This window comes from Ovis canadensis, chromosome 5 (genome assembly GCF_042477335.2).
Source record: "Ovis canadensis isolate MfBH-ARS-UI-01 breed Bighorn chromosome 5, ARS-UI_OviCan_v2, whole genome shotgun sequence".
NCBI classification, from domain to species: Eukaryota; Metazoa; Chordata; class Mammalia; order Artiodactyla; family Bovidae; genus Ovis; species Ovis canadensis.
In genome coordinates this window covers 55871074-55981544 of record NC_091249.1, presented here as the reverse complement: position 1 = coordinate 55981544, position 110471 = coordinate 55871074, and the positions used below count along the sequence as shown (strand labels likewise).

The following is a 110471-nucleotide window of genomic DNA, read 5'->3' as shown; positions in this document are numbered from 1 at the left end:
TTAACTACACTTCAATTTGTTTAAAAAAAGGTTAAAAAAGAGAAAGTGAGCCAGAAAGAGAGAGAGACAGACAGAGAGACAGTCAGAGACAAGAGACTGAAAGGGAGAGACAGACAAGAGATAAAGCTACAAGGAGAGACAGAGTCAGTTGGGATAAAGATGGGTAAAACAGAAACAGACAGTATGAGAGAGACAGAGATATGGAAAAATTGGACAGAAAAACAGGAGACAGAGAGCTGCCTGGGGGCTGGAGGTTGGGATGGAAGTTCTGGCCCAGATTCTGGTCCATGTTACCCAAACCCCTGGACTGGGTGGGCATGCCCAGGAGTACAGGGGGGTCAGTCTACCCTTCCAACCGGAGCTTTCTGAGAGCCAGGCTGGTGGCTGTGGTTCCACTGAAGGGTTGGCCCAGGGAAATGTGGTAGAGGAGCAGGTGAACTATTTGAAGGATACTGTGAGCAGAGGTGTTTGGGCGGGAAGGTGGCTGATGGGAGGATGGAGAGGTAGGCATGTCCGAGGCCAGCCAATGGGAACAAGGATGCTGACCAAGGCCAGCACCCATCCCTAGCATCTGGCTTTGCCCGTCCAAGGGGGTAGGAATGGGGCTATTACACCTACACCTGCTTGTCATGTACAGATACACCTGGAGCCATGGGCCCCACAAGGTGAGTGCAGTAAAGCTTCACAGACTCAGCCAAGCAGCAACATTGCTAAGCAGGGAAACTGAGGCCCAAGCAGGGCAGGGCCTTCCCCCAAGCCCCACACAGGACACGTGCCTGGTCTCAGAGCCCTGCCTTTCAGCTTCCAGTGCCTCAGTCCTACGGCCACAGCTACAGAAGGCACATTTAAGTAGCACTGGGGTGAGGAAACAGTGACAAGCCTGCTCTAATGAACTTCTGCGGGGGGGGGGGGGGGGGGGGGCGGGTAACCAGTCCAGCCAGATGCATGGCCAACATGCCTCCCTGGTGGCTCTGGGGCTCCCCCACTCTTCTTCCTGCCTAGTAGGGTCATGCGGGGGTGTGACAGACACCCAGGACTGAGATGGGGGTCCTGCCCAGCCTGTCTCCTCACACTCAGAGGGATTTGCCCATAGGCATCACCCTCCCAAGTCTTGGCTCCTCCTCTGGAAGATAGGGCAGGAGAGGCAGGCCAGAAGGATGGATGAGATAGTCCATGACCTTGCTGGTCCTCAGAATGACACCTTCAGTCCCCACCCACCAGGAGCTTGGTCTTCCCTTCCTAGACTGTCCCAACCCCAGCTGCCAGAAGGACAAGATCCAGGACTCTGTGTGACCAGGGTTGGGCGGAGCATGCCTCAAAAGATAGCTCTGCTCCAGGTGCTTCTAACAACAGCATGACTGAGATAGAATTCACACATCACACAGTTCACCCAGGAAACTGCAATTAGTGCTTTTAGCACAGAGATGTCAATGCTTAGCTCTAATTCCAGAACATTCCATCTCCCAAAGAGAAGCCCTGTCCTCATCAGCAGCACTGCCACCCCCTCCCGCAGCCCCTGACAACCCAATTTCTTTGTCTGTGGATCTACCTGTTCCAGACATTTCCCATCAGTGGAATCACACACACCCTGTGTGTCCTTCTGTGTCTGCTTCTCTCAATGGGCATCGTGTTCTCAAAGTCCATCCATGTGGTAGTGAGTGTCAGGGCTTCTCTTCTTTTCATGACCAAGTGATGCTCCCTGTGTGAAGGGACCATATTCTACCAATCATCTATGGATGGATTTGAGGTTGTTTCCACATTTTGGCTGTTGTGAATTGTGCTGCTGTGGACATTCATATACAGCTTTATGTGTGAACATAAGTCTCCATTTCTCTCGTGCAGGTACCCAGGAGTGGAGCTGCTGGGTCATATGGTGATTCTGTGGTTGGCTTCTTTTTTTTTTTTTTTAATTTTAAAATCTTTAATTATTACATGCGTTCCCAAACATGAACCCCCCTCCCACCTCCCTCCCCATAACATCTCTCTGGGTCATCCCCATGCACCAGCCCCAAGCATGCTGTATCCTGCGTCAGACATAGACTGGCGATTCGATTCTTACATGTTAGAATGCCATTCTCCCAAATCATCCCACCCTCTCCCTCTCCCTCTGAGTCCAAAAGTCCGTTATACACATCTGTGTCTTTTTTGCTGTCTTGCATGCAGGGTCGTCATTGCCATCTTTCTAAATTCCATATATATGTGTTAGTATACTGTATTGGTGTTTTTCTTTCTGGCTTACTTCACTCTGTATAATCGGCTCCAGTTTCATCCATCTCATCAGAACTGATTCAAATGAATTCTTTTTAACGGCTGAGTAATACTCCATTGTGTATATGTACCACAGCTTTCTTATCCATTCATCTGCTGATGGACATCTAGGTTGTTTCCATGTCCTGGCTGGTTGGCTTCTTTTTATAAAATTAAATAATTAATTTATTTGCCTGCCTAGGGTCTTAGTTGTGGCAGGCAGGCTTCTCTAGTGGCGGCACACAGGCCTTGTTGCCCTGCAGCATGTGGGGTCTTAGTTCCCTAAGCAGGGATCAAACCCATATCCCCTGCATTGGAAGGCAGATTCTCAACCACTGGACCACCAAGAAAGTCCCTGGTTGGCTTTCTGAGGGCCTTATTCCATAGCAGCTGCCCCATCTTACATTCCCACCAGCTGTGCACAAGGGCTCCAGTGTCCCCACCTCTTCACTGGCAGCTGTTTATGGGCCATGGTTTTGACTGCAGCCATCCCAGCAGGGTACAGCGGTGTGTTGCTGTGGTTTTCTGGAAGATGTCAAGCCTATGAACAAGTTACGAGAGCAGCACAATGAATGCCCTGTTCTGGGAGTTCTCAATTCTTCATATTATTTATTTCCATCAGCTGGAGGATGGGTATATACACTGCAGCAAAATCACACTATGCAGCCATGAAGAAAGAGTAACGCCCTGAACACACAACAACATGGATGACTTTCAGAACAAGAAGCAGTTGGACACAGCAGAGATCTATGGGACAGTCTGGAAAACCAAGCCACCCACCGTGAGAACTGTCCAAAGGGTGTCATCCTTGAGGGCAGTGATGGGGGGCGTGAGAGGGTTTCACAGGTTGGGTCTTCTCTGGAACACTCTGTGTTCTGGAAGATTAATTGAACTGTATTTTTGATGTGTGCAGTGTTCCATGTTTTACCAGGAAGAATACACACCTGTGGTCTGTTTATGTACATGGCTATTTGAGAGGCAGCCTCTGACATTCAGTTGCTTCACGCTCAAGTCTGTTGGTTCAATTGTTTTGCTTTTTTTTTTCCTTTTGGTCAGGCTGCACAGCTTGTAAGATTTTAGTTCTCTGGGCCCTCTGCAATGAAAGAGCCAAGTCCTAACCACTAGACCACCAGGGAATTCCTAAACGAGCCGTGAACCCTGAGGTCCTCCACAGAAGCCAGGCTGCAACGTCATCCCTCATCCACTCTCCAGTGTCCCCTCTTGTCACTGTGACATCCTCCAACACCCTTTTTTCTCATCCCAAATCCAGGTGGGGCACATGTAGGGCCCTCCCTTCCCCTTTGTCTCTGTGACTGAATGAATAAAGATCCACAAAGACGCATCTACATTCTAACCCCCGGAACCTGTGGATTTGACCTTATTTGGAAAGAGTCTTGGCAGCTGCCATTAAATTAAGGTTTTCAGACAAGGAGATCATCCTCAGGGGCCCTAAATGCAGCTGCAGGTATCCTTATGAGAGACACAGACTCAGAGCAGAGGCCATGTGACAATGAAGGCAGAGGCTGGAGGGGGGCTGCCACCAGCTCAGGATGCCTGGGGCCCCAGAAGCTGGAAGAAGCAGGAAGGACCTTCCCAGGGTGCCTCCGAACAAGTCACGGCTTTGCCCACACCCTCAATTTATCTCAGTGATGCTAGTTCTGAATGTCTTGTCTCCAGAAATATGAGAAAAGACATATCTGTTGCTTGAGATACCAAATTTGTGGTCATTTGTTACAGTGGCCCAGAGAATCTGATGCCATGCCTTTCCATCTAGAGAGTTGCCCTTGCCTTTCTCAACATGTCTTCATTTTTTAATTAATTGTTTACTGAAGTGTAGTTGATTTACAATATTGTGTTAGTTTCTGCTGTACAGCAAAGTGAATTGGTTATACGTATACACACATCCACTCTTTTTTACATTCTTTTCCCATATAGGTCATTACAGAGTATTGAGTAGAGTTCCCTGAGCTATGCAGTAGGTCCTTATTAGTTATCTATTTTAGTTATTCATTACTTATTTTAAAATTATTTTTACTTTTTTGGCCACGCTGTGCAGCATGTGGGATCTTATTCCCCTATCAGAGATCGAATATATGCCTCCTGCAGTGGAAACTTGGAATGTTAACCTCTAAACCTCCAGAGAAGTCCCATTAGTTATCCCCCCCCTTTTTTTTTTCTAACTCTGCTGGCTCTTTGTTGCTGGAAGTGGGGCTACTCTGTGGTGGCATGCAGGCTTCTCATCATGGTAGCTTCTCTTGTTGCAGAGCACAGGCTACAGAGCAGAGGCTCAATAGCCCAAAGTGGCACATGGGCTTCATTGCTCCAAGGGATCTTCCCCAACCAGGAATCAAATCCATGTCCCCTACACTGGCAGGAAGATTTCTGGGACTACCAGGGACCTCTCAGTTATCTATTTTATATATAGCAGTGTGTATATGTCAATCCTAATCTCCCAAGTTATCCCTCTCCTTCCTTTCAACACTTCTGAAGTCTCATAGAGAGTCCGACAGCCTAAACTCATCTGAGTGTCTCTTTGTTTGATCTGGGTGAGATGTTTTGGCATCTCTTTAGTATGTTTGCTGGCATACATGAACAGCTTCTGAAATGTAGTCTTGCCTAAGCCCCAACATCTTGACACCACATCCCTCTCTTAAGGGCATCTGTCTCCACCTGTCTCATGGGTTATTCATGTTTTCTTGCTTCAGTTTTACAAGGAAACGTGATATCCCCATCAGGAGTGGAAAACCAGAGCTACACACTGACTCACTGACAGCTGAAGAAGAAATACAAAGAGAAGAGACCATGTGAAAGGGTCTCAGAGCAGCAGGACCCCAGCCTGGGAGCTGTGATGTGGTGACACACAGGTGGCACCAAGAGAGCCCACCCCCACTCAGAACCTGAGTGAGACTGAGAGGCAGAAACTGAGCAGAAACTGGGAGAAGAGCTGGCTTGTGAGGAGACACTGCTTTAGGGCATGTGATGTCCCAGTGAACAGAAGAGAAAACCGCAGGCTCCTTGCACCGCCAGCCTGTGGGGATGTAAGCGCCTGTCTTTAGGTCTCAGGGAGTGGGGGGGCCCAGCTGACTCAGCATACCCCGCTCAAGGCCGGGAAGGCAACCCCAGGTGTGAGTCACTTCTGAGGTCATGGCCCCCCAGGGCATATTGGGGTGGAATGGGTGGGTTCCAGAGGACGCTGCCATCTGTTGAAAACATTCCCAGCCGGTGGCATCACGGCGCACAGGCCCGCGTGGGCAGCTGCGTCTGGAATGTGCTGTCAAGAGCTCCCAGACCTGGGAGTCAGGCCCGTCAGAGTTCAGGTTCAGCCTCCACTCTTGACACTGACACTGGGGAGACTGAGGTCTGAGCATCTGGGGATAGGTGTCGGCTTGAGCTGAGGCCCCAAGGCCGGCTGTGGTGTGACCCCTGAACACCCTTCCAGCTTTGTCTCTGCTTCCTCTCTCCCACTGCTTCATGGATCACAGCTTTGTCATGGCGAAGGGGCTTGCGCAACTCAGTGAAGCTGTGAGCCGTGCTGTGCCGTGCCACTCAAGATGGATGGGTCAGGATGGAGAGTTCTGACAAAATGCAGTCTACTGGAGGAGGAAATGGCAGCTCACTTGAGTATTCTTGAGAACCCCATCAACAAAAAAGGCAAAAAGATATGACACCAGAAGATGAGTCCCACCCCCCGCCCCAGGTTGGAAGGTGTCCAATATGCTACTGGGGAAGAGGGGAGGGCAATTACTAAGCTCCAGAAAGAATGAAGCAGCTGGGCCAAACTGGAAACGATGCTTAACTGTGGATGTGTCTGGTGATGAAAGTAAAGTCCAATGCTGTAAGGAACAATATTGCACAGGAACCTGGAATGTTAGTTCCCTGAATCAAGGTAAATGGTCAAGCCAGAGATGGCAAGAGTGAACATCGATGTTTCAGCAATCAGTGAACTAAAATGGATGGGAATGGGTGCATTTAACTCGGATGACCATGAAATCTACTACTGTGGGCAACAATCCCTTAGAAGAAATGGAGTAGTCCTCATAGTCAACAAAACAGTTTGAAATGCAGTACTTGGGTGCAATCTCAAAAATGACAGAATGATTTCAGTTTGTTTCCAAGGCAAACCATTCAACATCATGGTAATCCAAGTCTATGACCCAGCTACTTATGCCACAGAACAACTATACAACAAAGGTCTTAATGATCTGGATAGCCATGATAGTCACTCACCTAGAGACAGACATCCTGGAGTGTGAAGTCAAGTAGACCTTAGGAAGCATTACTATGAACCAACTAGTGGAGGTGATGAAATTCAGCTAAGCTATTTAAAATCCTAAAAGATGATGCTGTTAAAGTGCTGCACTCAATACATCAGCACATTTGGAAAACTCAGCAGTGGCCACAGGACTGGAAAAGGTCAGTTTTCATTCTAATCCCAAAGAAGAGCAATGCTGAAGAATGTTCAAAGTGCTGTACAATTGCACACATTTCACATGCTAGTAAGGTAATGCTTAAAATCCTTCAAGGTAGGCTTCAGCAGTATGTGAACCAAGAACTTCCAGATATACAAGTTGCTGTACAAGCTAGGTTTAGAAAAGGCAGAGAAACCAGAAATCAAATCGTCAACATGTATGGCTCATAGAGAAAGCAAGGAAATTCCAGAAAAAACATCTACTTCTGCTTCATTGACTACACTAAAGCCTTTGACTGTGTGTGTGCTTAGTCACTCAATCGTGTCCAATTCTTGCGACCCCATAGACTATAGCCTGCCAGGCTCCTCTGTCCATGGGATTCTCCAAGCAAGAATACTGGAGTGAGTTGCCATTTCCTCCTCCAGGGGAATCTTCCTGACCCAGGGATGGAACCAGGTCTCCTGCATTGCAGGCAGACTCTTCACTGACTGAGCTACGAGGGAAGCTTTGACTGTGTGGATTACAAAAACTGTGGAAAATTCTTAAAGAGACAGGAATACCAGACCATCTTACCTGTCTCCTGAGAAACCTATAGGTGGATCAAAAAGCAACAGTTAGAACCAGACATGGAACAACGGACTGGGAAAGGAGTACGTCAAGGTTATATATTGTCACCCTACTTATTTAACTTCTATGCAGAGTACATCATGCAAAATGCCAGGTTGGATGAATCACAAGCTGGAATCAAGATTGTCAGGAGAAATATAAATAACCTCAGGCATGCAGATGATACCCCTCTAATGGCAGAAAGCGAAGAGGAACTAAAGAGCCTCCTGATGAGGGTGAAAGAGCAGAGTGAAAAAGCTGACTTAAAATTCAACATTCAAAAAACTAAGATCATGACATCTGGTTGCATCTCTTCATGACAAACAGGGGAAAAACTAGAAGCAGTGACACATTTTCTTTTCTTGGGCTCCTAAATCACTGCAGACAGTGACTGACTGCAGCCATGAAATTAAAAGACACTTGCTCCTTGGAAGGAAAGCTATGACAAGCCTAGATTATTAAAAAAGCAGAGAAATCATTTTGCCAACAAAGGTCTGTCTAGTCAAACCTTTGGTTTTTCCAGTAGTTACATATGGATACGAGAGTGGGACCATAAAGAAGGCTGAGTGCTGAAGAACTGATGCTTTTGAACTGTGGTGCTGTAGGAGACTCTACTGAGTCTCTTGGACTGCAAGGAGATCAAACCAGTCAATCCTAAAGGGAATCAGCCCTGAATATTCATTGGAAGGACTGATGCTGAAACTGAAGCTCCGCCACTTCAGGTGCCTGATGCAAAGAGGTAACATTGGAAAAGACCCTGATGCCGAGAAAGATTGGAGGCAGGAGGGAGTGACAGAGAATGAGATGGTTAGATAGCATCACAGGAGAGGCTGGTGTGATGCAGTCCATGTCAGAAAGAACATCGCAACATAGCATGGGACACAACATAGCAACTGAACAACAACCACTTCTCTCCCAAACACTGCTCCAACAGTTTATCCACAATTTTTCTCACCTCAAGGCTTTTGCATTAGATAGATAGGATTGCAGCTTGAAGGAAAGTTACACCACTTATTCCTATTATCATCCCTCACATACCAGCTGATCCCAGAACAGACACTCCCTCCCCTGACCTCAGTTTCTCCACCTGAATGATAAGGTGGGGCATACCTTTCAGGTCTGATTCCAAAGCTCTGGCCTGCTCACCCTTGAGTGGGATCTGCCTGGAGACTAGGGTGGAGACGTTTCAGGCTCCAGGGAATATTTCATTCCAATTATCATTGCTCTCCCCACCCCACTCCACTTCTGGCCCTGGAAACTAGTGGGTAAACAGAGGCCAGAAAGAGTGTATAAGGGTAAAGTTTAAGAAACACCGTGATGTAACCTACCCTTGGCTTTGGGGCTTGGAGTCAGAGGGACCTGGGCCTTCATTCCACTGTCTCTGATATTCGTGATGTGTCTTTGGGCAACTTTATTTACCTTCTGAACCTCAGTTTCCTCCCGATAAACTGGAGATAGTAATAGTTACATCCCCAAAGCTATCATTGGATCAATGAAGATGGACAGGAATCTGTAAATTGCAGAATGGTGTCCTAATTATTTGGCATGCGTGAGTGCTCAGTCGTGCCTGACTCTTTGCGACTCCGTGGACTGTAAGGCCCCCAGACTCCTCTGTCCATGGAATTTTCCAGGTAACAATACTGGAGTGGGTGGCCATTTCCTCCTCCAGGGGAACGTCCCCACCCGGGGATGTAACCCGTGTCTCCTGTGTCTCCTGCATGGTGGAGTCTTTACCACTGAGCCACCTAAGAAGCCCAACTATTCGAGGACTAGTCCTTAAACCAGGGATCCCCAACCCCCTGGGCCACTACTCAAGCCGTTTGTGGTCTGTTAGGAACCCAGCTGCACAGAAGGCGGTAAGTGGTGAGGAAAACCCAACCCATCTTCCTCCTCCCCCGCCCCAATGGAAAAAATGTCTTCGAAACCGGTCCCTGGTGCCAAAAACGTTGGAAACCACCGCTTTAAACAGAAATAACAACAAAACTCAGGTTCCGGGTCCTCCCAAAGATGGCTTACAGTGTTGCCCAAGCAACGGCTCTGTCCCGCCCCTCCTGGACAGGGAACAGCCAATCGGTGGGCACTACCGGCTCATGCCCCGCCCCCGCTCCGCTCCAGGGTCTGCTGCCTCCTGGGAGTTGTGGTTCTCCTGGTGCCTTCCCGGTTCGTGGTCTCTTCGCGGCCGCCGTAGGCCGCGGAACTACAACTCCCGGCGGGCGCAGGCGGCGCAGGCGCGTTGCGGTGGCGCGGTGGTCCCGCGTGCAGACAGCATGTCGGCGCTGCGCTGTGGCCGCGGGGCGGCGGGGCTTCGGAGGGCCCTGTGGCCGAAGGGCCACCCCTGCCTCCTGGCCGAAGAAGGTAACGCAGGGGAGGCCCGGGGATGACTCCAGGACCGCTGCTCTGCCCCCTCACCCGCCGCCGTGACCTTTGGCTTCTCGACCCCAGGGATCCAGCTAACTTGCTTTGGTGATTCTGCCGAACCGAGTGACTGTATTCCGCTTTCAGTCACCCTTGGGCCACTCTACGGACCGGGGTCGTCGGTGCACTTTGACCTTTGATTCCTGGGTTCTTTTGGAGTCCCATGACCCACTATTTACGAATTAGAGTTTTTAACCTTTGAACTGTCCGTGCCTTAGTTCGCGGAACCATTTATCTTCGAACTCAGGCCCCAGTTTCCTTTTTCCCTTACCCTGTGGTGTTTACTTTGAGACGGGTGACCACTGACAGTTGCACGGTCTTCAGGGTTCCTTTGCCCCGGATCCTGCGATTGCTGACCCTGCGACGGCCCTCCCTGCCCCAGCCCTGACACACGCCCGCCTCAGCCTCCCTGGTCTCTCCCGCAGGGACCCTCGGTGGCGTCTGGGGCCGGAAGAGGAGCTTGTCTGCCAGCGCTTGTGAGCAGGACCGCCGGAAGGGCTGCGGTCACGCGGAACTGCTGGAGGGTGAGCCTGATCCCAGGGCACTGGTCCTGATGCTCCTTTCTCACTGTCACCTCGCTGACCATACTGCTGGGAGCTACCTCCTTCGTTCCTCCAAGGTTCCTTGGTTCCACCCCATTGAGAAGGGTTGTCAGTCTGCTCTCTAGTGGTCCAAGGTCCGCCTTGGTGCCACTGTGAAGTGAATGCTGGGTGCAGTGAGCTCTTATAGTTCCCTTGTCTTCCCAAACCCACCAGGGGCTCCCACTTTCCAAATGAGAGAATGAAGTGAAAGTCGCTCAGTCGGGTTGGACTCTTTGAGACCTCATAGACTATACAGTCCATGGATTTCTCCAGGCCAGAATACTGGAGTGGGTAGCCTTTTCCTTCCCCAGGGCATCTTCCTAACCCAGGGATCGAACCCAGGTCTCCCACATTGCAGGCGGATTCTTTACTAGCTGAGCCACAAGGGAAGCCCAGGAATACTGGAGTGGGTAACCTATCTCTTCTCTGAGGGATCTTCCTGACCCAGGAATCAAACCGGGGTCTCCTGCATTAAAGGCAGATTCTTTACCAACTGAACTCTCAAGGAAGCCCTGATAGATGAGAGACTTGAAGCCTAAATTGTGGCTGGAGAGACTGGCCTGCTGTGTGCAGAGCTGGGCTTTGCTCTGTGGCATGCCAGACTTCAGTGGTCCTGGCTCAACTTCCCGGACTTGGCGCCTGATAGGGTCTGCTGGTGGTCTTTGTCACTGGGGATGGACAGCCAGGTCCTGGCATCTCCAGAGCGAGCTGGGAGCATCACTGTCCCCTCCTTCTCAGGTGTCCAATGCCTCCTGCTTCCCTCCTGCCCCACGTCCGGTGAGTGGCCAGCAGCCGGGAGTGGGATGTGGGAGCCTTTAAAAAGAAAAGCCTGATTTCAGAAAATCGCAAACGTGCAGAAGTGAAACCACAGGTCCTACCAGCTTAGAAGCAACCTTCTTTGATTTCTCACCCACCTTATTTTAAGGCAAAGCCCAGGGTCTGAAAATGTGATCACTTCATGTCACTTTCCAGTCTCGACCCTCCAGCTGGCTGTATCCTTTCTGGCAGAATTCCCTTTCCACCCCTGTTGAGGGCCTCAGAGCCCTGTGGCCTCTGCCAGCGTCCTTGGCTTCCACCAGTGTGATCAGTGTACCTACTTGTCCCCGGTCACCCCCCAGGGGATTCAGATGTGGCCACCTCGTGCCCTTTCTGGCACTTTGCCACTGACCATCTCCTGCACGTTCAGAAAGTGTCTGCTGACTTTCCATCCACTGAGGTGGGGGCTGTGCCTTTGTTGTTGCTGTGTTTCTGCTCCAGACTGGCCCTCCTGTCTCTGGGCTGATGTTATGTGGGTGAGGCACAGGTAGGTCCTCACATTCGCGGATTCTGTGTTTGCACAATCTCCTACCAGCTGAACTTTACTTGAAACCCCAGTCAATGTACACCTTCTCAGCTGAGGTGGAGCTGGGTGACACTCTGTCAATAGGAGTCCTTTTCAGGGTATATCTAGTGCCCTGTGTTTGCATTTTGTGCTGTGTGTTGGTGGTTTAGCAGTTTAAAATGGACCCAGGCATGGTGCTGCAGGACCGTCTTGAGCCCCTCAGCTCCAGGGGACTGTAATGTGCCTTTTGGAGAAAGTTTGTCTCATCGGCGAAGTTCAGGAGTGAGTTCTAGCAGTATTGGCCATTGTGTATGTACATATCACGGATATGTGTACGAAATAAGGTGTATCAGATGGGAAAACTCACAACAGAGTGATGCATGGATCTGCTAGTGGAAGTGTGGCCTTGGGCACTCAGGAACCCTGTGTTCCCTGGGTGTGGTCGATCCCTGTTCACCAACTCAGTGGCCCCAGACTCCATATAGTCATGAGAGCTGGCTGTCTGTGAAGCAGCACAGAGCAGGGGTGGGCTATGGCTATGAACGCTTATGTATGTGCAAAGGCCCTGAGGCCATTACAGCTGGAGTGGAGACAGCGAAGGGAGGCAGGGATTCAAGGAGCCAGGGGCTGTGGGTAGATTTTGAAGGCAGAGCCCCAAGGAGGCACTGACTGGCTGGACCTGGAGGGAGAGAGCCCTGGGAAGGACAGAGCTGCTGGGGCGGGAGGATGTTGAGGAGCAGGTGGTGGGCAACTTCAGGAGCTCCTTCGGGGCCGGGTTTGAGCAGCCCAGGCAGACCTGTGCGTTTGGTGGTGAGCAGACACACACCCAGGACTGATCCCCCCTCCTGACAGCGGGGTCCCCTGACATCTCTCTCCCCACAGTGCTCGAGGCACGGGTGCGGCAACTGCAGGCGGAGGGCACAGCAGAGGAGGTGACGGTGAAGAGGGTGGCCGTGGCTCAGGCGCCGGAGGCTGGTGGCATCTGGCCCCCCAGGCAGGCCCCACTTGGGGCTGAAGGGCCTGTCCCCATGCTCAGCAGCCACTGGGCACAGAAGCTGGACAAGGATCAGCAGCTGATAGGGAAGCGCTGGCAGCAGCTGGATGGGAAGCTGCCGAAGATGGTGGAGAAGCCGACCTGGGAGAAGCGTCTGCGCATGGAGCCGCGGCTGCTGAGCAGGAAGCTGGCGGGCCAGCTGCAGCAGTGGGAGCGCAAGAGGCCGCAGAGCCCCTGGGAGGAGCAGCTGGCCCGGCTGCTGCAGGAGGCCCCGCAGAGGCTGAGCCAGGAGGCAGATGAGGGCTCTGAATCCCGGCTGGAGGGCCAGCGCCAGAAGCTCCTGGCCTTTCTGGAATGCTGCCTGCTCACGGGCCACCTGCCCCTGGCCCACCACGTGCTGGTTGCGCAGCACAGCCGGGCCCCACAGCAGCAGCTGCTCACACTCCCCATGTACAACATCGTCATGCTTGGCTGGGCTCGCCAGGTGAGGGGCTGGGGTCGGAGGCGGGAGCCAACCTGGGACACCTAGATCCCAACTCTGGTCTCTCAGCTCCAGGAGTCAGGCCTTCAGTTTTTATTATGCTGACAGCTTTTTTTTTTTTAGATTTTTTTATTGGAGTATATTTGATGTACAGTGTTGTTAGGTAGCACAGCAAATCAGTAGATCTACTCTATATACTATCAGTATATCTACTCTTTTTGTTGTTGTTTAGTCGCTAAGTCCTATCTGATTCTTTGTGACCTTGTGAACTGTAGCCCATCGGACTCCTCTGTCCATGAGATTTTCCAGGCAAGAATACTGAAGTGGGTTGTCATTTCCTTCTCTATTGATTTATTTTTTAATTGGAGGAAAATTGCTTTATAATGCTGTTTTGGTTTCTTCTGTACAACAACGCAAATCAGCCATAATTATACAAATACCCTTCGCTTGTGAACCTCCCCCTCCCCCCACCCCTCTCGGTCATCACAGAGCGCTCGGTTGGGCTCCTTGTGTCACATAGCAACTTATTACCAGTGTCTGTTTCACACACGATCGTGTGTGTCTGTCACTGCTGCCTTCTCCCTTCGTCCAGCCCTCACCTTCCCCTTACCCCGTGTCCGCAAGTCTGTTCTCTGTACCTGCGTCTTCATTCGTTCCCCACAGTTAGGTTCATGAGCAGTATTTTTCTAGATTCCATATATATGCATTAATATCCAATATTTGTTTTTCACTTTCTGACTCACTTCACTCTGTATAACAGGCTCTAGGTCCATCCACCTCATTTGGACTTACTTTTCAAAATTTGTTCTTTTCTTACGACTGAGTAAAATTCCATTGTATATATGTACCACCTCTTGGGGGCTTCCCAGGTGGCACTAGTGGTAAAGAACCCGCCTGCCAGTGCAGGAGACATAAGAGACGTGGGTTCGATCACTGGGTCAGGAAGATTCCCTGGAGAAGGAAATGGTAACCCACTTCAGTATTCTTTCCTCCCATGGCGGGCTACAGTCCGTAGGGTCTCAAAGTGTCTGACACGACTGAAGTGACTTAGAATGCAACAAACATTGAGTTACATGTGTCTTTTAGAATTGTGGCTCTTTCGGGGTATATGGCCCGTAGTGGGATTGTTAGGTCATATGGTAGATTTATTCCTAGTTTTTAAAGGCATCTCCATACCATTCTCCGTAGTGGCTGTATCAGTTTTCATTTTCACCAACAGGTTGAGAGGGTTCCCTTTTCTCCACATCCTCTCCAGCATTTATTATTTGTAGAGAGTTTTTGATGATGGCATTCTGACTGGTGTGTGGTGATGCCTCATTGTAGTTTTGATTTGCGTTCTTTAATGGTGATGTTGAGCATCTTTTCTTGTGTGGCTATTTAACAGTTCTTTAGACTTGTTAATTATAAGTCACACGTGGCCCTCAATGGAAAATGTGAAAATGACAAAAGGGCCAGAAGACAGCATTCCTGTGTGGTTACTCAGCCAGGGCTCTGGTGCATGGGGTGCTGTAGGCCCTCCTCAGGGCAGCCTCTTCGATGCTCCTGTCTGGGACGAGAACCTTATGGTGCAGCCATCCACAGCTGTGAATTTCCCTCTGGGTGCAGCTTTAGCTACTTCCCTCAAGGGAAGTGCTCTTTTCACTTGTGACTTCTCCTCTGACCTGTGACTGCTGAGGAGAGTTGCCTAAGCACCCTTGTGGAGACGACTTCCCCAGCACCCTCCCTGCTCTGCGTCTGCACCCTCATCTGAGGAGCATCAGAGAAAGTTAGCGCCGGTGAAGGAGGGTTGCGAGTGCAGGTGCAGCTCCGGGAGGCAGGTTCTCAACAGGGCCTCAGCTGTGCTGACTCATGCACAGAATGGGGCCCAGAGCAGCCTGGCAGCCCTGGGAGGCGCCAGGGTCTCCACGGCAACAGTCACAGGGGGTTTCCTGCGTTGTCTTTGTGGGAGGCCTGCTCAGTTCCAGGCGTCAGTCTCCTTTCCTGCGGTGCTGGCCCTCTGGCATCCGCTGGCGCAGAGTTCTGTCAGGGTGGCGGGTTTCTGATTAGACGAGCTTCCTGGGGCCCCAGAACAGCTGAACCATCCAGCAGGCTTCCAGCAGTAGACATGCGTTTTCTGTTAGTCTCAGAGGCCTGACATCCAAGGTCAGGGCGAGGCAGGCCCCCTCCCTGCATCCCATCCTTCCTTCCTGACCTCTGCCTTGAGTGCCATACAGCGTCCAGGGTGTATACAGCACCTGTAGAGACCCTACTTCCAGACAATGTCCTCTGCTCAGGCTCCAGGTGCATGTGTCAGGCAGCCCTCCTGTTTCTGCCACGTGGTCCCCTCGAGCCACACCCTTCCCATCCCCTCTGGGCCTTGGCTTCCCTATCTGCAGAACGGGGAGCCCTGCTGGGTTTTGGGAGCTGTAAAGGGGGGATGCTGTGCAGGGTCTGTGCATGTTTTCCTGGTGGTGGTGACAGTCCTATGAGTTTAGAAAGGCAGGAAAGATGGTCTGGTTCTAGACTAGCCATGTCCAGTGGAGCTCTCTGTGACCTTGCCGATCTCCTTCAGCTGCACCAGCCTCCTGCTGCTGCCAAACTGGGTATGAAACAGCTCTGGTCGGCGTGCCCGGTGACTACCGCACTGGGCAGCCCCCGGCCCATCTAGCCCGCATGCAGACTCACCTCTCAGACAGGGAGCGGGCCCCAGGGCAGGGCACAGACAATGCTCATCTCTGTGGCACTTCTCCTTGATCCTCAGGGCCAAGGGGAAGGTGCTGACTGAGTTGGCTGGGAGGCCTGTGGTGGGGTAACTGGGGGAAGGAACAGGCGCCCCTCCCCCCCCGCCCCTGTACCCTCCTTGCAAGCTCTCACCTGGCTTGGTCCCCCCAGGGCTCCTTCAAAGAGCTGATGTACGTGTTCTTCATGCTGAAAGATGCTGGCCTGGCCCCGGACCTGCTGTCCTATGCAGCCGCCCTGCAGTGCATGGGGCGCCTGGACCAGGATGCCAGCACCATCCAAAGGTGGGTGGGGGGTGGTGGTGGAGCTGGGATGGGACCCCAGGGGCTCCCCGCTGGTGCTAACAGCTGGATGTGTGTGCCCTCAGGTGCCTGAAGCAGATGGAGCAGGACAGGCTGTCGCTGCAGGGGCTCTTCTCAGCTGTGCCCCTGAGCGCCGAGGAGCGGGAGGAGCTCCTGCGTGCTGTGCGCAAGGCCAGACCAGCGTTCAGCCCCCAGCCGCCACCTCCGCCCCCACCCCAGGTCAACACCTCGCCACTGCTCCAGGAGATCTATGCCAAGGTGAGCGGGCCTGCATCTGGGAACCTGAAGGGGGCGAGTGGTCACTGGATGCCTCGGCCCCTCCCCTCGTCTCTCCTGGCAGCACTGGCCCCCCTACCCCGTGCTGGTGGATGGGAGGCTGCCCTGTCGAGGGGGGCCCACACCCTGCCATATTTGGTTTCCATATGGAGATGCACCCTAGGCACAGCATGGGGGTATTGCAGGGCCAGTGTACCCACCTAAAACTGCACAGCTAATGCTGCAGGCGGCACAGGGCGCATGAGGTGAAGCCACCTCCCAGGGTGGAGGAGAGCATAACACCCAGATCCCTGGGGCGACGAAAGGAGTTTTCTTTTTTGACTGGGACAGGCTTCCCCTAACCTGCAGTTCACCCTTTAAAGTATAATCCAGTGGGTTGTTTTTAGTACATTGATCTTTATTTCCAGAACATTCCATAACCCTGAAAGGAAGCCCATCCCCATCAGTGGTCACCCCCTACCCTCTCCCCAGCCCCTGACAACATGGAACCCACTCTGTGGATCGGCCTGTTCTGAATGTTTCCCATCAGTGGACTCACACCCTGTGTGTCCTATGTCTGTTTCTCTCACTGAGCATCATGTTCTCAGGGTCAGGTGGTAGCAAGTATCTGAGCTTTTTTCACAGCTGAGGGGTGCCCATGTGTGGAGGGATCACGTGGTGTTTATCCATCATCCCTTGGTGGACACTTGACCACCATAAACCAGGCTCCTGTGGCTGGCTGTGGACCAGTCTTTGTGTGGATGTATATTTTGGGTTTGCTATCTTTAGTGTACCTATCTTTAGAAGGGTCACACAGTTGCAAGTTGGAAGAGAAAACAGCAGCATCTGGGCCTCGCGCTGTATCCAGCACCTCCCCCCGCCCCCGCACCCCAGGCCAGGGAGACGCTGCGCTACTCTGGTGGGTGGAGAGGTCAGCAGTGGGGCCTCACTGGCAGCCTGTTGCCCCAGCAGGACCCCTCTGTGTCCTACCCGAAGCTGCACTTGTCCCTGAAGGAGCTGCAGGGCCTCTTCCGACAGCAGCTTGGAGTGGAGATGGCCACCACTGTCACCGTGGAGTCCGTGGAGAAGGCCCCGCTCCTGACCGAGGAGGTCCTACAGGCGGTAAGGGGCTGGGGGTGCTTCTGCCTGCTGAGCTGGGTATCCGCTGGGCAGGGTTCATCCCAGCACCTGTCCCACCAGGTCCTCTCTCTGAGCCAGGACCTCTACCACCGGGCTGGGCCAGGTTGCCTGGGCACAGTGGTGACTCCTTGCACAACCCCGCCCTGTCCCCCCCACTCGCCAGCGGAAGACCCTGGCGGCCTTGCGCGCAGAATGGGAGTCGGTGCTGTCCCTGGAGCTGCAGGAGATCAAGGAGAGTGAGGCCCGCGCTGCCTCAGAAGGCCGCCCATCCCTCTTCCCCTACCTGTGCCTGCTCAGTGAGAAGGAATTAGTGGGGCTGCTGCTGCAGGTGTGCACACCAGGAGGGGACAGGGCCACTGCTATAGGTTGGGGGGCTGTGGGAGGAGTGCTGCTGCGGGGGGTGGGGGGTAGGTCAGGTGGTCCCGATGGAGCATGGGGCTTATGGTGCTGTCCTCCCGGGCTGCCCCTCAGACCCTGCAGGCACTGCCCCCGCATGGAGAGTCGCTCCTCTTCCTGGCGCACGAGCTGGGCATGCGTGTGTTGAAGAGGAAGCGGCTCAGGAACCAGGTGGAAGAGCTGGAGCAGCGCTACTCCGAGTACCTGCACCTGCTGGCCTCGGACACCCAGGTGAGGCTGGGGAGCCTGAGCAGGGGGCCCAGGCCGGGTGCCCCAGGCCTCAAGCAGAGGTCCCCTCCCCTTCTCCCTCCTTGCCTGGGGTGGCCAGATTGGCCCCAAAACTCCACCTCAGTTTCCTCACCTAACCTTGCTCGTTGCCAGGGGCTGAGCCAGGGTCTTCAGCTCTGCACCTGGACTCTCAGCTCTCTGAACCACCCTCCCACCCACAGGTAGCAGAGCCCTGTCTGCCTCGCCAGCACTGGGAAGCGCTGGGCGTGCCTGAGGCCCCCCCGGAGCAGCCCTGGCCCGTGTCTGTGCTGGTGCAGCTGGGCAAGCAGCTGGCAGAGGTGCTGGTACGAGCCGTGCAGATGCCCAGCAGCCTGGCAGCGCCCCGGGGCCCCAGCACACTCATTCCTGTGCTCTACCACGTGTATTCCTTCCGCAGCTTCCGCCAGGTGCTTCTCCAGTGGTGCTTTTCCGCGCTGGAAGGGAGAGGGGACGCCCCAGGGGCTGTGGGGCACTGGGATCCTGCTGTGGCTCCAGACCCTGAGGACCTGGACTCAGGGTCATGGCGTCTAAGGGGACCCTGGGGTTTTCCTCCGCTGCCTCCAGTACACCCTGACTTCTTGGCCTGTCCTGCCCCCAGATCGGGATCCTGAAGCCACACCCAGCCTTCACTCAGCTGCAGGAGACGGCGGCGGAGCGCACACTGATCTTCGAGTCCACGGAGGTGCCCATGCTGTGCCCACCCCTGCCCTGGACGTCACCACACTCGGGCGCCTTCCTGCTGAGCCCCACCAAGATGATGCGGTCCCTGGAGGGCACCCAGCAGCACCAGCTCCTGCTAGAGCGCTGCCCGCCTGCCGAGCTGCACGGCGCTCTGGATGCCCTCACTCAGCTGGGCAATTGTGCTTGGCGTGTCAATGGGCGTGTGCTCGACCTGGTGCTTGACCTCTTCAGGGACAAGGGCTGCCCTCGCCTGGGTGTGCCCGCCCCGCCCACCGAGGCCCTGAGGCCCCCCGAGGGCCGCCAGGCCCCCAAGGGCTGCCTGCTGCCCGAGGCCTCACCTGCCGACAAGGCAGAGATGCGGCGGGAGCTGGCACGGCGGCTGAAGGTGGCACGGGAGATGCAGAGCCTGCGCGCAGACGCACTCTACCGCCTGTCGCTGGCCCAGCATCTGCGGAACCACGTCTTCTGGCTGCCGCACAACATGGACTTCCGAGGCCGTACCTACCCCTGTTCACCACACTTCAACCATCTTGGCAGTGACCTGGCCCGCGCGCTGCTGGAATTTGCCCAGGGCCGCCCACTTGGCCCCCATGGCCTCGACTGGCTCAAGATCCACCTGGTCAACCTCACAGGGCTCAAGAAGCGCGAGTCACTACAGACGCGCCGGGACTACGCAGACGCGGTGATGGAGGACATCCTGGACTCAGCTGAACGACCCATGACGGTGGGCTTTGACCCCTTACCATCGGGTGCGCCCAGCTGCCCTGGCACCCACCTCGGAACCCTGCAGGCAACCCGGCCCCCTGCTTCTTTCCTGGCACTCTCCTGCTGGCCTCTTGCTCTGTCTTGGGTCGTGGACAGCACTGCCACCTCTCATACCACAGTGGCCCTCTCTCCAGGCCCGTCCCCTCCCTGGTCCATCACTCTCCGTGCCTCCAGGGCCTCCTTATGTCTTCCTACCACCTGGGCCCAACCAGCTGCTGCCTGTGCCCAGGAAGTACTCCCAGGCTGGCTCTGACCCCACTGGGTGGGGCCTGGAGACCCCAGGCCTGGCCTCACCCTGCCCACTACCTCCCACAGGGCCGGAAGTGGTGGATGGAGGCGGATGAGCCGTGGCAAACCCTGGCCTGCTGCATGGAGATTGCCCAGGTGGTGCACTCCCCCGACCCTACCACCTACATCTCCCACTTTCCGGTTCACCAGGTGAGCTGGGGGACCTTGCTGTGGAGCATGCCCATCCCTCGTGGGCTTGGCCAAAGTTTCTTCAGGCTACGGAGCTGAGGGATGGCATGGTGTCCACTCTGCACTGGCTGGTGTTCCTGGGTAGGGCTTCTCTGTGCCTCAGTTCCCCGTTGCAGAGGTTCCTGGCTTCCTGTCAGTGTGCGGGTCCAGGGTGGTCTTGCCTAAGCAGAGCTGGGGAAACAGGAGCCCCAGCCCCCTACCGTGGACACTGGCCCACCTCACCCAGCCTGTCACTGTCCACCCCCTGCCCAGGACGGCTCCTGTAATGGTCTCCAGCACTATGCCGCCCTGGGCCGGGACAGCACGGGGGCCACCTCCGTCAACCTGTCACCCTCTGACCTGCCACAGGACGTGTACAGTGAGGTGGCTGCACAGGTAGGCACCATGACCTCCCCCTACCCCTGTATGCCCTGATCCCCCAAACCCACCAGGGCCTGGATGCTGGACCCCATGGCCCACCAGCTTTCACCATACCAGGCCGTGAGCAGGGTTCCTGGGAAGTGTCAGAGGGGGTGACCCACAAGAGGAGAGGAAACTTCCACCTCTGGGTGGGTGGCCTCGCCCACTGCCTCTGCAGGTGGAGGTATTCCGCAAGCAGGATGCCAAGCAGGGCGTGCGGGTGGCCCAGGTGCTGGAGGGCTTCATTAGCCGCAAGGTGGTCAAGCAGACAGTGATGACCGTGGTGTATGGTGTCACCCGCTATGGCGGCCGCCTGCAGATCGAGAGGCGCCTCCGGGAGCTCGAGGACTTCCCCCAGGTGCGCATCCGGCAGTAGGTAGTTCTGATGGAGGGGCTTGGCTCTACCCGCTGCGGGGTCCCCAGAGCAAGCCCACCCCCTGAGTGTGGGGGGACTTCCTGCGAGGGACCCCAAACCCTATCCACCCTACTCTTCTCCAGGAGTTTGTATGGGAGGCATCTCACTACCTCGTGCGCCAGGTGTTCAACAGTCTCCAGGAGATGTTCTCTGGCACCCGGTCCATCCAGGTGAGGCCTCATCCTCCCCCTGCCCTGGGCTGTGGCCCCAGACCCAGCCCTTCTGACCCGGTGGCCGTCCCTGCAGCGCTGGCTGACTGAGAGTGCCCGGCTCATCTCACTCACGGGCTCGGCTGTGGAGTGGATCACGCCCCTGGGCGTCCCCATCATCCAGCCCTACCACCGAGACTCCAAGGTCATGGTACGTGCCGTCCCCGACCCCCACCCCCACTAAGCAGGGCAGGACTCACCTCTGTGTCCCCCATATCCACCCTGCAGATAAAAGGCGGGCTCCAGAGCCTCACTTTCAGCAGCAGTGTGGACACCAACCAGTGAGTGTGGGCACAGGCAGACATGCAGGAGGCCATCTGGGTAGGGATGGGCGGGGGCCAGGCTGTGGCCAGGCTGAGTCCTGACTGTGTACCCCGCTCACCGCCAGGAAGCCCAACACGTTGAAGCAGAAGAACGGCTTCCCACCCAACTTCATCCACTCACTGGACTCCACGCACATGATGCTCACGGCCCTGCACTGTTACAGGTGTGCCGGTCAGGGTCCTCGTGTGGGGGTGTAGGCGAGGGGCTCTGAGTGTGAAGCTGGCCCTCTGAGGGTCCCCCAACATGCATGGACATTCTAGGGGCGGGCAGAGGTGTCTGGCTTATCCTGAGCTCCTCTGACCTGGTGGGAAGTGTTGACGGTTGTTAGGAACAGCTGCTCACATGGTGGGGGGTGGTGTGTGTGGCTGTTGTGAGCCTGGTGTCCACTGGAGTTTTGTGTTCCTGACCCCTCCCCCTGGGTGGCTACCCTGGGATGGAGCCCTGTGGTGGACCAGGGCCCAGCATTAGCAGCCCCCTACAGGGAGCTGAGAATCAGGCAGCAGCTGGGGTTGGGTGGCAAAGAGGCATTTTCTGAGAGGAGAACTTGTCACCTACCCACTGAATGGGGCGTGCATACAGACAGCCACTGGAATGCGCAGGGGTGTGGGCAGGAGGAGGGTGGGCATCACTGAGTGGTGGGGAGGGGCTTGAGGTGAGAGCTGGGTCAACGGAGGGGGTTGGGGGAGGTGAGGATTGTGGGGAGGGGACCTTGAGGTGCAGCGCCTCCACAGGAGCCCCTCATTCTGGCTGCAGGAAGGGCCTGACCTTCGTCTCGGTGCACGACTGCTTCTGGACACATGCGGCTGATGTCGGGGTCATGAACCAGGTGTGGCCGTGCTCCCACTAGTGGCTTCGCATCCCCAGCCTCCTCCCCACCCTGCCTGACCAGGGAGCCCACTCTCCACGCCACTTGGGCCTGGTTTCTGGCTGCTGATGCCCTCCTCCCCTGCTTCCGGTCCCCAGGTCTGCCGGGAGCAGTTTGTCCGACTGCACAGCCAGCCCATCCTCCATGACCTGTCCAGGTTCCTCCTCAAGCGGTTCTGCCCCGATTCTAGGTAAGGGCCCCCCTCTCGCCAGTGCTGCTACTGTCCTCTCCCCAGGCTGCCCTGGCCTCACCCCCACCCTGTCTTTGCCTTCAGAACCTCCAAGAGCATGTGGGTCTCCAGGCTAAAGGACACGCTGCTGTCTGTGCCTCCAACAGGTGGGACCCCCGGCGGGGCAGCCACCCCTGTGGGCTGGGGATGGGGCCTCCAGATCGCATCCACAGTTTCCCTCTGCTCTGCAGGGACCTTTGACCTGGAGCAGGTGAAGCATTCCACGTTCTTCTTCAGCTGACTGCCCAGCCACCCTGTACTCTAGTGTGAATAAAGGTCTGTCGCCACATGGGGGTTGCTGCCTGGGGAGGGGTGGCTACATGCTCTGTCCTCATGGAGCAGTCAGACTCGGCAGGCTGGGCGCCAATGCTGTCGTTTATTGCGCGGAATGGGGGTGTGGGGGTTAGTGGGGCGTGGGGGGTGTGGTGGGCGCTGCTGCCTCAGCTCGTCAGTACATTCATCACGACGGCGGGGACCCCCGGCCTCACCCCCACGCCGGGGCGCTGGAGGGAGAAGGGTGTGCCTGCTCCGGGGAGGTCACCGCGGATGCGCCTGGACAGGGACTGGTCTGGTTATTGCATGAGCGCAACGGAGGCAGCGGGAAGCCGGCAGGCCAAGTATTGCACTTAAAAACCGATCCTCGTCAGAGGGCGGGCGCGGGCAGCCTCCCTGGCCCTCTCCCCTCGGCCGCGGCCAGCCCGTCCCCCCTTCACAGTTGGGGGAACTGAGGCACCGAGGTGAAGGGAGCCCCCTCGCCCGTGCGCGGCTGCTGGGGGCAGGGGCGATGTGGGTGGGCGCAGGGCGATGGGGGGGTGGGGCACGGCGAGGGGCTGTTCCCACCTTCCCCGGGCCGCCCGTCCGACTACAACTACCTACATCTCCTCTATGGCTTCTGGGGCAGGCGGCCCGGGCTGCGCAATGGCATGGCTTTGGTCTGGGTGATGGCCCCGCCCCATTTCGGGGCGGCGCGCGAGGGTCACAAGTTGGACGAAAGGCGTGAGCGCGCGGAGTCCAGCGGGTCGGGTCCGCCGGTGGTGCCCGGTGAGGGCGAGGCTGAGTCCCTACGGTCCGGGCTGGGTGCCGCGATCCGGGCGGCAGGCGCGGGCCCCAGGCGCGGCGTGGAGCTGCTGGCCGGTCGCGCCGTGGCTGCGGGGCCGGGTGCGCCATGGGGCAGCGAGGGCTGTGAGGCAGACAGCGGGCGCGAGGCGCGGCTTAGGCGGCGCGCAGGTAGCGCAGGCCCAGCGCGAGGCGCGGCAGGGGAGCCGGGTGTGCCACCGAAAGGCGAGGTCCGCGGTGCCCTGGGGCTGGCAGGCGCGCCAGGGGGACTGGCTGCAGGGGCGGGTCCGGGCGAGGCGGCAGCAGTGGCGACAGTGGGCGCGGGCCCTGGGGGCAGGCGGCGCACGAGGCGCGGCGAGCCAAGTGCCAGGGGCCCGACAAGCGGGCGTGCGACTTGTGGGCAGAAGCTCATGGCCACGGCCTGCTGCAGCGTGGCGATGGCTGAGGTGCCCTGTGGAGGTGGCGGTGGTGGCGGGAAGAGGCCGACACGCTGGCCCAGCTCAGCCTGCTGCACCATCTCGCGGTCATACTTGACAATCTCCTGGATGATGGCGTTCTCCTGGTTGTTAAACACGCCAGAGTTGAGGTCGTGCTGCACCTTGTGTAGCAGGATCGAGTTCTTCTTGCCTGGGGGCGGGGTGGGGGTTGGTATCAGAGGTGCCAGCCTCTGCACAGCAGGCATGCCTGGGCGCCTCCTCCAACCAGCAGGCCAGTGTCCCAGTGCCTGGTGTGCACAGCAAGCACGTATTGGACCCTGACTGTACAGCCAGAGTGAACAGATGTCCAGTATCTGCTGCGTATAAGAAGCTGAAATTGTGCACCTACTGTATACAGGAAGCAGGCACCTTTCTGTGTAGCTAGCATGTGGAATTCCTGCCTGTACACGGTCAGGAATTCCCGTGGCGCGCATTGTGCACTGCCTTCACCATGCTGAAGGTCTATGGTATATGTAGCAAGCTGCTGTTGAGCACTTACTGTATATAGTACATATGCTAAGCACCTATTGTATAGAGCTACATTGTATGTGCTTGTTGTCTATAAACATACTGAGTGTTTTTTCTGTATCCTGGGAAGTCCTCTTTCTATTGGCTCCCCTCCCCCTTCCACCCTCTCTCAGTCCTGCAGCCATTCATTGTATCTGTTCCCACACATGGTACCAAGGGCCTCCCTGACTCTTGCATCTAATCTTCAGCTAGTGCTCAGCCATTTCCGAGATTACCCCCTGCCCTGCCTCTCCCCAGTTCCCCAGGACACCCCCCAACACAGAGACAGGCCAGGCTCCAAGAGTCTTCCTGTATATACACAGCCTCATAGGATACACATCTGATCAGGTCCTCCCCTGCCTAGAATCATCCATAGCTCCCTATTGCTTCTGATCTACAGTCCAAATGCCTTCCTCTACCACCCGCTAGGGCTCTTGTGCCTGCCCACGCCTCTCAAGCCTCCCTCCTCCCAGCTTCCCTGACTCCTGGTAATCCAGGCCCCTTTCCCACCTCAGGGCCTTGGCACATGCTGTGTCCACTCCCAGGTCATGCTCTCTGTCTTTCTACTGGTAACACCTACACATCTGGGTCTCTGCTTGGAATCACAAGGAAGCTCCCTGCCCCCACACCTCTCCTCCATGACAAGCTTGAGGGTGGCTGCCCCATCCTTCTCAGGGGCCACATTGTCACCTCCTAGCACACAGCAGGTTCTCAAATACTTGCCTGCTGAGCAGAAATTTCCTCTTCCTTGGGAAACTCAGGCTGTATTTGGTCAAGGGAGAAAATGGGTTGGGGAATCTGGTGCCAGGACCGGAGAAGGGGCCCTGAGGGTCAGCTAGGCCACAGCACCACCACCCCCCAGACTGTCCCTGCTGGGCGGCCACTGAGGCTGACCGCTGTGTCCACTCACCAATGCGATCCAGGCGGTCAATGGCGACTGTCTCAAAGGCCCGCCTCATCATGGGGTACTCCTCCAGCACCTCATTGAAGTTGTCCACACTCAGCGAGTAGAGGCGGCAGTAGGTGTCAGCCCGCACGCTCGCCGTGCGCCGGCCCCGCGTCAGCAGGCAGATCTCTGCGTGTGGCCAGGGGCGGCAGCCTCACTGCTGGGCCATCCCCCAGGGCCCTTCCAGCCAGCACAGCGCCCCAGCTCCCCTCACCCAATCTGGGGTCCTTCCTGGTGCACCTGTGCCCCTAAGCTCGCCACCCTGGCCTCCAGCTCCCCACCAACACTCACCCCCGAAGTAGGAGCCATCAGACAACTTCATCTCCTTGTTGCCCTTAGTAAGCACACTGACCACACCGTGTTGGATGAAGTACATCTTCTTGCCGATGGTGCCCTCACGGATGATGTAGTCGCCTGGCTGGAAGACCTCAAACTTGAGCTTGGTCAGCATGGCCGTGACGAAGTTGGGGTCAGCATTGGCGAACAGTGGCATGGAGGCCACCAGCTTCCGGCAGTTGAAGTTGACGATCTCCTGTGGGGGTGGGAGGGGGTCAGTGTCAGGCTTCCCCATCTTACCCTCCCTTTGGAGGTTGTACCTCTCAAACTCTCCGTCTGTGAAAGCAGTTGAACACTTTAGCCCAAAGACCAGCGTCTTAATAGGCAGTCACTGGAGGTTTTGCCAAGAACAGGATCAAGGAAAGATTCCCTACTGTTTTAACTCTGTGTTGGCAACACTGGTCGATGCTATTAGACATGGGAAAGCATTCCAGCATTATAAGAACTGGAAAGGAAAAAGTAAAATTATCTCTTTACTCTTTCTATTAATAGGACTGCCTGAAAAAACCAAGAGAGTCCATGGAAAACTATAACAAGGGAAGTTAGTCAGAATAGCAAGTGATTTTTAAAAAACAACATGAAAACCAAGAGCCTTAAAGTGAATGCATGGTGTAGAAGACAGGGTACCATTTATCTTTGGTGGAGAAGCTTCGGGGGATGGGAAGATTCCATGTTTGATCTGGGTAGGGGTTACGTGTGGATTTTACTTGATAGAATGTCCATCAGGTGAGCCCTGATGACAGGAGACGCACTTTTCTCTAAGGTACATTTCAATAAGAAGGAATGCTTACCATAAAGAGAAAACCCAGCTTTTTGTACAAAAAAGCCACTCCAAAGAAGATGCAATGCGTGAGAAGACCCCGTATCCACCCAGATAAAGAGCTACATGAAGTGGTGCAGCATGAGTTTAACAAGACACATCCAATCCTACATGAAGATGCACTGTAACCCCCCCAAAGGCACAGAAGAGCCATGAACATGCGCTGCTCACCATCTTTGACACGGGAGACACCCATTCTCCCTGGGTAGAGCCACAGTGCACAGCCTGTGAAAATGCTGCCTGGCTCGCTTCTTAACAACCGGGGCTGTTCACTCAGAATACACGAGCAGAAACATAAGGAAACCCATGACAAAGAAGAGCAGGGGGGTTCCCTGGTGACTCGGTTGGTAAAGAATCTGCCTGCCAATGCAGGAGCCACAGCTTGGATCCCTGGTCGGGGAAGATCCCACATGCCACAGGGCAGCTAAGTCAGTGCACCGCAACTGCTGAGCCTGTGCTCTAGAGCCCAGGAACCGCAGCTACTGAGCCTTTGTGCCGCAACTTCTGAAGCCTGCACACTCTAGAGCCTGTGTCCAGGAAACAAGCCACTGCAATGATGAGCCTACACACCCTAGAGCCTGTGCTCCGAAACAAGAGAAGCCTGCATACTGCAACTAGAGAAAAGCCTGTGTAGCAACAAAGACCCAGCTTAACCCCAAATAAAAAAGAGCAGAGGACTCAGCCTCCAAAGCACCAAAACACACTGAAAACTTGCGACGCAAACAGTGTGGGTTTGGTGCACACGAAGCAGACAGGCCTGTGGGCCAGATGAGAAGTCCAGAAACATAAAAAAAAAAAAAAAAAAGGAAAGTCCAGAAACAGACCAAGCACAAGGGCGGTTCACCCAGAGCCTGAGGGTGCAGTCCCACAGCAGGAGAGCCTGGACCCTTCCTCACACCAGGTTCCAGGACAGATTCCCAAGGCATCAGGGGTCCACGTGCAAAACAGGAGACTACACATACTGGAAGAAGACACAGAATTTCTCTAAAACCTAGGTGTGTAGCAGGCAGGTGTAGGTACCTGCTTTGTAGAGCGAGCATGTACTGCATGCCTGCTATACACAGAGAGGAGATATTGAAAACTTGTGTGCAGCAGTCAGGTTTGAGCACCTGCTGTATACAGCAAGCATACATGGAATACCTGCTGTACACAGCAAGCATACACAGAGCACCTGATGTATACAGCATAAAAACTCCACATGGGGGAGAAACCACAATCAGCAAGGTTTAAAGACAAATGGATGGGACTTCCCTGGCAGTCCAGTGGTTAAGATTTCACCTTCTGATGCAGGGGGTGCAGCAGATTCAATCCCTGGTCAGGGAGCCAAGATCCCACACACCTTGTGGCCAGAAAACCAAAACGTAAAACAGAAGCAATAGTGTAATAAATTCAAGGATGACTAAAAATGGTCCACATCAGAAAAAAATCTTTAAAAAGACAAATGGTTACGGGGTGGAAATTTAAATCACCAAGAGGTAAAGTCCTTCAGGTTTTTAGGGAATTCCCTGGCTTAGGTCCAGTGGCTAGGACTCGATGCTGTCTCTGCCAAGGGCCCAGATTTGGGTTGTTCCTTAGTTGAGGAACCATCTGGCAGCCTCGTGGTTTGGCCAAAAACAAAATAGTTACCAGAGGGGAAAGGGGTAGGTAATTGAAGAGTTTGGGATTAGCAGATACTATATGTAAAATAGATAAGGTCCTACTATGTAGCACAGAAAGCTCTTAACAACCTGTAATAAACCATAATGGAAAACAATCTATAAAAGTGTATATAGATAGATGAGTCACTTTGCTGTACACCAGAAACTGACACAGCATTATAAATCAACTATGTGCTGTGCTAAGTTGCTTCAGTTGTGTCTGACTCTGGGGCCCCATGGACTGTAGCCCACCAGGCTCCTCTGTCCATGGGATTCTCTAGGCAAGTATACTGGAGTTAGTTGCTGTGGCCTCCTCCATGGGATCTTCCCAGAGGATCAACTATACTTCAATTAAAAATAAAATTTTCTAAAAAAGGCCAAAAGTTCCGAAGGAAAGCAAACAAAAGTTATGGATAATTCACAGAAAGAGAAGCACAAATAAACAAGCCCTTGATCACAGGGACACTCTTGCAAAAGAAGAGAATGCACCTGAGTGTAGTTCCTTGGGGCACACCTCTCACTGAGCATTTGGGAACCATCTCCCAGGGCGTCCCTCATGACACCTCAGAGGGATCGAAGGCTGTGCCCCTCCCTCACCTTTCTGGGCACTGCGAGCTCCTCCCTCAATGCGGAGGAGGGGCTCAGAGAGGGGGCGCTGGGGCTGCGGACACCTGGAGGCCCACAGATGTCCATGGTTTCATAAGAAAACGGATGGAGAGCCGGAGGAACCCGGTGGAGGGACAGGACAGGAGATGGGTATTTTCTGCCTATATCCAGTTTTGCCAGTTTAACTTAATGTAAATGACTAAGTAAAGATCAAATACAGATCGCCAGGAGCTCACTTCTCTCAGAAGCCCTACCTCCCTCAGGGGCCCGTTGAGCTCGCCCAGGATGCTGTCCTCATCGAACATCTTGCCCTGGTAGCGGTGCTCGTAGTAGTCGTGGATCTTCTGGCGGAAGTCGGCTGGCAGCTTGTGGAAGGACATGTACTGCTCCACCTGCTTGTACTGCAACGGGACAGGGGGCCCGGGTCAGCAGTGTCCGCTCCAGAGCCCCAGCCTGAGCGGGCCTCGGCTTATGACCACGACAATATGGGACACTCAGGGAATCGGAATTTCAGATGAACAACTAAAATGCCCCTGGTAAGTTTAACCCTGGCAGTAAAAGTTAACTCCTATGTCCTGAATATCTTCTGGCAACCCCTGCCACCACCCCCGACCCTTTGGTGGCCCCCTCCTCGATGATCTTTTTAGAAATTGCCAGCCCAGCCCCTCCTGAACAGGGCTGGGGGCAAGGGCACCAGTTAGGGGTGCCAGGCCCTACTGTCCCCAGGGTGGCACCCCCAGGGGAGCTCTGGCCCCGCTTCCGCCCTAGCCCCGCCCAGCCACAGCTGTCCTGAGCTCAGCGGAACCCGTGACGGCAGGCGGGTGGCGGCACCAGCTCGTGTTTGGGTGGGAGGCTGGTGGCTTCCGGACAGCCGGGGCGCCTGGCACCAGGCCCAGCTGACCCGGCCGACCTGACTGCTGGGCATTGCTGGGGGTGAGGCAGCTACTGGGCCAAGGCTAGCCCTGGGGTAGTAGTACAGGGACAGTGGGGCAGGGTTTGGGGAACTGGGCCACCCTTGGCCTGAGGGAGGGGAAACTGAGGCAGAAGACTGAAGCTGACCTCCAGGAAGGGCTGGCCTATGGGGCCACATTGGACTGGCCCCAGGGAGGCCAAGTCCTAGGACATCCTTGCTTCCCAGAGGCCTCCCTTGTGTCCTTGAGCAACCCCAGCACCTCCACCCTTCCTGGGACAGCCCAGAGACACCCCTCACCAAGGGGTCTCCTGGCCCTGTCCTTTTTAGACCTCTTCTCCCTCCTTTTCCCTTCATCAGCCCCTATGTCCCCTCTAGACTTCTTCCTCAGAGTTCTGAGCTTTCTCACTGTCCTTCTGTGAGCTGCTCCCCCCACTGAGGGGGGGGTGGTCCAGTCCTGATCACAGTCACAGGCCCTTCTGAGGTCCCCATCCCCTCTACCCCTCTGGCCTCCATCCTGAGCACAACACATGGAGCTGGAGGGATGTGGGGTGGACCCCAGACCCTCGGGGGTTCCTCCCCCCTCAGACCTTCTCCTGGTACTGGCGCCTCGAGGAGTCCAGCGACTGGATGAGGGCGGTGGCGTGGCCAATGAACATGGCGTAGCAGGTGGCACCCACGATCATGCTCAGCATGGTCAGCCAGATGTCCGTCATGCTCTCTGGCGCCTGCCGCCCGTACCCGATGCACAGCATGTGGCTCATGGCCTTGAACAGCGCGAAGGAGTAGAGCTCGCTCCATGAGTGGTTCTGCAAGTCCAAGGGTGGGTGGTGGGCAGGGGCTCCCTGTCCCCAGGGAGCCCCTTGACCCGCCCCGCCCCAGGGCCCTGCCTGCCCACCCTTCCCCAGGCATCCGGCTCCCTGTGTCCAGAGTCAACCAAGAGAAACTAGATTTAGGCAGCCGACGTGATGTGCACACATGTTACAGCAGCTCAGCAGAGGGCCAGCGTGAAGCCACCTCCCCACTTCATTCCTGGGGAAACAGGCTCCAAACAGCTAGAGTCCAGCCCTGGGTGTTCAAGAGCCCTCACTACTTCACAACCTCTGGTGAGTGTCTTTGAGGCCAAAGAATGGGGAAGTCCTGGGGACAGCGAGCTGGGGACACTGAAATCCTGATCAGAGGGGCGGGGTGGAAGAAGCATCAGACAGGATCAGGAAGAAACCCACCACCCCCGACCAGTCCTCAGTTGAACCAGCTAGGGGAGGGGCAGTGGGCCCTGTTCAGGAAACAGGACCACATGCCTGGGTGTCCGGCCAGACAATGAGCTGCCTCAGCCAGGCAGCTGTGCCAGGCGCTAGGCCGGGCGCCCAAGGGTTTTCCCTCCAGTGCTCCCGCCCATCAATGCCCACCTGCCCTGTGCCCCAAATGCACCCCAGCAGGAGAAAGGCTTGTTAACAGTCTCAGCCAGAAAGCAATAGGTGCTCCTGAATCTCCCAATTTATTACTTCTCAAGACCGTTGATGCTACTTTCCCATCTGAGGACTATGATAAAATTGTCATTTAAACACATGGGTGCAAATAAAATGGGCTTCCCAGGTGGTTCAGTGGGAAAGAGTCCGCCTGCCAATGCAGGAGATGCGGGTTCGATGCTTGGGTTTGGAAAATGCCCTTGAGGAAATGGCAACCCATTCCAGTATTCTTGCCTGGAGAATCCCATGGACAGAAGAGCCTGGTGGGCTGCACTCCAGGGGGTCGAAAAGAGACATGACTAAGCAATAGCATGCACATACATGCGTGCAAATAAAAGAGTGGAATGGATCACAGAATAGTAAGCAGATGATGTGATTTCTAAAGGGGAGAGGGGGACAAAAGCAGCTCTACTGCCCTCAAACGGCAACGGATCTCCATAGTTCTGGATCTGCAAGGCTCCAACTGGGACAGCAGCCCAGAGGAGTGCTCAGCACCAGAGGGGTTTTCAGGCGCCCTGTGCTCCAGGCACGCAAGAGGGACACGGGCGCGGGGCTCACCACCATGCCGTTGATGGAGACCCAGCAGTTGCGTGGGAAGTCCTGAAGCATGGGCACCAGGAACTGCAGGCAGCCATCCCAGTGGCAGAGGAGCAGCATCATGCTGATGAGGTTGCAGATGCGCATGACCGCACTCGCCAGGTCGTAGGTCATGTGGAAGATCTGTGGGCAGGGCAGGGCAGCTCATGTGAGCGTCCGGCAGACCCATGGTTACTTGTGTCCCAGCAGTGGGAAGACGCAGTCCCCCGTGAGGGGCAGCCCTTACTTCCTCGTAGCCCCCACTCCCCGTAGGCCTTTCAAGGTAGTGAAGTGCCCTAGACTAGAGAACATGGCCCCTTACCAGCCTGCCGCCCAGGCACCAAATCTCTGCCTGGCCGGCCATCCACTGTCCTCTCTGAGGACCACTGCTTCTTCCAGTGACCCAGTCCCCACCCGCTCCCCTGATGGCAGCCTGTCACCATCCTGGAAAGTGCTGGTGACTGAGCCTGTGTGGTGGCCATGGGCTGCAGAAGTCAGGTCACACGGAGTCCAGAAGTGGGTCTGAACTTGGGGGAGAGGGTCATGATTTCACTCCTTGGGGCCTCAGTTTCCCCATTGCCAACAGGGCTGTGGACTCTGCCTCTCACAGGGCAGAACGAAGGAAGGGCTGCAGATGTGTCAAGGATTCATGCAGTGCTTCCTGTGACCCCACTCCCCAGCAGGTAGGGGCTCCTGTGACCACGCCCCTAGCTCACCCAGGTTCCACCCCTAAGTTTCCAAGGACCCTCTATGCAGCTCCTGTAATTCCGCGCAGTGTACTCAGTGACACCGATACTCTTGTGTGTCTAATCCCGCCTGTCTTATTGTAGTACGCCCCTGGACCCTGCAGCACCCCCTGCCAAGGGTCTCCCATCATGGCCCGGCCTTTTTGTTCCTGGTGCCACCTGTAGTCATCGCCTGGTCCCATCACCATAACAGCATCCTCACCCATCAGCACACCCTCGCCCATCACGACCCTGCCCCTACATCCCAGCCCAGTTCCAGCCCATTACGACCCCACTGACCCCACCCTGGCCTCTGTGCCCCAGCCCCACAACCCCCGCTCACGCCCATGGCTGCGCCCCTGCGCCCATGCGTAGCCGCTCACCTCCTCCCACTGATGGATGTAGCGGATGAGGCGCGACAAGCGGAGCAGGCGCAACAGGCTGAGGATCTTGGTGAAGCGCACGATGCGCAGGGCGCGGGCCGTCTTGTAGACCTCAGAGTCGATGCCTTTCTCCACGATGAGGAAGATGTAGTCCACGGGGATGGAGGATACGAAGTCCACCACGAACCATGTCCGCAGGTACTTCTTCTTGATCTTCTCGGGGTCCAGGATGATCTCCGTGTTGTCCTCGATCACGATGCCCGTGCGGAAGTTCAGCACCAGGTCCATGAGGAAGAATGTGTCCGAGACAACGTTGAACACAATCCACGGGGCCGTGGTCTCGTCCTTGAAGAAGGTGATGCCCACAGGGATGATGATGAGGTTTCCCACCATGAAGAGCAGCATGGTAAAGTCCCAGTAGAACCTGGGGGCGAGGCGCAGTGGGTCACGACTCCACCTTTGTGTGGGGCCCTCCTCTGAGTGCTTCTGCCTGGCCCACTGTGCATGCAGGTACCATTGAGGGCCAGGCCATAACTTGCATACTCGGGCAAAGCTGACAATTTGCCCCCACCCCGGGTCATAGTTGGTGAGGGTTTCCCAGATGGCGCTAGTGGTAAAGAACCTTCCTGCCAATGCAGGGGATGTAAGAGACACAGGTTAGATCCCTGGACTGGGAAGATCCCCTGGAGGAGGGCAGTATTCTTGCCTGGAGAATCCCATGGATCAAGGAGCCTGGAGGGTTATAGTCCATGGGGTCACAAAGAGTCGGAAAAACAACTGGAGTGACTTAGCACGCAGGGCTAGTGTGGACCTTGCCTCCAGGAAGCCCTCCTGCATCCCAGATTGCACTCTACTGCTGCCTGGACTCCTCCAGCCTGGTTCCTCTCACAGGCCCAGCCTGACCGTCTTTCTTTGAAGAAGTCAGAGACCTAGAATAGCCACTCAAAAATTGACTAAATGTTTCCCGGGACTAAAAAGGTCCAATGTGCCTGGCATAAGGTTGGCATGCCAAAGGAAGTAAGGCTGAGCAGGGAGAGAGGAGACAAGGAAGAAACTGGAGGGGTGGGGTGGGGATTGGCTCCAGGAGTGTTGGGTGGTTGGGCCGTGGCTGCAGGTATGGGATGGGTGCCAGACAGAGTGCGGGCCCCCCACCCCCGCTGAGTTTTCCTGTAGGGCACTGGAAGGTTGAGCAGGGGTCACTGGCTATCCCTCCATTTCTGAAAGCACTCAGGGTGCAGGGGGTAGGGGGTCGCTGGAGACAGGGAAGAGGCTGGGGTGCCCCAGGGGCAGGGAGAAAGGAAGAGGAAGGCCTGGCAGGCAGAGCATAGGGATAGGCGACAGAGGAACCTGAGTGAACCGACTTGGCCAGGCTTGGATGTTTCATGTGATAAATATGCCTGAAAATGGGATGACTAGTTGCTTCCACTGCCAGACACACACACCCAGGACTGATAACGTGTGCCTGAGAATTCCACAATTCCAGAATTTCACCTGGGAATGCTATGCTCTCGTGAAACAGCCTGTCATTTGAGGAATAAATCTATCAACAGCCGGGCACCGTGTCCTGAGTTCAACATTTACCTGTGAGGACAGATGGACACAGCAAAGGCCACATGGAAAGATGCCCAGCCCTGCAACAAACAGGAATTAAAACTACACGAGGCAAAACTGTCTGGTGCTGCAGAAAGTTAAAGTTACCATGTGACCTGGCAATTCCACATGGGTCCTGGACCTACACCCAAGGATGGAAAACAGGTATTCAAACAGACTCTTGTACACCACTGTCCACCATGGCACGACTTACATTGGCCAGAATTGGAAACAATCCACGCATCCATCAGTGGATGAACATATAAACATAATGTGTTCCCTCCACACATGGGAGCATCACTCAGCCACAAAAAGGGAAGAAGCCCTGATACTCGCTACCACGTGGATGGACCCTGAGAACACAGTGCTCAGTGAGAGAAGCAGACACAGGAGGACACGTCGGGTGTGACTCCACTGATGGGAAAAGTCCAGAACAGGCAGATACACAGACACAGAGAGTGGGTTCCTGGTTGTCAGAGGCTGGGGAGTTTCTGTTTGGGAACATGAAAACGTTCTGGCAAGGATGAAAGGTGGTGCTTGCACAACATTGTGAATGTACATAATGTCACTTGACTGTACGCTTTTAAATGGTTAAAGGCCAAATGCTATGTTGTATTTATGTTAGCACATGTATACAAAGAGAACACCGAGGACCAGGGTCTTAGCGATGAAAGGATGCCCCAGATCGGGGTCTGAGGCCACACTCCCTGTTAAGATTCAGACAAAGGATGGTCTAAAATTCCGAACAGAGTCCTTTGTTTGATTTTGCCTCTCACAGTGCAGGAAGAGACGCCCACACTGAGGTAGGTATCCTGGGCCATCTGGTAGGCCAGGCGCCCTCCTCTTCATGGCCAGAGTCCCCACGTCCTCTTGGAGAAGGTTCTAGCGTATGCAGGCAGGACAGGGCTGGGGGACCCTCAAAGCCTGCCACTTCCTGGGCCTCCCCCAGATGGACAGAAGAAGAGACTGAGGTTCCTAGGGGCTGGAGGGACTCCCAAATTAGCACAAACTAACAGAAAGCTGGAAACAGCAGTGCTGACCTGACTACAGTGAGCACCCTGATTTGGGAAATGCTGTGGGTCAGCTCTCTTGGGAGCAGCCCTGTTAGGGAAGAGCTATAGCACCTCACCTGCCCAGTAACCCAGGCCTTCCACTTCGGGGAACTGATCCCAAGGAAGTCATCCAAGAGGAAGAGAAAAAAATTAAAAAGTGATTTGTAACAAGATGTTCACAGCAGCCTGGTCTGCAAGAGCCAAGCCTGGAAAGGACCCAAAGTCCAAGACGGTGGTGACAACAGCCAGGTCTGGGCTCCTGCCCACTGGCAAGTGTGACCTTGGCAAGTCCCTCCAGCCCCTGGGAACCTCAGTCTCTTCTATCTGTCTGGGAGGAGCCCAGGGAAAGGCAGGCTTTGAGGGTCACCTGGCCCTGTCCACCCACACATGCTGAGGGCTTCTCCCAGTGGCCATGGGGACTCCAGCTGGGAAACCCACCTTGGGGTGGAGATGGATGGAGACCTTTAGAGATGAAAGTGTTGACATGATCTGGGGTGAGTGATAAGGGCAGAACAAAGGACTGCTCCCAGTTCAAGGCATTCTTTACATGAATCTAGACCATATGTAGGGCTCAGACCTCTGATCTGCATCATCTACTCAGCCTTGAGACCCCCAGGACCCCAGCCCCAACCTGACTGAGGGGCCTCACCTGCCTGCTCCCCACCTCCACCCCCAGCGTATCCACAGCAAAGCTAAAACCCCGCTTTTTGGATAGAGAGCTTTTCCCCGAGCCCCAGTTTTGGGGTTGAAGGGCTTATGCCTGAGGACAAAGCAAGCAGGAAAGAGTAACTGAAGGCCAGTGGAGAAGAAACCTCCAGAGAGCCCAGAAACCCATGAGAGGGGGTTAGAAACAGTCTAAATTGGGGGGCCTGGAAATCACCAGGGTGGGGCAGAAAGTCTATATGGCCAGAAGCAGAAGTGCTTCCCCTCCCTAGGTGACACATCACAGACATTCTCTCCTTTTGTTCTGTGGTCAGGGTGTGGGTAGGGGGGCAGGTGTGGGCAGACACCACACTTCCCACTGACAGACCAGAGAGGTGGCACAGCCTTGGGATGCGGGGCCAGAGACCTGAGAGCCAGCCTGCCACCCCTGGGCCTGTCCTGTCCACTGCCCGCACTGCCAGGAACTCCACCTGCAGGCCCGAGCCCTGGCCAATGCCCCTTGGTCACTGGGAACTATCCCTGGCTGCCCAGGGTCTCAGCCTCGTCCCCTCCAGCCAACGTGGTCCTCCTGGAGGTGGGCAGGAGGAGAGGACTGAGGCCTGGGGTAAAAGGTTCCAGGCCCGCCTCCCCTGCACCCCCACCTCTCCTGGGCCTGCCTGCCCCCTTGGGCTGTGCAGCCCCAGAGCTGATCACTCTCCTCCAAGCCTCCATGCCTTATCTGCCCAATCCTGGCAGCCCCTCCAACAGTAGGCCATCTCAGAGACCTCCAAAGACCCAGAGATGCCCTCCCATGACCCAGAGATGTCCCCCCTAGAACTCATGGACCCCCTGGGACCCAGAGACTCCCCAAGACTCAGAGACCTCCCCTAGGCCCCAGATACCTCCCAGTATCCCCAGGACTCAGAGACATCCCCCAGGACCCAGAGATTCCCTGGGATCCAGGGACCCTTGGGACCCAGAGAATCCCCCCCCAGGACCCCAAGAACTCCCAGGACAAAGTCAGGGCTTCAGGGTCCGGGGTCACAGCTACCTCAATTACCCAGGGTCTTTGGGGATGGTAATTAAACCCTGTATTGAGAAGTCCTCCCGAACAAACAGACCCCGTGAGAAAACACTCAGACCCTGGTTCCCCACCTGTGCCCAGATAGGAACTGGGCCCTGAAAGACAGCGAGGCCAGGGCTCCCGGGCAGGAAGTGGGGGGCTCAGCACAATGACCTCAGCACTCTGTGAACAGGAACACTCAGAACCCTCTCCCAGGTGCCACAGCCACATGGTTCTGATGTCAGTGGGGCCCACTGGGAGCCCAGCACCTGCTCCAGCAGCTGCCCGGCCTTTCTCTGTGCAGATGGAGAAACCGAGGCTGGAAACGGTTAAGTGACAGAAGCCAGGCAGTCAGACCTCAGAACCAGAGCTGGGGACCACGTGATCACCCTATCTCCAGTGCTCCAGGCCCCTCCCTTCAACTCCGGAAACTGGACAAGCAGCCTGTGCTTCCAGTACCAGGCAGGCAGGACCAGGCGAGGGGCCGGCAGGGGCGTCCCAGTAGCCTAAAGCTGCTGGCCAGGGACACGGTGAACAAGGGTAGCAGCTCCCTCCATTCCAGGTTGGAGAACCAAGAACTGGGCAGGAGGCAGTCTAGGAATTATGGATCAGATCAGGCAAATCCCAGGGGATTAGGGGCTGCAGGTCTGCAACTAAGGATGAGCCTGGGGGTGGGGGTGGGGGGTGGAGGATTAGAGCCTGAGCCCTTGGACATGAGTTACAGATCCCAGGCGGGTGTCAGTGATCTGGAAAGGGAGACTCCCCGGGGGAGGATTCCTGGTTGATCCCAAGACAGGGCATACTGTGGGGTCAACTGGGTGCCAGGCCAGGGGGACACGTGGTGACCAGACAAACCTGGCACTCCCTCAGGGCCCCAGCCCAGGTGGGGAGCTGGACGTTCCACACAGAAAAATGACTGAGATGCTTCAGAGGGGCTGCTTTAGCTAGGATGAATCAGGAGGGCTTCTTGGAGGAAGTGGCATGTGGGCAGAAGATGGAGGAGGGCTGCTAGGCAAAGTACAGGGCACTGCACCCTGGGCCCAGGGAACAGCCAGCATGGAGTTTGCCTTTTGGGCAGCTGGAAGGCCCGGGGCTGGAGCAGGGGCATAAAGGGAGGTGAAAAGGGATGAGAGGTGTGGGAGCCAGGCTCTGTGGGGTTGTGGGTCAGCCATAGCCATGGCTGAGTGAATTTAAAGTGAGAAAGACAAACATCTCTGCCAGGAAGGGGTGGAGGGTGGTGTTCAGGCAGGAGGTGGGGTGGCCTGTGCTCGCCGTGTTTGGGGGAAGTGAAGCAGGGTCTTTCCTGAGCAAGTGAGTAGCTGAGAAAGCTACCTTATATAAAGTGAACTCTCCCAACATTCTCCCTGAGCCCCCAGGTCATGCCCAGGTGAAGCAGGGTCTTTTCTGAGCAAGTGAGTAGCTGAGGAAGCTACCTTATATAAAGCAAACTCTCCCAGCATTCCCCCTGAGCCCCCAGGTCATGCCCAGGCCCTGGATGTGGACACAGAGCATAGGTGTGTGACAATCTAAAGCAGGGAATTCAAGGACCAGAAGCTCCAACTTCAGGCAGGAACGCCATAGAGTGACGAGGGGCCCCTGACCCCTTACAGGGACAATGGAGCTCCCTTCCTCCCTGCTGGGTGGGCCTGGGCCACAACTCTTCCACCTGGGAAATGGGTATGTCCACTGCCCCCAACTCTGAGCACTGGATTCACAACCAGGGAAGCTCTGGGCCCCGTTCCTGTCTTGCCTCCCCTCCCCACCCCACCCCCACTACCCCGGGATAATTCACGGCTTATTCTCATGAGCTGACGCATCCTCATCTCCCTCTGATCCATAGGGCCATCTGGGGCAGGAGAAGCCCTCTAGTCCTGTTGAATTTTCAGGCCAGCCCTCTACCACCCCAGGCTCTTGGGGTCCCCTAGGGTGTCACACAGATACAGGCCAGCATCCACAGGACCTGGCTTTGTCTGAACTCTGCTGAGGGCCAGGAAAGGGACCCACTTCTCTTTTCCCTGCAAAACCAGGCCTTCTGCTGGCACAAAATTTGGGAACATTGAGCAGCAGGAGAGACTCAGGTCAGAACTCAGAGGAGCTTACAGACTTGGAAACAGGATGAAAGGCCCTGGGAAGCCACCGCCCATACTCTTTGTGGGGAGATAGGGCCACCGGCCCCCCATCCCAGACATGCCCAGGCCCCCACTCAACCACAGCTGCCTTGATCCCCAACTGACCACCATCCGAGGAGGTGAAGAAAGTGGCAGGAGTGGATGGTCCAGAATGGGAGAGCTTCCTTGTCCCTGGAACATGCTTCTCCCCTCCCCCACCCCACGGATGCTCATGACCTGACTCACGGCCTCACCTGGCACCCACATGGGCCCCTCAGCGGGCTCCCCAAATCATCCTGGGCCCCCCTGCATGCCAGGCCCCAGGAAACCATGGTGCGGGTGTGTGTGAGAGAGGCAGGTAAGCATATCAAGGGGGGAAAGGCTGCTTCCAAGTGCACAGGTGGTGCATACACAAGTTGGATCAAGAGAAGTGGGGCACACCTTGAATTTGGGGAAACTGAGGCAAGGAAGCCTGGTAAGGGCTCCAGGCTATACACAGGGGCTGCGGGCCTCACTGCAGACTTCCCCAGCCCCTCCGCAGCCTGTTCCAGACTTTGTACTCCTCTCTCCCAGCCTCGGTCTGGTCACCTTCCTCAAGAGCCCTCCTCCCTGAGGCCTCTGCAGACACTCCCTCTCCCTGGAAGCCCTCGTGGTCCTTGGAGTGAGGCATGGCTGCAGCTGTTCCAGCTCATCAAACGTGAATTGTCCTGTTGTCCACACCAGACAGGTGCCTGGTCAACCTGAACAAAGTTGTTGCTCAAGGAAGTGGTCCTGGGGCTGGTATGGGAGCCTTGGCCTCCTCTTGGCCTCATTTCCCTTCTCAGTTGTGTCCAGGGCTCACCTGGGTGCCAGCGGGGACAGTGTCTGCACCATCAGGTCATCAGCACAGACAGAGCCAAATGTGGACAAGCAGACCCAAGGACCCTCCCTGCTGCTCCATGAATGGTTCTTGAAACTAACACACACCCATGAACACAGGATGCCTTTTTTCCTCTTGTTTCTTCTTGGCCTGGACAGGACATGGCCAGAGACCAGCTTGCCTGACAATTCAAAGTGCGGATTCAGAGGCCAGCCTCCCCAGGCATGAATCCCCACTCTGCCTGGCTTGGGACTAGCTGTGTGGCTTTGGGCAAGTGAATTTACCTCTTTGTGCCCCTCTCCTGGTGTGTAAATTTGGGGTAGCTGCACTCCAACTTGGCAGGATCTTAGGGTTTTTACCTTGACTGGCTTACCTTGTCCCAGCTACAGGCCACACATGCCCCCTCCCTCGCCCTCACCCCATTGATCACCCCCAGTTTACTGCCCAGGGACACACGAATGACTGAGCGGGACAGGCAGAAGGATGGGGACATCCAGCTCCTTCTCCCAGCACCACCACCACTTCTGCAGCTGAGAGGAAGCTCAGGCCACCCACTGCCCTGGGGAAGCTGCAAACAGACGTGCTGGAGGGGACAGGGGAATGACTACTTTCTGCAGCTACCTCCCGCTGCCCACATGTCCCCCATATCCCTTTCCAGCCAGCTGGTGTTAGCCCCCAGTTCACAGGGGGACCAGGTGGGCCAGAGAGCCCTGGAAGTCAAGTCCATCCCCATTTCATAGACCAGAACCATCTACAGAAGGATGCAAAGGCCCCAGGTAGGTCGGGACCATCCAGAGCCCCCCCACCCGACCCCTACTGCCCCATCAGGACGTGACCCTGGGACCTCTGCCCCTGGCCTCTTCCCGAACCCAAACCTCTAGTCAAGGCTGCGCTCACGTCCCGGGAGGGTCTGAAGGGTGAGGAGCTGGAATCATGGACTTTCCTCCAGCCTCTGCCCCTGACTTGTGTCCCTGGGCCTCCGTTTCCCCAGCCGTCCAGAGAAAGGGAGAGTCCCGCAGCCCCCTTTCCCAGCTCTGGGGGTCCAGGAGCAAAAGACCTCTGACTTCAGAGGAGGGGGAGACCTGAGACCCGCGGAGGGAGAGAATCCGCACGCCTCCGGACTGCTGTCCGTGGTGCTGAAACCGCGTCCGCCCTGGGAGCTACAGCCAGTAGGCGAGCGGAGGGGGGCACACAGACCGTATGCACCCTAGCTCACACACTCGTCATGGACACATCACCTCGCACACTGACACACACTCTCACACACACACACATATAACACAATCTCTCCCCAACATACAGCCGCGATCTGCCGGGCAGACACACCCCCCAGAGCGCTCGGCCCGCGCCCCCAGGACCCCCGTCCCCCGCAGTCACATGCTCTTGATCACACACACAGACTGCAGTGACAGGCATCGTTCTCACTCGCAGGCCACACAGCGCACGCCCAGGAACGGAACTGCAAACAAACGCGGCATGACCCTGCTCTGGCCTCGCTCTGAGTCTTTCCACGCACCAGCCGGCTGAATCCACATTGACAAACCAACCACCGACACCTGGGCACGCCACCCGGCCGCCTGAGCTGATGAGGCTGAGAAGACACAGCCGCGGGATATCAGCACGCTCAGCACCCACTCCTCGCGGAACACCCAGGCCCAGGGACCCGGGACGCGCCTCTCTGCGGCGTGGGGCGCAGGTGGAGACCGTGGGATCCGGCGTGTCCGCTTAACCCTTTCTCCGCCAGCCTCTACCGGGCGCGTCCTTCCCGGGCGCCCTTCCTTCCTCCTTCCTTCCGCTCCTCCGCCTCCCCGGCACCCACGTTCCCCTCTATTCGTCCTCTCCGCCCCTCTGCGCTCAGACCCTGGTCCTGCGGCCCGTGACGTGCGCCCACTCGAAGGGCGGGGAGTGTCAGGTTGCGTGGGAGGGGGCGCGCCAGGGTCACGGCACGAGCCTGCGTGCATCTCCCAGCGCCCCTCCAAGGGCGGCGCCTTGGGCGCCCAGGTCCTTCTGGGGCGGGTCCCGGACTCGCCCGAGGTCACTGAGGGGGGCCCCGAGGTCACCCGTGGGGCGCACCGCCCCGCCCTTCCCAAAGCGCTCCCAGGACGGCCTCCGCTCGCCGTGCCCCTCTGCGCGGGCCGGCTGGCCCTCCGAGCGACAGTACCTGAAGTCGCTGTAAGGGTGGATGATCCAGGCCCCCGCTGACTTGACGCGCTCCTGCTCGCGCTCCACGGCCTTCTGACTGCCGAACATCCGCAACGAGAACTTGTTGACGCCCGGCTGCAGGAGCGCGCCGAACTGGCGCTGCATGAAGCTGGCCTGGCTGCCGCGCGACTCCCCCGCCGGGCCCGCCTCCTCGCTGCCCGCCTCGTCCGCCGGCCCGGGCCCGGCTCCAGAGCCCGGCCCGGGCCCCGGGGCTGCCCCGCGGCATGAGAACGACACCTTGGGACCCCGCGCCGGGCCCTCGGACCCCGCGGGGCTGCACTGCGGCTCGCCGCGCCCGCACTCGCCGTTCGGGCTGCCCTTGGCCGTGCTCGCGGCGCCCGGGGTGCCGGGGCGGCCGCAAGAGCTGTTTCGGCTGCGGAGCCGGGCCCGCGGGCCGCCCTCGTCTGCTGCCTCCGGGGGCGCCGCCTCGGTCTGGGGCGCCTGCTGAGGGGGCGCCGGTCCGGGGCCCGGAGGGGGCGCGGGTGGCGGCGGCGGCGGTTGCTGCTGCTGGGGGCCCGCGGGCGGCGGCGGCGGCGGCGGCGGCGACGGCCCCTGCGCGGGGGTCGCGCCCGGGCTCTCCCCGGGCCGCCCGCCGCCCCCGCGCGCGTCCATGGCGAGGCGGCGCCGGGCAGTGCGGAGCGGAGCCGCCGCCGCCGCCGCCGGCCGGAGCCCGAGGGAGGGGGGGAAGGTGGGGGTAGGGCGGGGCGGAGCCGCGGGGGGCGGAGCCGCGGTCGCGGGGGAGGGGCGGGGGTGGGAGCCCCTCCTCTGCCCGCGCCCACTCCCGGCGCGCCCCGCCCCGGTCCTGCGCCCGGGAAACTGAGGCCGCTGGGTCGGGGACAGCCCAAGGTCACGCGGCTCAAGATCTCGGAGACCCGATCAAGCTGAGTCCCAGAAGGGGAAACTGAGGCCCGCGAAACGGAAGGACGCGCCCAAGGTCACCGAGCCCAGCCGCGGAGCTGGGTCCTCCGCGCGCGACCTTGGCGAGGGGCCTTCTCCTGGCACTTCGGTTCTCCTCTCTCCAGAGGGCAGAGCTGGGCGGGAACCACTGACGCTGGGGCTCAGAGAAGTGGGGCCGCCCCCCCACCCGCCCCCGCGACAGCCTCCCTCCTTTCTGTAGGTTTGAGACTTTCCACAATAAAAGGCCACAAGAGCCCTTCCTTGCCTTGTCACTTGAGCCCCTCCACAAGGACCCTTAGGAATCTGGGGGGGGGGGGAGGGGCAAAGAGCGGTCAGGCCAGGAGTCTCCGGGTTCCACGGTGGCCTCCCTGCCTCCCCACCACCTCCTGCATATGGGGAAACTGAGGCCAAACTGGGCAGGATGAGGCCAAGAGGAAGAACCACCCAAGGATGCTGTGGATCCCACTTTCAAACAGTGAGAAGTGGGATCTCCCAAAAGGCAGGTGGACTTTAAAGTGGGGGGTTACCCAGAGTCACAGGGGAACCCAGGGTCTGTCACCCTTTCTCACCAGATGGTCGCATGTGATCCCCATTAGGCTGCCTCCTCTCTCTGCCTCTTGGGCTCAGGCCCCAGCCGTCCCCTCACCCCTGGGTCCCCGCATCTGGGAAAACACCTGAGGCTCTGCTTTTGGGGCTGTAGCCAGGCTGAGGGTAGGGGTGACTCCTGGCGTTAGGTAACATAGGCCACAAGCCTGGGACTCCTCCTAGCCTCCAGTCCCCACCCCAGCTCAACCAGAGCTCTCTGATGGACAAAGAGCAGAGATTAGGAAGGGCCTGGAGAAGAGGGGGAGGGTGGGGGGACCCTGGCCTCCAAGGACCATCGGGCCTTCTGAATGGTTTCAAACCTGATATATTGGGAGCCTCCATCCACCTGGATGTCAGGACCAGGATGGTGAGGTTGGAGAGGGCCCTGACGCTGCACACAGTAGGTGGTACTCAATATTGATTGATGGATGGGCCCATGTGGACCGTGGGTGGGCTGAACTGGGCCATCTCATGCCCCCGCTAGACTGTTCTGAGCCCCAAGGGGCCTCCCAGGGGGCCATCTCTGCTGTGCCCTCAGCCAGACCTGAAGCCAGATGGGCGGACAGGCTGGGCCACCGTCTGTCCTGAGTCTGTGAGAGAGAGGCTGGACAGCCATGGAGTTGCAGTGCCAGGCTGTCGCCCGCCCCGGGCAGATGTGTGTTCTGGCTGAAGGGGGATCTTTCATGCTCACCCTGGGAAGATGTCAGTCTGGGCAGACTGCCAGAGCCCCAGGGCTCTGGGTTGAGAGTAGGGAGGAGGCGGGCCCACAGCTCAGCCCAGGGACCCACCAGACCTTGGAAGGGCACAATGGCACCCTGCCACCAGGGACCTGTAAGTCACAGAGGAACGGGGTCCCAACCCCTCTCCTACAGACCCCTCCCCAACCCACGGGCTCCACCCTGAGCCAGGCCGCCATCAGGCTCCCTGTCCCTCCCTCCCACTCTCACCACTTGCCCAAGCCAGAGTGTTCTTAGCGTCATTCATTCCTTCATTCAATGAATACTTATTAGGCACTTGATCAGGGGCTGGGATTCAGAAGTGAACCTAACAGGCCATCCCTACCCTGGTAGGTGACAGTCGAGCGGAGGCTACAGTCAGCATGGCAGGTGTGATGTTAGCAGACATAGTTGTATCCTTCAGAGGGTGGTGAGCTCAGCCTGAGCCAGGACAGGGGATGAGGAGATGCTAGGGGTGGTGTCTGAAGCCAAGCCAGGACCCGACAGAAGGGATGGGGCCCTGTGAATTTCTGTGGGAAGAGGGTCCAGCAGGCAGCACGGCCTGTGCAAAGGTCCTTGGGCAACTTGGTGCCTGGCTGGTGGAGTAGAAGGAATACTGAGGCCACAGGGGGTGGGAGGTGTAGGAGATGAGCACACAGAGATGGAGGGGGTGGGGACCAGACTGTGCAGATGGACTAAAGCTCTAAGTCAGTCCTTATTAGTCTGTTGTCCTAACTGCTGGACCCCCATTGTCTGTGGAAGGAAAGCCCAGTTCTTGCCACCCTGTGTCTCTGCCTCTTCCTCACTGGCATTGCATTCTGGGCCTGGGGGCCTCCAGCAGGTGGGGCCTGGAGGGTTTGTCCTGCAATCTGGCTGTCCAGCCCCCTGCCACAGACTCTCAGCACCTCCTCAGCACACCACCCACACTTCCTGCTCAGCCAGGGCAGAGCCAGGTCTGATGTCATGGAGCCCACAGTCTGGGGAAAAACAGCTTTAGGCCAAGGAAATGAGACTAGGCCAGGGTCTTGGCAGGCCTGGGACCAGCGAGAGAGGGGCCCAGAGTATAAGTTCAAGGGAAACACCGAACAACTCCTCAGCCTTGCATGGTGGCCTGGCGCTCACATGCACTGCTAACTTGGAGGAGGAGGAAGTCTCTTGGTCGGGGGTGCCCACACGAGTGCCATTGTCAGACCCTGCCTGGCCAGTGGCCTTAGTTAAGCAGAGTGCCCCTTGCCCAGGTCTGAGTCCTGGCACCTGCACAGTGAGGGTGGGTCCTCTGTTGGCCTGGAATTTCCGTTCCCTACAGAGCCCCAGAACTACCTGGTGGGGGCACAAGGGCACGGGGGGACCAGGGTCTGAGGACCCCCACACCTTGGGCTGTTCCTTCTCAGCTCTGCCCTTTTTGCTGCTGGGTGAGACCCCTCGGTCCGTCTTTTACTGCCCACTGCCGTGGTACCTTGGGGTGCCTTCAGGGGCGGTGGGCCCAGGGACGGGGTGGGCAGCTGGGGCTGGGGCCCAGAGGGAAGGCACACCCAGTCCTGCCCCTGCCTCAGCCACTGGACCTCAATGCAGACCCAGGTCAAGAGCCTCCAGGCGTTTGCCGCAGACAGTCTCCCTGGATCTTGGGACATGGCTGTGACACTCCCCCGGGGGGAAGTGAGGCAGCCCCTGTGGCACAGGGGCCGCAGACCACCACGCTCACCAAACACTTGCTCCAGAAACGGCCAGGAACACTTGGTGAAGGAGACAGGCGGAGCCATGTGTCTGTGCCCCACGGCCTGGCCCTGTGAGCAGTGGCCTATCTTGGAGCCGATTCCCTCCCTACATCACATGGACCACCCACCCTGTCCCTCAAGGTGCTGCCTGGGGAAAGCTGCACATTTTGGATGAAAAAACCAGCAGTGCCTCCTGAACCCCAAGCTGCTGTGTGGGTGCTGGGGGCACAACAGAAAGGGGTTGGGCAGAATGGGTGGAGCCCCAGGGGTCTGGAGTTACAGGCCCCAAGCTAGGGAACCTCTACCCGTGCCCCCTCCATACTGATATTGAGCCCCAGCCTCGGCAGCACCCCCAGAAGGTCCGGCCTTGTCATCACCTCTGTGCTGGCAGAACACCCAGCCCCAGGTGCATCAGTGCTGACCACGCTGCCCAGTAGGGATGTCCAGAGAAGCTAAAGTGTTGGGTGCCTGGGGCCCAGGGCCCAGTGTGTCCAGCAAGGGGTACTTGGGACCAGGCTGCTGCTGCTGCTGCTAAGTTGCTTCAGTCGTGTCTGACTCTGTGCGACCCAATGGACAGCAGCCCACCAGGCTCCCCCGTCCCTAGGGTTCTCCAGGCAAGAACACTGGAGTGGGTTGCCATTTCCTTCTTCAACGCATGAAAGTGAAAAGTGAAAGTGAAGTCGCTCAGTGTCCGACTCAGAGCAACCCCATGGACTGCAGCCTCCCAGGCTCCTCTGTATGGGACCAGGCAGGGCAACCCAAAGCTTCTTGACACGATTCTCTGACTTCGTGGGAACCAATACTCTCAGGGGTGTGCACGAGGTGCCCTCTGGTGGTGGCTGGAGGGAATGGCTGGCCAGCAGCAGCCCTTCTGCCCCAGCCCCTGGGTTTTCTGGGACCAGTGGCCTCAGTTCCTGTGAATGAGGGCATCTCCTCTAGGCTGTGGGGTGCAAAGTACCTGTAAAGGGCCCCTACTCACTCCACGGGCGCTCAGAGGAACCAGAGCAGCAGGTGACTTTGTGACACACCTGGTCAGCAGCCTGGTGCAGTGGGATCTGCTGGGGAGAGGCATGTCCATTCTACCTCAGAACCTACCAGGCCTCAAACTGGCGGCCAGTGGGCCTAGTTTATCCACATGCTATGTAGGGGATTTTTGCCAGTGTTGAAAAATGCTTCCCTTGTAGCTCAGTTGGTAAACAGTATACCTGCAATGCAGGAGACCCAGGTTCAATCCCTGGGTCAGGAAGATCCCCTTCAGGAAATGGCAACCCACTCCAGTATTCTTGCCGGGAGAATCCCATTGACAGAAGAGCCTGGCAGGCTAGTCTGTGGGGTCACAAGAGGTGGACACGACTTAGCGACTAAACCACTACCACCAGATCTCCGGCTTCTCTGGAAATATGGGAAAAGCCAGCCCAACACTGAGACCCCTGCCTCTCCCGAAAAGCAGGGGTCCGAGCCCCTCATCCAGACCTGAAGATCTGCAGGCCTCGAGAGAGCACCTGGGGGACCATACAACCCTGCGGCTCAGGTTGCCCATGCCCAGGGTTTGGCCCCACTCATGCTTCCCCATTTGGCCCAGCTACTGGGGTACAGGATGGGCAAGCAGGCAACCCTCTTCTCCCCCTGGAGGGTCTCAGGGCATTGGCCCTGCCCCTCCTTGAGTCCCCCACCCCACCCACTATGCCTTCTGGACAGACTTTCAGCTCGAATGAGGCCCACCAAGACACAGGGAGTGGTCTGCCCAGGAAGGGCGTGCCTGGCAGCTGGGGTGAAGGCTGCCTGACCTGGGGACCCTGTGGGAAGGATGCCTTGGTTTTGCCCAGATTCCCTTCGAAGGACATAAACAGGCTTATTAGAAGGGCTGCTGCCTGAAGAGCCAGCGGGTGACTCCAGTTCTGCTGCAGGGCTCCTCCCATCCCTTCCCACCTTTTCCCCTCACCTAGGCCCCAGCACTCCAGCCATCATGCTCTAGTCTCCGCATGTTTTAGTGCTCAGCCTCACCATCTAAACCTCCCCATCTCCCGAGCTCTCCTAGTGAGCCCCAGGCCCCGCACAGACACACAACAGAGGACGGAGGATAAGGGTCAGACTTTATTGTGAGCAGGATGGTAGGGAGTGGGGCTAAGGCCCAGCACAGCGGCTCTGAGACTGTCGGCCAGACTACCTCCCTCCGTGTGTGCAGACGGGGTTGGTGAGGCAGATGCCCTTAATGCCGCCACGCGGTCAGACCTGCAGTGACCTGACAACACTGGCTCCACACGGCAGGACGCTTGGCACGGCACACAGCCTGGGACCTTCCTGTGACCTTCCACAAAGGGCAGGGGCCTGGCTCCAGCCCAGCCCAGCCCAGCCCAGCAGCCTCAGAGGTGGACCTGGGGCAGGAGCCTTCACCCCTGCCCTGTGAATAGATCAGGACACCAATACCCCAGGGGACCAGTGGGATGGGGGGGGTGCAGCAGGAGCCTTACACAAACCTCATGAGGCCTGGGGTGCTCACGAGATGTTTAAACAAGAAAAGCAAAGCCCCTACACATAGGGGCAGAATAGAGCAGAATTCTACACATAGAAAACCCTACTTCGGTTTTTAAAAAAGGAGAGAAAATGTGTAGTCTGAATGTACAACACGGTCTACTTTCGCTGGGGGGTTTCCAGAGAGGGAAGAGCGTGGGGCTGTTCTCTGCGCTGCCTGTAGACTCATCCTGGTCCTGTGGGAAGTGGGGACTCAGACCAGCCCAGGAGCAGGGCCCCAGCCCCGCCCCAGCCCCAGATGCCATGCCCTCCCCTCCCCTTCACCTCTCAGCTGGAGTTCCTCAGGCGAACATTTTTGTCCTTGTCATTCAAGGGGTTCGCACTGCTCTTCCTGGGGGCAAAGGAGACCTCAGGAAGAGGGACTGCTGGGACTCCCTGCTCCTTCCACCCCCTCTCCTTGGATCAGGATCCCAGCCCCTCCCCTGCCCACCCACTCCACAGCAGGGGACTTACAGTGGAGCAGAGCCTATGTCTTCATCTGAGCAGAGCAGAGGTGGCCACATGCAAGAGAAGGGGCAGGCGTCAGGGGTTCCCCACACCAGACCCCTCACTGGGTGGCCCTAACACACAGCACTCTGCCCTCAGCCGCCCCTGGGACAGGAACCCTCGCATGGGCTGTCTGGGGTCTTGGTGGGTCTGATACCCTGGAGCACCCCCGCAGGCAGGCAACTGGCCCCGAATACCCCACCAGGCAGCCCAGTGAGGAGGAGAGGGGAGGTGAGGTCTCACGGGCCAGAAGACTCCCTGCCAGGGAAGGGAGCACATCCCCCTAGAGAGGCCCAGGGTCCCCCACCCAGGAGGGAGTGGAGGGACTGTGGCACAGGCTCACCATCCAGGACCTCGTCTGGCTTCCGCCTCTTCTCATAGATGAAGATGATGGTGACCAGCACAAGCACCTCGGCCACGATGCCCAAGAAGGGCCAAAGGGCAGCGAAGCGGTTGCGCACGCGCAACGTGATGGCTGCCTGGCTGGTGCCCTCCAAGCTGGTGCCGTTGCACACGTACTTGCCGGGGTCCTCCTTCAGGTCCACGTTGGGGATGTGCAGCTCTGTGCGGCTCTCCGAGGAGACCACGAAGAACTTGCTCTGGGTGCTGTTGGTGATGACCTGGTCCCCAGACTCGCTCTCCTTGTACCACAGCCAGTTGATGACCGGCGGGAAGGAGTCCGATTTGCAGACCAGGATCACAGTCTCCCCCTCTGTGGCGTGCTCTGACTTCTTCACAGCCTTGATGCTGGGGGGTCCTGCGGGGAAGAGGGCAGTCTGGAGCCTGACCCCCAGCCAGAGATGGAGGTGGAGCTGCCCTGCCCCAGCCCCCAAGGTGGGATCTGCGCCTACCCCTCACTTCCAGATCGGTGCGGCCCGCGTGCTCCGGAAGGAAGATGCAGGAGTACTGGCCTGAGCGGTCTTCCGAGTCCACCCTGCAAGCAGATGAAGGGAGCAGGCTGAAGAGGGCAGATTCCTGGGCAAGAGGGACCACACCCAGGAGCCCTGGCCTGGCCGCCGTCCAAGCCCATGGCAGCTTCTGCAGCTGCTCCCTGCGGGGCCCAGGGCCCAGCGAGCCAGAAGTGGGGGACCCCAATCCACAGGAAGCAGGAAGGGTCTTGAAGGTGGTGGAGTCTGGCAGCCTGGGAACTTCCCTGGATCCTGGACCTCAGCCATCTCCACACCCGTCTGTATGGTGGCCCCACTTACTCATACTCCGTCTTCAGGTCAGGCAGGGCGTCCTCCTTCAGCACCTTACCACCCTTCACCCAGCGGTGGCCCACAATCTCAGTGGCACTGTGATTCAAGGCACAGGTGAGACGCGTTTTGGAGCCGTCATTGTCTATGTTAGTCCAGATCCTGCTCCCTGGGGAGCCAAAGAGAAATGCAAAAAGCATCAGGAAAATCCATCAGGAGAACCCATGGTGTCAGTCTGCCATGGGCCCCAGCCCCCACCACAGGGGAAGGGAGGCCAGGGCTAGTCCCCAGAGTCCAGAAGCACAAGGGCTCTGGAAGGTCCTCCCCTGGGATCTGGGGCGGGACTCTGGGGGAATGGTCCGCAGGTGTCAGGGGAGCAGCAGCACCCACCTCATGCCAGAACAAGGACCAGGACGGTGAGTGCTGGGTCTGCCCCCTCTGGGTGGCCTGGTATGTTCCCCCCACCCCAACCAAGGCAAGGGCACCATGTGGGACAGGTCTGCTCAGGCCATGGGGCTGCAGCAGCCCAGCTGGATGTGCCTGCCTCCCAGGAGGCCACACCTGCCACCAAGCCTCCATGCAGTGCCCTGCCTGGATACTGGGGCGATGCCCAGCAGCTGTACCACTTTGTTTCCAGCCAGGCAAACCTCTCCATTTCTTACGACCTTCTCTTTAGGAACCAAAATGCGAAGCCCCTTAGAACCAGATGGTCAGAAGCAGGTGGATGGTTCCGGAGAGGGGGACTGGGCTTGAGCTAGGGAAGGTCCCTCCGCAGGAACCAGGGCAGGACACTCCAGGCTTCCAAGCATTCAGGGAGGAACCAGAAGGCAGCCCAGAGGAGGAGCCGTTTTGGGGGTCGGGCTGTGCCTCCAGGTGCTGACCTTCAGTCATGTCCACACCACAGCCCTTTCCCAGCACTGGGAGCAGGCTTCCCGGGGACACTCCCGTCAGCCCCCTGGGATCCGTGGCTGCACGGGGCTCTCACTATGCCTGGGGACAGTGGACTTTGTAATATAGCTGGCTGCCAGGTCATCCACCAGGAGGTGTCTGTTTCTCTGGAACCGTCACCCACACACACACCCCCGAGGTGTCCCTTGGAGAAGGCCATACTCCCAGGATGAATGCGCAGAATAAGCCAGCCCAGAGGCCTCTGGCATAAAGCAGAGCCCAGGGCTGCACTGGGACAGCTCATCCAGCCAGAAAGCAGCCCAGGCCGCCATCCGGACTCCCGCTTCCTCAATGGGGTCATGGTGCCATTTGACACCACAGACAAAGCATTAGAAGCTGGTGGAGCGATTGGAGACAGTGAAAACTCCAGATGATGCCCTATATCCCAACCAGAGACCGTCCTAAGAGCACAGCCTGCTCAGCCCCCCACCCCCAACCCCTGTCAACACTGACTCCCAGCCACCCAGGAGACTGAAGCTTGAATCCCAGGACAGATTTCACAGCTGGGCTGCCTTCGGCTTTAGGTCCTGGGTGGGCTGGCCACAGGCTGATCTAGACCCCAGCTCTAGTTCTGGTTCGGGAGACACCAGCTTCCTTCCGGTGGAGGAGGGAGACCCAAGGGAGCCCGTGGACAGGATACAGGGACGGCCCGGTGGGGTCTCTTCCTGAGCACCAGTCCTCACTGCCCCACCTCCAGCCACCTGCTGGCTTTCTTTAAAGGAGGACAGCATGTCTCAGAAGTCAGGCCAGCAGGGCCTGAAGCAAAGCAGGCCCCTTGGCACCTCTGGGTGCCCTGCCCCGGGACTCTCCCACAGCAGCACCTGCACACGTGTGCACACAGGTTGTGTAGGAGAATGTGCCTGGCCGGCTACAAGGCCCAGGGACAGGCCCACCTTCAAGTCTAACCACCCAGGGAAGCCCACAGGTAACCCAGTCCCCAGGCTAGGTGGTGACAGACACAGGGGTGTGAGGCTGGATACCACCTTTGCACCACTTTCGAAGGCTTGCCTCCAGTCACCCGTTTCTCTGTCAAGATTTCCCAAGATTGCAAAACCAGCAGCTCTGTGCAGAGCTGGGAGGTGAGTCAGGGCAGAAAGTGAGGCTGGCAGCCCCCATTCTCCCAGACAGGCCCTCGGACTCAAGGGTGCTAGGAAGGAGTTCAAGCAGGTCTTATACAGGCCCCACCCTGCCTCCAGAGAGAGAAAAGAAGTGCCCCAGGCCACCTGCAGGTGGCAGCAAGGTGAGGCCTCAGCTCTCAGAGAGGGGCAGAGGCAGGGCCCCAACCCCACCCAGGGCGTCTACAGAGGCCAGCGGGGGGCCAGAATCAACCAGGAGGGCCTCTCCAGCTGAGGCCCTGCAGGCCAACACCCTAGGCTTGGTCAGAGGCCTGCACACAGCAAGGGAGTCATCCTACCCCCTCGAGTGATCTGCCCCATCCTGGATGCCCATCAGCAGGGCTGGGTCCCTCCTGTGCGTGTGTGGGGGGGAGGGGCAGAGGCTGCAGCCACCCAAGGCCACCACGGAGGCTGTGACACCTCTGACACTGACGGTCACCAGGACAGGGCCACGACGAAAGACACCTCCCAGTGCCCCTCAGGAAGCGCTGATGGGAAAAGCACGCCTGACCTCCAGCCAGCCCAGCACCCAGGAGGCCCGGGCAGCACCCTCAGGACTCACAGGGGCTCCGGCCAGACGCAGCAGAGCCCAGGAAGGGAGGGCGCCTGACCCTCCTCCTTTCCTGGCCATGTGACTGCAACCCACGTTCTCAAGTAAAGTCACCTTCATCTAAAAACAGCCACCCATCTTCCTTGCCCACTCAGCAGCCAGGCCGGGCGCAGGGCCAGGCAGGCCTCGGTACACAGCCCAGAGGGAGCTCCTGGGATGAGGCAGACAGGAGACCACCTCTGGAAGGCCAGCCCGGGCTGCTCACCCCTCCACTGTGCCGGCGGGGGCCCAGTCCTTCACCAGCAAGCAAGCCCCTGCCCGCCCACCAGCTGTGCCAGGACCAGGGGACCCTGGTCCCTGGACGGCAGGTCCCTCCCAGGAGGAACACTGTCCTGGGGCCTCAGGTGACAGAAGGGCCGAAGAGGGCCCTGAGGCAAATTTCTCCTGACCTGGCCAGGAGAGGCAAACACTCCCACGAACGCCCTCACCCCAGGCAGAAAAAGGACATGGGACCCAGACTTTTTGGTCTCTGCCAGAGTCCCTGGAAAAGGTGGAAAGTGAAAATGGAGGATGAGGCAGACACTGCCCCAGGGGAATAAACCAGGACTGACCACCCCTCCCCCCCGAAACCCAGTACACGTGTGTGTGCGCGCGTGTGTGTGTGTGCGCGCGTGTGTGTGTGTGCGCGCGTGTGTGTGTGTGTGTGTGTGTGTGTGCGCGCGCGCGCATGAGCACGCGAGCAGTCCTCAGCGAAGGGTGATGGACCGCCGGAGGAACGGCCCTCTACAGAGGGCCACAAAGGGCCTCCTGCCCCACTGGCCAGCGAGGCCTGCACCTGGAGGGCTCAAGCTGCCAGGGCCTCACCCAGAGGTGGTTAATAAAGGGCCACTTTGATTATAAGGAAGAGAAAAGAGGTGGACTAAGATCTTGGATCTTAAAGTGGGTCAGGAGCAACCAGGGGAAGCTTCCCCAACATGCAGGCCCTCCCACACCCTAGGGCAGCTGGCACCCTGCTCAGAGCCCACCTGTTCCCGCCTCCCCTGGGGAAGAGACTCAGACCCCGTTGGTTTGCACTTTGTTCTCCGTGTGCCAGTCAGTATAAATCGTTAACCTAGAACCAACTGAAAGCCTCGATCCACACAAGAAAAAAAAAAAAATCTGTCTTTCAGGCAGAGTCTGTGGGGCTTTATCCAGGAAAGGCACGCCTTAATGCATTTTCAGGCAAGCATTCTCTAAATCCGACCTGCCCACCAAACACGCTGCCTCAACCTTAAGGAAGCTTGGCAAACAGAGCCTCGATGGAGAGTCTGTAAAAACAGACGGTCCCCCTACACTTCCTGCTCTGAGTCCGGTGGCTCACGGGTGACCTTGGAACACCTCCCCTCCAGGCCGGTGCCTCCAACTCCTATCCCGGTAAAAGCAGGAGGGTGAAACACCGCCACCTCCTCCTGGGCCCTGAAATCAGACAGAACTGGAGGAGGTGGAGTGTCGGACTCCTCACAAAGGTTTAAGTGTTTCGGCGACCCCAGGGGTGAGTGCACGATCAGAGTGAGACATGGGACCTAAATCCTGGCAAGAATGCGACAATCCCTCCGGCCGAAAAGCCAGCCCGCCTCAGGGGCCGTCACGTGCCGGGGAGCCCCGGGTCCCCTTGGGGACAAAAATCCACCCACCTCCCGGATGACAGTCAGTGTCTCGGCGCCAGGGGTTCCCCTGCGCCCCACGCTCCAGCTCTCCGAGCTGGGAAGGCTCCTCATAAGCTGCCTCGCGCAGATCTGCTTCAGCCCGGAGTCTCCCTCCCCAGCCCCCCGGGCCTGGGTCTCCCTCCACAAGCCGGGTTTTAGTCCCCTGGGGTCTCCCTCCCGGGTCCGAGGTTCCTCTCCCGCCCGGGCCGGGGTATCCGTTGCCAGGCCGTGAGTCCCCCTCTCGCAGAGGCCAGGGTCTCCCATTAAGCTGAAGGCGAGCTGCTGCTCCCTGCCAGCTCGGACCACCGACAGGCTTCGCGCCCCCACCCCAAGGTCCTGACCTGCCCCGAAGCCACCCTGGGCGCTCAGCAGCACGAGCCCCAACACCGCGATCTGACCGGCCGCCATGTCCCGCTGTCCCGCCGTCCCGCCGTCCCCGGGCAACCGCAGCCCGCGGCACTATAAGAACCCGGCAGTCGCCGGGCGCGCGCACGCAGAGAGCGTTGCGGGGCGGGGCGTGTGCATGGTGCGTCGCCCACCATCTACGCACGCGCACTGACGCCTGTACGCATATTCCTGCCCGAGCCGACTCGTTCTACGGAAGCCGAGTGGGCGGAGCCGTGTGATCACCCGGATGAGCTACGCCCTGTCTCCAGGGGCGTGGTTACGTTGCTAAGAAACGGGGCGGGGTCTGGGAGCCTGGGCCGGGAGCCTCGCCTCTTTCTGGCTTGATTTACGCTCCAAGTAGTTAAAATGCTCAATTTCTGGGTACTTTACCCCAGTGCAAGAAACTTAAAAAAGCAGCGACGGAGGCGATGGGGATCACTGTGAACATGTAGGCTATGTCCCCTGGGGTGGACTGCCAGATTTAGCAAATACAAATAGCCCGACAGCAGTTACATTTGAATTCCAGGTAAAGGATGAGTAATTTCGTAGTGTAAGTGTTCACTGCAGTGTATGCACACTGCTTTGCAAGGAAAGTATCATCATTTGTCCGAATAGAGCGTAACTGGTCGTCCTGTATTTGGCTGGACTGCATACCCTGAGGTGCCCGTGTTTTACGACAAATACTTTGAAAAATGACACACACACACAAAAACCCAGGGTATATTGTACATAGTCTTTGTGACCTTGGTTTAGGTAATGTTTTCTTATGAATGCCACCAAACCACGAGCAAAAACAACAAAAAATCAGATATTTTGGAGTTCATCGAAATTAAAATCTGGGGGACTTTCCTGGTGGTCCAGTGGTTAAGACTCTGTGCATGGGCTCTAGGTCACGCTGGCTTCAGTAGTTGCAGCTCTTGGGCTCTAGAGCGTAGGCTAAGCAGTTGTGGTGTGTGGGTTTTGTTGCCCCGAGGCATGTGGGATTTCGTTTCTCCTGCACTGGCAGGTAGATTCTTTACCACTGAGCCAGATCAGGAAAGCCCTTAAAAACTTTTCTGTTTCAAAGAAGAAAGTGAAAAGACAGTCTACCTGATGGAAGGAAATACTGGTAAAGCATGTATGTGATAAGGGATTTGTACCTAGAATATATAAAGAATACTTACAACTCAACTTTTTTTTTAACTCAACTTTATAAAAAGTATAAAAGAAAACAAATAACCCAGTTACAAAATAGAGGATCTGAAAACACATCTTTCAGAAAAAGACACCTAAATAGACAGCATAAGCACATGAGAAGGTGCTCAGGGGCGGGCAAGTGGAAACCACAGTGAGACACCACTTCACAGCCACTGTGATGTCATGAAATAATGAGATGGGGAAAGTGGAGCCCTGTGCAGGGCTGATGAGGAGGTGGAACGAACCATGCTTCCATTCCTCAAAAGGTTAAATGAAGTGATAACTTATGCCAGCAATGCCAGTCCTAGGTGTGTGTCCAGGAGAACTGAAAACTCAGGTCCACAAAGAAACTTCCGCTGCAGTGTTCACAGCACAATAGCAAAAAGTGCAACAGCCCAGAGCCCAGATGCTCATCAGCGGGTGAATGAATTAAAAAATGTGATCCCTTCACACACCAGAATATCACTCAGCTCTGAAAGGGAGAGAAGCCCTCACACTTGCTACCACGTGGAGGGACCCTGAGAACGCGATGCTCGGTGAGAGAAGCAGATACAGAAGGACACACAGGGTGTGATTCCACTGATGGGAAATGTCCAGAACAGGCCGATCCACAGACAGGGAGCAGGTTCCTGGTTGTCAGGGGCTGAGGGAGGACATGGGAAGTGACTGCTGGTGGGGACCAGGCTTCCTTGTGGAGTGATAGATTGTTCTGGAATTAATTGCAGTAAAGTGTGCTCAACTCCGAATGTACCAAAACCCTTTACGCTCAAATGGGTGAACTGTATGGTAAGTGAATCATCTCAATTAAAAAATGGGGTGATGTGGATCAGGAGGCCTCTTGGAGATGATGATGTTGGAGGTTACCCATGAATGACGAGGGGGCAGCAGCCAGGGAAGGGCTGAGCTGTAAGTCTCCCGGCAGCCTTGTCGGGGGGTGATGGAGGGCAGCTGGCTGGGGCCGAAGGAGGTAGGGGGTCAGCTGATAGAGCCTGGGCTGGAAGGGCATGGTAGAGGAGCCTGGACTTGCTGATATGGAGGCGGTGAGGGAGGGGAGGCAAGGACCCTTCCTGGATCCAGCAGGGCCGGGGCCTGGGGCTGGCAGGCTCAGCGAGCCCGCAGGGAGTGGTATGGAGACGGACGTGCTGGATGAGGGAGGCAGGCTGCCAGCTGGCCTCAAAGCACCTCCGGGCCGCGACGGAACTCTGGGCCCCCTGCCCACCCGGAGCGGGGCTGAGGAGATCTCTAGGCTGCCAGGAAGGCTCTGTTTGTGTCAATGGAACAAAGCAGCGGCTCCTGCAGACCTGGCTGTCCTGCACCCACCGGACCCCCTCTTTGCCAGTTCAGGATGGTGGTCCCTGTCCCCTTCTGCTTCCAAGAACAGTTTTTTCAGGATTACCCGAGCAAAGGTGGCCAGATTTAGCAAATAAAAACAGAGGACTCTGAGTTACACTGGAATTTCAGATCTTCCAAAAGTCACTAATTATTCAGTATAAGTATATCCCATGCACTGTCTGGTTTATACTTATATTAAAAATGATCTATGGAGAAAGAAATGGCAACCCACTCCAGTATTCTTGCCTGCAGAATCCCATGGACAGAGGAACCTGGCAGGCTGCAGTCCATGGTGTCACATGACTGAGCATGTGTGCATGAGGGTGGAGGGTGACAGGTCAGTAGCAATAAACTGGTAGAACTAAAAAAAAAAAAAAAAAAGATCTGTTCTCTGTCAGAAATTCAGATTTCACTGCAGCCCTGTATTCCATAGGCCCTTCGAGATGCTGGACCTTGAAAGCTATAAGGGCAGAGAGCAGTAGCAGGAGACCTTACCGCTGGACCACAGGGACCAGCAGTGAGGGGCTGGGTTCTGAGTCCTTGCCTGCCTGGCCAGAATGCAGAAAATAAAGAATAAAGTCCAAAGTTTATTGAAAATAAAAGTCCTTGCGGAAAGATCCAGGGGCAAATTCAGAGAGAGAGTCACTCCTCTGGGAAGTATTTAATTCTTTATGCTGTTGCTGCTACTGCTAAGTCGCTTCAGTTGTGTCCACTCTCTGCGACCCCATGGACTGCAGCCCACCAGGCTCCTCCGTCCCTGGGATTCTCCAGGCAAGAATACTGGAATGGATTGCCATTTCCTTCTCCAATGCATGAAAGTGAAAAGTCAAAGTGAAGTCGCTCAGTCCTGTCCAACTGTTAGCGACCCCATAGACTGCAGCCTACCAGGTTCCTACGTCCATGGGATTTTCCAGGCAAGAGTACTGGAGTGGGGTGCCATTGCTTTCTCCTAATTCATTTATGAGTAGTGTTAATCTCTGTCGTGTCCAACTCTTTTTGACCCCATGGAATGTAGCCCACCAGGCTCCTCTATCCGTGGCATTTCCCGGGGAAGAATACTGGAGTGGGTTGCTATTTCCTCCTCCATGGGATCTTCCTGACCCAGGGATTGAACCTGGGTTTCCTGCATTGCGGGCAGATTCTTTACTGACTGAGTCAGGGAAGGGTGAAGTTTTCCAGGTCTTTGTCTTCTTTTTGGCCAATTGTATTGTTTTGACCCCCTGGCTAATTTGCCTCTGGACCCTCCCCTTGGTGCAACAGGCACCCCTCAGTTAAGATGGATCTCATAGCAGAGGCTTATGGGAGGGGGTAGCAGTACTCCAATACTTTGGCCACCTGATGCGAAGAGATGACTCATTGTAAAAGACCCTGAAGCTGGGGAGGATTGAGGGTAAAAGGAGTACAGGACAGCACAGGATGAGATGGTTAGATAGCATCACTGCCTCAATGGACGTGAACTTGAGCAAACTCCAGAAGATAGTAAAGGACAGGGAAGCCTGGTGTGCTGCATGGGGTTGCAAAGAGCTGGACACAACTTAGCGACTGAACAACAAACTACTTATTATGGGCTAGCATCCCCTACCTTTCTGACCCCATGAGGTTTCGCCCATGTCTAGTGTCTTCTTTGCCCCAAGGATGGGAAGTGTGTGACCTTCTGGCCTTTTATTAATAACAGACCCTGGTCCCAATCTGTTCCTGCCATAAAAATGCCCGATGGCTGGTTATTCACCCCATCCCTGTTGCTATGTGTTTTTATCTTTACTTGTTACTTTGGTCTCACTGGGTCATCGCCGCTGGCTGGGCTTTCTCTATTGTGTGGAGTGGGGGCTGCTCTCTAGCTGTGGTGCACGAGCTTCTCATCGCAGTTGCTTTTACTGAGGAGCATGAGCTCCAGAGCACATGGGCTTCAATAGTTACGCTGCATGGGCTCAGACACTCTGAGGTGTGTGGGATCTTCCCAGACCAGGGATTGAACCCCTGTCTCCTGCATTGGCAGACAGATTCTTTACCACTGAGTCACCAGGGAAGCCCTCCATTAGTTGGTTTTTATGAAAAGGAGTCAGTCATGAATATGTTGTCCTGGAGCCCGTTTGTCTCCTGCTTCAGGAAATGTAATCAGGGGGCTGGTGATGCATGGACTCCTGGAGCTCATCTCCTCACCCCGGGATGTGTGAACAGGAGGCCAGCTGTAAATACCTAGCTTGGGGCCCGTCTGTCTCCTGCCTCACTCTGACCCCATCTGTCAAAGCAGCCGGTCTGGTCACCCTCTGTAACTAACTCCCCTGGCCTCCTGGTCACTCTCTGCCCTCGTGGTGCCCTGTGCTCCTCGCTGGAGGTGCGTGCAGGCAGGGCCAAGCGGCCTGACCTGGGCTTGCTGCCACGCTCTGGTCGGCACTCAGCCAGTACCCCTAACTGGCCATGGGAGTGTTAAATCCTCCCTGGATCCCCATCCTTCCCTGGCCTCTGGAGGCCTGAGGGCGCCCTGGGAGGGGCCCAGAGACCCACAGACAGAAGGAAGGGGAGCAGCCCCCAACCTCTGCAGTGTGCACAGACAGGCCTCTACTGCCTTCAGCCAGACAGAGAGAAGCCAGCTCCAAACCCCGCCCTGGGGCCTGGCCCTACTGACCCTCGGGCCTTGTAGCCCTCACCTCCCCCACGGCTTGGCTCCAGCTTCCCTGGCCCCGCTCCCGCCCTGAGCTCTGCCTGGGCAGTGTCTGCTGCCACCAGGCATGCCTTCCCAGGTCACTGCCTGGCTCCTTCCCACATCGCCTTGGCCGCTCCCAGAGTTCTGGCCCTGGGCCTCCCACTTGGGACCCCAGCTTCTGTCCAGTTTACTTTGTTTGCAGTTTGCTTTGTTTGCTTTCTACTTTTCCCTACAAAACCTTTCAAACTCACAGATAAGGGGAGAGAAAGCAGGGAGATTTATCACACCCATCTCTCTGTGGCTAGGATGGTCCAGCTTAAGGATTTATGTGCATATTTCTGTGAGGGTGGAGTTTGAAATCCAACCCTCCCCCTGCAGTGACTGGTTTGGGTGTGGATTTTATCCTCAGGGCACTCAGGAGCCCTGGGAGGGATCTGAGTGAGGGAGGGAGGGCTCCTGCTGTTAGACTGATCTGGGGCTCAGGTAGGGGGGTGGGGTATGGGCAGGTTAGGAGTGGAATTTAGGGAGGACAGGATGGTGCAGTGGGTTCAGTGGTTGCTTCCAGACCTGAGAATGGGGCCTTATTTGAAAAACATCTTTGTGGAGTAACTGTTAAAGGTCTTAATATAAGGTCATTCTGGGTTAGAGTGGCCCTGCATCCAATGACCAGTGTCCTTGAGGAGACAGAGAAGAAGGGCTTCCCTGGGGGTCCAGTGGATAAGAGTCTGCCTGCCAGTGAGGAGACACAGGTTCAATCCCTGGTCTGGGAAGATTCCACATGCCTCAACTAAGCCCATGTGCCCCGAGCCCATGCTCTGCAGCAAGAGAAGCCGCCGCAACCAGAGAGTAGCCCCTACTTGACGCAACTAGAGAAAGGCTATGTAAAGCAGCGAAGACCCAGCGAGGTCAAAAGTAAAAGTAAGTAAATAAATCTTAAAAAGAAAAAAAAGAAAGGCCATGTGAAGATGGAGGGACAGGCTGGGATGATGTGGCTACAAGCCCAGGATGCCTGGAGCCCCCAGGAGCTAGAAGAGGCAGAAGAGACCCTCCCAAGAGCATGGTTTCTGCCGTGTGAATGGCCTAGTTGGTTATGCTTTGTCTGAGCAGCTCCAGGAGCTGGTACAGGGGGTCTGGAGGTTGATCCCTTTAGCGCTGGGGTTGACTAAAGTGTGCCGTGGGCTGCCCAGTTTGGGGGAACACCAGGCTGGGAGCCTGGGAGGCTCCCTGCAGGAGTGAGTCCTGGCCCTGGACACGCCCCACAAGCCAGCCTGGCTCTGGCTTTAAGGTCGGTGTGTGTGGGAGGAGGGGGACACGCGAGGGAGAGGTTTACAGATACCGCCGCCCTCTCACCTCTGTCCTCCCTGGAAAAGTGACAGAGGATGACCCCGAATGAACCCGGGGTTGTGATGGGGTGGCCCGGGGCTGGTGATGTTTCCTAGGGGGCAAGTCCCACGGGTGAAGCAGGACAAAGCAAGCCTCTGAGAGTGAGAGTGGGTCCAGCCTCCCCAGCCAAGATTGCAGGCAATTCAGACTCTTGCCCTACACAGTCGTGACTTGCCCTGCCCACCTGGGAGGCTGTTCTTAACCAAAGACCTCCCCGGGCCGCAAGGGGGCCGAGCTTCAAGGTGTGCTGGTTTTCCAGGTTTCCTCGGCCTGTTTGCTCATATGTCATTCTGAAACATGGAGAGGAGTCTTTGTTTCTCAGGTTTGTTATGCGACGTCCTCAAATGGCAGAGGAGTCTGGGGACAGCAACACCCCACCCCCCGCCCCCCAGCTACCTGGATTCCCAGTCAACACTTTGGCCACATTTGCCTCCCCACCCCTGCTTCTGTCTCTCCCTCCCTGTCTCCCCCCGCCCCCCCCCGCCGTCTCTCTATCTGTCTCTCCATCTCCCCTGTCTCTCTCTCTCTTTATCTCTATCTCTCCATCTCTGTGTCTCTAGTTCTCTGTCTCTCCCTCCCTGTCTCCCCCCGCCCCCCCCCCGCCGTCTCTCTATCTGTCTCTCCATCTCCCCTGTCTCTCTCTCTTTATCTCTATCTCTCCATCTCTGTGTCTCTAGTTCTCTGTCTCTCCCTCCCTGTCTCCCCCCCCCGCCGTCTCTCTATCTGTCTCTCCATCTCCCCTGTCTCTCTCTCTTTATCTCTATGTCTCTCCCTCCCTGTCTCCCCCCGCCCCCCCCGCCGTCTCTCTATCTGTCTCTCCATCTCCCCTGTCTCTCTCTCTCTTTATCTCTGTCTCTCCATCTCTGTGTCTCTATTTCTCTGTCTCTCCATCTCCCCTGTCTCTCTCTCTCTTTATCTCTGTCTCTCCATCTCTGTGTCTCTGTTTCTCTGTCTCTCCATCTCCCCTGTCTCTCTCTCTTTATCTCTGTCTCTCCATCTCTGTGTCTCTATTTCTCTGTCTCTCCATCTCCCCTGTCTCTCTCTCTCTTTATCTCTGTCTCTCCATCTCTGTGTCTCTATTTCTCTGTCTCTCCATCTCCCCTGTCTCTCTCTCTCTTTATCTCTGTCTCTCCATCTCTGTGTCTCTATTTCTCTGTCTCTCCATCTCCCCTGTCTCTCTCTCTCTTTATCTCTGTCTCTCCATCTCTGTGTCTCTATTTCTCTGTCTCTCCATCTCCCCTGTCTCTCTCTCTCTATCTCTCCATCTCTGTGTCTCTATTTCTCCGTCTCTCCCTCCCTGTCTCCCCCCGCCCCCCCCCGCCGTCTCTCTATCTGTCTCTCCATCTCCCCTGTCTCTCTCTCTCTTTATCTCTATCTCTCCATCTCTGTGCCTCTATTTCTCTGTCTCTCCCTCCCTGTCTCCCCCCGCCCCCCCCGCCGTCTCTCTATCTGTCTCTCCATCTCCCCTGTCTCTCTCTCTCTTTATCTCTATCTCTCCATCTCTGTGTCTCTAGTTCTCTGTCTCTCCCTCCCTGTCTCCCCCCGCCCCCCCCCGCCGTCTCTCTATCTGTCTCTCCATCTCCCCTGTCTCTCTCTCTTTATCTCTATCTCTCCATCTCTGTGTCTCTATTTCTCTGTCTCTCCCTCCCTGTCTCCCCCCGCCCCCCCCCGCCGTCTCTCTATCTGTCTCTCCATCTCCCCTGTCTCTCTCTCTCTTTATCTCTGTCTCTCCATCTCTGTGCCTCTATTTCTCCGTCTCTCCCTCCCTGTCTCCCCCCCCCCGCCGTCTCTCTATCTGTCTCTCCATCTCCCCTGTCTCTCTCTCTTTATCTCTGTCTCTCCATCTCTGTGTCTCTATTTCTCCGTCTCTCCCTCCCTGTCTGCTGCCTCTTTACTCACTTTTTCTTGTCTGTGCCCCATCTCTCTGTCTCTGTCGCTCACATTTTCCCTGCAGAACCATTTCGGAGTAAGGACAGGCACCAGATTCACCTAGGAACAAAGCAGGGGGCTGGGGTCCACAGGCCCCTCTGAGGTCCGTGTGGGATCCTCCCTGCAGTCTAGTCCCCCAAAGACTGACCTCAACCTTCCTTCATGGCAGTCATTCCCAGGTCCAGGGCCAGTCGGGGCCTGACTGTGTCGAGCTGCCCTGTTGCCATCTGGGCCCAGGTTCTGGGACAGATACAGCTGCTGCTCCAAGGGTCGGTTGTGGGGCTTGTTTCAGGAAACTCTTTCTCTGCAGGGTCCCTCCCCCTACCCCAGCTGTCCAGCTGAGAACAGAGCCCCTGGTCTAGCCCTCTGACCACCTGGCAGCGCCTCCTGCTGCAGCTGCCTCATCCCCGCTCCCAACCCTTGAAACCCCTGGGCTCCCATCACCGGGGGTGGGGTGGGGCCCAGCTGGGCGGGAAGGAACCTCTGTGGAGACAGATAAGCTTCCTCCCACTAGGGTGCTGGGCTTCCAAACACTACCCGCCCCCACTGATCTCCATCCTGCTGGAGTCACTCCAGGTCCCTGCCCAGGACTGCGGAGATCCCTAGAACCACAGCTCCCCCTGGCCCTGGTGGGAGTGTGGTGCTGAGATTCCTGTGTCAACTACAAAATGTAGTCACCACCTGAAAATACAGAGTTGTGTTATTTTATTTGGTGGAAATGTTAGGACCTCAAGCTGGGGAGGCAGCGTCTCAGGTAGCATGGAGGAGGCCAGGAAAGGAGTCAGGATTACAGGAGTTTGCCACAATGGAGGCAGGCAGTCAGAACTTCAAAGGATTACTGCTAATTAAGGAAAATCAGATACCTCAAGGAATTTAACACTCTTCTCCATATGAGAAGATGCGAGAGTCTGGGATTATTGACGTCATTCCTTTTATGCATCTCGGCTACCTGGGGGCAGCATCCTGTCCTTTTGATTTCTCACATGCCCCCTCCTGCAGCTCCTGAGCAGTCACCAAAGGGGCTGGCGGCATCTCCTGGATCTGAGTCGCAGGCCTTGTTTCCCTTTGGGGAACCTCATTCACATCTGGAGGTCTGAAATCGCTGAGGGATATTACATCCTTAGTTGCTGATGCCGCAGGCCAACTGCAGGATAGTGGTGGCTAGACGGAGCAGCCACAGACCCACAGCAGCCAAGGGTACAGGGACAGCCCATGTGTCCATCGATGGATAAATGGGACAAATACCACATGGTCCCTCCACACCCCAGAGCATCCCTCAGCCCTGAAGGAGAAGCCCTGACACTTGCTACCATGTGGACGGACCCTGAGAACATGATGCTCAGTGAGAGAAGCGGACACAGAAGGACATGCAGGGTGTGATTCCACTGATGGGAAACATCCAGAACAGTCAGAGACCATGCACAGGGCCATTTGTGTCGGCCTAGGAGGTGGGAGGGGCTTCAGCTTTTCTGCAGGCTAGAGAATGCACATGGGAGAGGCTGGTACATCCTATGGGCTCAGACTCTTGGCCCTCTCCCTCTGCAGGTGGGCAAGCGTGGCATTCATCTTGCAAAGTCCCAAATCTTTGAAGACAATCGACGTCCATCCATCCATATTGGGGCTCCCCCACCCTGTACTGCTGTTATGGGGGGTCACCCTCTGTGGGGTGTCTTGGGTATTACAGTGGTGAGCCACACCACTTGCTCAGTGCCAGATTTCCAAGTCCTGGGGACCACAGATGTCTCTGGGGCAGAATCACCCCCAGTGAGACCCCCTCGTCTATGGGAGAGAATAGATATGAGGAGGGGTAAGTGATGGAACCCCCATGGAATGGCATGGATGACCCACTTCTCCCTCCGCCCCACACTTGGCCAGGTGGGAGCACTGCCACACTCAGTTTTGAGGGGAGGACTGGAAACCTTGGGGGGTACAGCAGACAGGACCCCTCAGGGATGGGAACCCGGAGGTAGGAACCTTGCTGGGATGGGGGCTTGGGGAATCCTATTGTGTCAACCCGGGTGCCAAGTACAGTGGTGTTTTGTTTGCCTAGGGTATTTGTCAAGCACCCAGCGATCCTGCAATGCCCAGAGGACACCATCATGCAGTTTTAATTCAGTTCCAACTGTTAGGTAGGTAGAACAGGGAAAAGGAGTCCAAAATGGCGGTGTTACAGACAAGGAAGGGAAAGCCCGCGAAAATGAATCAAAAGAAGGTCCGAGGACCGGAGTGAAGACCTCAGGTAAAACAAACAACACTCCTGGCTGGCCCAATTTACATAGGACAGGCCCAGGGAGAGATAAACATAAATACAGGAGCCAGAGCCAGCTCGCTCTCTTCCGCGTGCTGGGGCGCTCTTCTGGGATTTTCCTGCTATCTTCTAAATAAAATAGAGCTGTAACACTGAGCTGTAACACTGATTTGTCTAGGAGCTATAACACGGTCCATTTGAGACCTGAGAGCTATAACACGGTCTATCCAAGACCTGAGAGCTGTGACTCGCCGAGGGGGCTTTAATGTCCGTCACTCCAAATCTTTGTTGTGACGAGACAAAGAATCGAGGAACATACACTCCCGTGACACAACCCTCTCTGCCTGGAGTCAGTGCAGAACCCACAGCGTAAGGGCTCAGCCCACAGCCCTGTCCCCTCCTCATACCAGTCCCGAGTCCTCTGTGACCCCTGAGCATCTGTCTTACTGACCAACTAGCTGTGTGTCATGGTTCCTGCCACCCCTCTCCCTGGGTCTGACCAATTTGTTACAGCAAACAAATGGACCTAATTAAACTTAAAAGCTTTTGCACAGCAAAGGAAACTATCAACAAAACGAAAAGAGAGCCCACAGGATGGGAGAAAATATTTGCAGATGAAGTGACCCACAGGGGTTAATCTCCAAAATATACAAACAGCTCATGCAGCTCAGTATAAAAAAAATAAAACAAACAAACAAACCTAATCAATAAAACACGAAGACCTAAACAGACATATCTCCAAAGAAGACAGACAGATGGCCAATAGGTACATGAAAAGATGCTCAACATCACTAATTATCAGAGAAATGTAAATCAAAACTACAGTGAAATATCACCTCACACCAGTCAGAATGACCATTGTTAAAACGTCTACGAATTACAAATGCTGGAGAGGGTGCGGAGAAAAGGGAACCCTTTGTCCCAGAGCTTTAGGTACAAAGGGCTTCTAGCCTGGTCCCTCTTGGCCTGGATGTGAACTCAGGTGGTTGAAAGAGGCTCATTAGGAGGGTTTTAGGAGCCCTGTGCCAGGACAGGATTCAGCAGTTTGGTTTGTGGAAAATCACCAGCTGTTGTGACCTGGGTGCGTTCTGTACATAGGTGACACCTCCATAAACAGTTAAAGGTTAACAAGGCACTTGCCCCTGCAGACCCATCAATCTTGGGTTGGGTTATCCAGTCCTGAGAGAAACATCAGAGAAAAAACAGCTCCAAGGAGGGATGTTCTCCAAAACCCCTGACTTGTGCCTCCACCCCTGACTGCCCAGGCCATTGAAAGAGGCACAGCCCAGGGGGATCCCAGAGAGGCCTGAACATCACAGGGGACCCTGAAAAGTCCTGGGGCCGAGAGGATGTCAGGGAACCCAAGGAGAGGTGAATACTATGGGCTTCGGTTGATAATAACATATCAAGATTAGTTCATTAATTGCAACAGCTTCCCCGGTGGCTCAGATTGTAAAGAATCTGCCTGCCAATGCAGGAGACATGAGTTTGATCTGATCCCTGTGTTGCAGGAAGGGGACCCCTTACAGGGCCCGAAACTGGACTCTTGTCTAACACTTGGAAATAAAATGTCTGAGGAGACACATGTGCTGACAAAGCAAGAGATTTTACTGGGAAAGGGCACCCGAATGGAGAGCAGTAGCGTAAGGGAATCCAGAACAGCTCTGCCATGTGGCTTGCAGTCTCGGGTTTTATGGTGATGGGATTATTTTCCGGGTTGTCTTTAGCCAGTCATTCTGACTCAGAGCCCTTCCTGCTGGTGCACGCCTCGTTCAGCTGAGATGGATGCCAGAGAGAAGGATTCTGGGATGTGGCCGGACATGTGGTGTCTCGTTTTGACCTTATTAGTTCCATGTTCCTTACCAGGACCTCCTGTTGTAAAACAACTCAGATGCAAATGGTTACTATAGTGCCTGGCCAGGCTGGGCAGTTTCAATCAGTGTGCTTCCCCTAACACCTGGATCGGGAAGAGCCCCTGGAAGAGAAAATGGTAACCCACTCCAGTATTCTTGCCTGGGAAACTCCATGGATAGAGGAACCTGGTGGGCTCCAGTCCATGGGGTCGCAAAGAGTCAGACACGACAGAGCACCAGGCACATCATAAGAATCTCATCAACTGAAGGGGAAGGAACACTTGGAGGCTTGGTACTCTCTTCATTGTTTTCTGTAAATATAAAACTGTTCTAGGGGCTTCTCTGGTTGTCCAGTGGCTAGACTCCGTGCTCCCAATGCAGGGGATGCAGGTTTGATCCCTGATGGGAGAACTGAAATCCTACATGCTGCCTGGTGGGTACCCCCCCGCCCAAAAAAAAAAAAAAGACAGATAAAAGAACCTTTAGCAATTGGAAAAAGAAAAAAGAGTTGAGTAGACTCCTCCTTTCTGTCCTTCCTTTTCTCTGGCTCTGAAATAAAGACATAAGTGTTTCCCAAAGCCTCTTACCACCTTGCAGTAGGCCTGGAAGTCGCAGTGCTTTGAAGACAGGAAATTCTGCTGCATCACCAGAAGAGAAAAGCCATTGCCTTCTGATGGGCAAACTCACCTTCTGGGCTGCCTGACCAGCAGCCTTTCCTGCTCAGAACACCCTTGGATGAGCACGGAAGGCACCGCCAGAGACAGTTGCTTCCTGGGAAGAATGATTCGGTGCAGGAGGAGAGATGATTTTCTCTCCTGAGTGGCCTTTTGTCCTTTTAACTTCCTGTCCATGTGCAGTAAAAGCTACACAAAATCTCGATGTGAGACAAGCCTGTAAGAAGTGAGGGATCTTCTGGGGTCGGTGGTGTGGATTCCACAGGGCTTGGGTTGCTCATGTGCATGCCTTGCTCTCAGAGCAGCAAACCCTTGATCGAGATTTGTGCCTTTCCCTGTGTGGGAGAGAGGGAGGGAGAGATGGGCCTGAGTAAGTCCTGCGACCCAGCCTTGGCCCCCCAGGGCAGTCTGGGGGCTCCTCGGGGAGGCTGCCACCAACATGAGATGCACCAGCAACAAAGCCAAATAGGCAGATGGACAGACAGACTGTGGAGGAAGAAGCAAGCACCTCAGCTGCTCCTGGGGCAACCCACGTGGCGGGAGTGGGGTAGGGGTAGGGGTGGGGGGCTGCGGGGGCAGGCACCTAGGTGTTTGGTGTGCGGTTATTTCAGGGAGGCTGTTTGAGCATTTTCATAATAAAAGCAGATTCTGCCAGAAAAAAGCAGTTTTCTCACACTATTCCACACAGAGTTCCTTACCGCACGGTCCAGCACCTTCTCTCTGCCTCATCAGCGCACACTCAGGAGAACTAAAAACACATGCAAACGTGCCTTTGCACCCGTGGCCACAGCAGCCGTGGTGGAAACAAGCTAGGTGTCCATGGACAGGTGAGCAGACATACACACACGTGTCCCTCCACACATGGGGCATCCCTCAGCTCTGAAGAGGAGAGAAGCCCTCACACTCGCTACCACGTGGAGGGACCCTGAGAACACGAGCTCAGTGAGAGAAGCAGACACAGAAGGACACGCAGTGTGTGATTCCACTGATGGGAAACATCCAGAACAGGCCGATGCACAGACACAGAGAGTGGGTTCCTGGTGGTCAGGGGCTGGTGAGGAGGTAGTGTTGCTTTTGGGGTGCTGGAAAGTTCTGGAACTAGATAGAGGTGCTGGTTGCACAACCCTGGGAATGCACTGAAAACCCCTGAATCACACACTTATTTAAAAGGGTGAATTGCATGGCACATGAATTATCTCTCAATAAAATAAAGACAAACTAAGATCATGGCATCTATCTGGTCCCATCACTTCTCGCAAATAGATGGGGAAACAATGGAAACCGTGACAGACTTTATTTTCTTGGGCTCCAAAATCACTGCAGATGGTGACCGCAGTCATGAAATTAAAAGACGCTCCTTGGAAGAAAAGCTATGACCAACCTAGACAGCCTATTCAAAAGCAGAGACATTACTTTGCTAACAAAGGTCCCTATAGTCAAAGCTGTGGTTTTTCTAATAGTCATGTGTGGATGTGAGAGTTGGACCATAAAGGAAGCTGAGTACTGAAGTATTGAGGCTTTTAAACTGTGGTGTTGGAGAAGACTCTTGAGAGTCCCTTGGACTGCAAGGAGATCAAAGCAGTCAATCCTAAAGGAAATCAGTCCTGAATATTCATTGAAAGAACTGATGCCAGAGCTAAAGCTCCAATACTTTGGCCACCTGATGCAAAGAACTGACTCACTAGAAAATACCCTGATGCTGTGAAAGATTGAAGGCAGGAGGAGATGGGGATGACAGAGGGTAAGATGGTTGGATGGTATCACTGACTCGATGGACGTGAGTTTGAGCAAGCTCTGGGAGTTGGTGATGGACAGGGAAGCCTGGTGTGCTGCAGTCCACGGGGTTGCAAAGAGTTGGACACAACTGAGTGACTGAACTGAACTGAAAGACAGTGTTGGTGGTTGATGGTCTAGCTGCTAAGTCATGACTGATTCTTGTGATCCCATTGATTGTAGCCCACCAGGCTCTTCTGTCCATGGGATTCTCCAGGCAAGAATACTGGAGTGGGTTATCATGCCCTCCTCCAGGGGACCTTCCCAGGCCAGGAATGGAACCTAGGTCTCCTACATTGCTGGCGAATTCTGAGTCACCAGAGAAGCCCACTAAACACAGAACCAAAGTCAAAAAGAGAAGGAAGGAGATTCGGGGCCCTTTTCTCCGTGTCTCCCTCTGGCCCCTGGTGCCCCTGGGCCTTGGCCGTGGCTGGCCCTCCCATGCAGCCTGAAAAGTGCAATCCATTTTGTAGGTGGCAAACCCGAGGCCCTCAGCCTGCAGGAGGCTCAAGCAGTTTTATTATTATGGTTTATTGGTCCCCTGATACATCCGGGCCCCTGGCTGCCCCGCTGCACGATGCTCCTTGGAACACAGAATCAGGGCCACCTCTGGAGGGTCAAGGAGAGGGAGGTGAGCTGTTGTGGCGGAGGGTGTTCTTGATCCAGGACATGTAGGGGGCCACAGCGACAGCCACGGGGGGTTTGAAGATGTTGGTGCAGTTCTCAGAGCTGAAGGACAGGATTCCGGCCACTTGGCCTCTTCTGCACACCACCGGCCCACCTGAGTCCCCCTGTGGAGGCAATGGAGCACCAGTCACCTCCTGATGAAGGGGGCCGGTTACCCAGTGGGAGGGGATGGAAGGCTGATTGCAGGGCAGAGACCCCCATCTCCCCACTTCCTCCATCTCCTTTAGTCCCTTCTCAGTTCCTTTCTTGCCTGGTAACTCTCTCTGTGCCCTCTTTCTACCCCAGGACCTTTGCAGATGCTCCGTCTATGCCCTGATGTTTCTAGGTGCTGGAGTTCAAAGCCTAGCTCTGCCACCCACTGTGTGACCATGGGCAAGCTGCTTAGTCTCTCTGTGCCTCAGTTTCTGCACTTGAGAAGTGGGCACCTGCTCCTTCCCAGCTTCAGGACATCTAGGGAAGGGAGGGAGCCAGGCACAGGCTGGCCTGAGCACCCCCACCCCCAACACCCGCACCTTGCAGGGGGCCTGGCTCTTGGAGTCAGCTGCCAGGCAGATCATGTGGGGGCTGATGTCGCCATGCCAGAACCGACTGTTGTTGCACATGCTGGTGTCCAGCACACGCAAGTCCAGCTCCTGCAGTGCCCTGGCCAGGTTCCCAGGCTGGTGGGTCTGGCCCCAGCCGGCCAAGCTGCACCGGGTGCCTGTGGCCACCGCCTGGCGCCCTCGGGGCAAGTCCAGGGGCCGGATTTTCTTGCTGGGCTTCACCTTCCCGTCCAGCTATAGGGACAGGAAGAGGCAGGTGAGAGGGTGAGGGGATGCTGAGGGAGGAGAACATAGCAGGAGGGGCAGTGTGAAGGTGAGTCTGGGGGAGGGGCAATAAGGGAGGGGAACCGGGGAGGGGTGAACCTGGAACTACCATTCCTCCCACTGGCAGCACCTTTAGCAGCGCGAGGTCATTCTCCAGATGAGGGGCTGGCTTGTATTTGGGATGCAGGACCATCTTCCTGATGCGGCAGGTAAGGCTGGGGTCTCCCAGCACATGAAGCCCCAGCACAAGCCTCAGCTGCTGCGTCCTGGGGGTGGCAGGGTCGGATTGTGGGGGTGCTGCAGGGTGTGTGGGGAGCAGCAGGGCCTGGTGTGAGCCCCAGCCCTCCAAGGCTCTGGCCCAGGGGCACTCACTGTCCTGCACACCCTCACCCAGCTTCTTTCTGCAGTCCTTCCCCTGCCCAGTCTGGTCTTTTCCCTGCCTCCTCCAGGAAGCCTTCCCTGCTCCCGCCTCACCCCAGACTCCTGTACAGCCGTGCCTGAACGCTGTCTCCTTTCCATGTTTTCAGTTTCTTGAATAAACAGACCCCCCTTTGATTACTTCTCTGGGTTTGATCTGCGGTCTTTGTTACTGGCCAGTCCAGAGGTAGGACAGCTCTGGGATGGGTTTATCTGGTGTTTCACAATGGCATCATGCACCCAGGCTCCTCTCTGTGTTGGCCCTGCCAGCCTCATAGGCCAGCTCTGTCCCTGTGGCCACAGGTGGGAGACACACTCCTGGGTGTCACAAGAGACCCACCTCTGTCCATTTGGAAGGTTCTTTTTTATAGCAAATAAGCTGCCCCCAGGAATCTTTGCAGCCTGATGTCACATACACACACATAAGGTTGCTCTGACGTACTGTTGCCTTAGCAACCACTGCAGAGGGAAAGGGACCCCCTCACAAGACTACAGTTGACTTAAATCTCTCCAGACCCACCTCCTGGTGGGAATGGGGAAACCAGGATAGGTCTGGGGACATCTGGCGTGATGGGGTGGGGCTGGGTCACTCACGGCTGGGTCAGGCAGTGGGCAGCTGTCAACACCCAATTCTGGCGCAGGAGCACCCCACCACATAGGTGGCTGCCAGACTTCTGCAGCGAGACCATGTATGGGCGTGAGTGGGGGACAGCCTCTCGACCCCCAATGATGTGGGTCTCGAAGGTGTTGCCTCCTGGGGAGAGGGAGAGAAAGGTTAGGACTGGGTCCCCCGCCCCTGCCCTGACACTCTGACTCCAGCTCCAAGGCCCTGGATGGAATGTTCTGGAATTAGACTATGGAGATAGTTGCAAAACTCCAAATGCACTAAAATTCTCTGACTTGTACCCTTTAACTGGGTAAATTGCATAGTATGTGAATGACATCTCAATAAAGCTGCCATAAGAATTGTTCTAAAACCAATGATGGGGACTTACCAGTGGTAAAGACTCCACTTTCCAATGCAGGGGACAAGGATTTGATCCCACATGCCCTGGGATGTGGCCAGAAATTTTTTTTAAAAATTGTGAATTAAAAATGATTGATAAAAAGCATTTTAATGTAAGTTAGCTTTATAAAAATCTACCTGTGATTCCCCATCATGCTTTAATTTTTAAAATCTATTTTTAAAAATTTTGGCTGTGCTGTATGGCATGTGGGATCTTAGCTCCTTGGCTAGGGGTCAAACCCATGTCCCCTGCAGTGGAAACACAGACTCCTAACCCCTGGGGCACCAGGGAAGTCCCTCCTTCATGCTTTAAACATCCAAACTCCTCATGACCCACAAGAGACACCTCAGCTGACCCTGCTTCCTTCACACTTGCCCCCACCGCCTCCAGCACTCCAGTCTCCCTGCTGTTGATGAATGGATGCATGGAATAGAAGGAAGGAAAGAAGGAAGGGAGAAAGGACGATGGGTGGGTGGTGGGAACCCCTATCCTGCTGGGTCACCAGTAGATCACAGTGAACCTAGCTGGATAACAATCCAGCCAGGCCAGCATGGTGGGATGCCCACCATCCCACCCAGCCTGCTTCTCACGCTCCCAGGTGCCATTTATGAACAAGTGTATACAGTCTGGGGAGGTAGCCAGCTGGGGCTGAAATTTCAGCTCCGTCCCTCCCAGCGGGGCGATCGTGTGAAGGTTGCCTCGCTCGTGGGGCTGTGGTTTCCTTCTCTGCATTTCCTGGGTGCTGCTGGGGAGCAAACAGCCTGCACCTGTCCCCCATGCTGTGAATCCAGCTCCACCAGAGCCCCACGGCCGCCCCTCAAGACAACAACCAGGCGCACGTGCGCGACCTCACCCTGGAGAGGCCTGGTGTGATCCACCATGAAGGGGGGAATACAGCGCCCCTCCGTGGTTTCTCTGGAAAATGCATCATCCGAGCCCAGCCTGGGTACGCAGCCCAGGGCCGCGGTGGGAGGACTTGGGGGAGATGGAGATGCTACCAGAGCTCAGGGGACGGAGGACAGCAAGACGACTAGATCCTGCTCACTGAGGACACCGTGCGGACAGCTGGAATGAGGTCTGTAGGTGAGCTGAGGGGAAGGATGCTGAGAATCCATCCTATGAAAGGATGGCCTGTTCCCAGCACACACACACAACCTCCCCTACACACACACATAAGCACAGGCACACACATAAGCACAGGCACACACATCCGCACACGCACACAGATGCACATGCACACACACACATACCTGCCAGAGCGTTTAGGGGTGAGGGCATGCATCTACATCTCACTCTCAATTGGTTCAGGAAAATAATAATAGACACACATTTGTATTTTGTATACACACCAAGGGGTGGGGTAGGTTGGGGGGAGATAAAGCAATGGAGGCAAAATGTTTACCACGGAGGGATTAGGAGAAAAGGAAAGTTGTCTGCAGGACTCTCCTGACTTCTCTGTAAAAGTGGAAGGAAGTCAGAAGGAAAAAAATGGGGTGACTTCCCTGGTGGTCCAGAGGCTAGGACTCTGTACTTCCAATGCAGGGGGCATATGTTTGGTCCCTGGTGAGGGAACTAGATCCCACATGCAGCAACTAAGAATTCACATGTCAAAACTAAAGATCCTGCTTGCTGCAACAAAGACTGATAATCTTGCGTGCCACCAAAGATTCAGTGCAGCCAAAATAAACGCATTTTTCTTTTTAATTCAAGAAAGGAAAAGAACCTCACATCTGCTAAGCCTTGTTCTCGCCCTCAGGCCTCACTCAGAAGTCATGACAGCCTTGTGGAGATGAAACTGACAGACCCTCAGGCACCCGAGCTGTGAAACCAGACTGTCCCCAACAGCAGGAACAGTCCTATCACCCCAGGAAGAAGCCCTGAACTGTTAGCAACCCATTTCACACCTTTTTTTTTTTTAATGGTTACTTTTTCTTTTTTTCACTTTTTCTTTTATTTTTTTGGTAACATTTATTTTTATTTATTTATTTGGCTGCGCTGGTCTTAGTAGTGACATGTGGGATCTTTAGTTGCAGCATGTGGGATCCAGTTCCCCAACCAGGAATCAAATCCAGACCTCCTGCATTGGGAGCACAGAGTCTCAGCCACTGGACCACCAGGGAAGTCCCTTTTTTTCACTTTTTAAAAAACTGATGTATAGTTGATTTACCATGTGTTAGTTTCAGGTGTATAGCAAATATATATATATATTTTTATATACATTATTTAGTTTATATACATGTATATTATATATATATATATTCATCCCTGGGTCGGGAAGATCCCCTGAAGGAGGGCATGGCAATCCACTCCAGGATTCTCATGGACAGAAGAGCCTGGCGGGCTACAGTCTATGGGGTTGTGAAGAGCTGGACATGACTGATCAGCTAACACTCACATTTATATTCTTTTTCAGGTTCTTTTTCATATTTTAGGTTATTATAGGATATTGGGTATAGTTCCCTGTGCCAAACAGTAGAACCTTGCTGTATGTTTTATATATAGTTGTGGTTATTTAGTCACTAAGTCACGTCTGACTCTTTGTGACCCCAGGAACTATATAGCTCCCCCGGTTCCCCTGTCCATGGGATTTCTCAGGCAAGAATACTGGAGTGGATTGCCAGTTTTTCTCTGGGGGATCTTCCTGACCCACAGATCAAACCCTTGTCTCTTGTGTCTCCTGCATTGGGATTCAAATTCTTTACCGCTGAGCCACCTGGGAAGCCCTTTATGTATCTGTTAATTCCAAACTTCTAATTTATTCCTTTTTTTTTTTTAATTTAAAAATTTTTGGCCATCCTGAATGATGGCTTGCAGGATCTTATTTCCCTGACCAGGGATCAAACCCATGTTCCCTGCAATGGAACAGGGGACTTTCCAATGCAACGGAATGGGACTTTCTAGAGTCCCAACCGGGGGAACACCAGAGAAGTACCCCACTCCATTTAAAATTTTTAAAAAAGTATTGTTGGAGGAAAGTGAAGCTCCCTCCCTGCCGCCCCGCTTCCTGCTCTGGAGCCTCCTTCCAGAAATATTTCATCTGGGGAAGGGGAACAGGCTCAGAATAGAAACCCTCAGGACGGCGGGTGTCCTCGGCCCTTTGCTCTTTGCTTTCCCCACAATCTCTTTTTGAGGCTGTTTCATGGACAGCCATCTCGTGCTCTGGGGGCCGTTGACATGTTTTCAGTGAGTCCTGTCTGGGGACAGGGAAATTGTATCATCTCTGTTTCTTAACCCCCCTGCCCTGCCCCTTGCCATGGGCCCCGGGTGCCGCAGCTCTGGCCTCAGTGTCCCCACCTCGCTCACCTGCCCACAGGGCTTCCAGGACCACCAGCAGGAGCAGCATCTCGGATCGGGGGGCCTCCACGGTTCTGGCCCCAAGCCCCAGCACAGTTCACACCCACCCTTCCTGTGGGGGAGGGAGGTGACGTTCACAGCTCCGGCTGATTCCACATCACCCTCAAGTGTTTCTGAAAGATATGCACTCTTTGGAGACAAAACCCCGTCACCATGATCACACCTGAAAAATTTACAGGAATCCCTATTGAGCATCTATTACCCCATCATGTTCCACCTCCCAGCTCACTCGTGGTGTTGTGTGGTTTTAGCTCGATTATTTCCTTGCCCTGTTGTCTCATTGTGGCAAAATACACACACCATAAATGCAGCATCCGAAATGTATTTAAATGCACAGCTCATAGCATTAGGTACATTCACGTTGTCGTGGGATCACCCTCACAATCATCTCCAGAATGTCCTCATCTTCCCAAACTGAAGCTCTATCCTCATGAAACACTGACTCCCCAGCCCCACCCCCAGCTGGTGGCCCCACCAAATACTTCCTGTCTCTGGATCTGACTCCTCTAGGGACCTCCTGTGAGTGGAATCAGTGTGTGTCCTTCTGGATCTGGTTTCTCTGAGTATCGTCTTCTCAAGGCTCATACATGGTGTAGCAGATGTCAGAATCTTTCTTTTTAAAGGCAGAATAATATTCCAGCATGTGGAGGGACCATATTGTATTTATCCATCATGTGTGTGTTTATCCCTCCATCTGTCCATGGATATCTGGGGTCTTTTAGATTTTGGCTGTCATGAATAAAGATGGTATGAACACTCATTTGTTATAAGCACCCTGGGGATCCTGCAAGTCTAAGTGTCCTAGCCAGGCTCATCTGGGTCCTCCCTCCTTCAGTTCACCCTTCTCCTTGCAGCCCTCAACACCATGGGACCCAGACCAGCCAATCAGAGCACTCCCTGTACCCTCTGGCCATAGCGATTGGTTCTGGGCAGAGGACCAGCTGCACCAGCTCAGTGAAGAGGAGGGCCCATGTTTCTTCTGGAACTTTCCAGAAACAGCCTTCACGCTGCTGGACTTGGAAAGATAACAGCCTAGGGGTGGGACCAGGGTGAGAGGCTTCTGCCTGAAAACGAGGAAGCTGACCACATACGTGCTCAGTGCCTGAAACCACATGCATTTACTCTCTCGTGGGGCAAACATCCACATGTGGGCCAGGCCAGTTCCTCTGGAGTTCCAGAGGAGAATCATTTCCTGCCCTTCCAGTCTAGAGACACAGATGCCGGGGGTTGGGGAATGGACATTTTTGGAGCTGCTCTTCTGCTGACCACAGGTTGTGGGGAGACAAGTCTGGGCTGGAGCCAGTGCTATGCCTGAAACCCCTGGCCACCAGTCATGAAGTCACACTTGAGTCAGTGTGAATTGGGTTTTCCTCTCCTGTGATACTGAAAGGGTTGTGATAAATAAATATGACTTGCCTGAAAAATGGGTCACAGAGGCAGACAGGATCATCCTGGTACTGGCTCTGCAGCAGGGGCCTACTGTCCATCTCTCCTTCAGTGGCGTCTGGCACACAAGGCTCTGGAGCCATTTTCACGAGGAGGGTGTGAGGCCAGAGTTAGGTTTAAGAGAAATGGGTATTTATAGTGTGTTCTTATGTCCAACCCTGTTTAACCCTCCCAATGACCCCAGGAAGCAGGTTTCGTTAAGTGTTTGGGGCTGGGAGGGGATTGTTCATCAGATTTACCAGGTAAAAAAAACAGGGGAACAGCTTATATTTGAGTTTCAGATACACAAGTAACTTTTTGGTACAATTAAGTCACAGACATTACTTGGGATAACCTTTATTCCATGTATCCCATTACATGTTTACCTTAAGTCCACAAGGCAGACCCAACCCTGAGATGAGACTCTGGTTAGAAGGATAGGACTCCCAGGCCTTGGTCAGTCATGGGGACCCTGGCCACAAGCCTCACTCTCTGGAGGGCAGCCCATGTCCCTTCCCATAGCTTCCGAGCTCATACCTGCTCTCGCTTGTCCTGTGCAGAGGTGGCTGTGCTGGGTCACTCAGGTGGTGGAACCTGTCCTGACGCTGGGCTCTCATTCTCCAGGCCCCAAGGCTCTGGTCACCTCAGTGGTGGAGGGTAATTCCCAAGCCACACAAGCCAAGTGTGAAGCAGGGTGAACGCTGAGTCTGGGGCCGTGGTTACGCGGCAGGAAAAGCCTGGAGGCAGGGTGAATGGGTCCCAGGAGCAGAAGGGCTGGACCCACAGGCCTGAGGGTTACGGGAAGTTGCAGACACTCCTATGAACGATCAGGAAGTGTTTCTGACTTTTGACACAGAGGCCGTATTACCATCACTCAAGCTTTAAAGCTGCAGCTCAAAAGCAGCTAAACGTGGGTGAAGAAATGAGTGTGTCTTTGTTCCAATAAAACTTTTATTTACAAAATGGGCAGTGACAAAGCCTGGCTGGAGGCCTTGGCTGAGGGCTCTGGGGTCTCCACACTGGCTTGTGGCTCCTATAGCCTGGGCACCGGCACCTACTGGGTTCAAAGGAAACATAGCCCTGGACACCACCAGCATGGGTGACATTGCCGGAAGCTGGGGCTCAGTACCCCCAGCGCCTCTCAGCCCCAAGTGTGCCCCGAGGCCCTTCCTGCCCAGAGCCCAGGTCCCTGTGGCCCCTCCCCCCAACCAGACGACCCAACAGGAGGCCCCAGGAGCTTCCGGGCTCAGAGGGGCGGCTGAAGGCTCCCGTTGTGGATCACATGCCCGTCACCAGAGCCTGTGCCCTTGCCTGGGTCCCACCGACCTCGGGGCCAAGGAGAGGTTGGTCCTCGGGCTTCTCATAAAGTTGCTTTATTTAAATTCCAAACAAACCAAAGCAGAGAGGTGACTCCGAGTCAGTCCGTCCACTCCCAAGCCGGGACCCCGAGTCTCTGGCCGGCAGGCGGGGCAGGCAGGCTAGGGTCCCTGAGCAGCGTCTGGCCCACGCGGGTCCCAGGGACGCGAGCCCAGCGGCCTCCTTGGAGGCGGAGATGGGGTGGACGGCGCCGGGCCACGCGGCGCCCGGAGGTAGTGGCGGCGGCAGACAGTCGGGCGGCTGAGGTAAAATTTGTAAGTTTATTCGCAGGGATGTCGTGTCAGGACTCTTCGGTGCCTGAGTCATCCTCATCGTCCCCGAAGCAGCTGTCGGCCTCAGCCTCGCCATCCTCATAGTAGTCATCATAGAAGAGGTCGGAGCCCTCGTCCGGCACTGGGGCCTTGGTCTTCACGCAGTACTCAGCCAGTGTGGTGGGTACCTTCACGCCATCCCGCTCTGCGTCCACCTTGGTCCCCAGGACCTGCTTCCTGCGGAGAGACACAGGTCAGCCTTGCTGCGGCCGGTGGCCCCAGACTCGTGCAGGCGCGCCCGTGGAACAGTGCAGGGCACCCAGGGGTGGCACAAGCACTAGGGGGTGCCCCAGAGCAGGCGGAGCCTGATCCCTCAGGGGACAGCCCATGTGTGCCCCAGGGGTTTCTGCTCACACACAGGTGCACACGCACACACATGTGCACAGAATGGGGCGACCATGGGCTGAGGATGATGCGGAGCATGGGCTCTGAACCAGGAAGGTGTCAGCTCATCAGGAAGACAGACATAGACCCCAGCTGCCAAGGAAAAGGCTGGGTGAAGTGGGAGCAGCCAGGGTGCTGGGCCGGCTCTGTAGGCAGGGGAGGGCCGGCTACAGGGCGGTGCCCCCGGCAGATGCTCAGCACATTGCCGCCAGGCCGGGTCCCAAGTCCTCCCCTCTCTGCACTTGAGTATTCTGCATCACTGGCATCACGTCTTCTGCATGTGCTTCCCCGCTGGGGCTCTGACTGCACCTGCTGCCCCTGGGGTTCCACCTTCCAACGGTGCCGCTGGGCTCTCCCGAGCTCTCGCTGTGAGGTCGCGAGGCTGGCCCACAGGGACGGGTCCCTACAGCTCCACAGGCACAGTAACACAGCAGGTGAGTGTGGGTGCTGGTGAGAACGAGGACTCATTTCTCAGGGTAAATGCTGGGGGTAGGGGAAGAGACTAGGTCGTCATGGAAACACGTGTCTGACCTACTTGCTTTTCTAAGAGACAAAGAACAGACCAAAAATCTCCTCAGAAGAGACTTATGGAAGAGTTAAGTTTGTCGTGACATAAGTCACAAGTCCCAGGAGAACAAGTGAGAAAGAGCAGTGATCACTGACCAGCTCACAGGACAGAGCAGACACAGCCGGATGGAGTGCGCAGGCCCAGGGGTGTTGCTGGCACCGGTCAGCACTCAGGGGAGTTTTGTATAGACTCTCCCACCAGGTCATGTACCCTGCTCACAGGGGAGAGAACAGGAGGCCAGGGTAATGAGAGCGCTCCCCTGGCCAACTCCTGACAGAGGCACTGCTTTCATAGCCAGGAAAAAATGAATTTCCTTAAATGAAGACCTTTCCTAAACACGCTGATCCCACCCAGCTCTGCTGCCTTTAGAAAACGATTCCAACTGTCAGAACTGCAGTGCCAGCGACACTCACTTTCGTGAGGTGAGAAAACAGACCACCTTGCACAGCATGGGCCTGGTCACACACAGAGAACCCACTCCCTGAGGAGACCCGTGGGGAAAAGCCAAGGGCCAAGCACGCATGATCACACCCCGGTGTGCAGGGTCTTCACACAGGGCAGGGTAGGGGTTGGGAATCGCTACCCTTCTAGTTACAAAACAAGGGAAGGTGGCAAGACCCTGCTGAATCCTGGCAGAAAGCAGGGTGTGTTAACTCCGTATGAGGTACATGCCCTCACACCACACACACAGACACACACACACGCCCCACAACACACACAGCATGTCCACATGTCACGGTACATACGTGGACCACACGCTTCATGAGAGAAAAATCCTGGCCTTTCTGGCAGGAAGAGGAGGGCCCAGGCCCCTGGGCCGCTCACCGGATGATGTCCGTGTACTCGCGGTCCTTGCCTTTGCTCTCTTTCCACTTCCTGTACATCACAGAGGCGTCCACGTTGGCTGGCGAGAAGGTGTTGGGTTCGTTGAGGAGGGAGATGACACTCAGGAGGATGGTCCTGGAGGAGCAGGAGTTGGTGTGGGGGAATCCACGGCCCAGGGCACTGCCCACCTGGGAGTCTCCCACCCTGACCCTCATCCTCTGCCGCATGCCTAGCTCCTGGGATAGGACGTGGGGTGGGCAGCCAAGGCCAGGACCACCTTTGCTCAGGTGAAGCAGGCCTGTCCCCTCCCCAGGGTGTTCCCCCAGGCCACTCACGCTCAGACCTGGGCTGGATGAAGGGCGCTGGGCATGAGGCAGGGTGAGCATAACCCCCAGGACAAAGGGGACTGTGTTCTCTGGGGCTCAAGGAAGGAGGGGGGACCTCTGGGGTAGACAGACAGGATTCCCCGAAAAGTGGAAGTCGTCGTGTCCGACTCTTTGCAATCCATGGACTATACAGTCCATGGAACTCTCCAGGCCAGAATACTGGAGGAGGTAGCCTTTCTGGTCTCCAGGGGATCTTCCCAACCCAGGGATCGGACCCAGGTCTCCCACATTGCAGGCAGATTCTTTACCAGCTGAGCCACAAGGGAAGCCTAGGACTCCCTGAGGATGTTACCAAAGATGGGTGGGGTAGTGGGTGTCAGAAGATGGGGGAAAGGCTGGCAGAGACAGGGCCTGTGTGCGCAAGGACAGGAAGTTGCGCCCGCCCCCTTCATCCATGCCCCCAGGGCGGCCGTCTGATGCCCTCACCTGACATTCTGCGTGGGGTTCCACCGTTCTGAGGGCAGCTCCCCGCTCTGGGGGTCATCCACTGGAGGGTGGAGAATCGAGATGCAAACGTCCCCAGTCTGTGAGATATGGGGGGGCAGGGAAGGATCAGCACCCAAATGGCTCCTGTCCCCACGCCTCCTACCCCTACAGGGCCCAAGGCATGCTCACCTCGTAGATGTTGGGGTGCCACATCTTGGTCAGGAACCGAAAGGCAGGAGGGGAGTAAGGGTAGTCGATGGGGAACTTGAGGCGTGCCTGGTGGGAGAGCAGGGGGCTCAGTGAGTCAGGCCACCCACGGCCACACACAGCGGCTGGCCTGGGACCTGCCTGCCTCTGGCACCCCTCACGGGCCTGGGGTGTTCATGGAGTCACCTGAGCCAAGCTGCCCCTGGTTCCTGCCTTGTTGCCAGGTGTGGGCACCCCTGGGGAGCAGCTCCAAGGCCTGTGGTGGGACCAGAGCCCAGGGCTGGCTACCTGAGCACCATGCTGGGCGCCCAGCCTCAGTCTCCAGCTCGTGGGGAGGATTAAAATAGATGCGTGTTCACTAGGCAGGTGCTGGGGGTGGAGATGAGTCAGCTCCGGGCCCTCGGCCTGCAGGTGTCAGCCCTAGGGTGTCAGAAGGTAGCCTGGAAGGTCACGGGAAGACAGGGGGGGCCCCTGGGGGAGACTTGCGCCCCCGGCTCAGCCTGTTTATGCCCCAGTCCAGGGACCCTGGCGGTGCTTCAGGCTCTCGGGGCCCCATGGGGCACCTCTGCTATGTTCCCCTCTCCGCCTATTGTTGGAGAATCATCCTCTAGGATAGGGGACGCTGGGGTCAAGGGGAGGCTGTCTGTTCTGGAGTGACCTAACCTTGAACTCAGGTCTCAGACCCTGCCCCATCGTCTCCAGCAAGCCCAGGGCTGGGTTTATAAGTGACAGCCCGAGGCCAGCTGAGGCCTCTTTTGCCCCAGGCACCCACCAGGTCCCAGAGGTGCCTTCACCACTGTGTCAACTGAGGCTTGGTGCAAAGTAACATGCCCAGGGGCGCACAGCATGCAGCTGTGGAGGTGCTCCCCGACCCAGTCTCTGGGGCACCCCTCAGCACAGCACACGATTCCTGGGGCCCCTGCAGCTCATAAGGGGGGACGGGTGAGGCTGGGTGGCCGAGAGGGAGGCACTGGGAAACCATGGTGGCCCCCAGGCACTTCTAGCACCCATGTCCTCTCTCCACTGCCCACCCAACCACACTGTGACAGAAGGATCCAAGGGTGGCAGAACCACCGTGGGTTCCTTGCTGCCTTCCTTAAGGCCAGCCTACAGGAGACGGGGTCAGGTAAGCCCCCTCTCCAGGCCATCCTTCTCTAGAAAACCAGGCTTATACCAAAACCAGCCTGGGAGGCCCTACCCACAATCCCTTGCAAACAGTAGGCAACAGCCAGGAACCCAGGTTCGTTCTTTTCAGGCCAGAGTCCTGGCCTGGCCTTAGGTAGGACTCCCTATTCCTGCTCTGAGCGGAGCTCTTATTCTCACAGTCGGCTGCTCCCAGAAGCAGACAAAAGGGGGTTGTGGGAGGGGGGCTGGTCAAACCATTTGGTGATCAGCCCCAAACGCAGGCCCTGTGTGGAGAAGATGGACTCCAGATCAGATCTCAGCCTAGGGCTGTCGACCTGCAATCCCCCATCCAACCAGAGAACCTCAACCAAAGATCACCCCAGTAGTTCAGCCTGCTTCCTTAAGGCCAACAGCAGGCTTGGCTAAAACGCTAGCCAAAAGTGCAAACACAGACACCTGCCAGGGCAGCACCAGCCTGCCCCGCTCCCGCCCAGGCCTCCCAGCCAGGCCCGCTGGGACCTTGGCAGGTAGTGACTGGGTGTTCCAGCTGTGAGTCCAGGACCCATCTCTCTCGCAAGGCAACCCCCTGCCTTATTCCTCTTGCTTAAGGAGCGAAGTCCTTTGATCGGGAGATATCCTCCCAAGCCACATCTGAATTCACAGCCTGTCCAGGTTTTGACCTGAGTTCTAGTTCACATTGGCCTGAAACACAGCCAATCCCAGGGACAGCCCATGCCTCACTGCTCCCGACAATGGCTATTAAGAGCGAGCTGCTCAGAACTCAATCACCACAGAGGGCCTAGGAGCAGCCCAGAGCAGGCAATTCAGGCCCAAGAAGCTGCTTGATCAGCAGGACAGGAGAAACGCCAGCTAGGCTGCAAAGGAGCCAAAGCTTCTGAGGCCCCACCTGTGTGGGTTCTACAGTGTGGCTCCCAGGAACAGGGCAAAATGTGGGAGCAAGAGTCCGGCGGAACAGGTTATGTAAAGATCATGGTGAAGCCCAGAGGACCTGCTACTGGCCAGGGTGGCCGCTTTCCAAGCCAATCCTGGCTGCCAAGCCCATCCAGGCCTTTGTTGGAATCCGAGCAAGTGGCCGAGCCAAGGCCAGGGCTCTTCACAACAGTGTTGGCCAGTCCTGGGGAGGCCTCTTTGTCTGCTCTGGGCAGCAAGTACAGGTGGGAGGAGGGGGCGGGCACCAGGCCTGGGGAAAGCAAAGGCCATGCACCTAGAGACAAGAAGGTCCCGGGTCTTCCCACTGGAGGCTTGAAGTAGCCTTAGGGGTCCTGGCGCTTCTCAGGGACTCTTGGGGCCGGAGGGGAAGAGGGGGTGAACGAGGGCCCTCAGCACGCCAGAGGCGACCAGGCAGAGGAGCAAGGGGAGGGGGGCCCCGCGAGAAGGAGGGGGAAGAAAGCAACCCCACGAGGAGCAGGGACAGTGGGAGTGGGCTCTGCCAGGGGAGTGGGGAGGGGACAGAGGTGGGGGAGGGGCCCCGAGGAGATGGAGAAGGGGTCACCGCCCCTCCCACCCCGCCGCTCACCTTGAAGTAGCCGCCCTCGTAGTAAGTGTTGGGGGGTCCGAAGATGGCCACCTCCCAGTTGTACAGGTCGCCCTCGTCCACCAGGGTCACCCGAAAGCCCTCCACCGGCTCCTCTTGCAGCCCCTTGAGCTCCAGCAACAACGCCTTCTGCGAGCTGGGCACCAGCGGCCGGGCCATGGCGGCGGCGGAAGGGCCCGGGGCCGGGGGCGCGTGGGGCCGTGGGGCCGCGGGGCCGCGGGACGGGCCGGGGCCGGCTTCCTCCTCTGCGCCGCCGCCGCCTCCGCCGCCGCCGCCGCCGCCGCCGCCGCCGCCGCCGCCGCCGCCGCCGCCCGGAGCCCCCGGGCGCTCCACTCGTTCTGCGCCGCCGCCTGGCGCTCGCCTCCGCTGCCGCGCCCCGCCCCCACCGAGTGCGCCTGCGCGCCGCCTGCCCCGATCGCGCCTGCGCGCCCGCCCGCGGGGCACGCCGGGAAGCGACCCCTCCCCCGGCCGCCGAGCGCGCCGCCGGGAGCCGGGGGCCGCGCGCGCAGGCGCTTTGGCGCTTCCGACCCCGTGGAAGGCCGCCGCCGCCGCGGCTCGGACTAGCTCCGCGGACACCTGTGCTTGGGGCCCCGGGCAGGGCAGCGCTGCGCCGCTCTGCCAGGCCCGCCGCGCTTTTGGGGCCTTTTTGTGACGTTCCGGCGCGGGGCGGGGCTGGGGCGGTGCCGGCGCGAGCCTCAGTTTCCCCACCCGGGACCCGGTCTGGCCGCCCCAGACGCTCGAGCGGGGAGGGTTCTGTCGCTCGCAGCCCTCTCCCAGCTCGGCGTGCCTTCTGCAGCCTTGACTCGGCACCCGTCCCACCGGAACCCCAGACCAGAGTCCTGACTGAGGCTGCTCCCTGGGCCCGCACTCCCACTCAGATCTGGATGGGAGAGTAGGGATAGGGCGTGGCCTCCATCCATGCACGTCCGCAGGTGACAGCTCACCATGAGGGTGGCCTTGGCACCCGTGGCCTGTGGTGGCTTCGTGGCGGGGGACCCGGGCTGCCAACAGCTGCACCAACACCTGGGGCAGGGCTGAGCCTCTTCCTTCTCCCAGGTGCCCTGACATCTGGCCCTGGGCTGGACACCACTGAGGACAGGCAGGTAGACCTGTCTGGGGGAGGAAAACAAAATGTCATCTGTGGGGACGAATGGAGGACTCTGAGAACCCTGGGTAGAGTAGCAGCTTCATCAGTACAGGGGGCTGTGCCCTGCACCCTGTGGGACCTGGAGGGGACCCTCGTCTATAAAGTGGGCTGCACACCCTGCTTTGTCTAGTGTTCTAAGTGTTCTCTGTTCCTCCTCTGCCCATAGCATCAACATCATAGCATTGGCATGTGCCAGTTTGTTGATCAGTAGTAATTAGAATGAATTATGATTCTTCCAGAGAAGTTTGCCAACATACACCCCACATCACAGGAGTTTTGGGGTGGGTGGGGGCTCAACTGGAAAATGTAAAGGGTAAAGGGAGGTGCCAGGTTTATGGACCCTCCAGCCAGTCCCCCCCACATGAGGCTGTGTCCCTCCAGGAAAGCCCACACCTTGGACTCTGAAACATCCTGGGGTGGTGGCCACCTGGGGTTTCTACTTGCCTGTTTTCCAGCCGTAGCACCTCCATTTTCCTGCGGAGGTACCCATCTTTAGCCTGCAAGGTTTGAATTGGACTGACTCCTAGCCCTGGCTGCAGAGCTGGGTCATCCAACCAACGTCCTAGGGCCCCTGGCTGCAGTGGTTCATCTGGGGACAGCACGTGACTTGGTCTTTTTCTGGGGACACGATGCTGGGGTGGCTGAGCTGGGAGAACTTGGGCCTGCAGCTAAAGGACCATCTCATCACCACAAGGCCTGTGAAAAAAGTTGGCCCTCAGGAAAGCTGAGCTGCCTGATGGGAATGTGCTGATGATCCTGTTTGTGCTCTGGATCCAGCCATGCCTGACCTCCCCTTGCAGTAATGCTAGTAATTAAATTATTTCTTTTTTTGTTAAGCCAGTTTGAGTTGAGCCTTCCATCACATGCCATAGAAGAGCCCTGAATTCAAATCTAGGTTCTGCCATAAACTTGGAAATGATCCTCAAATGTTAAACCTTCCAGGACTGTGAGATAATGAACTTGTGTTGTTGTGGGGTTTTTCTGGGGTTTTGTTTTTCAAGTGCTTTGTTACTGCAGCCACAGCGAATGAATACCCTGGCTTCTGTGAGTGTAGATTTTTCCTCTGGAAAAGTGATTAATTCATGGCCTTCCATAGACATATTCAGGTACAGCAATGAATAAAATTTATAAAAGCCCCTGCTCTTGGGGAGACAAGAAGAAGGGACAGAAGCGAGTTGTTAAGCAACTTCTGGTAGCAGTAATTGTTACGAAGAAATATAGAGCAGAGTGAGGCATTAGCAATAGGAGTGGAGCAGACAGGTTATTTTGGATGGGGATCGTTGGGGGAGGCGCCTCTCTGGAAGTGGCATTTGAGCAGAGACCAGAAAAGAATGAGCCACGTGGGTCTGGAGGAATAGTGTCACAGAAAAAGGAACAGTGTGTGCAAAGGCCGAAGCAGGGACAAGCCAGACCAGCTGGAGACCAGTGTGCCTGGCCCAGTGAGGGGACAGAGGCAAGAATAGATGCTGAGGAGTCTCCCTGCCCAGCCTTCCTGAGTGCTCACTTTGTTCACAGGCCATGTGGTGACCAGATGGCTCCAGGATCCAGGACCAGGTCTTCTCAGCACAGCAGCTCCAGGAAAAGTCCCAGGGCTGTGTGTCTCATTGGCCAGCTGGGAGTAACATGCTATTCCTGAACCACTCACTGAGGCCAGGGTGCCTGGAGCACTGCTGGGCTGGTGGGGATGTGGGCTGGACCAGGGTAGGTAGGAGCAGGCAGGATGAAGCTATAATGTGCAAGCAACAGGATGCAGAGAAGGGCCGGCTGACAGGACAGGGGAGGCACCCAGGCCAAGCCCCAGTCCTGGGCGTGGAGGCTTCCTCAGAGACCACAAACTCTAGAGGAGCCCCAGGACCAGAGAGGCTGTCCGGAGGCTCCATCCTGAATGTGACAGGCCTGGGATGATCTTGGGATGTCCCTGAGGAGATACCCAGCAGGTGGTTGGCTCTCCAGGGCTGGAGCAGAGCAGAGCTGGGCTTGAGACGTGAATTTGAGACTCCTTGGTGACCAGGCAATAATTGAAGCTGTGGCCCCGGTGAGATGCCAAGTGAGGAGGAAGCACGAGTAGAGGAGAGGCCCTTAACAGAGCTCAAAGACACCTGCCTTCCCCTGGGAAGCTGGGGGAGAGGAGGAGACTTCTAGGGCCTGTGAAGTGTGGAAGGCAGGGAGGCCAGCGCCCACGCTGCTGCGAGGCCAGGTAAGCAGAGTGGCTCAGCTTCCCCAGGTCATGCCTGTAAAGGTCAAGCCAGGACTTCTGGACCCAAGACCAGGCGTGATGGTGACTCAGGGGAGGCAGTGAGGGAAGGTGGATGGAACAGGGGACATAACCCCAGCTGGCGTCAGCCTCGGCCCAACCCAGGTGGGGTGGGGGGAGTTGGGGGGAGTCAGTTGGCCTGAAGTGTGACCTGCCCCAGAGGTAGCTTCCCCTGAGGCAAGCAGGCCAGCTTAGACCTATGGCCAGTCCTTCACTGGCCATACCCGAGTGATTCCTTGCTGGCCACGCCCCTGAAAGTCCCCCATTGGTCATCCCCTGGTGGTCACTGGCCGCTCCTGTCCCAGAGGGGGTAATGGGGTCTCCTGGGCATGTGGCTCCTTCTCTGCAGTGGGGCAGCTGTGAGCCTCCTTAGCTGGGAAGAGAATCTGGTGGCACCAGTGACAGCTTCTGCATACTGTCCAGCCCTGTTTCTGATGGCTGGCGACAGTTTCTGTCGCCCCAGGGGAACCACAGGTTACTGGCGGCTGCTGGGGCCCAAGAGTAGGCCGTACAACGTAACAGCTAATGCTTACTGACTGGAGCACCTGCCTGAACCTTCTGGTTATGAAACAAATGACCCCACAACTTCAAGACTTGAGACAATAACACTCATTCATTTACCCCAAAACAGGAGCTGCCAGTCAGGTACCTCCAGGTAGCTTGTGCCTCCTCACAGCATGGCTGCTGCATACCATGCCAGCACCCACAGGGGTACCTGTCACCTTTTATGATGACAGGTACATAGAGCCAAGTACTGTCACAAAAGCCACCAAGCGCAAAGAGTGGAGGGGTGGGACTCAGTTTCCATCTCTTTCCTGCCCCTGGAGGGGGTTGGGAGATTTTGGAAGAGCCAGTGGGAAAAGAAAGGAAGGTGGGGCTGTTACTGTTTTATCAGTTACCGGCCAAGGGCAGGTGCTGGGAAACTGGAGGAGGCAAGCTGTCTCCTGCCAAAGGTAGCTGGAGAAAGGCTTTAGATTCCGTCCTTGTGTGTGGTCTCCCTCAGTCGGAACGGGGGTGGCCTGGGTCCCATTAACAGAGGAGGAAGCTGAGGCTGGACCTGCCTGCACCTGGTCTGGGCTAGCAGTGTGTTTCCTGCAGAGTCCTGGTTCCAGGAAGTGATCCCACTGGTGGGAGGGGGACACCCAGGTGCTTGGTGACTGTCTGGTGTGCCTGGATCCTGGATGGGTTTCCCACCCCTCCCCTCCCACCCCGTGGTGATGGAGGTGGTGTGGGTGTGGGTGACTGGGGCTTGGGCCGTTAGCCCCTTACTGGTGGTGTGACCTCTGCTCCTCTGGGCTTGGGTCTCACCATCTGCCAGATGTGGGCAGTGGTTTACCTTCTGCATAAGAGAGTGGTGAGGCAAGACACTGCAGGCCTTGGACTTGTAGGCTATTTCCATCATCACCATCATGACTACTGGCCCAGCTGACCTCTTCCCTTGGTGGCTGGGGTAAACCGAGGATGAGAGAGGACCTGTTCCGGCCCGGCGCTTGGGGAGGGACAGCTGGGAGCCACCCGTGCCTCCCAGATCTTGGGGCTGTGGGTCCAAGGCATCTCACTGGATGTCCCAGTGCCCTCCGCTCCCATGAAGCCAAGTGCAGGGGCACCCTGGTTTCTGGGCAGCGGTGGGACTCGCTGGGGCTGGCTGGGGTTTCCCAGAGTGGAGAGCGTTTCCGGGGATGTGTGCTGGGAGTGGACACCGGCGCTCACACACACATCAGGTCAGCCTGGGGAACAGACTTTATTCCTGCTCAGGAGCCGCGAACCTTGGTGAATGTGCGGGGAGGGACCCTTGCCCCCTCTCCTGCTGAAGGGGGCTGAAGCACCATTCCAGGTGGGAAGCTGGCATGCAGGGACACCCCAGTCCTGGCCCCCGGAAGTGCTCCGCCCAGAAGCAGGTGAGCAGGCCCTGAGGGCCCTGTATGTCCAGGCGGAGGAGGAGGCGGCGGAGGAGGGCGGGGCTCAGCCCACGGGCTTGACCTTAGCGATGAAGAGGGCCGCGGCCTTCTCCAGGAACTCCTCCCGGGTCATGGGGGCGCTGGGTCGTCGGGCCACCAGCGCGCGGTCCATAGCCAGCGCCAGGCTGTCGGGCCCCAGGCGCGAACCCGCCTCCAGGTAGCGCGCGGGCGCAGTGTCGTCGCTGGCCTGCAGGGCCCCCTCCAGCGTGTCCAGCACGGCCTGGCCCAAGCGGCGGTCAGCCACGGCCAGGCCCGGGTCCTCCAGCAGCCGATAGAGGGCGCCGGCGCGCGCCACGAACTCCAGCAGCACGAAGCAGGTGAGCATCCCCGCGCGGAACACGGCCAGCGGCACTGCCTCGTGGTCCCGGCACTGGATCTTGCGCAGCAGTGGCGCCACCACCTCCTCGGGGGCCTCTCCGTCGCGGCAGATGCGCTTCAGCAGCTCGCTATACGTGCGCCCGTCCAGCCCCGGCTTCTTCTTGCGCCCGCTGGCGCTCAGGCACTCGTAGGCCACGCCGACGTTGTTGTTGAAGGCCGTCCTGAGGGCGGAGGGGGCGTCGGCTCGCACTAGAGGCCTGCTCCGGCCCCCCAACCTCAACACACCGGCCCCTCCTGCCTCAGGTCTGTTCCACCAGCTGTGCCCTGACCTGGAGTGCCCTCCCGCAGATTTCCCCACAGCTCCGCGGAGTCTGTGCTCAGCCGTCTGTGTTCAACATCATGTCTAGGGCAGTATCCTCCCCGACCCCCTAACCCCTTCCTATACTTATCTTCATGGAGTCCTCCTGAGTTCCCTCCCTCCCATCACATCAGATCAGGAGCCTGTCTGAGAGTTCATCTGTCCGGTCATTCATTACAGTCCCAGGGCCCACACCACCACCTAGGAGCTAGAGAAACGGCTGCCAACTCTGCCAACGGGCTCCTGCCCACGGACTTTCCACTTTAGAGATGTCACTGGGCAGGACTGTCCCTACCTCTTAACTGAGTTAACTCATTTCACCTGTGCAGGCCCAGCGCCTGTAACCCAGGGTGTGGCTCAAGCCCACTGCTGCTGCTTTGTAAGTTCATCCGCAAGTGGCCACATCAACCTGGACACGCTGCTTCCTGCCTCCACAGGTCACATCAGGAATGGCCCTAGTGCTGACACTACTTACTGCTTGCCCCACGAAGCCATGAGGTCCCCCCCTGCTGCGCCCTGGCCATGCCAGGAGCCTCCCAGGTGGTCGTGTGCGGGCTTGGGTCAACCTGGGTGCCCAATCCAATCCCCTCCTTGACAGTCAGCACCCTGCTCTAAAGCAAAGGAGAAGTGAGGCTTGGGGCAGCTGATGGCCGGGCCAGGGGTCCCACAGGTAGGGGAACCCCATGGCTCACACTCACCGTTTCTGAGAGCCCGGCTCCACTCTTATCTGTGAGACACGGCATGCCACCCGCCTGTACTGAACAGCGTGGGTAGGAGCCTGGTCCACACTGGGCCGGAGCAGGGTGGAGTCCAGGGACAGCCATGCTCACCCAGTGAGCTCCAGGGGTCGAGGCCCCTTACAGAGGAGAAGCCGAGGTGCAGAGGGGAGAGGGCAGGACCTGGGGTCTTGCCCAGCTGGGATTCACTTCTCAGTTCTAGGACAATGTGCTGGGGCTTTAGGGTTAGTGAGAGCACCCTGTGAAGTGTGGGGGTGCCAGACTCTCCCTTTGCACAACTGGCACTGCGTTAACTGCTGCTGCCTCGAAACAACCCCTTGTAGGAACTTCTGTTGTCAGCTACTTTCCCCAGGACAAAGGTCTCTGGTGGGAGCAAGCCTGGTGGTGATGATGCCGGGGCCAGCTTGGTGGCCGTGTAGCAGTTAAGCCCACACCTAGATCATGTCCCAGACTGAGTCAGGAACTGGGAGCGGCTTGGCTGGGTAGTCCCAGCTCAGTCTGCAGCCAGGACCCTGGCGGGGCCCCCTACCCTGAAGGCTCCCTGTGGAAGCCCCTCCCCAGGGGCAGGGTGAGCACGCTCAGGTTATGGTGCTGGCCCCGAGTGGGTGACAGGCAAGGTAGTGATGGGGGCTGGTCTGGTTTGATGTTCGAGGCAGCTGCCTGAGGTTGTGAATACAGGGGGCTTTTGAGGGCATCTTGGCAGCAGGCTATCCCACCCCGAGGGTGTGGCCCACTTCCCATGGAGGGTCCACACCTGCAACCCTGAGTGATCAGTGCCCTGTTGATTCTGCAGCAGCCGTGAGGCCACTGAGGTTTCAGGTGCCTGTCCCTGTGGCCTGATAGCTCATCCATCAACCACTCAGCTCTGCCTGAAGTATCCCCCAGGAACCTGGTCAACCAGCCAATTGTTCTGAGTGACTCAATCGCCCTGGAGTTGGTCAGTGCTGTTCCTGGCCGGCCTAGACCTGTGCCGGTTCTATCCACTGTGCCGTTTTCCTCATCTGGAAAATAAGGGTTCTAGCCCGTGTCTCAGGATTCTTGGGAGGACAGAGATTAGTTTTTGTGCCTTGTGTGAGGCTGGGGTCCCACGTGTGCTTGTCACTTGCTGCCATGCAGCCCTGTCCAGGTGCTGTTTACCATGGGCTCCCAGCCTTGTGGGCAGGACGATGCATAGCAGGCAGTGATGGCCCAGGGAGACGAGATCATCAGGGGAGAAGACAGAGGAAGGCCCACCCCACCTCGAGGCCGTTCTGGGGGCTCCAGTTGAGAGGGGGCACCCACGTGGTTTGCCATCCTGGGCTCTGGTCCTCAGGCTCCCCCTGGGTCAGCTCCCACACGGAGTTTACAGAGCACGTTGGGCATTTGTTAAAAACCAATTTATGGGTCATGTCACAGAGACAGGGAGACTTTTCTGCTGTAGACAGGGGGCTCTTGATGGGGTGACTCTGCCCCTAGGGGACACTAGTGATGATGTCTGGGGGCAGTTTTGTCACCATTGGGTGGGTGCACAGGAGGTTGCTCAACACCTGCAGGACCCCCTACAGTGATCTCCCCCACCCACACAATGTCAGAGAGCCAAGGGGGAGGGGCTCTGGTTCAGTGTTTGAAGAGATGGGGTCCTCTCTTTGCTCACAGCCTTTGCCTTCATACTTGCCCCTCTGTCACATGGTGTAAACCAGGGTGGCCCCCCAGCATCTGTAAGTCCCCTCTTCCCAACTGACTCAGGTGTGTGTGAAATGTGTACATCTCAGGACTTCAGAGGTCACATGGTCATGGAATGCAGGGTCTCCTGGGGCGGGGAGAGGGAGGGTCGTGGACTCCTTTATCTCAGCGTGTCTCATCTGGGGAGATTCTGCCTCCAGGGAACATGGGGTGATGTCTGGGGCATCTGTGCTTGTCATGGGGGAGGGCTCCTGGCATTGAGTGGGTGGGGAGCAGGGAGGCTGCCTCACACCCTCACAGTACCCAGGACACCCCCACAGAGGATGCTGTGAGCCGAGGACACTAGCCTGGACACTGTGGTGCTTCTGCGTGCTTTCTGGGGTGACAGCGCCTGCAGGAGTTGGCTACTTGCTGCTACTCTCCACATGTGGCATGGCTGCCCTACAGCATCAGCTGTTTGTGCTCTGGGGGCTGGTGGGCTGTTGGCTACACTGTCTACCAACATGTCATTCCTCCACCCCAGCACAGGGGATTTAGGTTGAGTTTGCCCCAGATCTTTCGTGCTGAGGTCATTCTCAAGAGTGGCCCCAGGAAACCCCCGCCACTGCACAGCATCGGGGCTGCCTGGCCTCAGGTGGACCCACGCCCAGGACCCACCTGGTCTGGCTTCTGCTTCTGACCTGGCAGCTGAGATGACCGGGCTTCTGCCTGGGAAGCCACCTCTGAGATCAGGGAGGCCAGGTGCAGCACTAGCCCTGGTCGTTCGCCTGGCCCGCTCCTTTCTCTTGGAGCCTCCCACCAACAGCTCCAGCAGCCCTGCAGCGTGGTGGACAGTGTCATCCCCTCAGCCCCACGCGTGCAGTGCAGGTCTGCCCAGGACCTGTGGGTGTAGCCTTGTCTGGAAGTAGGGTCTTTGTGTCAGTCAGGATCTGGAGATGAGATGAGCCTTAAACCCAGTGCCAACTATCCTTTAAAGACAGACACCAAGGATGAGGGACTTGGCTGGCCAAGGATGTTCACAATGCCCTGAAGGGAAAGAAGCTGGAAGGACCTCCCTCAGCAGCCTCAGCGGATGGGGGAGCACAGCCCTGTAGCCCCTGGATTTCTGGCTTTGGCCCCAAGACTGTGGGAGAATACATTTCTGCTGCTTTGAGTCATGAGCTTGTGGTAATTGCTTACAGCAGCCCCAGGACACTCAGGCAGCCCCTAGGTTCTAAATCCTACACGTCTCACATGCTCTCACCTTGAGGGCCACTGGACATGGGGTGGCCGGCAGCTCACAGGTACTTGTGTGGATTAGGAAAAGTGCTGCAAAAAGCCTTCACCTAGTGACGTCTAGGGGGTGAGTGGCTTGTGCAGTGCTTGACCTGGACAAGGACCTGACGGCCCTGCTGCTGACTTTTCTCCTCCTTGGAATGTGTCCTGGATGCCCCTGTCTTCTGCTTCCCTCCTTTATGTCTCTTCTGCCTTCTGACACTTTCCTGTGGGTGCGATGAGCCTGGGGCTCCTCAGAGTCGGGTCCTGGGCTCTTCTCAGCTCCCCTGAGGCCTCCATAATGCCCCTCTCCCCATGACAACCTCCTGCCCCTGTTACATGTGTCAGCTGCAAACCTGACTATCCACCTTCCAGCTGCAAGGTTTTCCCAGCACCTGACTGACCAGTGACCTCCCCTCTCAAAGACCACCTGGGGCTGCTCCTGAACAACCCCCATCCACCTGGGCCCCAGCAGAACCCATGCATGCTTGCCAGTCTGCCCCCTACCCCCCATCCCCCCAGGCCCCCATCTCCAGGTGCTCCCTTTTCTGGCTGTCACTTCGGACACCCCGCCACCCCTCCACACCCGGCTCATCCTGGCCTCTCTGCTCCCCCGCTTGGGGTCTAACACATTGACTCAGGAGGGTGCTCCCAGGCAGGTCGGTGCTGGGCTCAGGCTGAAACACTCCCTTGCTTGGTTTCCTTCCCTTTCCTGGGTTCTCTGGGGACTGCCTCAACATCTGAGTCTAAGCCCACCCACGTCCAGCGGCCACCTTGTCTGGTTGATGCTGCGAGTCAGACGGCTTCTCCCCATTCACTTGACCAGGTCCATTCACTCACCCTTCCCCCAGCTCAGAGCTGTGGGGGGATGGGGTGGGGGAAGGCGCCATTCCCTCCACCGCCCCATGCTTTAGCTCTTCCCCTTCCCCATGGGTCCCACACTACAGCCCCGCAGCCTCCAAACCAGTACACCTGGTACCTCGTGCCCGCAATACCCTTCCCTGTGTGTCACGTGGGCCCCTTCCTGGACGCCCCTCCTGCCCGCAGGGGACCTCCCCGTAGAGTAGGGGCCTCGAGTGACTGGTTTGCTCCCCGTCTCCACGACCCAGCCCTGTAAATACTCATTTTCTGATTGAATGGGCAGGGTTCTCCAAGCCGGGAACTCTGCAGCTACGAGGCACTAAGTCCTGTGTGGGCTCCATGATTTTCAAAAGTGGGGTGGGGTGCACGGGGAAACTCGGCATCTGCAAAGAGGCATCACCGAATACCAAGTCGACCAGAAGTACCAGCGCCAGCACTCAGCTGGGTGGCCTCGCCGGGACCCTGGAACCCCGCGCGGTCCGCGCCCCTCCGGCGCCAGACGCAGCCGTCTACATTTCCCAGTACGCCCCGCGCTCGTGCACCGGCGCCGAGGGTGGGGAGCCGCGCGGAGCCCGCTGGGAGTTGAAGTGCGGCTGCGGCCCCTACCCGTCCAGGCCCGGCCCAGCCCCGCACCTCTGGGAGTGGTGAGCCAGGCGAAGATGCCACAGTGCGCGGCCCAGGCGCTGCTGCTGCAGCAGGAGCTGGCCCGGAGGCTCCCCGGCGCCGCCGTTTGCCGGAGACCGCAGGCCCATGTTCTCGAAGTAGTGAGCCAGAAAGGCGATGGGCTCCTCCGGTCGCGCCTCCAGCACCTTTAGCAGGGCCGCGCGTAGCATCTCCGTCACGCCGACCTGTCGCAGGAAGTCCTCTTCACTCTCGGCCGTCGCCGCCGCTCGGGGCACCCCCGGCCGGCCGCTGTCTGTGAAACTGGTTGCCTGTGCCACCGCCTGCCGCCGCTTCTCCACTGCCGCCATCTTCGCTGAGGGCAGAGGGACCGGAAGCGCTGCCATATCTCACAGTGCGCTGCCGCTTCAGAGCGGCCATCTTGGTTAAGGGCAGAGGGCACCAGAATCTTGCTGAGACTTAACAAAATGACCAGGGCAGGCCACCCTTTTCCCTAGGTTCTAATAGGCATTGTCTCCAGGTTTCCTCTTTATATGTGTGTTGTGCCCAAGTCGCGAAATCTCCCAATGACCACCAGGGAGCTGATATCCAATGCAAAAGCAAGAGTTTTTATTACCAAGCTCGAGCTGGGGCTCCCACCATCACCAAGGCAGCGGCTATACGGAGGAGCCCCGAGGGCTGGGTTACATGGCTTATATAGGGTATTCTCGCGCGAAAAATTTGAAAAACGGGAATTTCCGGGTTGGGAGACGTTTAATTGGTTACCTTCTGTGGAAGGGCTGACCACGGGTTCTGATTGGTCCGCGGGTGGTGGGGTGAGGTTGAGGGATTTCCGAGAAGCTGTTTCCCGGAAATTTTTATAAAATGGAGTCTTCTTTAACAAAATGGGGTGGCTTAGGTTCTGATTAGGTGCTGATTGGCTTCCCTGGTTTAGACGCGGAGCTTAAATTTTGCCAGACTCCAAAATGGACCCCAGGAAGGGCTTGGTTTCAGGTATGAAGCCGATTGCTTGCCATCTTGGTAATGGGAGGGTCCTTTCTTAGCCTGGTCCGCTAGCAACAGGTCTCCTTGGTTACCAGCAAGCCCTGCCAAGCTTGGCCGGGTGGCTCCACCCCTACGCCGGGACCAAGCGCCGCTATCGCCCACTTTTTTGAGGGCAAGCTCGGAGGCTTTGTGCTCAGCCTGGCCTTCAGCCTAACCCAATGTCTGTGTGAGTTTGTAGTTCACCTCATGCGGAAAGGCTCCCTCTCCCCACCAGGCTGGGTTAGGGGTCTCCTCTGCGCTTTCGCTACGGGATCACAATAAACTGTGGAAAATTCTGAAAGAGATGGGAATACCAGACCACCTAACCTGCCTCTTGAGAAATCTGTATGCAGGTCAGGACGCAACAGTTAGAACTGGACATGGAACAACAGACTGGTTCCAAATAGGAAAAGGTGTACGTCAAGGCTGTATATTGTCACCCTGCTTATTTAACTTATATGCAGAGTACATCATGAGAAACGCTGGACTGGAAGAAACACAGGCTGGAATCAAGATTGCCAGAAGAAATATCAATAACCTCAGATATGCAGATGACACCACCCTTATGGCAGAAAGTGAAGAGTGTTGGGAGCCAGCGTGAGGAACTCCGCCCATGGCAAAGGCCATGAGGAAGGAAGCTTGGCATACGCAAAGACGTGATCAAGCCTCAGGAAACCCCCTGTTCCCGAGCATCTACCCCAAAACCAGAGTACTTTACGGGGAGCTCTCCCCCATAACCATTTCTCTCAGAGAAGGAGTTAACTTGCAGCTCCAGTTAATAAAAATTCCTGGGTGTGATAAGAGTGTTTCAACTTACAAACTCTGAAGGTTCTCTGGCCTGCCTGATCAGGCTCGTCTGGCTGCATGTGAGTGTTTACAGCCTCCCAACTGTGAGAGGCACGGGATGTTTTAAAACTTTCTAAATACAGACTCTTTTGAGAAGTTAGAAGATTATTAGTATAGCATTAGTAGGAATTATATTGGTGAAGGGTTTTTTCATTTGTCCTGCCAATAATTACTGCTAATTCCCTGCCCTGGGTGTCACAAGGATGTCTCAGGTCAAACCTCTCTGCTGACAGACTAGCTTGTGTGACAGCCTCTCAGCCATAAACAGCACAGAGATTTTGGAGTATTAGCATAAGGCTTTTTTCATTGATGAGTCAATGATTGCCATCAGGCGTCCATATCCTTAGGCACCTGGGAATATATTAATCAATGTATTTGGAATATAGAAAAGGAAATATAGTAGTTTTTTGATGTTAGCAATACTAGACTTTTTGAGTTAATGAATCTTCTCTTTTGTTATAGATCACTGTACTTTGTTATAAACCACTATAAATCACTGTGTCCTTGCTATGCAAAAATGTAACTTTAGCACTATAGATCTTAAGGGGAACTTTGGTGAAGGGTTTACATTTGTTGAGCCAATACTTGCTGCTAAATCTCCATATTCCTGTCCTTATAATGAATATAACTAGCATATAGGAGAAATAAGTATTAACCTTTAAGATTAATCATGTTAAACCTTAGGTTAAGTAAATTCCTTTCTTGATTGTAACTCACTACACCCTCACCCTATAGGAATGCAACTTTATTTGGAGGGTGGCGCCTGATTTAAGAAAAAATCACCCCTGGAAAAATAAGTTTTCTGGTTAACTGACCAGTATCAGAAAGGGCCATAAAATGTCAGCAGACCTCATGGCTAAAAGATGATGAAACTCATAAGACCTTTGTATAATTTTATATGAAGCACCTGATTGTGACAAGGGTCAGGTCTGCTGACCCCCGCGTGACTCTGTATTCATCCCTATGTATAACAAAAAGGTATATAAACAAACCTGAAAAATAAAGAAATCGGATCAGTTTCTGGAAAGAATGATTCCCCCGTGTCGTTTCTTTCTCGCTCCCCGTTTTCCTGGCTGAATTCCCATCTGAAATGTGGGTACTCACCAAGCCTGCTAATTCTGCCTGGGCTTCTGAGATCGAACCGGGGAGGCCTCAGTGCCTCCTCTCCTTTGGGAGAATGGAAAGACGCCTGTGGCCTATGTAGATGGTGATTGGTATTCCATATAAACCAGTTGTTCAGCCTCTTTTCTCCACTAATTCTCCTACTACGCTATCTGTTTCTAATCTCCCTCTATATCTGTAATTAAATCAGTTTTTTCCAGGACGCCAACTCCGTCCCCACCTTCGAATCACCTTGGATCCACCGGGGCTGGACCCCGGCAGAAGAGGAACTAAAAAGCCTCTTGATGAAAGTGAAAGAGGAGAGTGAAAAAGTTGGCTTAAACTCAACATTCAGAAAACGAAGATCATGGCATCTGGTCCCATCACTTCATGGGAAATAGACGGGGAAACAGTGGAAACAGTATCAGACTTTATTTTTTGGGGCTCCAAAATCACTGCAGATGGTGACTGCAGCCATGAAATTAAAAGATGCTTACTCCTTGGAAGAAAAGTTATGACCAACCTAGATAGCATATTCAAAAGCAGAGACATTACTTTGCCGACTAAGGTCCGTCTAGTCAAGGCCATGGTTTTTCCTGTGGTCATGTATGGATGTGAGAGTTGGACTGTGAAGAAGGCTGAGCGCCGAATTGATGCTTTTGAACTGTGGTGTTGGAGAAGACTCTTGAGAGTCCCTTGGACTGCAAGGAGATCCAACCAGTCCATTCTGAAGGAGATCAACCCTGGGATTTCTTTGGAGGGAATGATGCTGAAGCTGAAACTCCAGTACTTTGGCCACCTCATGTGAAGAGTTGACTCATTGGAAAAGACTCTGATGCTGGGAGGGATTGGGGGCAGGAGGAGAAAGGGACGACCGAGGATGAGATGGCTGGATGGCATCATGGACTCGATGGACATGAGTCTGAGTGAACTCCGGGAGTTGGTGATGAGCAGGGAGGCCTGGCGTGCTGCGATTCATGGGGTCGCAAAGGGTCGGACACGACTGAGCGACTGAACTGAACTGAAGTGAGTCACCTGTAGTAGAGTGAAAGATTATGGTGCCTAGTTCCCTGTCCCAGCCTGCTACCTTTCGTTACCACCAGAGGGCGCTTTCTCATGCCGCATCTTCTGTACCTCTGAAAGTGTTAAGTCACTCAGTGTTCGACTCTGCGACCCCATGAATTGTTTTGTAGTCCGCCAGGTTCCTCTGTCCATATGATTATCCAGGCAAGAATACTACAGTGGGTTGCCATTCCCTTCTCCAGGGGATCTTACCGACCCAGGGATTGAACCCAGGTCTCCTGCATTGCAGGCAGATTCTTTACGGTCTGAGCCACCAGGAAAGCCCTAAGCCCTTTACCACTAAACTCTTAAAAAGGTCCCCAGTTCCAGAAGGTCGAAACCCGTGGCATCTACAGCCCTTCACCTGCCGGTATCATGTCCAGTCTCTGTCTCAACCCCCGCCGCCACCCCGCCACCTAACCCCCAGCCACCCTAAGAGAGTGTATACGGTTTCCCTGATCAAGCACCCTTCTGTTTCTTTGCCTGTGCGGTCCTCCAACAAGTACATTTCTCCGCTTCTTTTGAGGATTCCTAGTTACTCTTGCCTGGAAAATCCCATGGACGGAGGAGCCTGGTAGGCTGCAGTCCATGGGGTCGCAAAGAGTTGGACACGACTGAAAGACTTCACTTTCACTTTTCACTTTCATGCATTGGAAAGGGAAATGGCAACCCACTCCAGTGTTCTTGCCTGGAGAATCCCAAGGATGGGGGAGCCTGGTGGGCTGCTGTCTATGGGGTCGCACAGAGTGGGACACGTCTGAAGCGACTTAGCAGCAGCAGTTACTCTTTAAGCTTCAGGGTTCCCACAGGCAGGGAGGGGCCCCAGGCAGAATACACGCCTCCTTCCCCCAGCCCTGGCCACGTGGGGTTGCAGTGGTGTCTGTCCTTCCTTGCCTCTCTGGGGGAGTCACCTAGAGCAGAGGATGGTTGGAGCTGTGTGGAGGATTCCCATGTCGTGGGACCAGGACAGAAACCACTAAGGTCAGACTAGATGCTCTTTATTCTCCAGCTCTGCCCCGTGGAGGGTCGGCTTCCCAGGGGCCCACGGAAGGGACACCCAGCCAGCTGGGGAGTCTGGATGTGCCGGCCATCAGGGTAGGGAGCCCTCGGTCACCGCCTGCTGTCCAGAATGCTGCCCACATCTTCTAGTCACAACCGAGTAGAAGGAAAGTCTCCCTTCGTGTGGTCTACGTGGGGTGGGGGTGTGAGGCCCAGGTCATCAGCTTGTGGGCTGGCAGCGTTTCCACAGGCGGTAGGTGAGGAACACCAGGAGAAGGAGCCCCAGCGCCAAGCTGCTGGTCCACAGGGCAGCTGACATTGTCGGGGAGCCTGGAGAGAGAGGCATCTGGAATCCTGCAGCCCTCTTCAGGCTTGGGGAGCAGCCTGGCAAAGCCTGCTAAGGGCTCACAGACCAGGTTCCCTGAAACTGTACAAAGGACTTAACAGTTTAAAACACCTTTGTGAAATGTACAAAAATCCCTGGACTAGCCAAAGGCCTTTGTGTGTTTAGTCACTCAGTTGTGTCTGACTCTGTGTCTGACTCCATGGACTGTAGCCCACCAGGCTCCTCTGTCCATGGAATGCTGGAGTGGGCAAGAATGCTGGAGTGGGTTGCCATTCCCTTCTCCAGGGGATCTTCTGACCCAGAGATCAAACCTGGGTCTCCTGCATTGCAGGCCGATTCTTTACCATCTGAGCCAACAGGAAAGCCCCCAAAGGCCTTTAGAGAAACTCTTTGGAAAGGTACATAGGACCTTGTAGTTAGAAGTGAGCAGTCCAGGAACTTCCTGATGGTCCAGTGGCTAAGCCTCTGCACTCCCAGTGTAGGGGACCCAGGTTCCATATCTGGTCAGGGAACTAGATCCCACATGCCACAACTAAAGATATTGCAAGCTGCAACTAAAACCAGATACAGCCAAGTAAATAAGCGCCATATAAATATTTTTTTTAAAGTGGGCAGTCCAGTGAGGGGCCCCTCACCGCAGCTGCATTTGAAGTGTGACCAGTCTGGGTGGACAGCACTGTCCATGTCAAACACACATTGCATTTTGAAGACTTAGTCGGAAAACAAACTTCAGTCATGCTTTTTAATAGACTGCATGTTGAAATGATAACATTTGAGATATATTGGGTTTGATGATATAGCATCAAACTTATTTTTACTTTTTTTCCATCCTGAATGTGGCTTCCAGAAAAACTGAAGTTACTGATGTGTCTGTGTCTTGTTTCTATTCCACAGGCTGTCTCAGTCCATTGAGTTTATAGGGTTTACAAAATGCTGTGACAGCTGCAGGGTCCCTGAAACTTAGTTATCGCCATGCAGGCAGCTGTGACTTGTGACCCTTAAAGGGTCAGGGAAGCCCACTAGACAGCTGAGGACACAGGCTGACTAGCAGGGCACTCCTTGTCTAAGGCCTGGACACAAGGTTCCCCTCCCTCCCAGGCCCCTGCAGCCCCAAAACTCACAGATTTCCGGGACCACATACAGGTTGGCTGTGTGGCCCCCAGGGTCCAGGCGACACTGGAACCAGCCCTCAGGATGGCACCCGGACCACAGCATGCTCCTGCTGCTCAGCCAAGCTTGGGCCCCCACCTCCCGCGTCTCGTAGGCCTCCAGCCCGCCAGGGGCCTGGGTCCAGCGCACGGCCATGCCAGGACCACAGGGCACCTCGCACAGCAGCTCCAAAGCCCCTGATGCTGACAACTGGTGGATCTCCGGGAGGCACGGCCTGGTGGAGCTGTTCCTGGGCGTGGGGCCAGGACTTGTGGGGCTGCAGGTGGAGGCCAGCTCGGGGGAGGTGTTGATGGGGGGCTTCGGGGGCTTCATGACAAAGGGCTCTGGGGTGGTTGTATCAGTGGGCTCCGGAGATGCTGTGATGCTGCGCTTTGCTGGGGTCATGGTGGGGGGCTCTGAGAAGGTGATGGTGGGGGGCTCCGGGGAGGTCAGGCCCTGCAGGACTGGAAAAGGCAGCAGCCGTTTGTTTTCTACCTGCTGCCCAGGCCCCTCTCCTACCTCCCTCTCTCCTCCTGGAACACATGGTTGGACCTGATCTGCTCCAAGCCCTGTCCTTCACTTGGATGAATTGCAGGGTATCCCAGTGGGTAGGGGCGGGATTGGGGTCTGACATGCCCCGCCCCCCCCACACCAGTGAGTGTCTAAATCTGTTAAGAGACATGAGAGCCCCTAGGGACTCTCATCTAGGGGCTGGGCTGCAGAGTGATTCGGGCATTGGATTTTATTATTATGGGGCTAAGGGGGGAGGAGGGGAGGAGGGGAGGAGGGAAGGAGGGGAGGGAGGGCCCGCCTAAGGAACAAGGACGGGCCTGAGTTTTCTTTCTGCAGTTTCTTTCTGCCCCACCTTGTGGTGCAGATGAGAGACTGAGGGTCTTCCCACCCCACCCCACTTCCCTTACCTCAGTTCACCTGAGCCAAACCTTCCAGGCCCCCAGGACTCCAGTCATTAATGTGAGTTTTGGGGTGCCCTGTCAGAGAACCAGTCTGTGCTTGCTTGGTGAGAGGCTACCACAGGCTTGGTGATATGGGCGGGGTTGTCCCAGATGAGAGCAAATTAAACAGTAACCTCTGACGTGAACTGACCACCTACTGTGTGCCAGGACCCACATTAAATGTTTTCATTTTTGCATTCAGCAAGCATTTATTGTGCACCTACTATGGGCCAGTCCCCCAGGATAACAGTTATTCAGTCATTCATTCATTCAGGATGTATCTACTGAACACCTACATGCACTGGGCACTGGTTTAGCCTCTGGGGACACAGCCATGAACACATTCCTATCTTAGTGAAACCAACAGCACGGGAGACAGATGATAGAAAAAGCAAGCACACGAGTCGGATGTTGATAAAAGGTGTCAAGAAACATTCAACAGGGGAAGAGAAGAGGCCTGTGTGTGTGTGGGTGGAGGGACCTCTTGGGCAGGAAGATCAGGGCAAACCTCACTGGGCAGGAGACCTCAATGGGAAGGAGATCTGAGGGGGGTTGGGGAGCTATAGGGAAGAGCATTCCCATGGAGGGCACAGCGATGCAAAGGCCCTGGGGCAGCACTGTCCCTGAAGTGTGGGAGGAACTGCAGTGTGAGTGAAGGGGAAGAAGGGAGGGGGATAGGGCAGGTGTGCAGGGCCCTGTGGGTGGGTGCAGCCAGCTTGGACTTTCACCTAGAGGGAGGTGGGAGCCCCGGAGGGCTGTGGGCAGAGGAGGGGCAGCACCTTGGTGGGCTTGGCTCAGGGCAGGTGCACTGCAAATCTGTTGAATGAATGAACTAGTGAGAAGTAGCCCCCTGGCTGCCGCTGGGGCCCAGGTGAAGGATGGAAGGTGACTTTCCCTCCAGCTGGTGGTGCGGGACCTGTCCAGGTGCAGACCCAGCGGGCACAGGGAGGAGCCAGGACTCCCAACGAGTGGCTGGGCAGCCACCCAGGGCTCACCAGGGACTCAGGTGCTGGGCAGTGTGACCTTGTTCACTTCCCTGCGGGCGCAGGCTCACCTGGAATGCTCCGGTGGCGGGTCAGCTCCAGGCCGGGCAGCCTCATGGTCACCTGGCAGTGGAGGGTGTGCAGGCTGGAGGTCTCTGAGGCGGGCAGCAGCCAGCGCTGGGTCACTTGGAACAGCGGGTCCTCGCCTTCCTGGGGCTCCTCAGTCATATCCGGGAAGGCTTCCACTCCCTCCAGTTCCCGACCCCCCAGGAGCAGGGACATGGAGAGGGTGTCAGGGCCAGCAGGTGTGACGTTGTGGGCCGTGCAGGCCACCTCCTGGTCCCTCCCTGGCACTACGGCCTCAGGGGATACACTCAGCTGGTCAGGGAAGGCTGTAGGGAAGGGGAGGAGACAATGAGCTGAGCTGGGAGGTTTAGGGCTGTGCCCGGAGGAGGGGGTATGGAAGGGGTCTGGGGTTCCTGGAGACTGCTGGGCCACGGGGACAGGGGAGATCCACTACCACAGCCTGTGTGGGTAGAATGTAAGGTGTCAGAGCGAGTCCAGAGCAGAAACGGCAGGGGGTGAGGTCCTGGAGGATCGAGGGTGGATGGGGGAGAGGGATGCGCGGAGAACCGGGACTGCAGAGCGACTCTGGAGGACCAGCGAGGCGGCTATGAGCGGGGACGTGGTGGGCAATCCGGGAAACGTTCCAGGTGGAGGTGGCCAGGGGACGGAGGGAAAGCAGGGCTGCCTGCCGGGGCCTCGAGTGCGCAGAGGCGCGGGGAGGGGCGGGGGCTCACCAAATACCAGGAGCCGCACCCGGTGCTGGAGGACCACGTCCCCACAGGAGCCCACGCACACGCGGGTCCCCGCCGCAGACAGCGAGGCGTTGATCACGTACAGGACGCTGAGGCCCGCGCTGGACTGCACGGCGCCCAGACTGGTGTCCAGGCCCCGCCACAGCACCGAGGCCGCCCTGCCGTCCGCACAGGTCATGCGGCAGGTGAAGTTTCGCGACTCTCCCACGGCCATCGCCACCTGGCTCTCAGGTGGATCCACTTCCAGCGGCCCACCTGCGGGCGACCGAGGTCTCAGCCCCGCCCTCCTCCTCCTCCCTGGCCCCTACGTGGGGTCCCCCATCACCTCCCCAACCTCCGCACGCGCGTCTGCGGCCCCTCCCGCTCACCGCGGCCAGGCTGGAGCAGCCCCAGAAGGAGGGGAAGCAGGAGGGCGCGGCCCCGCTCCATGCTCGGCCAGGCTCTGTCCCTTGCTCGTGGGGGCGGTGGCTTAAATAGTGGCGTCCTGGGCTCCTTCCCGCCGCCCCGCGACCCCGCGACCCCGCTTCCCCTCCTCCAGCTTCTCCCCGGGGGTTTCCCGAGGGGGTTTCCCACTCTGACCCCAGACGACCCTGGAGGCGACAGAGGGGCAGGGGCTGGGGGCAAGAGGTGCGGGGGCGGGGTAGGGTAGCGGCCGAAGTAGGAACAGGAGGGCAGAAGGCCTGGACCGGTTCCAGGCCTCGCTTTTAGAAACGCAACCTCGGAAGATGGAGGCAGGAGAGGGCTGACGGCAGAAGAGCCAGGCCTGTGGTTGGCGCCAGGTTCGCGCCGTCGCGCCACTCTCGGTCTTCACTACCCGGAGCGGCCGCGCGGGGGCGGTGGGGAGCAGTCTCCTGGGAGCTGGGGCGGCAGTGCTGGGGTTCTCCTGCGGCGGACCTCCGGGAGAGGGGTCCTGGAGGAGCGGGGCGGGGGGAGGTCCCCAGGGGTGAGGATGTTGTGGGGGTGGTGGGGTCTCTTGGGGGTGATGGGGCTGCGGTCCGCGATGCCTAAGACACCGCACTACCCACCTCTGAGCTTGTCTCCCGTGCGCCTAACGGGCAGGCGGGATGGGAGCCCGGGGCCACGGAGCGTCTTCCGAAGAGACGCCTGGGAGGGGACCCACAGCAATCAGCCAGGCCCGAGAGCCTCGTGTCCCCAACGCCTGAATCCGTCTGCCCTTTCCGTTGTGTAGACCACCCTCAGCCTGGTCCTGGGTTCCCTCAAGGCCATTCACCGCCGGGCACCAGAGTGGATTTAGAAACACCCTCTGAGCATGCAGACACTCCACGGCTGCCCCGCGGCAGAGGGAAAAAACCCAACTTCAGGCCGCGGCTGGAGCCTGGGCACTTGGCAGCCTCCGGACCTAGCACGTGCCTTCTCTGCTGGGCTGTGTCCAGGCGCAGCCTCCTGAGTGGGAAGCGCCCCAGCCAGCTTCTCCTCCCCCACTTCCTCCAAGTCCTTAGAGAGGTCAAATGGCTGATGTCATATCCCCCCTGTACTGGGAATGGCCGGGGGCGCGGGGGGGGGGGGGCGGTTGTCTACTGTGGCCTGTGCTGTGACCCCAGACTCTGAGCACAGCAGGCACAGAGGAGGAAAAGGGTGGAGTGTCCTGGCTGCCACCCAACCCCGCCTGACTTTAGGTGTGACTTGTGCCTCAGTTTCCCTGACTTCAGAGTGAGAGGACCTGCTGGGAGATGCCAGTTTCTAAGCACTATCAGCTCTGCCCATCTGTGTTCTCAGCATCTTTTTTTTTTTTTTTTTAGTTAACTTATTTGACTGTGCGGGGGTCTTTGTTGTGGCTCTCAGCATCTTCCGTCTTCTTTGCGGCTGCTGGATGTTTAGTTGCAGCAGATGGATCTAGTTCCCTGACCAGGGATGAACCCAGGCCCCTACATTGGGAGCACAGAGTCTTAGCCACTGGACCACCAGGGAATGCCCTCTTCTCAACATCTTAATTGTCAGAGGCAGAACGTGGGGCCCAAGTTCAGGGACTGGAGGCAGAGAGGGGGAGCTAAGGCTGAGGGGCTGGGGGCAGAGGAGGGGCTGAGGCTGAGGGGCTGTGGGCTACGGAGAGCTGAGGCTGGGCGACTAGGGGCAGAGGAGGAGCTGAAGCTGGGGGGACTGGGGGCTGGGGTGAGCTGATGAGGTGGCTGTAGAGGGCTGGAGACAGAAGAAGGAGGCTGAGGCTTGGTGGTCCAAGGGTTGGAGGGTGAGGCTGGGGGGCTGGGGCTGGGGGTCAGGCTGGCGGGGCCTGGCATCAGGGGATGGAAGCTGAGATTCGGAGGGCCCAGGTGTGTGAACCCAGAGTCTGGCTCTTTGGCCCCATCCCCCCTACCCCTGGTGCCGGGAAAGGCCTCACAGGAAGGAGGCTCCGAGGTGCGGTCCCTCCTCAGGCCGGAGGTTTGGGCCCTTCTCGGGAAGCTGGGCACTTAACCCGGGTGGGGGGCAGCCAGCCTGGTAAATGGGTCTCTTCCCAGCCCCTGACCTGGCTTCCTGCTGTCCTGGCAGCCAAGGTCCTTGCAAGGCGTGGGCCTGCTGCCCCCTCCCCACCCCCCCACTGCTTGGCCCCTCCAGCTCCAAGCCTCTGCCTGTGTGAACGAAGAACCCTTGGGTTAAAGATGCCTGCAGTGATCAGAGGGCAGTGCTAAAGGGGACACAATGACCAGGGCATCAATGGAGGGAACCATGAGGAAGGGACAGGTGGGCTCAACAGAAGAAGAAGGTTCTGGGCAGAAATGGGGGACAGGAAAGGGTGGAGACACTGAGACAGAGTAGGGGTGGGGGAGGAAAGGGATGGGCAGGTGCCTGGAGGAGCAGAGCCAGCACCAGGGGGAGGGGATGGAAGACTGAACCCTACTCCTAGGCTGCTCCAGGGACATCTGCTTCTGCCCCTGGGTGACTGAGCCCATGGAAGCCGCTGCCAGGGGGGCTGATAGTCTGGCTGTACCCCCTACCCTGGGCTTCCTGCTCTTGGTCCCCACTTCCCAGCATTGCCCCCTGCACAGAGGAAGTCCTCAGTGGCCTCTGCTGGAAGCCTCCTTTCCATGAAGGGTCCTGTCACCGCCGGAGGTCAGACACTGTAGCCCCCTCCTTGCTCCCAGGATGACCTCAGGGCTCGGCGGGGGACCTGGCTGAGCAGCGTGTCCAGAGGCCAGTGCCCTGGCCCCGGGAGACACCTATTCCCCCAGGACCCCTGTACCCTGCCTGGCCAGCTCCCCTTGCTAGCATCACTGGTCAGTTGGGGGCCTCATGAATTTTCTTTGGCGTGAGCTAGAGCCCTGGGGCAGGGCTGAGTCATTGGAACCCCTCCCCCACTTCAGATGCCCCACTCAACTCTGGTGCTGGAGGACCCTGGATGTCACCTGCAGCCCCCTCCCTGGGTGGCTTCCTGCCTGGGTGGTCTCAGGGAGGCTAGGGGGGGAGATGGAGGCTGTGAGGGTCAAAGATCGCCTGTTACATAGCCCCACAGAAGGTTCTAGAGCCTGACAGGGCTGTTCTATCAGTTCTTCAATGTCCCTGCTGGTCCCTGAAGTTCCCTGGCCAAGCTGGGCTGAGGGGGCAAGGAGGGCACAGGGGAAGGACAGGCCCCAGCTGACCTTAGCAGTTGTGGGCAGGCTCAGGCAGAAATCAACTCAGGTCTGCCCACCCAGCATCTGCCCATCCAGCCATCCACAATTATGCACCCACTCTGTCCCTTAGGCCACCAGCCTCCAACCACCACTATCCATCTATCTACCCAGCCTTCTGTCCACTTGGCATCCAGCTGTCCATGCACCCATGCATCCATCTGCCCCCAACTGAACATCCTCCCCCATCTACCAACCCACATGTCCACTTTGGCAGTCTCAGTGTGGTGTTGTGACTGGCTGTGTTTGAGGGTGAAAGCGCTGCTCTGCTGCTCCAGGCTGTGATGAGGGGGGAGGTTACAAGGTTGCAGCACAGGGCAAATTCAGATCAATACTGAGTTTGTAGTGGGCAGGGCTGCCAGCCAGGTGTCACTGAATTCAGTTCAGTCGCTCAGTCGTGTCCAATTCTTTGTGACCCCATGAACTGCAGTACGCCAGGCCTCCCTGTCCATCACCAACTCCCAGAGTTCACCCAAACCCATGTCCATTGTGTTGGTGATGCCATCCAACCATCTCATCCTCTGTCGTCCCCTTCTCCTCCGGCCCTCAGTCTTTCCCAGCATCAGGGTCTTTTCAAATGAGTCAGCTTTCCGCATCTGGTGGCCAAAGTATTGGAGTTTCAGTTTTAATATCAGTCCCTCCAATGAACACCCAGGACTGATCTCCTTTAGGATGGACTGGTTGGATCTCCTTGCCATCCAAGGGACTCTCAAGAGTTTTCTCCAACACCACAGTTCAAAAGCATCAATTATTCAGCGCTCAGCTTTCTTTATGGTCCAACTCTCACATCCATATGTGACCACTGGAAAAACCATAGCCTTGACTAGACAGACCTTTGTTGGCAAAGTAATGTCTCTGCTTTTTAATATGCTGTCTAGGTTGGTCATAACTTTCCTTCAAAGGAGCAAGTGTCTTTTAATTTCATGGCTGCAGTCACCATCTGCAGTGATTTTGGAACCTAGAAAAATAAAGTCAGCCACTGTTTCCACTGTTTGCTATGAAGTGATGGGACCAGATGCCATGATCTTCGTTTTCTGAATGTTGAGCCTTAAGCCAACTTTTTCACTCTCCTCTTTCACTTTCATCAAGAGGCTCTTTAGTTCTTCTTCACTTTCTGCCATAAGGGTGGTGTCATCTGCATATCTGAGGTTATTGATATTTCTCCCTGCAATCTAGATTCCAGCTTGTGCTTCTTCCAGCCCAGTGTTTCTCATGATGTACTCTGCATATAAGTTAAATAAGCAGGGTGACAATA

General features: G+C 56.6%; 7 protein-coding genes and 1 long non-coding RNA gene across 12 annotated transcripts; 2 read left to right on the top strand and 6 right to left on the bottom strand.

The window, feature by feature from the left end:
- The first annotated feature begins 9406 nt into the window (after positions 1–9406).
- POLRMT (RNA polymerase mitochondrial) lies at positions 9407–22783 on the top strand. 2 transcript variants are annotated; one of them, XM_069591885.1, is made up of 21 exons: positions 9407–9617; positions 10103–10201; positions 12462–13057; positions 15926–16056; positions 16140–16332; positions 17302–17451; positions 17633–17797; positions 17941–18096; positions 18315–18539; positions 18731–19537; positions 19894–20016; positions 20308–20430; positions 20633–20812; positions 20953–21039; positions 21116–21229; positions 21307–21359; positions 21467–21565; positions 22156–22228; positions 22366–22457; positions 22542–22603; positions 22688–22783. In XM_069591885.1, exons 1-21 carry the CDS (start codon positions 9530–9532, stop codon positions 22735–22737), a joined length of 3666 nt encoding a protein of 1221 aa, XP_069447986.1. In that variant the 5' UTR covers positions 9407–9529; the 3' UTR covers positions 22738–22783. The 2 variants fall into 2 exon arrangements, with proteins under 2 accessions (XP_069447986.1, XP_069447987.1); XM_069591886.1 differs by having other exon boundaries at positions 9484–9617; positions 17299–17451.
- A 70-nt stretch (positions 22784–22853) lies between these two features.
- On the bottom strand, positions 22854–43071 carry HCN2 (hyperpolarization activated cyclic nucleotide gated potassium and sodium channel 2). Its single transcript, XM_069591887.1, has 8 exons — positions 42419–43071; positions 32944–33367; positions 31818–31979; positions 30381–30599; positions 29135–29281; positions 25773–26013; positions 25446–25610; positions 22854–24179 (listed from the first exon to the last, which is right to left on the bottom strand). The coding sequence occupies exons 1-8, from the start codon at positions 43069–43071 to the stop codon at positions 23473–23475; spliced, it is 2718 nt and encodes a 905-aa protein (XP_069447988.1). The 3' UTR covers positions 22854–23472.
- LOC138441244 (uncharacterized) lies at positions 30523–34495 on the top strand. Its single transcript, XR_011257288.1, has 3 exons — positions 30523–30896; positions 32422–32518; positions 33142–34495. It is a non-coding gene; the product is annotated as an uncharacterized lncRNA (long non-coding RNA).
- A 5382-nt stretch (positions 43072–48453) lies between the features above and the next one.
- On the bottom strand, positions 48454–55509 carry BSG (basigin (Ok blood group)). 2 transcript variants are annotated; one of them, XR_011257285.1, is made up of 8 exons: positions 55226–55509; positions 50599–50755; positions 50242–50324; positions 49734–50147; positions 49358–49382; positions 49169–49235; positions 48792–49080; positions 48454–48700 (listed from the first exon to the last, which is right to left on the bottom strand). XR_011257285.1 is itself a non-coding variant. In XM_069591879.1 (7 exons), exons 1-6 carry the CDS (start codon positions 55290–55292, stop codon positions 49172–49174), a joined length of 810 nt encoding a protein of 269 aa, XP_069447980.1. In that variant the 5' UTR covers positions 55293–55494; the 3' UTR covers positions 48454–49080; positions 49169–49171. The 2 variants fall into 2 exon arrangements, 1 of the variants encoding a protein (XP_069447980.1); XM_069591879.1 differs by having other exon boundaries at positions 48454–49080; positions 55226–55494.
- A 12061-nt stretch (positions 55510–67570) lies between these two features.
- Positions 67571–76797, bottom strand: GZMM (granzyme M). Of its 3 annotated transcripts, none has more exons than XR_011257287.1 (6): positions 76504–76797; positions 72788–72947; positions 71907–72042; positions 71483–71746; positions 68524–71074; positions 67571–67855 (listed from the first exon to the last, which is right to left on the bottom strand). XR_011257287.1 is itself a non-coding variant. In XM_069591882.1 (5 exons), exons 1-5 carry the CDS (start codon positions 76541–76543, stop codon positions 70901–70903), a joined length of 774 nt encoding a protein of 257 aa, XP_069447983.1. In that variant the 5' UTR covers positions 76544–76797; the 3' UTR covers positions 67571–70900. The 3 variants fall into 3 exon arrangements, 1 of the variants encoding a protein (XP_069447983.1); XR_011257286.1 differs by having other exon boundaries at positions 67571–68845; positions 69209–71074; XM_069591882.1 differs by having other exon boundaries at positions 67571–71074.
- A 1523-nt stretch (positions 76798–78320) lies between these two features.
- On the bottom strand, positions 78321–85516 carry CDC34 (cell division cycle 34, ubiqiutin conjugating enzyme). Its single transcript, XM_069591883.1, has 5 exons — positions 85126–85516; positions 82446–82532; positions 82257–82354; positions 81445–81579; positions 78321–79844 (listed from the first exon to the last, which is right to left on the bottom strand). Exons 1-5 carry the CDS (start codon positions 85300–85302, stop codon positions 79637–79639), a joined length of 705 nt encoding a protein of 234 aa, XP_069447984.1. The 5' UTR covers positions 85303–85516; the 3' UTR covers positions 78321–79636.
- A 4750-nt stretch (positions 85517–90266) lies between these two features.
- TPGS1 (tubulin polyglutamylase complex subunit 1) lies at positions 90267–97042 on the bottom strand. Its single transcript, XM_069591881.1, has 2 exons — positions 96326–97042; positions 90267–91041 (listed from the first exon to the last, which is right to left on the bottom strand). The coding sequence occupies exons 1-2, from the start codon at positions 96697–96699 to the stop codon at positions 90507–90509; spliced, it is 909 nt and encodes a 302-aa protein (XP_069447982.1). The 5' UTR covers positions 96700–97042; the 3' UTR covers positions 90267–90506.
- A 4285-nt stretch (positions 97043–101327) lies between these two features.
- On the bottom strand, positions 101328–106976 carry MADCAM1 (mucosal vascular addressin cell adhesion molecule 1). The gene is made up of 6 exons (XM_069589675.1): positions 106619–106976; positions 105962–106503; positions 105576–105848; positions 104847–105167; positions 102812–103303; positions 101328–101674 (listed from the first exon to the last, which is right to left on the bottom strand). The coding sequence occupies exons 2-6, from the start codon at positions 106020–106022 to the stop codon at positions 101565–101567; spliced, it is 1257 nt and encodes a 418-aa protein (XP_069445776.1). The 5' UTR covers positions 106023–106503; positions 106619–106976; the 3' UTR covers positions 101328–101564.
- Between the last annotated feature and the right edge of the window lie 3495 nt (positions 106977–110471).

Excerpts from the sequence above, each read along its gene's own strand:
- POLRMT (XM_069591886.1), top strand. The coding sequence starts at position 9,530 with ATGTCGGCGCTGCGCTGTGGCCGCGGGGCGGCGGGGCTTCGGAGGGCC. Across the intron at positions 21,040-21,115 it reads CTGGCACCCGGTCCATCCAG|CGCTGGCTGACTGAGAGTGC; the intron begins GTGAGGCCTCAT and ends CCGTCCCTGCAG. Across the intron at positions 22,229-22,365 it reads ATGTCGGGGTCATGAACCAG|GTCTGCCGGGAGCAGTTTGT; the intron begins GTGTGGCCGTGC and ends TCCGGTCCCCAG.
- HCN2 (XM_069591887.1), bottom strand. The coding sequence starts at position 43,071 with ATGGACGCGCGCGGGGGCGGCGGGCGGCCCGGGGAGAGCCCGGGCGCG. Across the intron at positions 26,014-29,134 it reads TCAACGGGCCCCTGAGGGAG|GAGATCGTCAACTTCAACTG; the intron begins GTAGGGCTTCTG and ends CCACCCCCACAG. Across the intron at positions 24,180-25,445 it reads TGACCGCCTGGATCGCATTG|GCAAGAAGAACTCGATCCTG; the intron begins GTGAGTGGACAC and ends CCCCGCCCCCAG.
- BSG (XM_069591879.1), bottom strand. The coding sequence starts at position 55,292 with ATGGCGGCCGGTCAGATCGCGGTGTTGGGGCTCGTGCTGCTGAGCGCC. Across the intron at positions 49,383-49,733 it reads GCCAGACGAGGTCCTGGATG|ATGAAGACATAGGCTCTGCT; the intron begins GTGAGCCTGTGC and ends TGCTCTGCTCAG. Across the intron at positions 49,236-49,357 it reads GACATAGGCTCTGCTCCACT|GAAGAGCAGTGCGAACCCCT; the intron begins GTAAGTCCCCTG and ends CTTTGCCCCCAG.
- GZMM (XM_069591882.1), bottom strand. The coding sequence starts at position 76,543 with ATGCTGCTCCTGCTGGTGGTCCTGGAAGCCCTGTGGGCAG. Across the intron at positions 72,948-76,503 it reads CCTGGAAGCCCTGTGGGCAG|GAGGCAACACCTTCGAGACC; the intron begins GTGAGCGAGGTG and ends CCCTCTCCCCAG. Across the intron at positions 71,075-71,482 it reads AGAGCCAGGCCCCCTGCAAG|GGGGACTCAGGTGGGCCGGT; the intron begins GTGCGGGTGTTG and ends TTGCCTCCACAG.
- CDC34 (XM_069591883.1), bottom strand. The coding sequence starts at position 85,302 with ATGGCCCGGCCGCTGGTGCCCAGCTCGCAGAAGGCGTTGTTGCTGGAG. Across the intron at positions 82,533-85,125 it reads ACGAGGGCGGCTACTTCAAG|GCACGCCTCAAGTTCCCCAT; the intron begins GTGAGCGGCGGG and ends CTCTCCCACCAG. Across the intron at positions 79,845-81,444 it reads GAGTACACGGACATCATCCG|GAAGCAGGTCCTGGGGACCA; the intron begins GTGAGCGGCCCA and ends GTCTCTCCGCAG.
- TPGS1 (XM_069591881.1), bottom strand. The coding sequence starts at position 96,699 with ATGGCAGCGCTTCCGGTCCCTCTGCCCTCAGCGAAGATGGCGGCAGTG. Across the intron at positions 91,042-96,325 it reads CTGGCTCACCACTCCCAGAG|GACGGCCTTCAACAACAACG; the intron begins GTGCGGGGCTGG and ends CTCCGCCCTCAG.
- MADCAM1 (XM_069589675.1), bottom strand. The coding sequence starts at position 106,022 with ATGGAGCGGGGCCGCGCCCTCCTGCTTCCCCTCCTTCTGGGGCTGCTC. Across the intron at positions 105,849-105,961 it reads GCTGCTCCAGCCTGGCCGCG|GTGGGCCGCTGGAAGTGGAT; the intron begins GTGAGCGGGAGG and ends GGTCGCCCGCAG. Across the intron at positions 103,304-104,846 it reads CCGCCACCGGAGCATTCCAG|TCCTGCAGGGCCTGACCTCC; the intron begins GTGAGCCTGCGC and ends TGCCTTTTCCAG.